Raw genomic sequence first — 144,179 nt, 5'->3', positions numbered from 1 at the left:
AGAAACCCTAGATCAAGATCTTGACATGGTTAAGCTTGATCGATCCCTTTAAACCATAAACTCCCCATTGTCTTTTGTGTGGGAAGTTAAAAAAAATAGCTCGATCAAGCTCCTATGTAACTGTGGGTTACGTTAGAGCTCGATCAAGGGTTTATTCTTAAGCACTCAAATATCTCAATCATGTAATACCCATTTATCTTTATGATAATGTCTTGTTGTATTCAAACCGATTTAGTTGTAGACTTGATGGCAGGGCAGCCATAATTGTCTTAGAATTAATATGAACAGTAAAGTATTATGATGTAATAAATAATTTTTTATTAGTAAATGGAAATTTTGGAAACTACTTGGGAAGAAGCGTTAAAGGAAATATATTCTTGCCAAATTTGAGAAATCATCCTTGGTGGATGTGAGTAAAATAAATCTTCTAAAAAATCTCCTAAAAGTTGCTAGGATTTGATAAATAATATTTAATGAGATGGGAAAGAAAAATCCATTAGATCACTTAGCATGAAAAATATAATAAGTATGGGTGGAGTAAAGGGTTCTGGGAGATAAAGAAGGGATTTAAAGAAAAATGAAGAAACACCTTTTTTGAAAAAAAATGAAAAAAAAAAACCTGGGCAAGTGGGTTGGGAAACCTACGAAAGTAGTACGTCATTGTGGAAAAACATGATGTGGAAGAAAATGTATAAAATACATTATCAAAGGATAAAAGAGGTTGTTGATTCTGTGAAAAGTGCATCTAAACTTGGGGGGACTGGAGGATTTAGTTCAAGGTTGGGAGAATAAAAAGTGTGAATTCCTAAGTGTGTTTCTAGTAAATTTTCTCGTTAAATTTTTCGTTTTAAGACAGTGATTATATGTAAATGGCATTGATATACATTGTCGTAGTTAATGTATTTATGTTAAAGTGTGAATCTTGTTATTGATTTGATATAAATAATAGTTAGAAGATGTGGGAAATGACTGGACCTATGCGTGTGAATTAGTATCGAATTGAATGCTCATTCGTGTTTATAAATGTGCTTTTATGGGATAACTTATAATTCAGGAAAGCTGTTATCGATATATATATATATATATATATATATATATATATATATATATATATATATATATATATATATATATATATATACATATATATATATATATATATATGAAAGTAGTAATGATCTTAAATAATTACACAAGGAAAAGGGATTAGATGTTTCCTCAAGTGAGAGACAATTAGAAATAAAAGGTTAGAGTTACACTGAACGAGGAAACAAAATAGGCGTAGAGCGTGGATGCATTCGAATGACTAACTATATCGGGTTATTGTGGGTCACAATGCATAGGAAACGGAAGTTAAACTGAGGTGCATGGATGGAGATTAATGATGGAAACCGGGGATAGGAACAAGGTGAGTAGGTCTAGATGAAAATACAGTAAAGAAGCCATAGGATGAGTTTATAAATTTTTAATTATACGGTGCCACGATTTCCGGGATATTACCAATGACATAGTAAATTATAATTTCCCCAATTTAATTCAAATATGATGAACTGAATTGTGTCATATAATAACAGAGAAAGAAAACAACATATTTATAGTAGTCCAAGCTCGTAGAATGGTTCCACAATTAACAAAACAAAAAACAAAGAATTTGTTATATCATTATTTTGGGCACATGATCACAAGCTAATTAGTAACCTATGCCACTGCAAGAAATTGTATATGTTAGAAGTTAATGCTTAGAGGGAGGAGCCATATATTAATCACCCCAAAGACTGATACAACGATCGGGAAGCAAACCCAGCTAATGTTGGAATTTAATTCCAACTGCAACAATGAACAGCTGGATTTGCAGTAAATACTCCAGCCTGTTCGATGCCTTAAAGTCAAGCCTGATATTTTTGCACATTAATATGCATTAAAGTTTCAATTGAATTCCCCTGCAGACAGCCGAATTGTTTTTGATAGAAGCATCACCGCCTTGCTGCATTAAATTCAGTGATAGGCATTAGAAGATATTCTGTAATATTTTACTGTTTAAATCAGATATGTTTTTACATATAAATGCATCACACAGCAGTTCAGTTTTAAAAGGTTAGCAACAGATTGATAGAGAGCAGAGGAGAGCACGCAGCAGCGTGAAGAAAATACTTGCCTGATAGTGAAACGCACAGCAATGCACAGCAGGAGTAGATGCAACAGCGCAACAGAGAACAGAAAGGGAAAAATGCACAGCAGTGCAGATATTTGAATGAAATTTGTTTAACAGATGTTTATTTGTGTGGAACAGAAGCTTTCCTTGGTGAATCTGTTTTGTAATAGAAGTTGTGAAATTCCCTCAATATGAGGAAGACAAATCTGTAACAATTAGTTTATTTTTAATAAATGCAAGTTAATTTTTCCTGTTGCTGTTACACCGTAACTCAAAAAATACTTGACGTAAAAAATTTACGTTGCTGCAACACCACGAACAGCGTTGCTGCAACACAAGTTACAGCAACTGAAAAAACTGTGTTGCTGAAACACCGTTTCCAGCAAGCGATTTTCTGTTTTTCTGTGCAAAAAACAGAGTGCAAAAACAGAGCAATTTTTGTCTGTCTGTTATGGAATTTATCAGAAAATTCCAACATGGTATCAGAGCTGGTCTAGGCACTCAGTGAGTCAAAAATAGAGCTTGTTTTTCACTGTAGGAGCTGTAAGAAGCTTGTTGAGCAGATTTTTCCAGCAGAGAAAGTTTTTTCTTGTTTTCAAAATACAGTCAGTATCTTTTCTTTACCAATATAGGTTAAGATGGCAGATGCTGGAACAGGTTTGACAAATTCCCAACTGCCACAGTTTAATGGGAAAAATCACAGTTATTGGTCCATAACAATGAAAGCATTGTTTGCTTCTCAAGGAATATGGGAGCTGGTTGAAACTGGCTATGCTGAACCTGTAGATGCAACAGCACTGGCTGCTTTGACAGTAGCAGAAAGAGACCAGTTGAAGGGCGACAGAAAGAAGGATGCCAAAGCCCTCTTTTTCCTCTTCCAATCAGTACATGAAAGTGTTTTTCCACGGATTGCTGCAGCAACAAAATCTAAGGAGGCATGGGATATTCTCAAAACTGCCTATCAAGGCATGGAGAAGGTGAAGACTGCAAAGTTGCAGATGTTGAGGAGAGACTTTGAAAATCTCAGCATGAAGGAATCTGATACAATAGATTCATTCTTCACTCAGGTTATTGGCTTGATAACCCAGATAAGATCTCATGGTGAGATTCTTGAAGATAGAAGGATTGTAGAGAAAATCTTGAGATGTTTACCCTCAAGGTTTGAATCTATTGTGGTAGCAATAGAAGAAACAAAAGATCTCTCACAGTTCACCGTAGATGAGCTGAGTGCTTCACTTTTGTCTCATGAACACAGATTGAGTAGAAGAACAGATTCCTCATTTGAGCAAGCATTCAAGACTCAGATGTCTTTTGGCCAAAGAAGAGGTCGAGGCAGAGCAAATAACAGAGGTCCTGGAAGAAGCCTAAACAGAGGCACAAATTATCCTGCTAGCACAAGCGGAAGGAGCTGCAATCAAAACCAAGCTGAAGGTTCAAGCAAATAGCAAGCTCATGGACAAAGGTATGACAAATCCCAAGTCCAATGTCATTATTGTAAAAAATTTGGGCACTACGTCAATGAATGCAAGAAAAAACAAAATGACATAAATAATAGACAGAATGCTAATTTTGCAAATGAAGAAGATAAGAACCCAAAGAACGTGTTGTTAACATGTAACATAGCACAAGACAAACAAGAAGATTTTTGGTTCTTAGACTCAGGTTGTAGTAATCACATGACTGGAAATATTGCAATGTTTGCCAATCTGGAAGAAAATGTGAAATCTGAGGTAACAACAGGGACTGATGATAAGATAACTGTCAAGGGTAAGGGCAGAGTCAGTATTTGAGCAAAAAATGGAGAACAGATGATTGTGCCAGAGGTATACTGTGTACCTAGTCTAAAATGTAATCTTTTGAGCATTGAACAGCTCATAAACAAAGGTTACAACGTGTTCTTCAAAGATGATTTGTGTACTATCAGAGACATACCTCCAAGTAAGAAGATCATTGCACAGGTGCAGATGACCAGCAATAGAATGTTTCCTCTCAAACTCAGGGCAGATTTGAAGGAAGGAAGAACTATTGCGGCTGTAACACAAGAATTCTTTCAGGAACAAGTGAAAGATGTGAATTGGTTGTGGCATTTGAGATTTGGACATCTCAATTTCGGAGGCCTGAATCTGTTGCACAGAAAGGGAATGGTAAAGGGATTGCCGTTGATTGAGAAACTGGACAGCCTTTGTGAAGGCTGCATCTTAGGCAAGCAACACAAAGAAAGCTTTCCAGTAGGAAAGAGTATAAGGGCAAAAGCACCCTTGGAAATTGTTCACTCTGATGTGTGTGGACCGATGCAAATACCATCATTTGCCGGAAATAAATATGTTTTAACCTTCATTGATGATTACACCAGAAAGACATGGGTGTATATGCTGAAACAGAAGAGTGAAGTGTTTGAGAAATTCCGCCACTTCAAAACTCTTGTTGAAAAGCAAAGTGGGCATTATATCAAAGTGCTCAGAACAGATAGAGGAGGAGAGTACATCTCCCAAGACTTTCTACGTTTTTGCAGAGAGAATGGCATACAAAAGCAGTTCACCACAAGGTATACACCTCAGCAAAACGGTGTTGCTGAAAGAAAGAATAGGACCATTCTTGACATGGTCAGAAGTATGCTGAAGGCAAAACACTTGCCGCATGAGTATTGGGCAGAAGCTGTTACTTGCGCAGTTTACATCTTGAATAGATGCCCAACTAAAGCTATCATGAACAGAATACCAGAAGAGGCATGGAGTGGTCAAAAACAAACTGTCACTCACATGAGAGTATTCGGTTGTGTAGCATATGCACATGTACCAGATCAGCTAAGGCAAAAGCTTGATAGTAATGGGGAGAAGTGTGTCTTTATTGGCTATTGTGATGAGTCAAAAGCATACAAACTTTATAATCCATCCACCAAGAAATTAATAGTAAGCAGAGATGTGCAGTTCATTGAAGATGAAGCTTGGGATGGAAGCTTGGAAAAAACAGTGAATGTGAAGACAATTGTGTCTCATAAAGAAGAAGAGGAAGGGACAGCAACAAATAATCCTTCCTTGGTGGCTCCTCCTACACCACAGCAAGTTCAACAAACCACACCACAAGTTGGAATTCGAACAACCTTGAGAAGTCAAGGAAGAACAGTTGTTGTTACACCACAAACAGCTATTGCTGAAACACCACAGGGATTAGATATACCCTCAAGTTCAGATGGAACTCCAAGCACACCAAGAAGACCAAGATTCAGAAATCTGAATGAGATTTATGAACAAGGAGAGGTAAGTAACAATACCGGTCTGAATTCATTATTCGCTTTGTATTATCATATTAATGACCCAATCCATTTTGAAGATGTTGTAAATGAAGATAAATGGATTGAAGCAATGAATGAAGAAATTGGTGCAATTGAGAAGAGTAAAACATGGGAGTTAGTGGACCTCCCTGAAGGCAAGGATGCCATTGGAGTTAAGTGGGTCTATAAGACCAAAAGCAATGCTGAAGGTAAGATTGACAGGCACAAAGCAAGACTTGTTGTGAAAGGCTACAAGCAGCAACAAGGCAAAGACTATGATGAAACCTTTGCACCAGTAGCAAGGATGGAAACAGTCAGAACAGTGTTGTCTATTGCAGCACAACACAAATGGAAGATTTATCAGATGGATGTTAAATCTGCATTCCTGAATGGAGTATTAAAAGAAGAGGTTTATGTTGATCAACCTTCGGGCTATGAAGTTGAAGGCCAAGAGCATAAAGTTTGTAAACTAAAGAAGGCTCTTTATGGGCTGAAACAAGCTCCAAGAGCATGGTGCAGTAGAATAGATGCTTATCTGATTGAGAATGGGTTTGATAAGTGTGATGGTGAACCCACACTCTACATAAAACAGAATGACGGTAAGATTATTATTGTTGTTTTATATGTAGATGATCTGATTTTTACTAGCAATGATGCTTCTCTCATTGCTGATTTTAAAGCAGTCATGAAGAGTGAATTTGAAATGACTGACTTGGGCTTCTTAAAATATTTTCTTGGAATTGAAGTAGACCAAAGTGAAAATGGTGTTTTCATTTCTCAAGATAAATATGTAGAGGCTGTGTTGAAGAGATTTAACATGCAGAACAGCAAGGCTGCTGTGACTCCAACAGTAGTGGGGCTGAAATTAACCAAAGAAGACAACAACAAATATTTTGATCCAAAACTGTATAAGAGCATAGTTGGTAGCCTTATGTACTTGACTGCAACTAGGCCGGACATTATGCACGTTGTGAGTTTAATCTCCATATTTATGGAAAGACCGAAAGAGACTCATTGGCAGGCAGCCAAGAGGATTCTAAGGTATGTGAATGGAACGAAGGGGTTTGGTATTTTATACTCCTCTTCTGAAAGTTTCATGTTGACAGGTTACACTGACAGTGATTGGGCTGGAAGTGTTGATGATAGGAAAAGCACATCGGGATATGTGTTTCATATGGGATCGAGAGCCATCTCATGGGCTTCCAAGAAGCAACCAGTTGTGTCTTTGTCAACAGCAGAGGCAGAGTATGTGGCAGCAACAGCAGCAGCATGCCAAGCAGTGTGGCTGAGAAGAGTTCTCAGAGATTTGTGTCATGAACAAGAAAAGGGCACAACCATTTACTGTGACAATAGCTCAGCAATAGCATTGTCTAAAAACTCTGTTTTTCATAAAAGAACAAAGCACATAGACACCAAATTTCACTTCATACGTGAATTGGTTAACAATGGTGAGATTGTTTTGCAGCACTGCAGAACAGAAGATTAGCTAGCTGACATCTTGACAAAACCATTAGCAAAGAAAGGTTTTGATCATTTCAGGAAATGCCTGGGTATGCAGCAGTTGAAATTAAGGGGGAGTGTTGGAATTTAATTCCAACTGCAACAATGAACAACTGGATTTGCAGTAAATACTCCAGCCTGTTCGATGCCTTAAAGTCAAGCCTGATATTTTTGCACATTAATATGCATTAAAGTTTCAATTGAATTCCCCTGCAGACAGCCGACTTGTTTTTGATAGAAGCATCACCGCCTTGCTGCATTAAATTCGGTGATAGGCATTAGAAGATATTCCGTAATATTTTACTGTTTAAATCAGATATGTTTTTACATATTAATGCATCACACAGCAGTTCAGTTTTAAAAGGTTAGCAGTAGATTGATAGAGAGCAGAGGAGAGCATGCAGCAGCGTGAAGAAAATACTTGCCAGATAGTGAAACGCACAGCAGTGCACAACAAGAGTAGATGCAACAACGCAGCAGAGAACAGAAAGGGAAAAATGCACAGCAATGCAGATATTTGAATGAAATTTGTTTAACAGATGTTTATTTGTGTGGAACAGAAGCGTTCCTTGGTGAATCTATTTTGTAATAGAAGTTGTGAAATTCCCTCAATATGAGGAAGACAAATCTATAACAATTAGTTTATTTTTAATAAACACAAGTTAATTTTTCCTGTTGCTGTTACACCGTAACTCAAAAAATACTTGACGTAAAAAATTTACGTTGCTGCAACACCACGAATAGCGTTGCTGCAACACAAGTTACAACAACTGAAAAAAAACTGTTGCTGAAACACCGTTTCCAGCAAGCGATTTTCTGTTTTTCTGTGCAAAAAACAGAGTGCAAAAACAAAGCAATTTTTGTCTGTCTGTTATGGAATTTATCAGAAAATTCCAACAGCTAAACAAAAAAAATAGTGATTACACTTCCAACAAAGTATTTTTTATGGGGAATAAGTCTCACAGAGGACAGTAAGTTTCATCCCTTATAGGTGGTATTTACCTTAAAAGGGGATTAGGTCGTATCTATTCTAACGACTCAAAAATATAGTTATATTACTAATCATAATAGCATAGGTTAGGAGAAGAGAACCAAAATGAACCCAAGAATTACAAGATGCACAGTCAGTAATCTGATGTAACATCATTCTGGTGCAATTAGGTAAGGTAGCCATAATCGACATTTTACTCGGAAATAATTTTTCAGAGCTTCTTAAAATAATTATAATTGGCCAGTAACAAAATGAAATAGAAAAATCCTAGTAGAGTCATAGTTATCACATATGCACCATTCTCAGTAGATATGTAGGTTACATATAACAAAACCAGATAAGAAATTGTCTCAGAGAGTAAATCCGGAGATGACATCACATAATTGCCCATTTTTATAGTAAAACCAAAAGAAAACATTATTTATATATGAGTTGAATAATGCATGTATGGGACAACATATAATTGAAGTATATCAGTACAAAACTCAGTTTGGATAATAGGATTCCAACAACCATTTAGAACACTTCACCCTTTGATTAAAATCATTGTAAACTAGTACGCAAGTGAGCAGCGTCTCAAACATCAATTACTTACAATGTATCCTTACAAGGTAGTACTTCAAAAAATATATCATTAGAAAAAAAATAAGAATTTTCCATGGAGAAGGGACACGAGTAGGCCCTAGTCAAACAATTAGCGGTATGTAGACCTCTGTTATATAATTATACAAAATTTTATAGTTGCTGAAATAAAAATCTGACACTAGCGAAGTGGTAAATTATCTCCAAACCTGTGGCTAAAATGGGAGTGCCAGGCATCACCTTAACAAGAAAATGTTGGGTGTGGAGCCTAATTATCTTCTTTATTGAGAGGTATCACCGCATTGGACCCTAGTTCGTAAGGGGATGGCAACGCCACCCATTTGTTCGCTGTCAAGGAGGCACAACAATGATTTTTATGAGCCGCCCTTTCGCGAGGGTTCGGGAGTAGCACCCCCGAAGCCAAAAACAGATGTAAAATTGCCTTGTAAAATGTTGTAATTTCATAGTCAACCTGAGCCGTTCATTAGGCGGATGATCTGACGTTATAATTTATGTTTAATTTAGGGTTTTTTTTCCGTAGAAGGCAACCCCTCGTTATACATGAGGGAATTTTATTGTGGCTAAATATATGTGTATTCTGAGAGAGAGAGAGAGAGGAGATTGTGTGAGAGGGAAGAGGAAATTACAACGGATCTAGTGTCGGTTGTATCTCTTCATTTTTATGGATAATATAAAAGGAATGTTTGGTTGCTTCTTCGTGGACATAGTCCAAATTGGGTGAACCACATATATCTGTCTCTCTTGTTTTATGCATTTTATGTGTTTGTGTCTTTGCAATATTTTATGTGTTCCATTGCTCTATAATATATAGTTTTCGAATAGAAAAGAAGTACATAGAAATACAATGGGTGAAGGGAATTAATCTTGTGCGCATTAGCAGCACCTCTCAGAAATAGGGGTTATGTAGAGAACCGACCTGGGTGCAAGCATAAAACCACCAATAAGGGGAAACGAACTATGATGCTTTGTTATTTCTTTTCCATAGAAGGGAAGAAGTCTAAATGCACAGGTTCTAAGAGTACCTATAATAACCAACTAGAGTAGTTAAATACCCTTAGCAAGGAAATAATGGAACCTTATAGCTGAAAATAAAAATAAAAATTACCAAGCATAATGACCATACAAATTCAAACTGAATACATGGAAAAAAAGAGGGTCATCACTGTTGAACCCTCATTCCTACGAACAACGATGAAACTTCAATTATCAGTGGCAGTCGACCCTAGTGTACATTCGAAACACATGAGGAGAATTGTTCATACATACCTATGACCTTGCTGTGTGAGGTCCTTTTCTTCAAAAAGGGGTTACAGACCCTGCGCCTTAGCAACATACTGTAAACTGGAAATTCAAGTGTATGAAGAAAAAAATGTCAAGAGATAAAATGGTAACATGAGGACTCTATTAAAATTTTGTATGAATTAGGTAGGCACAATGAAAAAAAGAACTAAGAGAAAAGAGAAAAAATGTAGACATCATCAAAGGGATAAATCATGGATTAATCTAGTTAAGCATGAAAAATAAAATAATTTAATAGGCAATTAGGACAATTGAGTATAGCTCACTTGTGTCAAGCATGAACGAACTGAAGTCATGGTGAAGGCCAAGAACCCTTTGACCATCCAACTGTTGTTACCCTAATTGTTTTCATGGTGGCATCATATGAAATTGACACCACAGAAGCAAACATGGAAATATTCCAAACGAACATACAACAACCTAGACAATTAGGTTAAAAATGCAAGGAGACATTTCCACTCTCTTATGAGTATAATGTAGATCCGACTATGAATGGGCATGTGTACAGAAGGCCATTCGATAGACAAATGGAGTACACCTACGTGGCTCATTAACATTCGTTCTGCTATCCAAAGTCTGAAACTTCAATTAATCCCATTAACCACTTGAAATGTGTGAAGGGTTTCAAAAGGTGAGGGTTAGTGAGGTCGCGCTATTCCAAGGTAAAAGAGAAACAAGTCCTTGTCATATCAATACATTTAAACACTAGGTGAGAATTGTAGGTTCCTAAAGTATGGTTGGAGTGCACATGTATTTCCCTTATGCTTCCATATGGTAAGGTAATGAAGGGGATATTATTATATGCAACATAATTGTGTTATAGGTGCAATAAGCTAAGGCCCAAGTGAAATAATTAATGGGTATGAAAAAAAACCCTCATAATATATTGTATAGATAGGAAATAAGCATGAACCAAAATAATGGTAAATACATAATACAAGGTAGGAATCCTTCCCTTACACAAGTGACATGCAAGTATCCTATACAAAATAATTAAGTAAATCATATAGTTCCTAGAAGCCATGGGTATAAAATAAAAATAAAAATAAAAAGATATGTAACTAAAGATGAGTTACAAATTGAGAGCTAAAACATAGCTTGATGGAGTTTCTTTTTTCTTCGTCCCACCTCATGCGCTTTCCAAAAAAGTGTAACCCATCTTCATGCCTTACATGTAAAACAGATCAATAATTCAAACTAATTTTTATTAATTAACTCTTTTTATTGACTAATATGGATGTGTTAAGTTAACATATTTTATTAGATCATAAAAATTAGTAACTATATATATATATATATATATATATATATATATATATATATATATATATATATATATATATATATATATATATATATATATATATATTTGAATAAAATTAGGAAATAAATGTTGAAAATATTCTAAAAACTAATAACTAATTATCATAATATTTATTAATTAGAAAAGATACATGTAAATAAAATAAATTTAAAAAATTTAGGAAAGAAAACCTTAGGAGATCCTAAAAATTTGTAACTATATACAAGTAACATTATTTTAACAAAATTAGGAAAGAAATACTCACACTATTCTAAAAACTAATAACTGAATAATAACATAATGGCTATATAAACTCAAATAATGATACACAATTAAAGTTAATAAATAAACTCTTTAACTCTTCATATTGACTAATTGTAAGTATGAACATAACATACATCTAATACGGTTATCTTGAATTAACATATCTTTATTATTTAGAAATCTACATGTTAAAGAATCAAATAAAGAAAATATCTCAATTAAAATATATTTATGCAACTTCCATCTCTATCATTACTCTAATGATCCTTTCCACACAACTGTGTTCAACTATTAACCAACTCTAGAAGGTAACAAATTAACAGAAAAGAAAAGAAAAGAAAAAACTCCAAGAGGGGCTTAAACGAATTGATATATTACTTTATACATAATTTACTAATTCTTCTTTTCATAGTGCTCAAGGAATACAAGCGAGTAAGCAATGAAAATTATCTAGGAACTCTTAGGTAGTAAATTAATGATGTGGAGTCAATAAATTAGCCTAACAATATGATAAAGAATATTGATTGATTTTTGTTGTTATTAATTACATTATAGGTATTTGCACGATTTGAGAAAGTCGTTTTTTTTTATCAAGTAAGAGTAGGACCCTCTATTAAACTTAGTCAAATATACATAATTTACAAGGAGCCACACCCACTCTGCAAGACTTCAACAGTCAACTTGGTAGGCCAAACCAATCCATTCTCCCAAAACTAAGAGAACCTAAACCAGAAAACTGGGAGAACCACCAAACAAAGCAAACTGAAAACTGACAAACTGACAAACTTACAAACGGACAAACGGACCTGAAGGAGGTTAAAGCATAACACTCTAAATATTTTTTTGGTCCAACCAACATGCATACACAATCGCCACCATTGATCCATTGATTAAGATCAAATGGTCATCATGAGTATCGGAAGGCCGAGAAACGTGAGAGTTAACCGCCCGATAGGGGTAGTTTCTCTCCCCTCATTTCACAACGTCTCACTGAAAGAGTGGAATCAAAGCCAAACAAAGAAAATCCAAAAATCATTCAGACCCCGCCCAATATACTGCTTGTGGTATTGGACTGGTTTACTCGGGTAAAAACCCACCCGACCTTTCGCCACGTGCTGTCCCTTAATTCCTTCCAGCGGGCAGTACTTGGCCAATCCTGTTCACCTGGATTCTCTGTCAACCACCACATAAGCCAAATGACAAGGGCTACCCGCCCTGTGGAACAGTCCGAGTGAAACCATTTTTCATTCAATCAAAGGGAAACCTAACCTTGGAAAATCACCGAACCATGACGGGTTAGACTATATGGAGTCCTCCAACCTCCTGCTGGTCTTCAAGGTTCCTATGATCCTCCTTGTTAGTCCATAGTTCCATATCCTAGGTAGCGTTACACAGACAATCCTCCCGCAATTTACATGGGGGAAGCGAATCCCAAGCATACCTAGAATCCCTATCCCTATTTGTGACTCCTTCATTTGCCAACCGATCCGCTAACATATTAGCCTTCCTTTTCACATGAGCAAATTTGACAGTTTTGAGGGTTTGCAGGTGAGAATAGATGCAGTAAAAAACCTGCAATATCTTCCAGTGCTTCGACACTTTATCTAGAGAGGTTCCATTACTAATCTTCTTAGCCGCTCTAATAATTAATTCCGAATTCACTTTAATTATAATATTGTGTGAACCTGAATTCACTAGGATTTGCAAGCATTGCTCTAATGCCATGAGCTTAGCAATGTTGTTTGTAGCCTTCCCCAAGTGGCCATGGAAGATCATCTGTATTTGTCCTCAATCGTTTCTTATGGTACCCCCAAAGCTCGCTAAGCCTGGGTTGCCCTTAGTTGCTCCATGAATATTGATTTTTAAGAAACCATAAGGAGGAGGCTTCCAGATGGTAGCACACGTGTTTAGGAGGTTCACTCTCTTCATTATTCCTAAAGGATTAATAGACTGGAGCCCCAAGTGAAGTAAAATTCTCTCCTCATGGGGCAGGGGAGGATCTTTAGGAAGGGTCCTCAACAAGCTTCTAACTGTGTCTTTGAGATGCCTTAGAATTTGCTCAATTATGTGTTGGGGCCTGTGAGTTTTGCTTTTGAAGATTCGACTGTTGCGTTCTTTCCACACATGGCAGATGACAAAACCTAGAACCCAAATCCAGGCTTTATTAACTATCTCATTCCTTGAGAAGTTCTTCCTCCAATTCTTTAGAGTGTTGGATATGCTGAGACTATCCATATTAGTTTGTCTAAAGATAGCAACCACCCAGTCCCACACCTTTGAAGTGAAAGGATAGAGGTTGAGAAGATGTTAGATCATCTCCTCATGCGCACCACAAAGGTAACACCTGGAAGCACCAATGAAGCCTTTCTTGAGGAGATTGTCCCATGTTAAGATCTTACTTTGATGCACTAGCCAGATGAAAAGCTTTATTTTCATCCAATACAGTCTTTGTCAGAGTTTATTCCAGATCTGATTAGGATTCACAAAGTTAAATCTTGTGACTTCCCGTTTGGCCTCTTTGAGGTTAAATTTTCCTTCAGTGTTCTTTCCGCATCTTAATTGATCTGTTTAGGAAGAGACAAGAGTACTTCTATGTTCGAGCTCCTAGGTGAGGGCTTCTGCCTTGGTTTTCAGCTGGTTTTCATCACTGTATCCTAGATCTTTCCACTCCCTCCATTTTCCATCGTCCTTTCTTGATCCTAGAAGTCTTTTACCAGAACCATACCTTTGTTGTCTGTGTCATTTTTAAGATATGAAAATTCATTCCTATAAAGGTTGCGTTCCTATTGCCAGTTATCCTCCCAAAATTGAGCAAGATCCCCTACCTGAATTTCCCAAAAACAATGGTGTTGAAAAATGCTTTTATTATCCCAGGAAAGGTTCCAAATATGGTGTTAGCCTCCTATTGCAATAGGTTTCATATTTCATGATTGACTGTTTTAAATGCCAAATATGTCATCTTTTCATGCTGCAAAGGTTCCATATTTCCAAGAAAAACTCAGAAAATTTAAAAAATGTAAAGAGGGTATGCCCTAAAAGAATAATCAAAGGGAAAAAAGAATGAATTGGCCAAAGAAAAAATGAGAGAAATGAACCCCAAACAAAAGGCCAGGAAAGTGTGCAAGCTCAAATGCCACTACTTGTTCCATTTTTGATGTAAAGTTCCATTTTTGAAGAGTTTCATAGTTAAGGGAAGGCAAAACAGCTTAATCTTGGCTTCCCTAGGTTTAAATTGTTTGTTTTAGAAGATAGAGAATGAATATCTGTCCAAACTGTTTAATCTTGGCAGATTTATAGATAGGTAGAGAAGCAAGGGTGCTCAACAGCTTAATCTGAGCCCCCGGAAGGCATAAGGATCGATTTAGATAGGAGGATAGCAAAAAGAAAAGTTGAAAAGCTAGGTTTGCTAGTTCAAGTGTACCCAAACCAAAAATAAGAGAAAATTCTAGGTAAGTAGGCTAGGTAGGTAGTTCTGAGGTGGCAAAATGATGATTTGTGATCCATTTCATGTTTTCAAGTGTTATATCTATTCAAATCGCAAGTATAAGGCAAAATCCATTTGGAGCAGCTCAAGCGAGGCATGACTGACTTCTCCTTCTTCCTTGTCCCCAAATCATTCACTAACTTCCCCTAAAGAGGTTAAGATTTGCTTGACATCTCTTAATTTCATCATTTTTCATGACTTTTGCCTAAGTAAAGACTTGCTTTACTTAGGAGTGCTCACATTTCCTCTATAACTCCTATTTCCCCTTTCAAGCCTAAGATTTCTAAACTTAGTGCTTTCTTCACCAGTTCCATATTAACTTCTAAACATTATTATGTAAATCCCCATCTATTTCTCGCTTCCCCTTACTAAAATATGTTATAAATCCCTTTTATATACATATCCCCTTCCCTGGTTGAAAAATAACCATAAGTATGCTTGGGAATTACTAAGTTTGCCTGAAACTTAGTAAGAACCCTCTTTATCTTCATCAAACCATCTTCCAAATGCATTTAGGACTCATTCCTATGCATAAATACCCCTTTATTATTTCATAAAACCCTCCTTTTTATGCTTTGGACCCCTTCCGAAAGCATTAACAACCCCTCCAATGCATGAAAACCCCTTTTGAATGCATAAATCCTCCTCCGATCGGAGAGGCCTTCCCCCGATCGCAATAACCCTTGGCCGAATTATAAAACACGCTTCCAATCAAAGTTTCCCCCCTCCAACACGATATCGCTGTCGGAGGTGGCAATAACATTGTTGGCCCCTTTGTGCATGCTCTGATATCATTCCCCGCCGATGTGATTTCACAATCGGCATATCGCAACTCATATGTGCACATATATATGCCCCCAACCCCTCCGCCAATGCGATATCTCTATCGGGAGCCTCCGTACCACATATTTCATATATAATACATATCCCCGCTTTTATCGTTAATGGCCCTTTATCATTTAAACTTAAGTTTTTTATAAAACTTAAGTTTTAACGTAAAAACCCACATTGTTCAAAAATATCGCATCACATATATGTATTAAGGCCCGCCCCCCGGGTTTCCCCGATTGCGAAACTGCGACTTAATCGCAGCCGTCCATCACCCCCGCCTAGATCAACGGTCCAGAATTCATCGCTCCATCCATTTCGGTATCGGCATTTCGCATATGTATAAAGCCTCGCCCCATGGTCCCCTGCTGACGTGATATTGCGATCGTGCGGCAGCCGTTGGATCTGCCCTCAGATCGACGGCCCATATTAAATCGCAACATTCCATTTCACTCGTCCATTGGCATATGTTTAAAGGCCCTCCCCGATAGTCGATCGCCGATGCGATATCGGCGATCGGCCCATCGCTGATCCAATATGCATGAACCCTCCGCCCCTCCGATATGCGATATTGCGAGTAGATCTCAGCCGTTGGATCTGCCCACGCGCGATCCAACGGCCAGGATTTAATCCTAGCTACAGTGTCGCTCCCGCTCAGTTTTTTCACGATTTTACATGGAAATTGTGCTTTTTCTGTGTAAAAGAATAAAGGCCCATTTCTTCATTGTTTCACAGCTATGCCTGCGCGCGCCTAGTCAAAGGAAATGAGGCATTTCTTAGCCATTATTGATCGCTCCAAAGCCTAAGTTTTGCTCCAGAAAGCCAGCACGGCCTAGCACAGTCATCAGCATGCAGATTCTCACCTGTTTTGCAGTTTTCTTCAGATATAGCATTGTTTTGATCGACCAAAGCACCGATACAGTTCCAGAGGCCACGGAAATCATTGCAGCAGTTATTTCTTCCTTGAAAGGGCAGAAAAGGGGCGATTTGACAGTTTAAAGTGTATTAGGGGAGAGAAAGTGGCCCGACTCAAGTGTTAAAGAGTATCAGAGGAAAGATAAGGCCCAGATTCAGTAATAAAGAGTATCAGTGAAGCGGCGAAGTGTATCAGTGGAAAATATCAGCAGCCCGCAGCAGATGAACATTAAAGAGCCCCCCAAGCAAAGTCAAAGAAAGCGGTGAAGCCACTTAAGTCTCTCAGATCACAGTTAATGCACATCAAAGCCACTCAAGAGTAGTGGAGCAGAGACCAATGCGCAGTTATGATAAGTGAATAGCGCATAACAGCAAAGGACACATATTTACTCGTTTTTGAGGCAGCTGCCCCAGCGCAGCACTTAGATATATCATTATGCATTTATTTCAGGATAAGTTAGATTAAAAGGCACTCATTTCCCTCAGATCTGTTTAAGATCTGCTGTAATAGATATTTTGGGATATTTTCCCTATATAAACCACCCTGATTCATTGTTTTAAGGGTTGGTTGGTTGATAATCCAGAGTTTAGACTTGCGCTGTATACTTTGAGAGCATCTATAATCAAAGACTGCTGGAATGCTTGGATGTTGAACTGTATGTTGTGTTTTTAATGGCTGAAGAGTGACTATGGAATCCCTGTGCTACTACATGGCTCAATAAGTGTTTCTTACCTCTGTTTATAGTTTTACATATGTTTATGCCACCATTCTGTCACCATCTAAATAGTAGGAAGGAAGAATAGCTTAGACTTTGCTTGGCAGCACTCTATGCTCAATTTCTGTTATTTCTACATGTTTTCCTCAGAAATAGTTATGAATATGCATACTTAAATGATCATGTTTACATTGTTTCTTTCACATATGACTGTTATTTAGGAATTCTTGACTGCTCCTAGATAAACATTCATTCACCTTCCTTCTCTGTTAGCTGATGAAAGATTCTTAGTTTCCTTTCATCTCTGGCCTTCATTCCATCTTTTTCAGCAATTGGTATTGTTTTAGGTGTAGCTATCCTACTCTGTATTCCTCTTGTGACCAAGAAAACGCAACAACAAGCCCTAATCCATGACTCCATGCCCAATGGTTTGAACTTCTCACACTATGCATCCCAACTCTGCTTGAAAACATCATCCTTCCCACCAAAATCAAAACAAAACCAAAAGAACACTATAACTAGCCTAAAATCAACCCAAAACAAAGCTATATTTTAAAGAGAGAGCCCTCTCTGACTGCAGGTAGGCTAGCACCTGCAGCCCAAAGATTGGTTTGTGGTTACCTCGACCGTATCCCTTAAGGAGCCAAGGGACAACCTGAGTGATAACATCATTGGCGACTCCGCTGGGGAACAATCTCAGAAAATTCCAAAAAACAAGTTAGAAGCTGGTTCCCAAGAAGAAATCACGCTATACAAGGTCAAATCCAGACCCAAATCCCCCAGCTGCTGTTGAAAATCCTAATTTAATCCCAAGGAACCTCAGGAAGCTCGAGCAAAGAGAAGATTTTGCTGATTATAGTCCTGAAACAGTTCAGCCAAGCTGTTTTCCAACCCCTGTTAAAGTTTTATTTCGTTCAACCCCTAGTTCCCCTTGTTCATCATCCACCTCTCCAAGCACCTTTTCCACACCTCCATTCACTGCACATACTACCACTACTACCACTGTTATTACAGCTGTTCCAGCTGTTCCATTAATCCCTGCTGTTCCACTTATCCCTGTAAATAAGGCTAACAGATATGCACCTTTACAGTTACCTGCAAATCCTGGGGCTATGCCTCAGGATTATGAAACCAAAATCGCATATTTTGATGGTACTGGTTCTTGCAGAGCCCTGCAACATACGAAGAAAATGCAGGACTATTTTGAGAATTATGAAATAGATGATGAAAGTGTAAGAATGAAGATTTTTGTCCAAAGTTTGACTGGAGATATAAGGCCCTGGTTTATTGCTCTTACTGCAAATTCCATAGCTGACCCAAAGGCCCTTTACCAAACATTTCTTAACAGATGGGAGAAAAGGAAAGATCCACTGCACATTCTAGCTGAATATGACACTATCAAAAGAGGCCCTCAAGAAGCTGTCTTAGACTATTGTGCTAGGTTCAACAATGTTTACAGTGCTATTCCACAAAACCTTAGACCTCCACCTAATCTAGCTTTATATAAATTCCCTAATGGTTTTGATTCAGATATGGCTTATCAGTTAAGGGAAAGAGCCCCTCAAACCTTAGCAGAGATGCAAAATATAGCTGTTAGTGTGGAGGCAAATCTGATTGCTAAACGAAATAGAGCAAGAGCTGAGAGAAGAACTACTTTCAAAGAGGAACCTTCAGCTTTTGAGCAGAAACTTGATGCAATAATGAAAGGCATGGATAGTATTGGAGATAGAGTGGGAACCATTGAAAGAAAAGCCTCATGGGAAGGACAACAAAACAATGCTGTCAGAAACCCAAATTTTAGGAAAAATTAGAACCCAAACGTTGGAAGGGCTAGCCCAAACCATGAAATAAGACCTCCTTTTCATGAAAACTATGTTGAAGCATCCACATCCAGTGAGCCAACAGAGGACCCTCATATCAACTTGATGGGTTTAAAGGGAGATCAACATGTTTTCCTAACTAAGGAAGACCAAGATGACCACGAGATAAATCAATTTCAGACCAAGTCTGGAGAGTCATTTGACTTCAAACAAGGCTATGATTTAGCTGTCTACGAAGTCCATAAACAATACAAATTGAGAACAAGAACCATTGATGTGCCTCAAACTGTCAAGCCAAAGGATGCCAAGTAGCCTAAGAAGATAAAAGATAAATCTTCTCACACAAAATTCTCTGGAAAAGTAGTGTCAAAACCAAAAGAAGTAATTGTAGAGGATATAACAGACATACCAGATGTTCAAGCCTCTAATAACCAGCCTTTTGTATCCTCTTCCTCAAAAGAGAATTCAAACAGCACTCCTCAAAGCCTTCCCAAAACAGAAATATCTCAAAACAACAATCATAACCAAGAGCAGATCATTGAAGATCCAATTGAAAAAGGAAAATCTGCTAATTATAACACAAAGACCCAATCAGAAAAGCCTTTTGATTTAGAAGCAAAAATTGGTAAATTGAAGATATCTATTCCTCTCTCTGAACTTGCCAAACATGATGTATACAGACAACAAATCAAAAGATCACTGCAAATGCCAGAGAACAGGGATGATGTTAATGTCTTAGATGATCAACCTGAGCTCCTTTTTGGTCCTGAAGTCGATGGTAAATCAGCACATGGAGCTGTTCTACCATTCTATGTTATTCTGCACATACATGATAAAGTGTTACACAATGCTATGTTTGACTCAGGTGCTCATACAACCTAATGCCAAAAGCTGTAATGGAGAAGCTAAACCTTGATGTTACTAGACCATACAAAGACTTGTTTTCATTTGATTCTAGTCAGGTCAAGTGTTTAGGCTTAATCAAAGACTTATGTGTGTCTTTAGTCAAATATCCTAACAAAACAATCCTAATGGACGTGGTGGTTGCTGACATTCCACCAAAGTATGGCATGTTCTTATCAAGATCTTGGGGAGCAAAACTCCAAGGATCTCTCCAACAAGACCTCTCTTATGCCACTATTTCAGTCTTTGGGCAACCAAAGAGACTGTATAGGGAAACGCTTATGAAATATGTGGTAATTAGTGAGGAAAAGCCTCAAAACTTTCCAATTTACTCAATCCATTCTGATATGGATTCTTTTATCTTGTTCAATGATGATATGTCTCCTCCCACTGATGATAAGCCTTTGGTTTTAGAACAAAAAACATGCATCAGTGAAGAATTGGTTGCCCATACCCAAGAAACTGTCAAAACAATCAATGCAACCAGCACATAAGAGGAACTCAATAAAACACAAAATTCAAATCTGCCCACTCCTAAAATGATTGAAACTCTCAATACTAGTCAAGAGTAAGAAATCCTCTGATATTTGGAGTTTGATGGTTCAGTTAATAAGCTAGGAGCAGGGGCAGGAGTATGGATTCACAATACACAAAACAATCATGCAGAGGGTCATGCTTATAGATTAAACTTCAGATGTACTAACAACATGGCAGAGTATGAAGCCCTCCTCTTAGGCCTTAAGCTAATCAAATCTCTAGGAGCTGCAAAAGTTTCCATTCTAGGTGACTCCGACCTAATTATTCAACAAATGAAAGGTAACTTTGTTACTAATGACAATAGGCTAAGAGCTTATAGGACTACTGCCACAAAAATCCTCAATTCCTTCACCGAATCCAAGCTTGCCAAAATTCCAAGAAGCCATAATCTACATGCAGACAGCCTAGCTACTTTTGCTAGCACATGCAAGCTGCCATTTGACCCCAATCACCATTTCTCAGCTGAAATAAAAAACAGGCCTGCTGTCCCAAACAATGTCAAAGACTGGAAAGTCTTTGAAAATGATGCACAGATCAATAATTTCCTCACCTTACAAGAGGAATTTTCAAGTTTAAACATTGATGAAGATGCCATGGAAGACCCACAACAACAAATGAGCCAAAATGAGAAGACTATAACAGCTATGGCAGAAAATCAAATGCTGCACCCAACCATTTTTTATGAGAAAACATGCAAGAGCTGAAGAAAATGCATTTTGAAGAAATAGCTGAAATAGAGGCCGAAATCATTGATTTAAAAGACAACTTTCTACCTGCTTGCCTCACTCCATTAGAAGACATATTTGATTCAAATGATGTCCCTAGAAAGCCAAAGTTGCAGCCCTTAAACGCTGCTGTGGAAGACTGTAATATTGGGACACCTGAAAAGCCCAAAATGATAAAACTATCCAAGTCTTTGCCTGCTGATCAAAAGCCAAAATATGTTGACCTGTTTAAAGAGTTCCAAGATGTCTTTGCCTGGAGTTATGAGGACCTCAAGTCCTATGACACCTCTGTTATTCAACATACCATTCCCTTAAAGCCAAATAAAAAGCCCTTCAAACTGAAACTAAGGAGAATCAATCATGTACTTCTCCCTTTGATTGAGAAAGAAGTGAAAAGAATGTTTGAGGCTGGTATCATAGCACCCATTAGATTTTCAGAATGGGTATCCAATCTTGTTCCCACAAGAAAGAAAACAGGTGAGATTAGACTATGTGTGGACTTAAGAAATCTGAACCAAGTCTCCCTTAAAGACCACTACCCATTGCCAAAGATGGACCATATTCTACAAAGAGTAGTGGGGTCTTCTAGGATTTCATTGCTTGATGGATTTTCAGGTTTTAATCAAATACTTGTTCACCCGGATGACCAAGACAAGACAGCCTTTACAACACCGTGGGGAACCTTTAAATATGTGAAAATGCCTTTTGGGCTAAAGAATGCAGGTGCTACCTTTCAAAGGGCCATGGACATTGCATTTGCCAAGGAAATCCATGATTTCTTGGTGGTCTACCTTGATGACCTTACTCCTTTCTCAAAATCTGATCAAGAGCACCTTAAACACCTAAGGCAAGTATTCTTAACCTGTAGGAAATATGGCATTTCCTTAAACCCCAAGAAGTCTCTCTTCGGCCTAGAAGAAGGCAAATTGCTAGGCCATATCATTTCAAAAGATGGAATTAGAATCGATCCGGAAAGGATCCAAGCCATTTTGCAAATCCCTTATCCAAGAAACATCAGAGAATTGCAAGCATTCCTTGGAAAAATAAATTTCCTAAGGAGATTTATCCCAAACTTGGTCGAGCTGATAAGAATGCTAAATAACATGTTATAGAAGGATTCCAAGGTAAAATGGACTTTAGAAGCCAAGAAAGCCTTTGAGGGCATAAAATCTGCCTTAACCCAAGCCCTAGTCCTCACAAGCCCTCAATTTGATAAGGATTTCATCATTTTTTCATTTGCATCTGAACATTCCATAGCTGTTGTCCTTTTGCAAAAGGATGATCAAGGAAATGAAAAGCCAATTGCATTCTTCAGCCGAGCCCTTAGAGATGCCCCCTTGAAATACCAAATCATGGAAAAGCAGGCCTATGCCCTTGTTAAGGCCATCAAAGATTTCAGAGTTTACATTTTATATTCACATGTGATTGCTTATGTGCCAAATGTTGTTGTAAAAGACATATTAACTCAAGAAGGCATAGAAGGGAAAAGAGGCAAGTGGATTGCCAATATCCTTGAGTATGACATTGAGATAAAGCCCACCAAGCTCATAAAGGGACAAGGTTTAGCCAAACTGATGTCCGAAACCAATTTTCAAGCCTTACACATTAATCAACTGGACAATGAACAGGAGCTGGCGACTCCACAGATCAATGAAGCTTTTTTGCAATCCCCATGGTATGCTGATATATGTTTTATATTGTTAAACCTGTTTGCTCCCCCAGGGTTGTCCAGAACCAAAAAGAGATTTTTAAAGATGAAAGCATCAAAGTTTTGTGTCTTAGATAGTGCCCTGTTTTGGAAGAATCATGAAGGAATATTTCTTAATTGTCTAACTTTAAATGAAACTAACAGTGTTATGAAAGAATTCCATGCAGGGGACTATGGAGGGCATTTATATTGGAAGTCCACTGCTGATAAGATATTAAGGGCTGGTTTCTATTGGCCCTCTTTGTTTGCTGATGTCAAAAAGTTTGTTGTTTCATGCCACAAATGCCAAATCTTTGAAGGCAAAAGAAAGCTGTTTCCCTTGCCCCTTAAGCCCATTTCAACCAAGAAGCCTTTTCAACAATGGGGTCTTGACTTCATTGGAGAAATCCACCCATCCTCCTCTGGCCAGCATAAGTGGATTCTAACAGCCACAGATTACTTCACCAAGTGGATTGAAGCCATCCCATGTAGGCAAACCAATGACTCCACCATCATCCAATTCCTTGAAACCAACGTTTTGTCCAGATTTGGCTGTCCTGAGAAGATCATTACAGATAACGCTGCTGCCTTCAAATCCAAGAAAATAATCAGTTTTTGCCATAAATTTCACATTACCTTAGGCCACTCCATAGCCTATTACCCTCAAGGTAATGGCTTGGCCAAATGATCCAACAAAAGCCTCATCAATATCATCAAGAAAGTGCTGGAAGAAAACAAGAAGAATTGGCACAAAAAGCTTGTAAATGCCCTTTGGGCAGACAGATTGTCAACTAAGAGATCCATTGGGATGAGCCCATATGAGTTAGTCTATGGCATGGAGGCCAAGTTCCCTTCTTCTTTGGGAATCCCTGTTGTTAAATTGCTGCAAGAGATTTAGGCTGAGGCCAATGATATCCAAAGAAGAATAAACCAAACCATCCATTTGCAGCAAACAAGAGAGCAAGTGTACAACAAAGCTCAAGTTTTACAAGAGAAGCTGAAGAAAATTTTTGACAAAAGAACCAAGGCTGAAGATTTTTACATAGGCAACAAAGTCTTAAGATGGGATTCAAGAAGGGAGGACAAAGGAAAGCATGGCAAGTTCGATTTCCTGTGGAAAGGCCCCTTAATTATTTCTGTTGTTCAAGGCAACAACACATATTTCTTGAAGAGTTTGGATGGCACAGAAGCGGAAGAAGTCCTTGTTAATGGCAGAATGCTAAAGCACTATAATGATCCCTTTTGATGTATATAACTCAGCTCTATTTTTGTACATTAATATTTGTATTTTCAGCACTTTTATTTACAACAGTCTGATAAGAGGGAACAAAGCAGCAATTTTGAAGGAAGGACCAAAAGAAAGCTCCATTTCAGATCTCTGTTGTTGAAATAATTCCAAAGAAGTGCTCAGGGCAGATTTGAACATGTTTACAAGCACCAAAAAGTCAAGAAGCAGAGCTGTAATTTTCTGCAATTCAACTCAAAAAGAATACTGCAAATCAGCTTATAAGAAATCAGTCAAAAGTCATCAAAGAGAAGGAGGATTTTCAGTCCTACAACAGCAGTTTAACAAGGCATTCTGACCTACTGTTCTTGGCTTTTCACAAGGAAAAACCATCCCCAAGTGGAGCCACTGTTAACCTCCTATTGCAATAGGTTTCATATTTCATGATTGACTGTTTTAAATGCCAAATATGTCATCTTTTTCATGCTGCAAAGGTTCCATATTTCCAAGAAAAAATCAGAAAATTTTAAAAATTTAAAGAGGGTATGCCCTAAAAGAATAATCAAAGGGAAAAAAGAATGAATTGGCCAAAGAAAAAATGAGAGAAATGAACCCCAAACAAAAGGCCAGGAAAGTGTGCAAGCTCAAATTCCACTACTTGTTCCATTTTTGATGTAAAGTTCCATTTTTGAAGAGTTTGATAGTTAAGGGAAGGCCAAACAACTTAATCTTGGCTTCCCTAGGTTTAAATTGTTTGTTTTAGAAGATAGAGAATGAATATCTGTCCAAACTGTTTAATCTTGGCAGATTTGTAGATAGGTAGAGAAGCAAGGGTGCTCAACAGCTTAATCTGAGCCCCCGGAAGGCATAAGGATCGATTTAGATAGGAGGATAGCAAAAAGAAAAGTTGAAAAGCTGGGTTTGCTAGTTCAAGTGCACCCAAACCAAAAAGAAGAGAAAATGCTAGGTAAGTAGGCTGGGTAGGTAGTTTTGAGGTGGCAGAATGATGATTTGTGATCCATTTCATGTTTTCAAGTGTTATATCTATTCAAATCACAAGTATAAGGCAAAATCCATTTGGAGCAGCTCAAGCGAGGCATGATTGACTTCCCCTTCTTCCTTGTCCCCAAATCATTCACTAACTTCCCCTAAAGAGGTCAAGATCTGCTTGATATCTCTTAATTTCATCATTTTTCATGACTTTTGCCTAAGTAAATACCTGCTTTACTTAGGAGTGCTCACATTTCCTCTATAACTCCTATTTACCCTTTCAAGCCTAAGATTTCTAACCTTAGCGCTTTCTTCACCAGTTTCATATTAACTTCTAAACATTATTATGTAAATCCCCATCTATTTCTCCCTTCCCCTTACTAAAATATGTTATAAATCCCTTTTATATACATATCCCCTTCCCTGGTTGAAAAATAACCATAAGTATGCTTGGGAATTACTAAGTTTTCCTGAAACTTAGTAAGAACCCTCTTTATCTTCATCAAACCATCTTCCAAATGCATTTAGGACTCATTCCTATGCATAAATACCCCTTTATTATTTCATAAAACCCTCCTTTTTATGCTTTGCACCCCTTCCGAAAGCATTAACAACCCCTCCGATGCATGAAAACCCCTTTTGAATGCATAAACCCTCCTCCGATTGGAGAGGCCTTCCCCTGATCGCAATAACCCTTGGCCGAATTATAAAACACGCTTCCGATCAAAGTTTCCCCCCTCCGACGCGATATCGCTGTCGGAGGTGGCAATAACATTGTTGGCCCCTTTGTGCATGCTCCGATATCATTCCCCGCTGATGCGATTTCGCAATCGGCGTATCGCAACTCATATGTGCACATATATTTGCCCCTGACCCCTCCGCCGATGCGATATCGCTATCGGGAGCCTCCGTACCACATATTTCATATATAATACATATCCCCGCTTTTATCATTAATGGCCCTTTATCGTTTAAACTTAAGTTTTTTATAAAACTTAAGTTTTAATGTAAAAACCCGCATTGTTCAAAAATATCGCATCGCATATATGTATTAAGGCCCGCCCCCAGGGTTTCCCCGATTGCAAAACTGCGACTTAATTGCAGCCGTCCATCACCCCCGCCCAGATCAACGGTCCAGAATTCATCGCTCCATCCATTTTGCTATCAGCATTTCGCATATGTATAAAGCCCTGCCCCATGGTCCCCCGCCGACGTGATATTGCGATTGCACGGCAGCCGTCAGATCTGCCCTCAGATCGACGGCCCATATTAAATCGCAACATTCCATTTCGCTCGCCCATTGGCATATGTTTAAAGGCCCTCCCCGATAGCCGATCACCGATCCGATATTGGCGATCGGCCCATCGTTGATCCAATATGTATGAACCCTCCGCCCCTCCGATATGCCATATTGCGAGTAGATCTCAGCCATTGGATCTGCTCACGCGCGATCCAACGACCAGGATTTAATCTTAGATATAGTGTCGCTCCCGCTAAGTTTTTTCATGATTTTACATGGAAATTGTGCTTTTTCTGTGTAAAAGAATAAAGGCCCATTTCTTCATTGTTTCACAGCTATGCCTGCACGCGCCTAGTCAAAGGAAATGAGGCATTTCTCAGCCATTATTGATCGCTCCAAAGCCTAAGTTTTGCTCCAGAAAGCCAGCATGGCCCAACACAGTCATCAACATGCAGATTATCACCTGTTTTGCAGTTTTCTTCAGATATAGCATTGTTTTGATTGGCCAAAGTGCCGATATAGTTCCAGAGGCCACGGAAATCGTTGCAGCAGTTATTTCTGCCTTGAAAGGGCAGAAAAGGGGCGATTTGATAGTTTAAAGTATATCAGGGGAGAGAAAGTGGCCTGACTCAAGTGTTAAAGAGTATCAGAGGAAAGATAAGGCCTAGATTCAACAATAAAGAGTATCAGTGAAGCGGCGAAGTGTATCAGTGGAAAATATCAGCAGCCTGCAGCAGATGAACATTAAAGAGCCCCCCAAGCAAAGTCAAAGAAAGCGGTGAAGCCACTTAAGGCTCTCAGATCACAGTTAATGCACATCAAAGCCACTCAAGAGCAGTGGAGCAGAGACCAATGCGTAGCTATGATAAGTGAACAACGCATAACAATAAAGGACACATATTTACTCGTTTTTGAGGAAGTTGCCCCAGTGCAGCACTTAGATAGATCATTATGCATTTATTTCAGGATAAGTTAGATTAAAAGGCACTCATTTCCCTCAGATCTGTTTAAGATCTGCTGTAATAGATATTTTGGGATATTTTCCCTATATAAACCACCCTGATTCATTGTTTTAAGGGTTGGTTGGTTGATAATCTAGAGTTTAGACTTGTGTTGTATACTTTGAGAGGATCTATAATCAAAGACTGCTAGAATGCTTGGATGTTGAACTGTATGTTGTGTTTTTAATGGCTAAAGAGTGACTATGGAATCCCTGTGCTACTACATGGCTCAATAAGTGTTTCCTACCTCTATTTACAGTTTTATATATGTTTATGCCACCATTATGTCACCATCTAAATAGCAGGAAGGAAGAATAGCTTAGACTTTGCTTGGCAGCACTCTATGCTCAATTTCTGTTATTTCTACATGTTTTCCTCAGAAATAGTTATGAATATGCATACTTAAATGATCATGTTTACACTATTTCTTTCACATATGACTGTTATTTAGGAATTCTTGACTGCTCCTAGATAAACATTCATTCACCTTCCTTCTCTATTAGCTGATGAAAGATTCTTAGTTGCCTTGCATCTCTGGCCTTCATTCCATCTTTTTCATCAATTGTTATTGTTTTATGTGTAGCTATCCTGCTCTGTATTCCTCTTGTGACCAAGAAAACGCAACACCAAGCCCTAATCCATGACTCCATGCCAAATGGTTTGAACTTCTCACACTATGCATCCCAACTATGCTTGAAAACATCATCCTTCCCACCAAAATCAAAACAAAACCCAAAGAACACCATAACTAGCCTAAAATCAACCCAAAACAAAGCTATATTTTAAAGAGAGAGCCCTCTCTGACTGCAGGTAGGCTAGGACCTGCAGTCCAAAGATTGGTTTGTGGTTACCTCGGTCGTATCCCTTAAGGAGCCAAGGGACAACCTGAGTGATAACATATGGGAGCCCTTAATTTGCCCTAACATTCTAATATGATCCTTTTCCTGCCAGTGCTTGGCATATTTTTGTTTCCAAAGCTTAGCCCAAGGGGCATTCCGTTCCTTAATCCATCTCCACCAAAGCTTGGCTCCCGAGACTTTGTTGAGGGTCTCAGGATCATGAAGCCCTAAACCACCATGGATCTTGGGCTTACAAAGCTTGTCCCAGGCTACTAAAGCCCACTTCTTTTTCTCTTCCCCTCTACCCCACAGAAAGTCCCTTTGAATGCTTCTTATTAGCTTCTTGATACCTTGAGAAGCAAGAAGAGCTGAAAACATAAAAATGGGAATGGCCTGCAGGACCGCCTATGTGAGCACAAAATGTCCTACCAGATTTAGTGATTTGCATGTCCATTTTTTGATCTTGTCCTAAAGTTTATTTAAAATGGGTTCCCAAACTTTCTTGCTTAGCGGTTTGTCAGTAAGAGAAATTCCAAGATATTTGGAAGGTAGCCGTTCTCTTTGACATACAAGAATTTTGGTAATATTTCTCTGAATAGCAATATTAGTGTAAAAGAAAAAAACTTTGGACTTGTTAAGGCTTACCTCAGTGCCTGTTGCCATAACAAAGTCATTTAAGATATTTTTTATTGCTCTAGCCTCCCTGACAGTAGGTATGCCCTGCAACATAGTACCATCTAAAAATTGTTGATGAGTGTTTGCCTCTCCATCTGCGATAAGTTTGATACCCTGAATTCTACCTTCAACGTTTGCCATCTTAATTGCTCTACCTAGCTCTTCCATCATGAGGACGAATAGGAACGGTGAAATAAGATCTCCTTGTCTGAGCCCTCTAGAGGGAGTGAAGGTCCTTGAAGGAGCTCCATTAAGCAATATGGAAAAACTGGTTGAGGTAACTAATGCCATGACCCATCTTATCCAGTTCTGATCAAAACCGTAGGCTTTTAGAATTGCTCTTATGTAAGCCCAACTCAATTTGTCATAGGCTTTCGCGAGGTCCAACTGAATGATCATGCCAGCTTGTTTGTTGCTTTTGAGAGAGTGTACCACCTCATGAGCTTGGATGACATTGTTGATGATTTATCTTCCCTCCACATAGCCTGTTGTTCCTCTGAAATGAGAGATGATAGAAGTGGTTTGAGTCAATTGGTTATTACTTTGGAGATAATTTTATACACCACATTACATAAGGCTATGGGATAAAAACCATCCGGAGTCATGGCATTTTCTGCTTTGGGATCAGAGCTATGAAGGATGCATTTAGAGCCTTTAGTACCTTTTTGGATCTTCTTGAGTTTTCCACCACCTCGAGGATATCAGGTTTGATAGTTTCCCAACAGGCCTTGAAGAAATCTACATTGAATCCATCCGAGCCTAGTGGTTTTCCACTCTGCATTTCATTAATCACTTCATTGACCTCCTCTTCTAAAACTGGCCTATTGAGATTGTGGTTGTCCCCTCTAGTAACTAGTTGAGGGATATATTGAGTGAAATGTTCAATGAACCTAGATCTGTCCTCTAGAGGCTCCGTTGCAATGCTGCAGAAGTGCTAAACAAGGACCGATTCCATATCACTGTGACAAACTAGCTCAATGCCTTGAGAATCTTTGATCTTTGTGATTCTATTGTGTGCCCTGTGAGCTATGGTGGTTTTGTGGAAGAATTTTATGTTTCTTTCTCCCTCTTTAATCCATTGTATTCTTGATTTTTGCCTCTAGAAAATTTCTTCTTGTAAGCATCAGTTCTCCCATTCTTCCTATAGAGAGTCAGTTAATTTTTTCCTCTCTTTGGTGAAGCCATCTGTGATGATGATCTAATTGATCTCCTAGAGATTTAGTTCAATTTCTCTTTTGGCTTTGAAGATATCTCCAAATTCATTTTTGTTCCAAATTTTAAGACGGGATTTTATATGTTTAAGTTTCTGTTGGAGCATTTACATTTTTGAACCCTGAATATTCAACTCCTCTCTCCATCATGTCTCAATGTTATTAGTGAAATTAGGATGTGAGAGCTAGGCATTTTCAAACCTGAAAGGTCTGTTTTTCGGAGTGCCCATAAAGGTGGCTTCTAGCTGTACAGGCCAATGATCTTATCCTCCAAAGGGCAGAATGGAAGCTGTCATGGCAAGTCCTGAGAGAAAGAGGTCCTCTGAAATCATGAATGTATCAAGTTTGGAAGCAACTTGATGGACCCCTCCCCTTTTTTTGTTCCAAGTGAAGGTTCCATTTAATGTTTCAGTGTCCACCAGCTTCATGCTCCTAATGAAGTTCTGGAAGGCCATGGAGTCTATGCCTAGCTGTCTAGTGCCTCATTTTTTTCTGAAGAGAGATCTTATCATATTGAAATCTACTGCAATGATCCAGGGCAGAGTGGGATGTCTCTCTCTAAGTTCCTCTAGGGAAGTGAGAAGCTTGAGCTTATCTACTAGCTTTTGAGGTCCATAAAAATTCGTAATCATGTATATCTCCGTGTCCCCTAAAGGTTAACATATCAAGGAAAGGTAGTTCATGGATGCTTCAACATCCAGAATTCCTAATTTTTGTGGGTTCCACAAAGTGAGAATCCCCCCCCGCCAAATGATCTGCCTTGACCTCTAAATACTCATAATTCAATAACCACTTATTATGAATATCTCTTATCCTTTCCATTGAACATTTTGTCTCCTGAATAAAAACCATGTATGGTTTTTCTTCTTTCAATTTGTTACTAAGATTTCTTTGTTTCCTTCTATTACCTACTCCTCTAATGTTCCAGGTTGTGAACTTCATTAAGAAAGATTAGTAAAGGAACAACTGGTAATATCTTTCATCTTCCCTGAGTTGATCAACAATTTTCCACATTCGTTCAGTAGTTCATTCTGCCTCTTTCTTCCTCTTTTCCTAACTAAGTTCTTTGGAGATTGTTCCTAAGGATTATCCATCATCTTCACCCTGCTTGGCTCCTGGATTTCATGATTTCTTTTGACTCTCGCTCCCTTTGCTTGTGATCTCCATAGAAAGAGTTGTTGTACTCTATCATAGTCCTCTTTTGGTAGGGAGTCCACCCCTATTTTTTTACCTTGTTCCATAAATTTCTCTAGATCTAGATTTTTCCAATCAAGAATCTCCTGTAAGTCATGGTCCTCTACTCTTGCTTCACTTGGTGTCATCTCCTGGTCCATACTGATCTCCATCAAGCTTGGTAGATCATCCTTTTGCTGGTTGTCTACTGTTATATCCTACATATCAGCTACCCTATCCTGTTCTTTTGTTACATTCTCCATGTCCTGGACTGTCTCTTTGTTCCCCTCTTCTTCCTCCGGGATCTTGAAGTTGTTTTGTCTTGTGTGTTTTTCCTCATTTGCCTTCTTGTGTGGACACTTTCCTCCTTTTCGTTTACTCCCAACTTTGGTAAAACCCTAGTGGTCTCTTTCGACAGTGGTTTTTTTATTATCTTCCCTGTTGATTGTAGGGAAATCTCTATATAGATGCCCATGTTCATGGCATTTGCGGCATCTGAATGGTATGTGCTCATAGTCCACTGTGTGCACCCATTCTTCATCATGTACTTATAAAATGATCGCTTCTGGTAGGGCTCCAGATAGATACATTTCCACACATATTCAGGGAAAGGAGGTATATCTCCCTTTTAGAGTTGCCTCTGAGATTTTTAGAAAATGTCCCATCTTGTTGCCTATGGTTTTCAAAGATTCTGGCAACCAATAATCTAGAGGAAGGGAATATAGTCTAATCCAAACTGGTATTGAAGTGAATGTTTCATGTTCCAGGACAAAGTTCATCATCCATGGCCGCATGTAGAGTCTTGCCGTAGCATAGAAATAAGGCCCCCCTTCAAACACTATGTCTTTGTCTTCTAGGCTTGCGAACACTACTGTGAGAAAACCCTTAGAACCCAGATGTAAATGTATTTCCCTCTTTGGCTTCCAATGGCTCCTTATCCAGACATGTAAAGCCCTTTCCGTCGGCCATAGCCCCATGAACTTGCATATAATTGCATGCTCCGTCATATGATCTCTATGAGCTTGTATCGCTGGGTCGCTTAATACGACCCGAGGAATAATGCCTAACTTGGGCTTGCGGACTCCTGTGGTCTTTCTGGAAGCTGGATTTTCACTACTGCCTCCAATCTCCTTTTCTTTTCTCGTTTCCTATTGATCCCCTTCCTAATCCTGATCTTTGCTTCTTCCAGATGTCCCCTGACTTCTGGTTTCTGAGATCTTGTCCAGTTGTTTTTTGAAATGTTTCTTTCCTCCATTCTGACTTCCTCCTATGACTGCCTGGCTATAGGAGGGAGTAGCACTCTCCCCGGCACTCCCCGCCATGGTACACTGAATCCAAAACCCTGTCTTCAAATCCAACCCTAGCTTCTCCGCTCCTCTCCGTATCAATCTCCAAAGATTTGAGAAAGTCATTGAAAATGAGTAGGCATTTCATAATACAACTAGTCTACCAACGTTTGTAGACGAAGGTGTCACATTCATTATGGATTATAAGGATCCTGTAGAAAATACAAATCCCCATGGTCCAACCCCATAGACGCATCCATCCTCTTCGAAAAACTAACTCGGGTGGTATCTGATTCTCATGAGATTTATTCCAATGAAGATGATATCTCCATTGTATTTAATTGAATTAAAATGAGTAGAAATAAAATTTCATAGTCAAGTTCTCAAGTATCTTAAAAATTAAAATTTCATAATTAAATTATTAATGACTCGCGTAAAATTTGGTTATTTCCAAAAAATTAGAAATCTTCCCAATAACTCGTGAAGTCAAACTTTATATGCATAATATTTTCAAACTTACAAAAATTAGGGATAACAAGGAAAATAAAGGATTACATTTCAATTTGAAAAATTAATTTCATTTTAGTTTTTCAATATTGACAAGTTAAAATGAATGATTCCTTTCATATGAAGTGGAAAGTAATTTAAAATTCAGTATACAGAGAATATTATGGAGATAATTATGTCTATCGATGTGGATGAGATAATATAATGTTGTTTCTTAAATATGGATGCATTGTCATTAGATTTTTATGGTGTAATCTAGTTTTTTAAGTTTTGTATATTTTATTATTGGTATATGTATTATTTTTTATTCGGTATATTTTAGATTGTGTTTTTATTTTTTTGGAATGTGATGTCAATTTTTTTTAATGAGATTATGAATTTGTATTGTTTAAAATGTGTTTTTGAATACATATTGTGCATACTTACCATTTTAAGATATCTTCATTAAATGGACCAAAAACGAAAACATCTACATATATAATATACTGATTTGATATATTTTTTGCATAATTTTTACAACCATTAGTTGCAATCGAAAGTTTCTAATCTGAGTGGATTGAGAAAAACATATTTTAATTATATAAAAGAAACACAATTTAGTCAATGAAAACTTTAATACATATTAAAAAAAATAAGAAACTAAAGTGATAGAATCACTCAACTATATTTATATTTTTTCATCATTGGTTGTTGAAACATCCAATGATTTGCTTCATGAGAGTTCGAGGTTGAGGATTCTTTCAAGAAACTTGATGTTATTATTTAGTATCACTGTTATAAAACCTATGCAACTTGAATCAATAATTTCAATTAATTTATGAATAATTTAAGCATATTTTGAATGAGGTTTAGTGAAATAAAAATTGAAGTCATTGGTATATAAAGAGATATTTAACTTATAAAGAGATATTTTATGGAAAGGAATTTTTTTTTATCATTTGGTTTATGGAAATAAAAAATTAGAAGAATGAGATATTTTATGTAAAATGTTTCGAAAGTGAAAAAGATGTCAAAAAACTGAATAACTTAAGCATATTTTGAATGAGGTTAAATAAAATAAAAAAATTGAAGTAGTTGGTTTATGAAGAGATATTTAACATATAAAGAGATATTTAATTTGTGGAGAAGAAAAGTTTACACCATTTAGTTTATGGAAATAAATAATTAGAAGAATAATAAATTTTATGAACAAGGCTTTGAAAGGAAAAATATTTGAAAATTTTACAGAACACATTTATATCCAGTTTAGAGGGATTATATTTCTTAGAGCATAATTTTTTTAGTAGTGTAGACTTTGCAAACTTTGAAAAATTATTTATAATTTGAGACACTTAAATATAGAAAGAATTACACATCCTATTCATTTTAAGTAATACATTGGTAAAATGTTTTAACCAACCTCTTGGATAAAAACACAAATATTTTTAAAATATGATTGGTCTATAAAATGAAATTTTTATTTGTTATGGTAGGATATAGACTTTACAAAGGTTTTATGGACAATTATTTATAGGTTATTGTTGAATTGTTTCCTAGATGCATAACTAAGCTTAGTGGTCTCCAAGTGCTTAACCATTATCTAAGATCACCCACATTCATCATAATATTAATTTTATTAATCCCATATACTATCAAGAATCTACAAAATGTAGGTAATAATTTATTAAAAAGGAAAATAATTATTTGTAAAACATGTTCCTATTTTTAATCAATATTTTGTTTGATTAATAAAATAAATACAAACTCTTTTATCATTTGATGGAGCTAAGTCAAAATTCTATACATGTAATGTAATAGAAACTACATATCATGGAAGCATAGGTAACATAATAGCATATTTGATACTGAAGTTCTTAATTCACAAGAAATATAATTGATTTTTTAGTTTTTAATTTGCAAGAAATATAAGTGGAATGTAAGAAAAAAATATGCAACAACTAAACCTTTGAATGACACAACAATGTAATCATTTTTATATAATACTTGTCATACATGGATCTAGGTGCAAATATTTGGATTGCATGCTTCACTAGGCTATCATAATAATCTTATGAGTAGTTATTATTTCACTCATGGTTCAAGTTCATTTAATTATTTATAAATCAACTACACAAAATCATTAAGATAAGGTCATAAAGATTGAATTCATATAAAGCCATACATAAAATTGATGTAAGTGCTTTCACAATCACTTGGTTTAGGCTAATGATTAATTCATATATTTTTCCATATATTTTTTCTAAACTTGTGTGGCATGGACTATGATACCATGCAGCCCTTGTTCTTATTGGAAAGTATTTGATATTTTTAAGTTTATTTTTTAACATTCAATTATATCTTTCTCTTTGGACATTGAATATTTTATTATATATAACAACAAAATATTTTAGCTTAACATTTTTTTTCTATATATGATATATATGAAGTTAATACAGACAAAGAGTAGTTAACACAAAATTTATTTATATCTCTTGGTGAAATATTTTTTGAAATGTATAAGGTTTAAACATGTTTTTCACTTTTTTTTTAATTCTAATTACTTTATCTCTTTTTAAAATTAGTATCAAATTATGTTACCTTATATAACAATAAAATACTTTATTTATGAATGAGAATGAGTGAAATATTTTTACAGCATTGGGCTGTAATATCAACAACAAATGTCACTGAACAAAGGTTATAAATAAGGATGTAGTTCTTGTTTTTTTGTTTTCTCTCAAGTTCATGTTAATGGAGTGAATCTTTTAATATTTAGAATGGTTAGAGTCAATAGTTAAAGTCTTCTAGTCCACAGATCTTTTCATAATCAACACATCTTATTCATCACAAAAATTAGGTTTGTTTCTCATGGTATCATGAGGATTCTTGGGTATAAAGGTAACCTGAGGTAAGCCTGTGATTTTATAACATTATTTGGTGTATTCGATACTTCGATAATATGGAAAATATAAACCTTAACCTCATACATATATATATATGATTTCCCCCTATTTTTCTATGCAATAATTCAGAAATTTGTTTAATATTTGTATAATGATGATATCTCTCTTATCATGGTCTCGTTTTCATGGACTATTATTAGTATGCATGCCTATCAATTAACTGTAACTCGTTACCATTTGATCATTTTGTTATCGTATCATTTGTCAAGGCATAATTTCACTCTCTTCTGAAATATTATCTAATACATTGCTCCATCCTCTGCTTCATATATCATTCCATCCTTTGTTGTATATGATTCTCTATTGCTTACCCTCTCTGTTACCCCATTCCATCAAATTGTTAAATCTAATGTCCCAAACATCGCACCGATTCCAAAATGATAATATAATTTTGAGAAACCAAGCTTTGACATAACCCTGATGGGAAAAAATCAACCTGTGAGGTAAGAGCCTTGGTTGCTGGCAACCTTGGAGGGCTCTCCTAAGTTCAATCCTAGAAAATAAATTTTACGATCTATAGGATGACTTATATTCTTCAAGAAGTCTCAGGGTCACGATGATGTTGTTGTAATGGCCTTCGCTAAAGGGTTTCATGGACACGTGGATAAGGTTGGTAGTTTTGTCATGGAAATGACTGAAGACTCCGTGGCCCAATCAATGAGGCTCCCTTAGAAAGACAATAGTGGTTTGAGGACAAACAAGTGGAACAAGGAGTTTGGGGCCAATTCTTGACTTCAATAGGGCTTAAATAATATTGGAATAAGGGGGTGCCACAATGCCACATCATAGAGAAATAGAGAATTTTTCTTTATGTTCTGCAGAAATTCATGATTTGTGTGGCAAGGTATGCTATTAATTTCTTTTATCACATGTGTTTGTTTTTGCATTTTGAAGCTAGTGAATTCATTAACTTTCCATACTTTCTACGTAAAATTTTGGCATGACCAAGAGTGTCTAAAGATGACCTAGAAATTCCAAGTGGCATTTGTATCATCACATCCTTATCAAAATATTGGTTGCAGACGAACTGATGAAAAGAGAAGACAGTTGGGAGGCATTTGTAAAATGAGAAATAAATTTGGCAGTCCCCTTCCTATGCTTCAAGAGGCATCAAAAAATGTGATTGACGGTAAAGTTCATAATAGAAATTAAGAGAATCGTGGAGGTGGAGATAATGTTGAAAAGGGTGATGCTCCAATAGTTCCTTGCACAAAGGAACTAGAGAAAAAAAAAAGTAAAAAGAAGTGAAAGACACAACCTTTCAGTCCAATAAGAAGAATTACCAGAAGCATGTAAAAACTAAAGTCACTTACATCAAAACAATACATTCCTCCATGTTCCACTAGACTTTGCATAACCCTTCTAAACTCTCTTGATGGCACAAATACCTTATTTATGCCATGTGCATCATCCCCTCCTCACTCAAAAAATAAGCCAATCTCACCATCTCCATGTGAACCCCATGTTTCACCCTTGCATCATTATATTGGTGGACTTCCATATTTGTGTATTTTTTCTCTTCTAACGCCAAACTACTATAGACCCTAACATCCCTTAGAAGGAGGAATCAATAATTTTAGTACCTAAAAGTACAAAAATAAAAACAACAAGATTCAAGACTACTTATCCTAATGATTCTTTGGATATCCTAGCTCATGACTTTGTTTATGTTGTTGATTTCCGTGAATTTTATATCCCCACCATTTCCTTCACTATACCAATTGAACCTCTAGCTTAGAAACTAAGGAATAAGGATAATAGGATTGAAAAATTGAGATCAAATATTAAAGAGTTTAAAGTTCTCAATAGGTATGTCATGAACGAAAACATTGTTCTGAAAGCTAAGAATGAAGAGCTAAGGAAGGGGATTAAAGGGCTATCCAAGGAAAGTAAGAAACATCGAAAGTTAGCCAAGAAGTATAAACTTAATTTATATTTACATATATGAAACAAGAATATACAAAAGAAACTTAAGGTTGCGTGGAGAGGGGCATGCCTCATGTCAATATTAATCTTGGGGGTTAATGAGGATGTAAGGCTACTTTAGTTTTCATCGGACTTATATAGGGAGCACCCAATGATGAATTTGGGTCTATCAAATATTTTCTTTTTGGTGTGAGGACATACGAAACCTTAAGAATGGGGGAGATGTTGAGGCCTGGAATTGATGACGTTCTTGCTTTCAGTTGCCTATTTTTTACCATTTTAAACCCCCATTTTCCCATTCAATCCTCTTTTATCCAAACTGAAATATCACGTTAAGGATTTCAAGTTAAATCTTTATTTAATTTCAATTATTTATGGTTTAGAAAACATTTAAAGGGATTAGTCTTTATTAAGGCTACTAATGAGGGCCTCAGCAGGGCCTATAACCCCTTGGGGTTCCTGCAACTGGCTCCACATTGGATATGAATGCTACCTCCCAAATTTTAATGTACACATGGGTTCCCTTAGGGTAAGCTTCAAGATACTTTTCCACCTACTAGATTATATCTCTAGTTCACACCGAGCACCCATTTGGATTGACACTTCAACAAGCTACGCTAGCAAGATGTGACTGAGATTGGGGGTCCTTTTTACTTCATTTATTGAGCATGGATGTTGTTGCTCAATCATAATTTGACACTTTATTACTCCCTCAGTCTATATTTTCTACGAGATTTTTGGATCTATGGGAGACTTACTCAAGAGAGACTTTTCAACTATGGGACATAACGATACATTCTATACGCTGTTATTTATAAAAATAGAGCTTTGGCTCGTAGTATTTTTAATGAGTAGTGGTGATAAACAAAGGATTTTATTTGTGACTGTAATACAACCGCGCATTGTGACCATTGGAGTTGCTCCTGTGTATTGCTCCATATGTAATCTGTGAACTTTTTAATGAAAAGACTATTGTTGATGTTAAAGATTTACATTTTGTGTTAGATCTTCGTCTGAGTTGAATTTATTTCAAGGCAACGCTGCTAGTTGGCAAGGGCCCACCAACCCTATGCATTTCCCCGTCATGCTAGTTTGCTGTTAATGTGAAGTATGGTGCGTTGTCATGGTTTGTAACTAGAATCTCTTTCTTTCCTTAGTTGTTTCATCTCCATAAGAATCTCTATTGTTTAACACACAATAAGTGAATTTTATCTTTAGTAATAGTTTTGCGCTACATTATATGTGTGGATTGACCATATGATGATCATATTGATAAAGAATACATTTAACTCGTATCGTCGGCATTCTATATGTATGATACATAAATCTCTTTTATCATTATTAAAGTTAACATATTGATCAACAAATATGGATTATGAGAAATTGGATGTATATATTAGATGTGTGATGGTTGCATTTGGTTCATATATAGAACTCGTTTGGAGGGTTTGCATTTTGGACATAATAGAGAGTAATTATCTATTCTCTCATAGATTGAATATATGTTGTTTTTGTTATGCTCACATTTGACTTGCAACACATATATAATCCTTGGTGCTTGTATTTTTATGTGAATAACAAAGAGATCTATTTGATAATTAATAAACTTTATATATAACCTTTCAATGTTTTGTATTTCAATTGTTTGATGATACACAATATGATTTGATGCATATAACAATATTTCACTTGTGAATCTAGGATTGATTTATTTGTGTTTTTCTTCATGAATTTGGTATTGGTAGAACTACACATTTGGTGGCTTTGATTATTTTTTATGCCATGATTCCTTTTACATTGTTCCAAGTTATTTTAACTTATAGGAGATTTATTATTGAAGGATTCATTTGTAGATTTGTAACCTTCTATGATTGTAGGAAAACACTCTTGAGTGTGAAAGACTATAGCCCTTGAGGTAAAGGCCCTACAACAAGAACCTAATGGTCCCAATAGTTTAGGGATTTTCATCAAATCAGTAGGTTGATGAGTCTATCACTAAAGGAGCCTAAGTGCAGGTAAATCTTTAGATGTGATTGTTGATAAATAATTATTGAATGAGTTGAATCTTGTAACAATCTTGCAAGAGGCAACCAATTTATTGTGACATTTTTAGAGTGTCCTTTCAATTTGATTGTTATTGAGTACAAAGGTGAGACATGTTGAAGAGAAGATCTAGAATCAACTATAGGAACTCGATTTTCTTTAGAGAAGCAGGTGTTTCGAAGCCTCTGCCCTAGGAACCAAGCCTCTAATAAATGATAGTATCATTATTGCAATAGTTGAATAGAAGGACTACGAGTGTCAACACATCTGCACATATTGTGTAATTCCTTTAAGCCTACACTCTTGAAATGACATATTTATGTTCTAAATTTATCATCGATAAATTCACCGAACAATTCATGTGTTATTGGTTTCAATAGGATAATAAAGCTAGCAATAATAATCTATATGTGATGGATCCAGAAGATGTATTTAAAAAAAACCATATGCTATTGATTTCAGAGTTAATTTTCAACTGTTGTTTTCATTTATTCGCACGATGAATTTTTCATAGGAATAAGCACATTGATAATGATAGTTAGCAACAAGAGGCCAATCTTTCACAATTTCCAAATGGATATTACACATGCACTGATTCCATCAAATAGCTTCACTGTGTTACCAAAACATGAAAAATACACATTTTTATTTACATTACATTCACACAATCATCATATATTTAAAAATTGAATTAGTCATACTTCTACTATGATGGTTCTCAACAAAGGAACCTTCAAATGAAATGAAATCATTATGTCCTCTCTCTCTCTCTCTCTCTCTATATATATATATATATATATATATATATATATATATATAGATAGATAGATAGATATATATCAGCCAAGCATAATTTTAGTTAATGGAACTTTCTTCTTGTGTTATTTTTACAACTATTACATTGTTATCTAGTTGTACCATGTGAACCAAGTTAGGCCTCCTTGGCTGATCCTTTATCCTCTTTTGCACCCTAGTGTAGTTTATGTTACGACCAAATTTTAATCAGTGTCTTGAAATTCTATTTGGTTTCATTTAACTCTCTTCCATGAGCTCCTTTTTCCTTCCCTTCCCACATCTAACAAAGCAACCAAGACCAAACCACAAAAGGAACAAATAGAAAAATGGAAAACAAGGGAAATCAACAACACGACAAAACAACATGGCCATACTTAAGTCAACAAAAAAATGTAACCATCACGTGAAGAATTACAAAATATGTTAATTCACAACACATTGAACATTCTATATTTACTTCGAAAAGATCACTAAACACATTAGTAGATGCACAAAGTTTTAATCAACACATTTTCCTAGGGTTTCAACACATTTAAGGTTCCTAAAATATTTCTAAATAGTCCAAGAGGGATTTCTAGTATTTTTGGGAGCTTGTGAGGATGTTCCCTCATCTTTTCTCCTTTTTGAGTTACTTCCTTCAATGTTGTTGTTTGTTGGTTCATGTGTTTGGAGCCTACATGGGTTATCTTTATTCTATTTTTTGTAAGGGCATGCACAAATTATGTGTTCTTCCTTACAACCCCAAAATGTCAATGCCATTCTTTTCTCCCCAATATTATGAGGTTTCTTTTTGGTCTTGTCATTATGAAGCCTTTCTATATATTCAGAGGTTGATGAATGTTGCAACAACCCTTCCATGTATGGTAGATGTTGTAGCAACATTCTGTTTAGTCTTTCCTATTCTTCTTATCTTATAATGAGTATTTTATTCTCTACTTTGCAACTCTTCAAATTTCTCTAGAGCTCCTAAGGGTATCAATTCCATTAGGGGAATACTTCTCTTCATGCTCATGATGGTTTTGATCCATATTGTATTGTACCATATTGTTGTTCACTGATCTATTTCTTGGTGTAATGGTATCTTCTTATGTGTTGTCACACACACATGGTTGTTGGTTATGTGGAGCATAAACATATTAACTTGTTACCTTATCATGCCAACAATAAGCATGTTAAAATGGAGCATGTTAATATGATGTTGTCCATAGATAGAATACCCATGTCGGTTACATATTCCAAGAAACCAAAGGATATATCACCATGTTAGTAACCACATTCAACAATGGGTTCAAAATAAGCATTTTCAACAAGATTCGCAATCAAATCAGTTGTAATTCGAAAGAAAATTTGTACATGCATTAATCAAATTGTTGTACCTTAGCATTGATGATACCACTCTATATCCAAGCTTCTAACGTTCTCTTTTAAGGCCCATTGAGTCCAAGTGTTGAATCTTTGCTTCACATGGTGTTTTTTTGGCCCTCCAGGCTGACTTTTGGAACCAATGCTTGGATGCCCCTATGTAACACTCCCTATCATTATCTTGTACTATGTTGGGTTGTGGAAGGTGTTATGAATTAACCCAGCCTCCAAAGTTTGTTATGCATATGGGGTTACCAAAAATATTCATTTTTCCAAATTCATGGAAAGTAAGACTAACACCATCATCACATTCAACTTTTTGAGAGATTTTTGGCAATACAAAATTTATCTTAGTATGACACCCGGATTGAAAGTTATGCCCATCAAATTTTTTTCTAATTAAATTGTGTCAACTCAGCAAGGGACCACCACATGTGACCCATGTATGTCCCATGTGCCTTTGCCATGCCACCTTGAACAAGCCCACATTATTCATGGAACTTATATGGTGCCCACATGAAAGTTATAAATTGCTCTCTTTGGTGTTTTCTACATCAACCCAAAACTTTTGGGTCGCAACAAGCCCGACCCCTTGTCGTTGTGTGGAATTTCTCATTATATCCAGTTTCAAGGAAATCTAGTTTTTCAAGCATTAACCCTTGTTGACACACCCCAAATCCTATACTTGTAGATTAATTATTTGTGTCATTGAAAATTCACTTGAATAGGAATCCAGGGCTTCACAAGCATATGCACCACTCACCACCATATAACCCAAATTCCGTGGACCATATGAAAGTGTTGTGGAAAATTTGATTTAAGTCTTATCTAGGAATTTTCATAATACTTAAACTCCATTGCCATTGGATTCTCCAGATTCCATATGATACATTCATTTATGGGATCTCTAACATCACATTAGTCTTCCACCCAAGCATACCCCACCCTAAATGTCTAGTCATAAACTAAATTTCTCATTAAAATTCAATTCGATTGAAATATGGTGTCTCATAAAGGTGTACATTCCTTGAGTGGTCATATGCCTCGAACTACTAGATATATATGTGATTTAAGTAGATATCCACCCCCCTCTTGCATCTGGAAGACAACAACTCTTGAGAGATGAAAAATGTATTTGACCTAGATACAAGTCCACTAAGATATCATCTAGTCTCATATGCAAAGTACACCGAGCGACCATCTAGCCCTAGATGAAAATTCCACCAAGGGACCACCCATGGATTTTCCATGTCACCCTGAACAAGCCCACATTATTCATGGGACTTATGTGGTGCCCACATGACAATTATAAATTGGTCTCATTGGTGCTTTCTACAACAATCCAAAACTCGTGGGTCCTAATAGGCCCGACCCCTTATTGTTGTGTGGAATTTATCATTATATCTAGTTTCAAGGAAATCTAGTTTGTCAAGCATTGACCATTTTTAACACATCCCAAATCCTATACCCACAAATTAATTAGTTGTGTCATCGAAAATTCGCTTCAACAAGAATCCAAGGCTCGACAAGCATATGCAACGCTCACCACCACATACCTGAAATTCCCTGGATCGTATGCAAGTGTTATGGAACATTTGGTTTAAGTCCTATCTAGGAATTTTTATAATTATTAAACTCCATCGTCATTGGATTCTACGAATTCCAAGTGCTACATTAATTTATGGGAGCTCCAACATCGCGTTAGTGTTCCATCAAAGCAGCACCCACCCTAGATGTCCAATCATAAACTAAATTTCTCATTGAAATTAAATTTGATTGAAATATGGTTTTTTAGAAAGGTGTACATGCCTTGAGTAGTCATATGCCTTGAACTATTGGATGTATCTGCGAGTTATCTAGATATCCACCCTTGTCATGCAACTGGAAGACAACAACTCTTGAGAGATGAAAAGGGTATTTTCCCTAGATACAAGTCCACTAAGGTACCATCTAGTCTGAGATGAAAAGTACACCAAGGGACCATCTAGCCCCAAATGCAAATTCCACCAAGGGACCATCCAGTTCTAGATAAGATTCATACTTTTACCAGAACTTGCAACAAGGGAAATTTCAAGGGATTTGATCAGAATTCCTCAAGGCAAGGAATTTTATACAAAACCAAATTCCAGGGACAAGAAAAAAATTCTAAAAATTGACCTCCAAAGGTATTATGCCATGACCATAAGAGATTGAATGGAACCAACATGCCTAACTTATATTAGATCCTAAGCAAAAGATAAAGATAGTTCGAGAGGCCATATTTCACAATAAAGCTACATACCAACTTTGATCAGTAAAAGTCAAGATATCATAGCAATATACAAGTATGCATAAAACATAGAATCGTTTCATCACTCTTAATCCAAGTAACCGTAAACACTAGTTGAATTTCTTACTTATCAAATGACACATAGTTACCTTCTTATCATGTGAGGAAGGCCTCCTTCATTCATTAGCAGGAAGAAATACATGTTATATAATTACTTAAGAGGACTAAAGGCCACGTCGAGAACAACATGAAACTTAGGACATTAGACTAATTGCAATTATTGGTTATGTGTGTGTGTGTGTGTACGTGCATAAATTCCTAATTTAATCACATCATTCATAACCTAAGTTATTCTCAAATCTAACTAGACATTCCTTTAAAACAAAACATATAAGTTAAACTCATCACATGTAACATAACCTATAGTCATGGGTATGGTGATCAACCATTCAATGCACAAAAATATCAAGTGGCCAAATACACTTGAAATAATAGGGTAATTGAAGGACCTCATGCAACCAGTCATATTATTATAAGTACCCCTGTAGTTCATGATGATAATAACCATCATATATTTCATTCTTATTTAATGTCCAATGTATATAAATTACACATAATAAAATGACCTATAGTCTAGGTCATAGCAAGGATTTCCCCAAACTCATAGATAGATAAGTTAATCGATAACTTATGAGATGAAAAGTTATCTGGGTAAACTTCATATAATCAGTCACAAGCATGCAAGTGACCATGTAATTCATGAATATGAAAAGAATTACAACGTTCAAACATTCATTACCATCTCAAACAAATAAGATAGCTAGTCAATAATGAATATACATTGATTCAGTCATTCATTCATCAATCATACAAAACCATATATCATCCAACAACATAAAAAACACTACCATAAACCATCATTCACATATGCATAAATCGTTATACTTATATGTGTGAGTTAAATTAGTTGGAAACTTGACGGACCTCTAAATTACACATAAATTAAGGCCCATACCTCCAAATTAAACATAAATTAAGTCCCATCTGACCATCCTTCAGCACATTAAACCTCTCTTTTTGCATTAGATAATGTATTTTTAACTTTAATACATTCATTAGGAAGGTTTATGAATAATTGCATATTTGTGCCTAATATTATTTATTTTTGTGGAATACTGTGAGAATATTGGGAAGATTATGAAGCTTTGGATGAGGAGATAATTTAGGGACTTGATCCCTACTGCAGGAGGATCAATATTAAATAATAAATCAACAAGATATTATGGAATTATGGCACAGATTGTGGAGCTCCAATGATTGAGAAAATCTAGGAATGTATTCCCTGCCATTTAATGCATATTCCTAATATTGGGAACTAGATCCACTAATCAAGGGATTTTGGTGGGAAATATTCCTCAATTCATGGGTAATCATTTCTAATCATTTTGTATAAGTACCAAGTTGAATTTTCCTCTAGGGTAGATTTTTCTTACTCTTCTTATGGAGAGAACTTGTATTTTTGTAGCTCCATTATCATTTCTTACAGGGATGTAATTGTATTGATGGAAATAATGAAGATTGGTGTGATTTTCAGGTTCTAAATATTGATCTCCTTCATAGGACTCTGGGTTTCCTTGGGATTTTCCATCTTAGGAGCCTTAGATCCCTTTTGTAGAATTTACTTTTCTTCTTTTCACTACTTATTCACATGCATCTCTTGTTCGTGTTTCTTTCTATTTCTGCATTTAGTATTAATGATTTCTTGTTGTAGGATTGGGTTAAATGGTTGATGTAAGTTATTTTTCAGGATCAAAAGCATCATTTAATCCTTGGAAAATACTTTGAAGGTCATAGTAATAATTGAGCTACTTTGATTAGTTTTCTTATTCTCAAATCTAGATTTCTGGAACTCCTTTGTGGCAAATCGTAGTAAATTTCTGCTATTTTTTAGAGCATGCTAACGAGACTCAATTGAGTTGCTTCCACTTGTGTTAGATAAAAAACAAAGTCTAGTTAATAACAAAAGTTACCCCATTGTATTTTAACTTGATTAGGTTAGGATTTTGATAGATTTATTAGCTCACTAGCTCTCGAATTTCTAGATTTTAGACTAGTAATTTTATGCCATTTTTTAAAGGTATTTTTGAGTGATTCCACTTGGAATGGAGACCAAAGAAATACTACTCAATGATTTGATTTCCTTGTCATTTGATGAATTATAACTTCCTGTAGTAAATTTATAACTTCTTGTAGTTTCCTGAAGTAGCCTTCCAACATGCATATACTTGCCCAGATTCACTCAAGAAGCTTGGTTATTGTCCAATAGGGTTGAATAAAGACCCCTAGGTTCTAAATCAATGATTATGGAAGACTAAATACCACTTAGGACTTTCCTCTTTACCCATGCAAAACATTTCAATGATTTAGGTTAATGGACAAATTTATGAAATGGGCAATACAATGATGATTTTATTGATTGCCACATCCAATGAGCTTTGTTAATGGATCTAAAGTCTTTGAAATGTAATGGTTGAAATTTAATTCATGATCTTTACCTTTTGCAATTAGAATAGGTTTCTTTCCTTGTACTTTCTTTCTTTCAATAGGTTGAGGTTTCCATTTTGAGCATTTTATTTTTTGCAATTAGTTTAGGATTTGACTTAAGTACATGCACTCCATTACATCATGACAGAAAAGGAAGGACACATTGTATGCTTCACATATAGTGTCGAAACCTATTAATTTTGTACGAATCCGAGGTTTATAATTCAAGTTGGTGGCCTTGGGAGTTGCAACATTCTTCTTGTAATACCGAGGCTCATCAAAATTGAAGTAGGGACTTCTACTCTCCACCCAATCATTGGTCAGCTACAGTGAAATCATTTTTGTAGTTGACCATCCTAAAGTTGGATCTAGAGTATGAGGGGATGCTTACACAAGGATAAATTCACACCAATGGATCAATCAAACACTTTGATGATGAATCCCAATATCCAAGCGGCTCATCAAATACTCTTAGGTAGTAAATGCCTCATTGACACATTTACTCTCTGAGCTTCAAAGCACAAGGATTTATGAAAATTATAGTACTAGGTGTGTTTCTCAGTTTCTGAGAATTTAACCCAATGTGAGTGTGGTTTAACAACCAAATGGAAAACACCCTTTGGTGTATTTAATTGTTACCGAGAAATAATGTGGTTTAATATGTAAATAAAGCACTTAGTGGTGTAACATCCAAGCCACAAGCACTGAGCACTTTAATAAACAAGGAAAACACTTAGTGGTTGAATTTTCAATCCTGTAACTACACACTGGCAACACAAACATTACACAATGAAAAAATAATAATGGAAGTTGATAACCAAGGTCACAGGGTATAGACTAAAGGTCACAAAGCCTGAGAACTCAAAGGGATAAGGTAAAACCAAATCCATCAAAGACTTAAAAAATAAATGTATGGATCTAAGTTTTGTTCCAAGCATCTAATTATCGAACAAACCCCACATTCATTTTTGTTGCACACATATGTATAAATTCCACCACATTGCTTCACACCACTGACATAGAGCACCGTCTTTATTTTTCTATGCATCTTCTTGAAGGGCAATATGCAACTGTCTCCTCAATATATGAGAAGAGAAAAAGGAATGGGCACCTTCCCTTCAACTACCCCATCCAATGTCATATAGATTGTCAGTGAAATCTGCCAACTTTAGTGCAACCCCAATCCCATGTCATTAAACCTATTAGAAAAATGACTCCCCGAGTATGCAATAAACCTCGACATTTAATTCGTTTGGTTATGGGTCATGGATTTTCAATCTATACAGAAAATCAAGTGGCTACAAGAAGAATAGGTGAGCAAGTGAGCTTCCCTCAGGCCAAGGATTTGTAAGGTTGCCCCTTCCTCAATTGTGTTAATTAATTAATTAATTTCAAATAAAAATTATTAGGTGTGTAATCACATGTTCATATAGTCATGGTTTCCCTTATGTTGGTATTGTAGTCACAATTGTCATTATGATATAGCATGGTTAACTTCAGGAACATTACATCCATCACATTAATTGGGATATTTGTTGCAATACAAAGGAGTAGTGAACTATGAGGTTGATTGGATAAGTTCATTAGGCTTGGGCCCTCTATTTCAAGGGTGTTATTAAACTATTACAAGGGAATACAAATTTTAAGTATGCAATTATGTTTTGTATGGAGCACTCTTAAGGTTAGTCAAAACTCAAATTTTAAACATTATAGTTAATACGTGTAAATTTTCACATTAATGGCACCTTTCTAGCTTAGAGCATTTATGAATCCTATCAAATTATCAATCAACAATTTTTTTAACAAGGGATTCCCTGCATGTTAGCTGATCTTTTAATGGATTTTGCATTTCGTGATCTTCTTTAGTTCTCATTAAAGGAAAGCCCATGATTTAATCTCTTGGTTTTAGTAAAGTAAATTTCTTAGAAGGGTATTATACAATTACATACCTTTTTGATGGAAATGCCCATAATTCAAAGATTTAGGCAACTTTAAATGCTAAATCTAAGAAATAACCACAAAAATTTGAGTCTCGAGAGGGTTGATCATTTACTTACAAAAGAGTTATTTCTTCATCTACGTGTTGTATGTTGAGAAATACTTAGGGCATCATATTTAGGGTTTATTTAATTTGATTTCTCTATCTTGACACTTTATTGTGATGTTCCTTATTAATTATTCTTTGCAATTATTATATCTTTCTATCATCATGACAAATTTCAAACAATGAAGATCATAAACACAATAAAAGAACATAAGATGTAGCCACTTAGCCAAGGAAAAACCCCTCGCCTAAGGGACAACCCAAAACTTCTTCTTCTCTTCTTTAGAATAAAATCCAATGAGACAACCTAGACCTTTTGACCAAGACATAAACCTCCTCCAATCCACCAAGTTAGCCTCCCATGTAGAAAAGCCAAACTTCAATCAAATTCACACAAGTCAATATAAATCATTCTTTTGAGAAGATTTTCCGGCATAAATCACATTCAGATGCGTTTGTCGATGTGTTTCAAACCAACGAGTGTGGTTCATCCTCAAGACACTTGTCCTAATGATGAACCACACTCGTTGGTTCAAAACGCATCGATAAATGCATTCGAATGTGATTTACAATGAAAAGTCTTCTAAAAAAAAATCATTCTTCCAACATCTAAGTCAAACAAAGTTTTGGTCCTCTTTGTAGGATCTAAAATCTTATCTCTACAAATTACCTCCTTTGTCTCCGCACATGTGGAAAAATAATAGAGAATTTCTTCTTCTTAGTGCTAGATAAAAGTCTCTGACTTCTTCTATACTTCTGACTCTTCTTTCCTTAGCCTTTGAACGTCCTTCTTGACTCCTTTCTCGCACCTCAAATTGCAAATCAAGTTATTGGATGAATAATTTTTTAATGGGTCAAACACATGGTTATATATGGTCCCTTTAAGGTGGTCAAATCCCATGTTGTTAACTTAATAGTTTCTTGAGGCTAAGTTGGTGGAGGAGGAATATATGAAATTTTGACTCAATTACAAATTCATTTCCTAATATACAAAGCAAAAGAAGGGTCTATTACATGGTTAAAAGGACTATAAATCATGAAATAAACCATAGAAAAACTCAATGGGTGATTTGACCTAGAATAAAAATAAATAAAGCATGAATCCAATGCTTATAAATAATTTTTATTTTCTTTATTTTCAGAAATACATTATAGCATGACTCAAATACAATTATGAAGACTAATACTAGTTATATCTCTCAACCCTCCCTCTTAACTAGGAAGGTATTCAGAATAATTGTTCACCCGTGATATGGTTGACCTCAATTTGAAATGTTATAAGAACATAAACAATATACATAATTATAGGGATATCCTTATTTCCAAGGTATCCTCCCAACAAGGACTAAGGTGTCATTAAGACAACTACCACTACTGGTACCATTAGGCTACAACCCTGGTATCAATATATATATATCATCTAGGCCTCCATGACTTGACACCAACCCTAATCTAGGTGGATGTTGGTGGCCACCCACCTATCCCACTTGGACCCTAACAACTATCTCTTTTAGTTTTCAGTTTCCTTAATTGTAGCACAATTTACTATTTTTTAGCTGAACTTCCAGAGCCATTTTGAGGCCCTAAACGACGTTTCTTTTGGAAATATGGGAGCAACATGGGTCCATGGACTGATGTTGCTCTTCGAAAAGTTATAGTTCTCGGATAGATCTTTCTAATGAGCTATTGTACACGTCAAACAGAGATCGGGTGCCAAAGTTACGACCATGGGAAATTGATGTACCAATTTACCCAAACGAGGCCCACAATTTGGCGTTTCATCTTCTAGGGTTAGGTTTTGGGATGTTAAGGGTTTTCCATTGTTTCTCAACAATAAATAGGCCTTCGAGCCTCATTGTAACATAGTTCAGAGGCATGTAGCTGCCACATCTCTTCTCAGAGATAAGCTACCATCGCCCTAGCTAGTTTATTTCCATTTCTATTTGTAGGCATATCTCATTATTTTACATTAATGAAATGAAGTATTATTTCCGTTGCATCTCTGTATTTATGCTTATATCTATAATCTGTTGCATTCTTGTTTAAATCTTGATCAGTGGTATCAGAGTGGTCTGCTTTTTCTCTGTTTTTCTTTGCATGTCCCCAACGAGGTTGGGATATAAGGAGTTAGGGATTCAACTAGTTGAACCTTTGCAAAACCAGCATCGCAAATCCCAATGGCCTCCCATGGTGGATGAGAAGAAATATGAGGGGGTAGGAGATCCTATCAAAATCTTTCTCGAAGAAGTCCTCGAGCGACAAAGGAATGCGATGATGGACAACATTGCCCAGATCCTTCAGCGGCTACCAAGAGGTGACGTGTCAGCTTCCAGTAGCTACTCTGGAAATGCCACACCCTTTAAGGTACAAGTTAATTTTTAAATCCCCACCTTCGAGGGTCAAATAAACACAGATGCCATAGATAAATGGTTAAATATGCTAGATGGGTATTTTTATATTCATGTTTTTTCCAGTAGGGAAAAGATTATTTTTTCTTTTCTCAAAGCAGCCCCCCACGTCAAGGACTGGAGGTAAGCCTACTGTGAGTAGAAGGATGAAAGTACGGGCTCACTATTTTTAGCCACACCCACTTGGAATTCACTCTCGGATGCCATCAAGGAGTGGTACTACCCTGTCAAAAGCTATGACGAGAAATACATAAAGTGGACCATGTTGCGACAAGGAAGGGACCAAGATGTTCTGGAGTTCACAAACATTTTTCATACCCTTCACACATAGTTGGGTATCAAGGACTCTGAACTACATTTGGTACTCAAATATTGCAATTTCCTACATAGATACATCCAGGAAGAGATGGAGTTCCTAAACATATACTTGCTCAGCACAACATACCGATATGCTGTCAAAATTGAGCAAAAGTTGAAATAGAAGAAGTGAGACTTTGGATCTATGAATCCAAAGACCAAAGGACAAAGACAAGATGGGGTGACCTAAGACAACCCATCGAAGCTGCAAGAAAAGAACAACACCACAAAGTCGAAGAAGGACATGGGAAAGTGGTGTGAGTTCCATAAGAGCACCACTCATAACACAACTGAGTGTCGGACCAAGCAATCGCTGGTGGCCGAGTTGAAGGCTTCAGAATCACATGTGTGTTCCAACCCTAAGTCAGAACTCGACAAGGGGAATGGCAAAGGGAAGCAAATCATTGATGCGAAGCCCAGCGCCACTATTGCCACCACCAAGATCCAGAAGAATGAGCCCGAAGATCTAGAGGAGGGGGAGAGTCTTTTCCACTGATAGATGAGGGTGAAGGGTTTGTGGCTGCAATTCATTATCGATAGTTGCAGCCAAAAGAACCTCATTTCAGCAGAGGTCGTGAAGAGATTGGGCCTACTGACTACACCACACCCATAGCCATAGAGTGTCAGGTGGCTTCATGAAGGACGAGATCTCTGAGTTCGCCAGTAGTGTCGCCTTCCCTACAGCATCAAACCCTTCACAGATGAGGTATTATGTGATGTTACACCTCTGGATGTTTTTGATGTATTATTAGGCCAGCCATACTTGTGGAGGCGACATGTTGTGTATGAATCAAGGCCCCCTGCTATTATTACTTCTTTGGGTAATTCATTATATAGGATACTGGAGGTAGCCCCACCTACCGCCACCTCTTTGATCGATGCTAGGAAAGGCAGCAAACTCATCTCCCAGATTAAGAAATTCATTTTCTATCTCATTCACTCCCAAAGTAAGGGGAAGTCGTGACCACGTCCATGATCCCTGCAAATGGTTCCTCCACGCAGCAGCAGCAACAGAGGGATATAGTCATCAAAAAACACTGGAACAACTTCTCCTCACCCATAGGGGTAACACACAAGTTTCAGTTGGGCAACAAAGTCTGGTTGTATTTGCAGAACTAATGCCTTACAAGAGCCCATCAGAAGCTCTGACCACTCCGACATGGTCCTTACAACAATACCAAGGCTATGGGAAACAATGCTTTGGAGCACATCATTCCTCCATTCCTTCGTTTGCACCAAGTGTTCAACATGGAACACCCTCTACCATGCTTCCCACCATTACTGGACACGTCAGAGATTGCAGAACAACTCATCAAGGAGCAAGTTCAAAAGATGGAGGAACTCAACGCAATGGGGACCATTGCTTCCTAATAGGAGAGGAATGATCCAGGTGGATGTTGGTATCTACCCACCTATCCCACTTGGACCCCCACAACTGTGTCTTTCAGTTTTTCAGTTTTCTTAATTATAGCACAATTTACTATTTTTATTAGTTTTTCAGGTCTTGAACCTCTGGAGCAGTTTTGAGGCCCTGAATGATGTTTTTTTTGGAAGTTTGGGAGAAACATGGGTCCATGGACTAATGTTCCTCCTCCCAAAGTTATAGTTCGCATATAGATCTTTCTAATGAGCTATTGTATGTGTCAAACAGAGATTGGGAGCCAAAGTTATGACCCTGGGAAATTGATATACCAATTCACCCAAACGGGGCCCACAATTTGGCATTTCATCTTCTAGGGTTAGGTTTTTAGATGTTAAGGGTTTCCCATTGTTTCTCAACAATAAATAGGCCTTCGTGCGTCATTGTACATAGTTCAGAGGCATGTAGCTACCACATCTCTTCTCATAGATAAGCTACCATCACCCTAGCTAGCTTATTTCCATTTCTGTTTCTAAGCATATCTCAGTATTTTACATTAATGAAATGAAGATTATTTCCATTTCATCTATGTATTTATGGTTATATCTGTAATCTATTGCGTTCCTGTTTAAATCTAGATCAAACCTTTTTAGGGATCCAAGTATCTCAATAAGGTCAACACAACTAGAGATGGACAAGACCAATATAACCTCCCTCATTGGGATCCAAACATCATGAAGGTGAAACCAAAACTAAGATCTCAATGCTAACCAAGCCAAGATGTCCTCCATAGTACCATCATACAGGAAGTTTTATGTTACTCGTCTCTCCCTCTCAACCAAATCAGAGATATCAATAAATCCATGTATGCTTCTTAATTATTCAAACTTCTCAGGGAGATATCATCACATTAGCTACTTGTTCACCTATTATAACATCTAGTAGCTTCACAACCATAATCATTATCAAACTTCTAATGCATATGTTCTTGTATTTAGCACAAAACTCTAGGGTCTTCAACTATTTTAATGTTGATTAGATCATCAAAATATCCAAGCACACCTCGATGGAAGATTCCTTCTTCAACTTTTACATCAACACAAAATTTTGTCTCAACACTTTTCGAAACATCCAATTCTGATTCATGACTTCATGAATAACCATCTAAAGTAATTTACCCTCTCTTCGATCTTATTATTTCTTCAAGGTATTTACTATAAGTATCACAATATGCCCTCCTTATTAACTGGGGAGATATACACTTTCTTTATCCTAGCTTCTTCTCTACTGGGGGACAAATCCATACATGAGATCTTTCTTTCACATCATCATACCATCGAAGAAATTTTGAAACATCATTCCTTCTATATTCACATGGCAACAGGTCATCTATTAATCAACAATGTAAACTTAAATATACTTAAGATTCTTATATCTCCTTTCCATCATGATCAACATCATCATCAAGTCATCATCAAGTATGAGGTAGGTAAGCATCTTCAAAATCTTGAAGATTATGTGCTTGAAAATATTCACCATGTAGAACCAAGCACAAAAATATATATAAAAGGGGAGCATATAGGTTTATCAAAACTTTTGAATAAGAAATCAATCTTTCAGATATCCAAAACCTAAACCTAGTTAGGTTTATAATTAACCAGGCTTACATTTTTCATGTCCTAAGCTTTCACAATAATATTTGCTTGGGCTTTGTCACGAACTCTACACTCCATTATCAAAACTAAACTCTAGATATCAACAAAAAATTTCAGGCATAGTGAAAGAATTTTGCATCAAGGGTTTCTAGAATCTTATCAGTCTCTACAAGGGTTTTTGTGGTAAACCATAGATATAATCTTCAAAACTTTAATATTAGATTTACAACAACTAAACCAGGTCAGGGTTTAAACCATATGGAAACGTATATACCTAGGGTTTCATTCCTAAGATAATATATTGACTATTATAAGGGATTTTTCATAAAACCTAATTTATCCAACCCTAAACAGCTAGGGTTTTATCATATGTTCAAGATATTATCAACAAACTAATGGGCCATGAGAATTGTCTATTTTATTAAGCCCATTTAATTATTTATAGGCACTTAAAAGATGTATTTGACCCCCTTACTTGCACATCATAGAGTTAATTCGTAGTATTAATGGGAACTTAGGAATTTGGTTTATCCTTGCTTATTATGTGCCTAATATTATTTATTTTTGCAGAATATTGAGAGAATAATGAGTAAATTATGAATGAGATAATATAGGGACTTGCTCCCTACTACATTATGGACGAAGATTGGATAATAAATGAACAAAATATCATGAAATTATTGACAAATTCTAGGTCTCCACTGATTGAGAAAATGTAGGAATGTGTCCTGTGTCATTTATTAAAGATTCCTAGTGTTGGGAACCATATCCACTTTTTGAGTGATTTTGGAGGGGAAAGTTGACTCCTTTCAAGGAGAATTTTTCCTCGTCACTTTGTATAAGTACCCATTCAAATGTTCCTCTAGTGGCATATATTTATTAGTCTTCTTGTGGAGAAAACTTGTTATTTAGCAGCTCCCCCTTCATTTCTAGCAGGGATGTACTTGGATTTATTCAAATAATGAATTTTGGTGCCATTTTTAGCTTCTAAAGCTTGGTTTCCCTCATAAAAATTCTAGAATCCTTAATATTTACCATCCCAGGAGCCTCTGGTCCCTCTTGTACAATTTATTTGTTTTCTTTGAATGTCTTTTTCACTTGCATCTGTTATTTCTGCATTTAGTGTTCATGCCTCTTTTGTTGTAGGTTATATTGGTTAAATTATTGAAGTGGGTTATTTTGTAGGTTATTTATAGAGATTGAACCATGATGCATCCTTAGAACAGCTTTGGAATGTCATCTTCATCATTGAGCTACTTGGATTGGTTTACTAGTACACAAATCTAGAATTTCTGGAAGTCCCTTGTAGCAAAATAGTCATAATTTCTGTTATTTTTTAGAACATGTTAATGAGCTCCATTTGAGTTGTTTCAACTTGGATTTGGTCATAAAAACATTTAAGCTAATTTTCTCTTTACCCCATATCATTTTCTCTTGATTGGGTTAGGCATTTGATACGTTAACTAGTTCACTAATTTTTGAGCTTCTCGTTTTTATAGTAGTAATTTTATGCTATTTTTTAACACAAGTTAATAGGGGTATTTTTGAGTGATTCCACTTGGAATGGAGTCCTAGGACATTCTAATTTGTAAATAAAATTGTCCCATCTCATTTGAATTTGATTTTTTTGGGCATTTAGTAAGCTATCTCGAGGAGTAGCAATCCTGTAACAATTTTGTTACTCCTATAATAGTCTTTTAGCTTTATCTAAACTCAGCCAGATTTGGCTCCAAACATTGATAATTGTATTTTTGGATTAAATAATGACCTCCAAACCTTGAATCCATAGTTGGGGAGAATCAAAGACCACTACAAACCCATCTCTCCTTCACTACAAGAACATATTAAATTTTAGATGATTTATGATTTCAATGTTGCAAACAGAATGTTGATTTGATTCTCACAAGTAGAATAACATGGTTAGTTTTTACAATTAGCCGAGTAATTACATGCTTGAAACTAGGGTTAAAACTGACAATTGAGCAAGAATCAGTTTCATTTTTTTCAAATAGAGTAACATTTCCATTTCTACAATTATATTAAGCTTTGATTTCATGACATTCACTACATTGCATTAGATCAACGAGAAAAGTACACATTGCATGTTGTGCATATAGTGTTGAAACCTATTAAGTGTGTACAAACCCTGGGTTGATAATTTAAGTTGGTAGTCTTGGGATTGTAAAATTGTTGTTGTAACATTGGGGCTCATCACTATTTGGCACCATTTCCAGGGAGGTGTCAAAGTATGCATTGTTTTCTTCCATAGTTGATCCATTTATGCAAATGAAAAATTTTGCATTAGACATCTTGAATTTCAAAAACAAAAAATTGCATTTCATTAGAATTTTAATTCAAAAAATATATAAAAAATGAAGGGTGTCCTTCAATACTACAACCCCCCACTTGATGACATGGTGTCGTAAGAACCACAACACCATCCACTTTTGTAGGTAAAAGAACAGGTGGCAGAGAAGGTAGAAGAAATGGATGGAGATGATGACAATGAAGAAGATCCTCTTGGATTTCCCATTCAAGATAATCATATCAATGCACATATGAAGAACATCCCTCCATCTTTCCTTTCCAACTTCCATGGTATGAGGTCAGAGGATCCCAAAACCTTTCTCTTTGAATTTGAAATCCTTTGTATATCTTATGGTTACTAAACATTAAAAAATTGAGATTGATTCTGACATGAATAAAAGATAGAGATCTTAAATGGTTCATTAGTTTATGGAATAATCCAATAAGATAATGGAATGATCTGAAAAATATATTTCTAGAAAAAGAATCATGACATTAAAGAAGAAATCTTTAGAATGACTAAAAAAGAAGATGAGAGCCTCAAGGATCTTTTAGAGATATTTATGCATAATGTTAAGAGGGAAAATTTAGAATAATTAGGGATGAGTGGAATGATCTCCTTGATCTCAGGAGTAGAGGTGATGTATAACAATTATCATTTGAAGAAATTTGTGAAACATGCAAGCACATATCAAGAGGAATGACAAGAGTAAGTAAATCAACATCAAGATTGGTAGGTCAAGATGAACTTGGAAGTTTTCTTGATAACTTTATAACAAACATTCTTAGCAATATAAGTGAACAAGTAGATATTTTAAGAATGAAAGATGAGAAAAAAGAAGATGATGATATTTTGTTGTCCATTCAGAATCACATGTTATTAAATATTTCGCATCATTACCAAGGTTGAAGGAAGTTTGCCAAGTGGACAATGGAGCAATTCAATGACCAAAGCAACTATGTTATGTATCTCCATGAAGACCAAGGAAACCCAGTAAACCTATATGATTCAAGAAACTACTTCACAATTTCAATCTTATGCACATCCATCTCAAAGTAATTGGAACACACTGTTTCCTTGGAAACCTAGGTCATTTCAACCCCAAAACCAATCTTGACAACAAGGTTGTGAAGGAGCTTATGGGAGAAATCCAAAATATTCTCAATATTTTCCTCAATGTCCTCCACACCCAACTCAATTTTATCCCTACCATCGACCTCCACCACAACCACAACATCAACTGCTAAAATTTGCAATAAGAAATGTTGAAAATAACATCTAGAAATGGTAATTTAATTTGTCCTTGAATTAAATTGTAATTCTTTTCTCATAGCAAATTGTAATAGTTGAAATAAGTTAAGTTGACTTATTTAATTTAGAAGATTCAAGTTGGAAGTCTATCTGGAGTCATGTAAATGTGATCCCTAAGTTTTAGTGGTCCAGATTGAGTTTATTGGAGTTGTAATTAGATAACTCAGTTCAATTGAGTTATAGTGAGTTAAAATAGTTCTAACTATTGGAGGAACTAGTGGAGGTATAATAGTGAGTTGGTGCACTAGTGCATCCTTAGTGCCACACCAGCTAACTGAAGATTCACTCAAGAATAACTCATGAATGTCAGTTCAGAGGATGACCCAGTTGATACTAAAGTGCAGGGACAATGTACTATCAGTTGTATAAGTTTCCGAGTTTTACAGATTGTGCATGCAATCAGTTGAGGGCCTTTGGATAGATTGCAAAGTTATTGAGAGTGGATTTCACAATTAAATATAGGCTAACTCTCTCCATAATTGTGCAAGGAAGTAGGGGATTGTAAGGCAGTAGAATAGGCTAAATATTAGCTTAAGCTAGCTTGTGAGTAGAGAGTTAGATTATATTTGTGTAAGAATTGTTTAGGAGGAACAATAATTGTATTTTCTTCTTAGATATTCTAGTTAATGCAATATAGATAGTCGAAGTTTTGAGAAGTTACTTTCCCTAGAGAAATATTGTGTTATGTGTCATTGATATTCTTCTTCTTTCTAGTTATTGTTTTCATCAATCATTATTGGTTTCCGATATTGAAATTAGAGTAGATTATTGTCTTATGTTTTAGTACATTACATGAGTTGTTGAATCTATAGAAAAATCTACATGGTATCGGAGCTGAAGACATTATAGAAGAGAAGAATTTGAAGATGTCCTTACATATTGATGGAGCTCTAGTTTAGGGAAGATCCAGAAGACCCTATGTGTAGACTTATTAATGGAGCTAGAAGGTTTCTAGTGGGAGGATCAGTGAACCAATGTTTAGTGACATAAAAGGAGTTGTCATCATTGACATTGGAAGATTGAAGAGCAGGATCATTTTTTTTTGGTGTCAAATTTGCAGAGAAGATCTGAAAAATTTTATTGAAATTTTTCAAAAAAAAATAGCAGATATGGATTCCTTGTGGAAAAAATACCCAAATTGAAAAAAAAATCGGTTGAATCAGATTTCGGATGAGGGAAATATCGCTGATTTAAATTCATATATTTTTAAGAAAATTTTGTGATGACAGATGTGCAAGTCAAGAACCTATATGAACTTGAGGTACAAGATGTATGAAAAGCCTTGAGGAGCAAGAAAAAGGTTAGAGACTTGGTGGTTGAGAGAGAGAGTGAATTAACTCTCAACATGCAGCCCCAGAAGAAGTGGCAAGCCTAAGATGTAGTCTCAGACAACTATGGAGAAGCCACAATTGGAGAAGCAAAGAGGAGACCATGTGGAGAGATCCAGTCAGGTAGAGAAGAAGAGGCCTCATAAGCAGTCTCATACAATTGCGGAGCAATAATAATTGGAGTAGAGAGGAGATCGAGTGGATACATCCACTCAAGCAGAGGCCTCTAAAAGGGGGAAATTTCACTCCAAGTTGGCAGAAGGAGCACATGCAGCCATACCTCTAGGTGAGAGGTCTAACGATGTGAAGTATTAGTCCCAAGAGTGCATAAATTTGGGTAGGGTCCATTGAGAGGTTTTGTCTCATGGATCATTACCTTGCTATGGGAGCTCATAATACATAGTATCAGGGTGGATCAATGGTGGTTAATGCGCTCAGATATTAGAGTGACAAAGGCAGAGGCTAGCACCAATCAGATACTGGGAGTGCAAACAAGAGTTGAAAGTAGTGCAAATGGCACAAAGGCAGAGTCAACAAAATCACAGAGTTTTCAGTCAACACAGGAAGAGCTATTAGTAGTTAGAGACTCTAGTGATAGATTCATAATAATTCAGTTTGGATGCTTTTTCAGTTTCAGAAGTTATACTAGAAATAATACTAGAGAGAAGTGTTGCATGCAGAGCATTCCAAAACTACCAGATCAGGATAGGTTGAATTCATTTCTTATTGAGAGGGAGTGTTGAAATGTGTAAAAATAAATGTTAAAAATGACATCTATAAAATCCAATTTAATTTGTCCTTGAATTAAATTGTAATTATTTTCTCGTAGCAACTTGTAATAGTTAAACTAAGTTAAGTTGACTTAGTTAACTTAGGAAATTTGAGTTGGAATTCTATCTAGAGTCATGTAAATGTGATCCCTAATTTTTATGGGTCCATATTGAGTTTATGGGACTTGTAATTAGATAAATCATTTCAACTGAGTTATAGTGAGTTCAACTAGTTCTAATTGTTGGAGGAACTAATAATGGTCTAGTAGTGAGTTGGTGCACTAGTGCATCCTCAGTGCCACACTAGCTAACGGAAGATTCAATTAAGAAGAACTCATGCATTTCAGTTCAGAGGAATATCTATCTGATAATAAAGTGCAGGGATAATATACTATAAGTTGTATAATTTTCCAAGTTGTACAGATGGTGCATGCAATCAGTTGAGGGCCTATGGATGGATTGCACAGTTATGGAGAGTGGATTTTCCAATTAAATATGGGCTAATTCTCTCAAGAATTGTGAAAGGAAGTAGGGGCTTGGAAGGCAACAACATAGGCTAACTGTTGGATTGAGCTAGCTTGTGAGTAGAGAGTTAGATTATTCTTGTGTAGGAATTGTTCAGGAGGAACAAGCATTGTATTTTCTTCTCATATCTTCTGGTTAATGCAATATATATATGTGGCATTTTGAGCAGTTGCTTTCTCCAGGGAAATATTTTGTCATGTTCGATTGATATTCTTCATCTTTTTTATTATTGTTTTCATCGATAATTATTGGTTTCTGTTGTAGAAAGTAGAGTAGATTATTGTCTTATCTTTTAGTACATTACATGAGCTATTGAATCTACAGAAAAATCTACATAAACCACATCCATTGCAAAGATCCACTCCCACTCAACTACATGCACTGCCATTTCTAAACTCGCACAAGGAATTAGATCATCTCACTTATAATGTTGAGGTACAGTACTTCCAAAAAACTTTTGTTGATCTAAATGGTATTCATCCTAGATCAGGAAGAGTAATGCAGAAAAGGGATTCTCTTGATTTCATTGAAGGACACCATTCAAAAATAGAAGATTCACATGATATTGAGAAAGTCCCATCATGTTCACCATCAGATCTCTATGTTTTCAAGAGAATAATCAACAAATAGTAGAATATTTCAATGGAATAGAAATATAAGGCATGAAGAATGATCTAGATGAGAAAGCAAACCAAGGTAATCAAAGCTATATTGAGGTTTGGTTCCAGAGAAACAAAAAGATGAAGCATCACTCTCTTCTTCAACAATGCGTGATATCATCAAATTCAAAGTAGTTTGTCTCTAATATTCAGGTACATGTCAAAGCATATTTTTCGAACCTATACATGAGTTTATTTGTCATCTTGTTATACAGGATCCATTGGAAGAATTTGTATACTTGAAAGATATTTTATTTTTTTCAAGTAGGGTAGGATAGAGGAATAAAAGAAAAAATAAAAAGAGGAAAATAAAATAAAAAATAAGATCTTAGGAGAAAGCCTCCTTTGAGGAACTTGAGATTGACTCATTGATTGAAAACCTCCTTGAGGTAGTCAGTGGGTTGGAAAAAATATAAAAAAAGAAGGAAAAACTCCTAAGTGAGAACCTACTTTGAGGCGCCTAGGCAAACCTACTAGTTGAAAACCTCATTGAGACATCTAGTAGGCCTAAAAAAAGAGAAAAAAATGAAAAATAAATGAGAAATAAAAAAATCTTTACTCCATGTATCTCTCTCTGATGAATGCAGTTTCTCTCCAACCTTTGCGAGAAAAAATAACAAGTTAGCACCAAAAGAGAAAGGTTAATAAAAAACCTAGACAAAGAAAGTCAAACTTGGGCTTTCTCTTCCTTTGCTCGGATGCTCCAACGGGACCAAGGCCATGTCATTCCATCACCCTCATCTATTTCCAACATCCATCCATCATTTCCAAGCCTTTCTCATTCATTTTCCTTGTTGTCCTAAAGTTTTATAGGAAGGTTTTGTTTTCCTATAGGACTGCAAATACACATGGCAAAAATTGTTTTTACCATATCTCAAAAAATATGAATCTTTTTGTCAATCTGTTTCATGGGGAGATGCATACAGATGATGTGAACATGCTTAAGAAATTTCAGCAAATTCTATTGCATACTTTTCTAGAAATTATCCTTCATCACCTATAACCATTTTTCATTTTTCTTGAGATTCGTGCATCCCTTGGCCAATTTGTTTTATGGGGAGATGAATAAGGATAATATAAAACTTATCAAAAAAAAGGTCAATCCAATATACCATTTCATAGATACGGATAAAACAAAACTGCTATAGGAGTGTTCCAGAATTGCTATAGGAGTGACCAAAATTGCTATAGGATTGTGATCGACATGGAGAGAGGGGTCGGATGCTATGTTTTCCCTAGGGGGAGTGATGAAATAAGTATACCACACCTCTATCAACCACCCTCCACACCATTTAGACACTTCTCCATTCAAAAATTCATCTTGCCAATGAAAAATCCCCATTTTCACCCCTTCTTTCATTACTTTCACCACAACCAAGGTTTTTCATCCTTGTCCATAGATTGATAATGAATTACCAATGCTATTAGAGGCTTTATATGAAGAGTAATGTGATATTATAAGGTTATATATGACTACTATAGGAAGACATATAGTCATGTAGCAGTGTGCACATACCCTATAGGAAAAAGATGGAAACACCAAATTAGAGAAGCAACCATCATGAAGGCCATGGAGAGTCATTTCATTGATTTTGAGGAGCTAAAGGACCTTTTATCAACTGCTATCATATTCTTGATCACCCAAGAAGCAACAATATTTGATCCAAAGAGCACTTGTATGAAAAAAGGAGTTGAAAAGGATGGTTCAGATTCTCCACAGTATAGTTTGAATCTTGTCGATGTTTCAAATCCCAAAGGGGGTCCATCTTCAGGACAATGAATGAATGAAGATTCAAAAAACCAAGAGGGATGATGAATTAGTACTAAATGAACATAATAATTAATAAAAAGAGAGCCGACTTAAATCCTAAATTATAAAATCTAAACCTAAATCATGTAGTGGAAATGAAAAATGACTAATAATAAATAAAATGTTAATACTAATTAATTGTTAATAATAGTTTTATTTATATATTATAATAAATAAATAAATTATTATTATTATAATTAATTAATTAATCATTAATAATAATAATTATTAATTTTATTTATTAACTTAATAACAAAAATCATTAATGGTAATTAATAAATTATTAATAGCTAACTAACTAAACATTACCAATAAATAATTAATATTAATCTAAAAAATTAAGAAAAGGAATAAAATTATTAATTTACTTATTAATAATAATTATCAACCATTGATAATTAATTATTTATTAACTTGTAATAAATAAATTATTATTATTATGCATAAATAATTAATAATAATAATCAATTAATAAATTTATTAAGCAATCATTCATAATAAATACTTAATAACTAGAACATAATAAAGTCTACAACTAAGGACTAAAAATGCTAATTAAATCCAATATAATTTAGAAAAAATAGAAAAGGTAAAGGATAGAAAATTATACCTAGGATACTATACCTTGTGAGGTAGAACTGGAAGAATTAATATGTCTGATTAGAGGAAGCCAATTTACACTAATATCATTCCCACCATCAACAAAATAACATAAGAAAATATATATCATTCTTAAGAAATTGAATCAAGCAAAGAAGAAAAGGAAATGACATCTCAAAAGACACTAAAAAATAACCTCTTTCATGTCCATATCTACCATGTGTCCATGAAAAGATCAACACATTAGTAAGAAACCTATGACAACATGCACTAATGATGAATCAGGCCACCATGCAACACCCGCAACACAGTATTTGGCTCCAACAACCCCTGCAGAACAAGTCTTCAATCCAAAACATCAACAATATCAAGAAATTCCACAGGTAGGAAAGGTTGTCGAATCCTTTGGGATTCATGAGTGCTATGTAATTTGTTTTTTATGTGTCTAAGTATTGGGGGTCAAGAAAGGAAACCATCCATAATTGAAATTCTTCACCAAACTCAATCTTTACCTAGCCTCGTTCTCATCTCCCACTAGCTTCATTTTCATCTAACTTTGTTTTCATCACCACCAACCTTGTTTTCATCACCCTCAACGTCCTTCAACAAGTCCCCATGAAAATTGAAGAGTCAGCTACCTAACAAGAAAATAATTGGGGCTAAGGGAAGGAAAAATTGAGGACATCACCCACCCCAAAGCCAAGGGTAAACAACCTGTGACATCCATGATAATGCCAACCACTAGATCAACCATGAATAAGAAACTAAAAGCACAAACAACCTTGCTACAGGAGAAGAAAATCTACTAGAAGAGAAACATAATTGGTGCAAGAAACTCTATTTTGCTACAAGAGTGCCTTAATAACTACTTAATAACTAGAACATAATAAAGTCTACAACTAAGGACTAAAAATGCTAATTAAATCCAATATAATTTAGAAAAAATAGAAAAGGTAAAGGATAGAAAATTATACCTAGGATACTATACCTTGTGAGGTAGAACTGGAAGAATTAATATGTCTGATTAGAGGAAGCCAATTTACACTAATATCATTCCCACCATCAACAAAATAACATAAGAAAATATATATCATTCTTAAGAAATTGAATCAAGCAAAGAAGAAAAGGAAATGACATCTCAAAAGACACTAAAAAATAACCTCTTTCATGTCCATATCTACCATGTGTCCATGAAAAGATCAACACATTAGTAAGAAACCTATGACAACATGCACTAATGATGAATCAGGCCACCATGCAACACCCGCAACACAGTATTTGGCTCCAACAACCCCTGCAGAACAAGTCTTCAATCCAAAACATCAACAATATCAAGAAATTCCACAGGTAGGAAAGGTTGTCGAATCCTTTGGGATTCATGAGTGCTATGTAATTTGTTTTTTATGTGTCTAAGTATTGGGGGTCAAGAAAGGAAACCATCCATAATTGAAATTCTTCACCAAACTCAATCTTTACCTAGCCTCGTTTTCATCTCCCACTAGCTTCATTTTCATCTAACTTTGTTTTCATCACCACCAACCTTGTTTTCATCACCCTCAACGTCCTTCAACAAGTCCCCATGAAAATTGAAGAGTCAGCTACCTAACAATAAAATAATTGGGGCTAAGGGAAGGAAAAATTGAGGACATCACCCACCCCAAAGCCAAGGGTAAACAACCTGTGACATCCATGATAATGCCAACCACTAGAACAACCATGAATAAGAAACTAAAAGCACAAACAACCTTGCTACAGGAGAAGAAAATCTACTAGAAGAGAAACATAATTGGTGCAAGAAACTCTATTTTGCTACAAGAGTGCCTTAATAACTACTTAATAACTAGAACATAATAAAGTCTACAACTAAGGACTAAAAATGCTAATTAAATCCAATATAATTTAGAAAAAATAGAAAAGGTAAAGGATAGAAAATTATACCTAGGATACTATACCTTGTGAGGTAGAACTGGAAGAATTAATATGTCTGATTAGAGGAAGCCAATTTACACTAATATCATTCCCACCATCAACAAAATAACATAAGAAAATATATATCATTCTTAAGAAATTGAATCAAGCAAAGAAGAAAAGGAAATGACATCTCAAAAGACACTAAAAAATAACCTCTTTCATGTCCATATCTACCATGTGTCCATGAAAAGATCAACACATTAGTAAGAAACCTATGACAACATGCACTAATGATGAATCAGGCCACCATGCAACACCCGCAACACAGTATTTGGCTCCAACAACCCCTGCAGAACAAGTCTTCAATCCAAAACATCAACAATATCAAGAAATTCCACAGGTAGGAAAGGTTGTCGAATCCTTTGGGATTCATGAGTGCTATGTAATTTGTTTTTTATGTGTCTAAGTATTGGGGGTCAAGAAAGGAAACCATCCATAATTGAAATTCTTCACCAAACTCAATCTTTACCTAGCCTCGTTTTCATCTCCCACTAGCTTCATTTTCATCTAACTTTGTTTTCATCACCACCAACCTTGTTTTCATCACCCTCAACGTCCTTCAACAAGTCCCCATGAAAATTGAAGAGTCAGCTACCTAACAAGAAAATAATTGGGGCTAAGGGAAGGAAAAATTGAGGACATCACCCACCCCAAAGCCAAGGGTAAACAACCTGTGACATCCATGATAATGCCAACCACTAGAACAACCATGAATAAGAAACTAAAAGCACAAACAACCTTACTACAGGAGAAGAAAATCTACTAGAAGAGAAACATAATTGGTGCAAGAAACTCTATTTTGCTACAAGAGTGCCTTGTGTTGATACAAGAGTGGGTCTAAGAGCTTTCTAAGGGAAAGGATGGTGTTATAAATACTAACGAAGGTAGATGAGGGTGGATGAAGAATGTGTGATGCCTTGTTATAAGCTTAGCACCCCTCAGAGGTCTATCTTACACAAAATTTCATGCCCACGGTGCCTTCATTAACCCTGAAAAGATGATTTTGGTGGTGAAGCTTGAGAGTAGTACGAGGTGTGCAAGAGGAGGATGGAAATATTTGAGTGGGTGTGCAAGGGATATATTTTCTACATGATAAAGACAAGGATTCTATAGGAATGAAAAAATTTAGAAAAATGCCTCAGGATAAAAAAAAAGTGTTATACAAGGAGGCAACAACATCAAAAGAGGTGGAAATAGGCCCCTGCGAACTCCAAGAGCCCGAACCATAACCAAAGTTGGAGCCCTATTATAAATTTGTGGAAGCAGGAAGGGTTATTCCTAAGAAATTTGCAGTACCCTTCCTATTAGAATTGGAAAAGTAGGGGTAGAAATCACATAAGGATGCAGATTGTAAAATTAGAGAAGGTAGAGGATGTGGGACAACAACACCATGTCTACCCATCAAACTAGTATCAGGATCAGAGTGGCTACCTAGAAGAGGACCATCCATGGTTTAGTTCTATCCAGAATAGACTCCCTCTACAACTGCTTAAGAGATCAAGAAGATATCAAAGGAAAACAAAGGCAAAGAAGAGGAAGAAAGCTAAGTTGGTCAAGGGTGAGCAACAATTTCAATAGGGGGGAGATGATGGGAGCAAAAATTGGGTATTTTATTAGGCTCATTCAATTATTTATAGGAACTTAAAACATGTATTTGAACCCCATACTTGCACATCATAGAGTTAATTCATAGTATTAATAGGTCCTTACAAATTTGGTTTATCCTTGCTTATTATGTGCCTAATATTATTTACTTGTGCAGAATATTGAGAGAATATTGAGTAAATTCTAAATGAGATAATATAGGAACTTTATCCCTACTCAAATATGGACCAATATTGGATAATAAATTGTAGGAATTTACAGGGTAAGTTTGTTAGACAGAACACCAAAGGACACCACTCACAAACATATCACAGATCAATACACCAATATTGTTGACGTGGCTAAACCCTCAAAGAGGGAAACAATCCATGGCATGAGCCAACGCGGCCACTTCAGGTAATTTATTAATAAAAGAATGAAAATTTACATAAGCTTCTCTCATGAATGGTTACCCTACAAATGACCCTCCATGCTCTTTAAATAGAGATCATGGACCACTCGGGTGTCAAGCCATGGATCAAGTTTCGGTAATACCGAGGAGAGAATAAACCGTCGGATCACTACATATCGTGACCATCGGATTGTAAGTTACAAAAATACATAGTAAAGAAACACACTTTACCTAACTCTACACTAGACCAAGTTATACTTAACTATTTCCTATGTGTCGGAATATCCTAACATCCCCCCTTAAGAATAACTTGGGATAGGATTGAAGTATGTACAAATATGACACAATAGGAGAAGGAAGGAGGCATTAGAGCTTATCCCCCCTTAGTGACAACTTCCTAAACTCCAACCATAAATCAAAGTTTAGTAAACTTTTCCTCTGTGAGAGCCTTTGCAAAGATGTCTGCAACTTGATCATCTGTTGAACAATATTGCACTTGAAGAACATGGTCGTGAATGAGCTTTCTAATGAAGTGCATGTGTAATTCAATGTGTTTGCTACACTGGTGTTGGACTAGACCTTTGCATAGTTGAGTGGCACTTTGATTATCACACCAAAGTGTAGTCAGATGTTGCTACTGAAAGCCAAACTCTGACAGGATCTAACGAAGCCACAGGGCTTCCCTATTAGCTTCTACGGCACCATGATACTCTTCTTCTGTTGAAGAAAGAGAAATGGCACTTTGTTTCTTGCAATCCCATGTAATAGGTCCTAATCCAAGAGTGAACACATAACCTGCAGTACACTTCTGATCATCAGGGTCACCAGCCCAATCAGAATCAATGAAACCAACCAATAGAGGAGATGCTTCTGCACTGTAATAAATCCCAAACTGAACTGTACCTTGAACATAATGAATTATTCTTTTAGTTACTTTCTAATGACTTTCATGTGCGTTTTTCATAAACTGAGCAATAAGTCCAACAACAAAGGAAAGGTCACGACGAGTATTGGTCAGATATAAAAGTTTTTATACAAGTTGACAGTATAAGGTAGCATTAACTTCAGGGGAACTACAAGTGACTGAAGGTTTGGCTCCAGACTAAAAGGAAGAAGGGGATGGCTTATAGTCTTCCATGTGAAAATGGCGTAGAAGATCACATGCATACCTAGACTGGAAAGGAAAATACCTTCCTTGGATTGCAAGACTTGAAGACCAAGAAAATAGTGCAAGTGTCCTAAGTTTGTCATTTCAAACTTCTTTTTAAGGCTGGACTTCACATGGTTTATAAGGTTTGGATCACTACCAGTAAGGATAAGATCATCAACATAAAGAACAAGAATGATAAGATACTTTCCCACTTTCTTGGTGTAGACAGTATTGTCAGAATGACACCTAGAAAATCCAGTTTCTAAAAGAAAGCTATCCATTTTGGCATACCAAGCATGAGGGGCTTGCTTGAGACCATAAAGGGATTTCTTATGCTGACATACAAGGCTAGAGTTTGTTTGTATAAAGACAATAGGTTGCTCCATATAGATTTCTTCTTGTAAGTCCCCATGGAAGAAGGCAGATTTAAGATCCATCTGATGGACTTCCCATTTGAAATAGGTAGCAAGGGAAAGAACAAGGCTGATAGAGTTCATTTTTGCAACAAGGGAGAAGGTTTCAGTATAGTCAATGCCTTCGACTTGTGAAAAACCCTTAGCAACAAGACAAGCTTTATGTTTATCAACTTTTCCATCTGGTCCATACTTGGTTCTGTAAACCCATTTGCATCTAACAAGTTTTCGTGCCTTTGGTAGAGGAACAAATTCTGGATCTCCATTGATTGAAAAAATCTAGGAATGTGTTCTCTATCATTTAATGAAGATTCCTAGTGTTGGGAACGATATCTACTTTTTGAGGGATTTTGGAGGGGAAAGTTTTCTCCTTTCAAGGAAAATATTTCCTCATCAATTTTTATAAGTAACAATTTAAATTTTCCTTTAGGAGCATGTATTTCTTAATTTTCTAGTGGAGAGAACTTGTTATTTAGTAGCTCCACTTTCATTTCTAGTAGGGATGTACTTGGATTGATTCAAATAATGAAGTTTGGTGCCATTTTTGGCTTCTAAAGCTTCATTTCCTTCATAGGATTCTAATTATCCTTGGGCTTGGAAATCCCAGGAACCGCAGAGCCCTATTGCACAATCTCTTTGTTTTCTTTGAATATCTTTTTCACTTGCATCTCTTATTTCTACATTTAGTGTTCATGTCTCTTTTGTTGTAGGTTATATTGATTAAATGAATGAAGTGAGTTATTTTTCATGTTATTTATAGATACAAAACCATGATCCATCCTTAGAAAATATTTGAAAAGTTATCTTCATCATTGAGCTACTTCGATTGGTTTACTAGTGCACAAATATAGAATTTTCAGAACTCGCTTGTAGCAAAATAGTAGAAATTTTCTACTCTTTTTTAGAACATGTTAATGATTTTTATTTGAGTTGATTCTACTTTTATTGTGTCATAAAAGAATTCAAGTTAGTAAAAAAGTTTATCGCATATAATTTGCTCTTAATTAGGTTATGCACTTGATAGGTTAACTAGCTCACTAATTCTTGAATTTCTGATATTTAAAGTAGCAATTTTCTGCTATTTTTTAGCACATGTTAACACAAGTATTTTTTTAGTGATTCCACTTTGAATGGAGTTCCGAGACATCCTACTTTATAAAAGGAATTGCCCCATCTAATTTTCATTTGATTTTCTTGGGCATTTTGTAATGTCCCCTAATAATAATAAAAATAATAACAATGAATAAATAAAATAATATAATATTAAATTATAACTAAGTAAATAATAAACAAAAAAGACCCGGATGCGGGTGTATAAGGTGGAATGCAGCTCGACGACGGCGAGGAAGGACAGTGCATGGCTCTTCATTTACGCCAACCGGCCTCGCATGAGCATTGTTTTAATGATGCAGGACCTCAAAGTAAATGTCGCATTAACGCAGCTTCCCTCGATCCTTCAGCCCATCAGTTTATTTGTAATGGCGCTCGGTTGGCTCTCCATTCTTGCTCCTCCCCTGTGCTCAAGCAGTTCCAGCGAGACTCATACTCCTGGCACTCGTAACAGGGTATTAATCTGTCATGCTTGGGTTCCCTACGCCGCCCTTCATCATAGCTTCCATCCTCCTGTGATTCAATCTAGCTCCATCTCCGGTTATTCCCTCACTGTCTCCTCTGCCACTGTTTGTTCCGCCCCTCCTGCACTTCTTACCATGCCTAGAGTTCACCCCAGGATGTGTAGTAGGAGAGGCAGCTCTCGTGGCCAAGTCAGCCGCCAGCCATCCTCCACGACTTCAGATCCCTTGTCTGATGCTTTGGATTACAGCTTTAATAGATACCCTGTCACCAAAAGTGGTCGTGGCAGAGGAAGAAGGCAAACTATCCCCGAAGCTTGCTCTTCCCACTCCCATTCCCATATGACTCGCTTCCATTCCCCTGCTCCCTAGGAAACTCCTCCTTTATAGCATTAGTCACAATTGAGTTATGTGAAGACATTGCTGGTTCAGGAGCCGTTGGTTTGGGGGATGTTGTTCCTGACTCTCCCTTGGAGCCGAAGACAGTAGACAAGATAGCTTCCATGCAGACTGAAGATCCTCAGCGAAAAGATCCAGGCAACACAGTCATTCCGCAGTCCACCACTCTTGCAGAACCCAGCACTCCAGTAAGGGATGGTTCATCAGGTAAAGAAAATCTCCCCTCAGATTCGGATGGTTTTGACCATTTTGGCTGCCGCATCATGGAGGAATCGCCTCCAACCTCACCTGATGTTTGAACAGGTCAGCTCTTTATGTTTTGTTCTACAGTGGCCAGAAAACGTTTTACATTCACAAAATCCAAAATCATTTCTGGCCTCACAATCCTCAGTATCAGATCTTTTGTCAACATTGTCTTGTCGGTTTCCCCTGCGTGGGAGGTATTCAACGATTTTTTTGGATACTATCATATACACTGTCTTAAGATCTCTGTCCTCTTGGATTTTGTTCTGGGTTAAAATGTTTCTGGGTCATCCTCTGGTCAGGGAGAGGCTGCACGGTTTTGAGTTTTTGATTGGGACCAAACACTCTGTCCCAGCTTTAGGTTTCAGTCCACAGACACATCATGTTTCAAAGCAGGTCACCATGAAGGTTTTCTGGACTGGTTCTCAAGGGATTTTTGTAAGCATGCCCTCTTTGAGGCAAGAACTCTAGAGGCTTCAGCCTCCATGTAATTATATTTTGTATCAATATAGAAGTAGCTAAATTCAATATATATATATATATATATATATATATATATATATATAGATATAGATAGTAATGGTAAATAAATAGTAAAAAGTAAAGAAATAATAATAGTAGTAAATAAACAAGAAATAGTAAAGAAAATATAATAATAGTAAATAATGAAGAGAATATAACAATAATAAATAAATAAAATACTAAATAACAAAGTGGAGTTCTAAATAAATATATCTAAAAGTAAACTATAGAATAGTAAAAATAAGTAAAGTTAATAAAAAGTAAAAAGGAACAAAATAAGGAAGAGTTAAATTAAGAGAAATAGTAAATTAAGTAAAACTTAAAATAAAGAAATAAAGGTTGCATTTTGACACATAGAATGTGTGCATGTGGACCCCTTTCCTTTTTTTAGTCTATTTAATGGACGATGACGAGGTTGAGGTTCATTCATTCCTTTATCCATTCTCTTGGGAGAAAAGTGTTGTGAGGCAAATGATTCATTGCTAGTAGTACGTTGATTGAGGGCTCGGGGGTGACTAATTGTAGAAAGATTATGTTCAATTGAACCTATAGTTGGGTGGAGCATCATCCCCAAAATGTTTTTTTATGGTCAACAGAATTCAAAAAACATTTAACTCCAAAAGCACAAGTAAGGAATATCGTTGATATAGGTAAGTGATCTCTACTCGTGTGTTTTAAAATTCTATGTTAAACAGTTGAATAATTGGGTGTTCATTATTAATCATATAAATTAATGTAATTATTTGTATATTTTAAATTGAGCTTAAGGCATATGGTATCAGAGACTAGGCTCAACCCTTAGGGCCTATGGGAATTTTAATGTAGAAAACTTTAGTTATTTCTAGAATTTCCAATTACTGCTCCCATAGAAGAATACTTCGTAGAATCTTATCATCCATTGCTGACTTCAAAATTCTTTCAACTGTTTAAAAATTTCGTTATGACCTCTAAGTACAAATTTGAGAAAAAAACATAAAAAATATTTAAATAAAAATTTTAATAATTTTTCTTGATGACAAAAAAAGACTTTTGTAAAAATAATTAAAGAAAAAAACATTTTATTAAATACAAATTTTATAAAAATAAATAATTTAAAATTTTTTTTTATATAAATCAATAAATAATAATTTTTCGTACCATTTCTTTTAAAGAAATACATAAGCTTCTTATTTGAATTATTAAATTTAAAATTTAGTATTTACATACTCTACAATATAATTTTTTGATCATGAGAGAAACAAGTATTCTACAATATATTAACATGATTACAATATGGTGTATGAATAACAGAGGCTTTAGTCAAAATGATTGATAAATTTTGTAAACATAAATAATTATTATATAATTCATTAAATAAATATATTTTCATACCATTTCTTTTAATGAATAAGATGAACTTCTTATTTGAATTATTAAATTTAGAGCTTGGACACTTCTTTGCATGTACATACTCTACAATATAATTTTTGAATGAATGATTGAAGCACTCAAATTTTAAGAGGTTAATGTTCAACTTTGTTGGACTTTTCATCATATATGTAAAGAATGACGTTCATGAAGTAGTGTTTAAATAAACTTACTAAAAAGTTCCATGTTGGCAATGATAATAATAATAAAGGTGAAAATCTTACACTAAATATTAGAAGAGTTTTTTTAACAATAAATCACTATTGACTTTTATCTTTAAATATATTATTTATAAGTTTTGGTATTTATTATAAAAATAAATATAATAAATACATTTAATAGAGAAAGTCACTTTGGTACAAGTTAAAAATAATAATAATGTATAGAATTAAATCAGTTGTTTTACTTTGGTAACTTGAACACTAATGAAACTCAAACAATGCGCTGAAAGTGGGGGGTCCTGGTCTGCAAATTGAGAAAGGTTTGTAGTTTGCACTAGGGTTTTACATTAGGGTTCCATGGTGGGACGCGCAAGGGGGAGCGCCGCTCCCTCCTATAGTCAAGCATTCACAGAGGGAGGCAAGGAAGCAAGAGGAAAGCATTTTAAAAAACCGTTGGAAAAGATTTCAGAAGCAAGAGGCAAGAAGACAGTTGGAAGAAATGATTTCCAGGATCAGGAAGAGAATCAACAGGAAACAAGTAAAGAAAGGGAGAAGGAAGGCAGCAATAGAAAAATGACTCCTATGAAAACCACGGGAGTCTGCAAACCCAAATTGAGCATCATTCCCCGGGTCATACTGAGTGATCCAACAATTCAAGCGCACAGGGACCATATGAAAGAACATGCGATCATTTGCAAGTTCATGGGGCTATGGCCAACAGAGAAGGCATTACATATTTGGATTAGGAGTCATTGGAAGCCAATGGGAGAAATACATTTACCTCTAGGTTCTCACAATGGTGTTCGCGAGCCTAGAGGACAAAGACAAAGTGTTTGAAGGGGGGCCTTACTTCTATGCTGCGACAGGACTCTACATGCGGTCGTGGATGATGACTTTTGTTTTGGAACGTGAAACATTTACATCTGTACCGGTCTGGATCAGACTATACTCATTACCTCTAGATTACTGGCAACCAAAATCTTTGAAAACCATAGGCAACAAGCTGGGGCATTTTCTAAAGATATCAGAGTCAACTCTAAAAGGTAAATATACCTCCTTCGCCCGAATATGTGTGGAAATGGATCTATCTGGAGCCCTTCCAGAAGCAATAATTTTATAGGTATATGATGAAGAATGGATGCAAATGGTGGACTATGAGCACATACCATTCAGATGTTGCAAATGTCATGAACACGACCATCTATTCAGAGACTGCCCAACAAACAATATAGAAGGCAATGGGAAAACCTCTTTGGACAGAGATCACGAGGGTTTCACTAAGGTTGGGGGCAAATGGAAAGGGGGGGAATGGTCACACAAGAATAATAGTGAAGGCAGACAGACAAGACATAATAGTTTCAAAATCTTGGAGGAAGTAGAGGAAAGCATGGAGAGAGTCCAAGACAGGGAGAACACAGTTAAAGAGTAGGATATGGAAGCTGAAATGGAGAATATCCTAGTAAACAAACAACAGAAGGAGGAGCTACAAAGCTGCATGGAGATCATCAAGGACCATGACAGGACTCCAAGTGAGGTAGGAATGGAGGACCAAGAACTACAAGAGATTCTAGATAGGGAAAATCTAGATCTAGAACTATTTCTGGAACAAGGAAAGAATAGAGGAGTGGATTCCTTACCAAAAGAAGATTATGATTGAGTTCAACAACTCTTTCTATGGAGGGCACAATCTAAGGGAACTGATGTCAAAAGAAACCATGAAAGCCAGGAGAAAAGTGGGGTCAAAATGATGGAGAACTCATAGGCCCAATCTCCAAAGAATTCAGGAAGGAAAAGACAGAATGAACTGCTAAATGAATGTGGAAAACTACTGATTAACTCAGGTAAGATGAAAGATCTTACCAGCTATTCCTTTACTAACCTTTCTTAATGAAGCTCACAACCTAGAATATTAGAGGTATAGGCAGTGGAAGGAAACAAAGGAATCTAAGTAATAGAATAAAAGAAGAAAACACAGACATGGTCTTTATTCAAGAGACCAAATGTTCAATGGAGAAAATAAGAGAAATTCATAATAAATGGTTAATCAAGTATGAGTATTTAGAGGTCAAGGAAAATAACTTAGCAGGTGGAATTCTCATGCTATGGGATCCACAAAAATTTGGAATCCTAGATGCTAAAGCATCCAGGAACTATCTATCTTTGGTGTGTAGTCCTACAGGTGATAAGGAGACATACATGGTAACAAATGTTTATGGACCTCAGAAGCAAGTAGATAAACTCAAGCTCCTTACCTCCCTCGAAAATCTAAGAGCATGATATCCCAATATGCCTTGGATAGTTGCAGGTGATTTCAATAGGATAAGATCTCTTTCAGAAAAAATGGAGGCACTAGACAGCTAGGCAGAGATTTTGAAGCCTTCCAAGATTTCATCATGAGCATGGGACTAGTGGACATCGAGACAATAAATGGAACCTTCATGCGGAATAACAAAAGGGGGCGGTGGGGGGGGGGGCTTCTCAAGTGGCTTCAAAACTTGTTAGATTTATTGTCTCTAAGGATCTCCTCATCATAGGACCAGCCATCGCAACATCCATTCTGCCCTTTAAGGGTTTGGATCATTGGCTAGTTCAGCTAGAAGCTACCTTTATGGGCACTCCGAGAAACAGGCCCTTCAGATTTGAGAATGCTTGGCTGTCACAACCCAAATTCACCAGTAACATTGACAAATGGTGGAAAGAGGATCTGAATATTCATGGTACTAAAATGTACATGATCCAGCAGAGAATATGTTAAATCCAAACTTAAAGCATTGAACAAAAAGGAATTTGGTGATATCCTCAAGGCTAAAATTGAGACTGGACAGAAACTCCAGGAAATCAATCAGATCAATATCATAGAGGGCTTCAATGAAGAAAGGAAAAAGCTAATTAATTCTTTGCAGGAAGAATGGGAGGATCGACGATTACAGGAGGAAACTTTCTAGAGGCAAAAATCCAAGATTTAATGGATCAAAGAGGGAGAAAGAAACACTAAGCTCTTCCACAAATCCACTATGGCCCATAGGGCACATAATAGAATCACAAAGATTAAGGATTCTCAGGGTGTTGAGCTTGTCTCCCACAGGGACATGGAATCGAATCTAGTACAACACTTCTCTAATATTATAAAGGAGCCAATGGAGGATAGATCTAGGTTCTTTAATCAGTTCACCCAGTATATCCCCAAGTTGGTCACTAGAGAGGACAACCACAATATCAATAGGCCAGTCTCAAAAGAGGAGGTCAATGAGGTGATCAAGGAAATGCAAAGTGGAAAAGCAACAGGCCCGAATGGATTCAATGTTGATTTCTTCAAAGCCTGCTGGGATATAGTCAAATAGGAAATCCTCGAGGTTATGGAAGACTCAAGAAAATACAAAAAGGTTCTGAAAGCACTGAATGCTTCCTTCATAGATTTAATCCCTAAAGAGGAAAATGCTATGAATTTGGATGGCTTTAGACCGATAGCCTTATGTAATGTGGTGTATAAAATCATCTCCAAAGTGGTAGCTAATAGACTCAAGCCCCTACTACATTCCCTCATCTCGGAAGAGAAAACAGGCTATGTGGAAGGACGACAAATTCTCAACAACATCATCCAAGCACATGAGGTGGTACACTCTCTCAAAAGCAGCAAGCAAGCAGGCATGATTATTCAGTTGGTCATTGCGAAAGCCTATGAAAAACTTAGTTGGTCTTATATCAGAGGTACTCTGAAAGTATATGGCTTTGACCAAAATTGGATAAGATGGGTTATGGCACTAGTCACCACGACCAATTTTTCCATTCTTCTTAATGGAGCTCCTTCAAATACATTCACACCTTCCAGAGGGCTCAGACAAGGTGATCCGCTCTCCCCTTTCCTCTTTGTCCTCATGATGGAAGGACTAGGCAGGGCAATGAAAATGGCAAATGTTGAAGGTCGAATTCAGGGGATCAAGCTCACCCCGGATGGAGAGGCTAACACTCATCAACAATTTGTGGATGATACTATGCTGCAGGGCATATCCACAGTTAGGGAAGCAAGGGAAATCAAAGATATCTTAAACGACTTTGCTATGGTAGTAGGTACAAAGGTAAGCCAAAACAAGTCCAAACTTTTTTTCTTTAACACTAATATTGCGATACGGAGAAACATTACCAAGATTCTAGGTTTTGAAAGCGAACAATTGCCTTCCAAATATCTTGGCATTCCTCTTATTGATAAACCTCTCAGCAAGAAAATATGGGAACTAATTATAAATAAACTTCAAAACAAAATAAAAAAATGGACATGCAGATCTTTAAACTTAGCAAGACAACTTGTGCTCACACAGGCAGTCTTGCAAGCCATTCCCATTTTCATGTTTGCAGCCATCCCTACTCCTTAAGGTATTAAGCAGTAGATAAGGAACATTCAAAGGGACTTTCTGTGGGGTAGAGGGGAAGAGAAAAAAAAAGTGGGCTTTAGTTGCTTGGGACAAGATCTGCAAGCCCAAAAGCCATGGTGGCTTGGGGCTGCATGATTTGGAAACTCTCAGTAAAGTTTCGGGAGCCAAGATTTGGTGGAAATGGATCAAGGAACCAAATGCCCCCTGGGCCAAGCCTTGGAAACGTAAGCCAAGCACTAGCAGGAAAAGGATCTTATTAGAATGACAGGACAAATCATAGAATGACACATATGAATCCTTGCTTGGGAGAACAAAAGCATTGTTCAACAGCATTGTTTTTGGGAAATCCGAGCAGGGGACAGAGCTCGATTCTGGGAGGACAACTAGCAACAGGAACCCATCCTCAACAAGATTGACCTGGCAGTCCTCAAGAGAGACACAGATAGCGAAGACCTATTATTAGTAAAATATTTCTAGGACCAGGGAAGGAACAATGAAAAATGGAGGAAGTGGAAGGAACTACGTTACAGTGATGAGAGTCCTTTGAAGGCCATGGTAGAGGCTCTCACCATGGACTTAAAACACATACGGATTCTGGTTTCCTCCTCACACGACCAATTAAGATGGGGGAAGAATAATGAAGGTAACTTTAACCTCAAAGAGGCAAAACAAGCAATCACATGATTCTGTAGAAATTTTGAATAATATAACACTTATTCACAGAGATTATCCTGATTATACACTATTTGCGGAATGCATGCATAATACATAACCTCCTCTACCATTGATCATCAATTTGCGGAATTAAAAACAATCGCATGTGCACATTGAAACATCAACCACACATATCAACACAGTATGTACTGGGGAAAGCATATAGCTGAAAACCCCCAACTATCTGTATATTATAATGATAGAGAACATGTAACAATACATAGTACAATACTCCTCACAAGTACTCAGTACTATCTCCACCTGCTACACACAAACTAGCTCAGATCTGAATGAAGTCATAGGTTCAAATCTCCTCCACTGTTTGCCTGCCTCTACTGGGCAATCCAAAACGAGAATTGATCTGATCCAAGCTCGTTTTCCATTGGCTTGTACTACGCAATCCTCATTGGAAATCTCGATCAATGATTGTGCAAATCTCATGCATAGCTATAGTCACAACTGATAGTAGACTCACCCTTTCACCCACCTCTAACACTTGTCTCCACTGAACTGTCCATGCATTGAGTTAACTGATCTATTCTTTAGTTGATTTATGAGTTAATAATTAGTGAATTAATTAATAATTAATTCACATCACTCATCACTAGTGTATTTGGCAGTTAGACTAAATACAACTAGTTCAACTAAGTCAAACTGAACACAACTCCATCAACTCCTCAATCAACTCCACCAAACTCAATCACTTGATTTCTAATTGAATTCCATCATGCAATAGCTCAACTAACCCATAGAAAAAGCGTATTTCCTTCTGGCAGTTGCATGTGCCACATCCGTAGCTCGAACTAAAGTGCTGTAAGAGGATAAGATAATGTTTATAGTCCAAATATTATTAAGAACTAATAATATTCGACTGTTCTATTTTTAGACTGGTAGTCTAAAAATAGACTCCCCCCATATGTCTAAAAATAGAGGTCCATCTCTTTTTACCAAGATGACCAATCATCCATAAATAGCATCCTGCAACTCATAGACCATGATCCATATGTCTAAAAATAGACATTGCACCAAAATTAGCTTGCGGGCCCACTTAGTGAAGGCGACTTCTTTTCACTAAGCTCCATCATCTTGTTTCATTTTCAACACTCCCTCTCAACAAGATATGGATTATCTGCAACCCCTATCCTGCCTCTATGGTATTCGAATTTGCTCCTGGTGAGCGCCTTCGTCAAGATATAAGCATCCTGATCCTCCATGGGAATGTATGAAAGTAACATGATTCTCCGCTGCACACAATCTTTGATATGATGGTACCTGTTGTCGATGTGCTTGGATCTATCATGAAATATTGGATTAGCCGAGAGTTTAATGCAACTCTGGTTATCACAATAAATCACAGTAGGCTCCAAGTGTGACCCGAACAACCCAACTAGGATCTTCCTCATCCATATAGCCTTGCATGCAGCCAAACTTGCTGCCATATACTTGGCCTCTACTGAACTGAGTGCCATGGATCTCTGGTTCCTGCTGTACCAAGAAACTGCTGTCAACCCGATACTGAAGATCCCTCCAGATGTGCTGTTTCTGCCCATTGGGCTCCCTGCCCAATCTACATCCATGAAGCCACATAGCTTCACCTCATCCTCCTGTCTGTACCACAATCCATATCCCGATGTGCCTCTGAGATAACGCAATACATGCTTGCTTGCCTTCCAAAAGAGCTTGGTTGGCTTAACCATAGCTTGTGAAAGCTGGTTAACAGCATAGCATATATCGGGTCATGTATTGACCAGGTACATAAGCGACCCCACCAACTGTCGATAAACAGTGGCATCCACTACCTCCGCTGAAGTGGCATCCTCCTTCCTCCAACCTCCAGGAAGAGGAGTATTAATAGGCTTGCAGCCATGCATGTTGAACTTTTCCAGTATCTCCCGAGCATACTTACCCTGAGAAACAAATAGTCCATCACTGTGCTGCCAAATTTCCAATCCCAGGAAATAATGGAGGAGGCCCAAGTCCTTCACTTTGTAGATCCATCTCGAACCCACCACTGATTTCCCCTCCGCTCTTGGGACAATCTCCCATGCACTATTTCTGACAATCGAATCATACTCTTCCATCATGGCATCTACCCATGCGGGATCCTCCATAGCTTCCTCGAAAGAGGATGGCTCAGTCACAACACATTTGCTCACAAGAGCCATGTATCCATGATCCAGGTGGATATTGGTGGCCACCTGCCAAGTCCACCTGGACCCCCACCATTGTCTTTCTCAGCATTTTCAGTTTCCTTAATTGTAGCACAACTTACTATTTTTAGCAGTTTTTCGGGTCCTGAACTTCCGGAGCCGTTTTGAGGCCCTAAACGACGTTTTTTGGGGAATCCGGGGGCAACACTAGTGTTGCCCGTTCCAACAATGATAGTGCTCGGATAGATCTTTCTAATGAGTTATTGTACGCGTCAAACGGAGATCATATGCCAAAGTTACGACCCCGGGAAGTTGATATACCAACTTACCCCCAAACGGGGCCCACAGTTTGGCGTTTCATCTCCTAGGGTTAGGTCTTGGAATGTTAAGGGTTTTTCCATTGTTTCTCAACAATAAATAGGCCTTTGAGCCTCATTGTAACACAGTTCAGAGGCATGTAGCCATCACATCTCTTCTCAGAGATAAGCTACCATCGCCCTAGCTAGTTTATTGCCATTTCTGTTTGTAAGCATATTTCAGTATTCTCCATTAATGAAATGAAGTATTATTTCTGCTGCATCTTTGTGTATATGGTTATCTCTGTAATTTGTTGCGTTCCTGTTTAAATCCGGATTAGTATTCCTCCCCCCTTAGGAAGCAATGGTCCCCATTGCGTTGAGCTCCTCCATGAGATGAGGAAACTTCTGCTGAACTTGTTCCCTGGTGAGCCACTTGCCCTGCTGAAGGAGTTGGCCCGCTTTGACAACTCGATACAGTTGGATATTCTGTTGGCGAGTGTTCTTGATCTGTGTGTCCATGATCCGATCAGTTGCAGCTTGTTCCATGCAATCTGGGTTTAATTCTGTGGGTTTGAGCTGTTCTGCAATGTCAGATGTGTCTAGCAATGGTGGAAAGTATGGCCGAAGGCGGTCCACATTAAATACTGGGTGCAGGCCAAGGAATGGGGGAATGCTGAGCTCAAATGCATTGTCTCCCATAGCCTTAGTAATGGTGTAAGGACCATATCGGAGTGGTCTCAATTTCCGATAGGCTCCAGTAAGGCGTTCCTTTTGCAAATGCAACCAGACTTTGTCGCCCACCTGAAACTTGTGTGGCACCCGATGTTGATCATGTCGCTGCTTGTACTTGGCATTTGATTTCTCAAGAATGTCATGGACCTGCTGGCGAATATGTTGGATGCGCTCAATGAAGCTGGTGGCCTTATCTGTTTCGGACTGGACATGAGCTGAATTCATGTGAGTAGCTGCAAGTGGCATGGCCACATCAATGGGGCATAGTGGCTGGAATCCCAAACCCACCTGAAAAGGGCTATGGCCAGTGGAGCTGTGAAGAGCTCGGTTGTAGCTGTGCTGAACGTAGGGGAGGCTCTCGTCCCATGTGCGTGGATGCTTTGAGTTATACATGCGCAGAATGTGCACAATCATCCTATTGACAACCTCTGTCTGGCCATCAGTTTGAGGATGGAAGGTTGTGGACTTCGTGAGTTTGGTGTCCAGCATTGACCAGAGACTGGACCAAAAGGTGCTGAGAAACCGACTGTCCCGATCTGAGATGATAGACTGTGGGATCCCAAAGTGCACCCACACTCGTTCAAAGAAGAGTTTAGTAGTGGCTTCTGCTGTGATATTCTTCTTGCAGGCCATCATAATGGCCATCTTTGAGAACCTGTCGACGACCACAAAAACACAGTCATTTCCATGCTTAGTGGAAGGAAGGCCTGACATGTAATCCATGGAGATGGATTCCCAAGGTCGACTAGGGGTAGGCAACGGGGTATAGAGGCCTTGCTTCTTAATGGTCGGTTTGGCAATGGCACAGGCAATACATGATCGGATGTACTTCCCAACATCTTGTCGAAGATTCGGCCAATAGAAATAGTTTTGCAGTACTGCCACTGTTTTCTCGACCCCGAAATGCCCAGCAGCCCGACTGTAGTGTGCTTCCCAAATCATCTTGGCACGCTCGCTTGAAGGAACACAAAGGTGACCGAGGTGGCATAATAGGGTATCCTGGAGGTGAAAATCTGCAACCTGCCGACCCTCCAAGAGTGTCTGGTATGTGTGGCCGAATTCTGGGTCGCTTTTGTAGAGAAGTGGCCAATCCGAAGTCTCGTGCCCGCAAGAGTTGAGCACGGTGGTTAGCGCCATGATCGGTGGTCAACTGAGGCAATCTGCAACATTATTGGTGCTGCCCTTTTTATACTTGATATTCAAGTGAAACTGTTGCAGGTATGTAGACCACTTTTGATGGCGATCATTCTGCAATTTCCCTTGGGTCTGTATGAACTGCAGAGGTCGGTGGTCTGTGTGGATGACCGTTTCCTTCCCCAAAATGTAATGCTTCCATTGTCGGCAGGCTTGTACAATGAAATACATCTCTTTATCATAAGTGGGGTACTTCCGGACTGTGTCTGAAAGTGTTTCACTGTGATATGCCACTGGATGTCCATGTTGAGTAAGGACTGCCCCAATAGCATAGTCAGAGGCATCTGTCTCGACCTCAAATGGTTGTTGTAAATCTGGTAACGCGAGCACTGGTGTCGTGCAGAGGCGATCCTTCAACTCCCTGAATGCCTTCTGTTGAGATTCAGACCAAAAGAATTTTGCTTTCGCCCCACCCTTGGTGACTTGACTCAAGGGCCAAGAAATATGAGAAAATCCCAACACAAACCTGCGGTAGAAGTTGGCAAGACCTAGAAAGCTGCGGAGCTCTGTTAGAGTGGTTGGAGAGGGCCAATCCCGAATGACTTGGACCTTGGCTGGATCAACATGCACCCCCTGTTCATCAATGATGTATCCCAGATACTGAACCTCGGTCATGCCAAAAGTGCATTTCTCCAAATTGGCACATAGCTTGTGTTGCCGCAGTGTTTGGAGAACCTGTCGGATGTGGTGGAGGTGCTCTTCCCAACTCTGGCTGAAGATCAGAATGTCATCCAAGTATACTACTACAAAGGAGTTGGTGAATGGCCGCAAGATGTCATCCATTAGCCTCATAAAGGTTGTAGGAGCATTCGTCAATCCGAAAGGCATGACCAACCATTCGAAGAGGCCCTCCTTGGATTTGAAGGCAGTCTTCCACACATCTGAGGGTTCAATTGGTACCTGGTGATATCCTGACTTCAGATCGATCTTGTTGAAATATTTCGCCCCCTTTAGTTGGTCTAGGAGGTCATCAATCCGCGGGATCGGGTACCTATTACGGACAGTGATCTTGTTCAGCGCCCGATAGTCAATACAGAGTCTCCATGTCCCATCCTTCTTCTGTACCAACACTATCGGGCTCCCACAGGGCGAAGAACTCGGACGGATGTGACCTTTCTGCAGGAGCTCCTAAATCTGCCTCTTGATTTCATTATTCTCCAGAACGGAGCGCCGATAAATTGGTCCATTGGGTAGCGGCGCACCTGGGGTCAGATCGATGGAGTGCTTGACTTGACAGTGCAGAGGAACCCCTGCCGGGGAGGTGAAGATGTCTTCGTACTTCTCCACAATCTTGTCCATCTGTAGCTGCCGTGCAGAGGGACCCCGTTTGGAGGCCGCGGCCACTGTCTTATTCTTCCCTTGAGGGCGTATCATCAGGAAAACAAATTTCCTGGTTTTGGAAATGATCTTACTGCATTGTTTTGCAGTAATCAAAGAGATGGCGGCAGGTGGTGCTACCTCTGGTATCCTGAACAACTTATTTCCCAATGTAATAATAACAGCACGGGGCCTTGATTCATACACAGCATGTCGCTTCCACAAGTATAGTTGTCCTAGTAATACATCACAAACTTCAAGGGGAGCAATGTCACACAATACCTCATCCGTGAAGGGCTTGATGTTGTATGGAAGGCGACACTGCTGGCTCACGCGAAGATATCGCCCTTGGTGAAGCCACCTAGTGGTGTATGGTTGTGGATGTGCTGTGGTCGGTAAGCCCAACCGCTTCACGACCTCTGCCGAAATGAGGTTCTTTTGACTCCCGCTATCAACAATGAACTGTATCGGGGAGCCCTTTACCCACATTTGGGAGTGGAAGAGACGCTCCTCCTCCTCTGGATCTTCGGGTTCATTTTTCTGGATCTTTGTAGTAGCAACAGTGGCGCTGGGATCCGCATCAATGATCTGCTTCCCTTTTTCATACCCCTTATCGGGTTCTGACTCAGAGTCGGAACATGCATCTGATTCTGAAACCTTTAGCTCAGCCACCAGTGACTGCTTGGCCCGACACTCACTTGTGTTGTGAGTGGAGCTCTTATGGAACTCGCACCATTTTCCAGTGTCCTTTCTCGGCTTCGCGGCATTGCTCTTTGCTTGCAGCTTCGACTGGTTGTCTTGGGTTGTCCCGCCTTGGCTTTGTCCTTTGTTCTGTGGTTTAGGGGCACCTTTCCCCTGCTTTGGATTCGCAGATCCAAAGTCTCGCTTCTTTTGTTTAAACTTCTGCTCGACCTTGACGGCATACCGGTATGCTGCGCCGAGCGAGGGGATGTTTAGGAACTGTATTTCTTCCTGGATGTACTTGTGCAGGCAGCCACGGTATTTGAGTATCAAATGTTGCTCTGAATCCTTGATACCCAACTTTGTGCGAAGGGTATGGAAAAGATTGGTGAACTCTGGCACGTCTTGGTCCCTTCCCTGCAGCAGCGTGGTCCACTTTATGTATTCATCCTCATAGCTTCCGACAGGGTAGTACTGCTCCTTGATGGCATCCCGGAACGAATCCCAGGTGGGTGTGGCTGAAAATAGTGAGCCAGTACTTTCATCCTTCTGCTCGCAGTAGGTTTCCCACCAGTCCTTGACGTGGGGGGCTGCTTTGAGAAGAGCAAAAACAATCTTTTCCCGACTCGAAAATTCATGAACAGAAAAATAACCCTCTAGCAGATTTAACCATTTATCTACGGCATCGGCGTCTATCTGACCCTCGAATATGGGAATTTCAAAATTAACTTGTACCTTAAAGGGTGTGGCGTTTCCAGAGGAGCTGCTGGAAGCCGATGCGCCGCTTCTAGGTAGCCGCTGAAGGATCTGCCCAAAGCTGTCCATCATTGCGTTCCGTTGTCGCTCGAGCACTTCTTCGAGCAAGATTTTGATGGGATCTCCTGCCCCCTCGTCTTTCTTCTCGTCCGCCATGGGAGGCTGTCGGGATTTGCGAGGCTGGTCTTGCAAAGGTTCAACCAGTTCAAGCCCTAACTCCTTATATCCCGACCTTGTTGGGGACATGCAAAGAAAAACAGAGAAAAAGCAGACCGCTCTGATACCACTGATCCGGATTTAAACAGGAACGCAACAAATTACAGAGATAACCATATACACAAAGATGCAGCGGAAATAATACTTCATTTCATTAATGGAGAATACTGAAATATGCTTACAAACAGAAATGGCAATAAACTAGCTAGGGCGATGGTAGCTTATCTCTGAGAAGAGATGTGATGGCTACATGCCTCTGAACTGTGTTACAATGAGGCTCGAAGGCCTATTTATTGTTGAGAAACAATGGAAAAACCCTTAACATTCCAAGACCTAACCCTAGGAGATGAAACGCCAAACTGTGGGCCCCGTTTGGGGGTAAGTTGGTACATCAACTTCCCGGGGTCGTAACTTTGGCATATGATCTCTGTTTGACGCGTACAATAGCTCATTAGAAATATCTATCCGAGCACTATCATTGTTGGAACGGGCAACACCAGTCCATTCCATGGACTCGTGTTGCCCCCGAATTCCCCAAAAAACGTCGTTTAGGGCCTCAAAACGGCTCCGGAAGTTCAGGACCCGAAAAACTGCTAAAAATAGTAAGTTGTGCTACAATTAAGGAAACTGAAAATGCTGAGAAAGACAATGGTGGGGGTCCAGGTGGACTTGGCAGGTGGCCACCAATATCCACCTGGATCAATCCAGTGTATCGATCAGGTGACTGTCTCTGTCTGCGTTGTGCTGTAGGTGGTCCTACAACCTTCTCTGCATCTTGAGCCAGTCGCTCAGCTTTTGTAGCGTGCTTTCGCCCTTTAATGGTTGGCGCTGCATGAGTGGTCTCTTCCACTCCATGAACTTCATCTTGTGGCTGATCCACATCCTGAAGCTCATCCTTAGGAACTAATAGCTCCTCATCTGCATGCAAGTGTGGCTCCCTCTCAAGTGAACACTTCATGGCTTTCTCCTCCTGAAATTTGATATCCTGTCACACAACAGTCTTGCGACTGTCTGGCAAATACACACGATAGTTGTGGGGCATATCAGTGTACCCCAAAAATATCCCAACCTCTGCGGTCGGCTCCAGCTTCTTCCTGGCATCCTTCGTCACATGCATGTAAACAGGAGAACCAAAAATCCTCAAATGGGAAATATCAGGCCTCTTACCAGAATAAGCCTCCTCGGGTGTACTCATGCCAAGTATCTTGTGAGGACAACGGTTCTGCACATATACTGCAGTATTGCATGCTTCCACCCACAAGTGAAGGGGTAGGCACTGATCATGCAACATCGCCCATGCATCACCCACGATCGTTTTGTTCTTCCACTCAGCAACCTCGTTCTGCTGTGGGTTATGGGGAGCTATGAGCTCTCTTCGAATCCCTTCTGCGCTGCAGAAGTCCTTGAACTCACCAGAGATGAATTCACCACCATTGTCGCTCCTAAGAGCCTTCACCTTCTTCCCCAATTCCTTCTCGACCAGTGCTTTGAACTCACAAAACTTTGAGTGTGTCTCGCTCTTCTTCTGCATGAAGAAGATCCAGTACTTTCGAGAGAAATCATCAACAAAGATCACATAGTACTTGTGCTTTGTTGTTGAAGCTACTGAGAAAGGTCCACACACGTCTATGTGAATTCTCTCAAGCATCGTTGTGGCGCGACTATCCTTCTCGTGAAAGGTGGCTTTCACAAATTTTCCCAAAGTACACCCCTTGCATTGATCTGACTGCACAAGAGTGCCTTTAGGAAGCCCAATAGAAATCTGCTGCAATATCTTCAAGGCTCCATGGTGAAGGTGGCCCAATCTCCGGTGCCACAGCTTGCCATCATCCCAGCTCACCAATCCTTCTACCTTGCATGCCATTGCTACGCAGCCATCTACATGCAATTGATAAAGGTTCTTGACTCGAACCCCTATCTTCCGGGTTTCTCCAGGTGTCTTACTGCGCAGGAAAGCCTTTCCCTCGCTAAAGACAACATCTTATCCCTTGTCTTCTAACATCGCCATAGAGATAAGATTCTTCTTCAATCCTGGAACATGCATCACTTCCTTCAATATGAAGGGTTTACCAGACTCCCTCTCAAAGGAAATGGTACCGATACTAGTCGCACTGTATCTACCATCATCACACATCTCGATGTGCACTCCAAGATCTTTCTCATCTATATCAGAAAACAAATCTCGATCTCCTATCATGTGAAAAGATGCACCACTGTCCAAGAACCATACCGATCCCATCACACTTGATACCAAGCATGTGATTAGCGAAAAATCCAGCTCAAACTGCGAGGCTAAGGCCTCTCCCACTGCAGATCCAGCAGCTTGCTTATTTTTCTTCTTCTGCGGACAATTTGTGGCATAATGTCCGTGCTGGTGATAGTGAAAGCACTTCACCTTGGACATGTCCTACTTCTTGCCTTTCGCACCGGAATGAGAAGCTTTCTTGTTCTTCCCCTTCTTTGCTTTGGCAGTCGAAGTGCAATTTTCTTCATCAGATGCCTTTGATGAAAATCCATCCCTGGTATTTCACCTGATCTCCTCTTGCACAAGATCAGAGCAAAGTCTCTCCCATCCTGGCAATTTATCCCGACCATTGGTAGAGTCCTGATAGGAATGCCAACTCTTTGAAAGACCAAGGAGAGCCAAGCTCACCAAGTCCTCATCATCGACAATTACCCCCACACTTCCCAGCTCATCTCAGCATTGGGTGAACTTCATGAGATACTTGGGCATACTGTCTCCTTTCTCACACTTAATGTTTCTGAGTTTATCCTTGAGTGCCAACTTCCTCTAGTCACTCTTGCTTTGGAATAAATCTATCAATGCTTTCCACGTCAAGTATGGATAAGCCTTTCCATGCAAGCTAGATACAATGTGATCCTTCACGCCCTCCAACAGAATCCTTCGACACTTTGTTGTCTTCTTTTGCCAAGCCTCAACGTGAGCAGCATCAGTAGGCTTTGGGACCTCAGCCTCTATGATATCCTTCAAACCATTGTCATCTAACACCACCTCCATCTGGTCTTTCCATGCAATATAATTCGAGCTATCTTCAAGGGCATACTCCAATCGCAATCCGTTGAAAGACATTTCAACTTCGACACCAAGAAAACACTGCTGCAAATTTGAATTCCACCAGCTCAAAACTCAACCTCTTTTGATCTAAAATTCGTGAGAACAAAGTATTTCTCTTACAGAGATTGACTGTATGGGCATTTACCAGATATCTCACCTTCCAAAAGAAGGATGAATCCAGAGGCTACCTGGCCCGATTACAGACTCTGCCTGAAGAAATAAAATGTAATCACTTTCTGAATAATAGATCTGATGATCAACTTCGCTCTGATACCATGTAGAAATTTTGAATAATATAAAACTTATTCACAGAGATTATCCTGATTATACACTATTGCGGAATGCATGCATAATACATAACCTCCTCTACCATTGATCATCAATTTGTGAAATTAAAAACAATCGCATGCGCACATTGAAACATCAATCACACATATCAACACAGTATGTACTGGGGAAAGCATACAGCTGAAAACCCCCAACTATTTGTACATTATAATGATAGAGAACATGTAACAATACATAGTACAATACTCCTGATAAGTACTCAGTACTATCTCCACCTGCTACACACAAACTAGCTCAGATCTGAATGAAGTCACAGATTCAAATCTCCTCCATAGTTTGCCTGCCTCTACTACGCAATCCAAAACAAGGATTGATCTGATCCAAGCTCGTTTTCCCTTGGCTTGTACTGCGTAATCCTCATTAGCAATCTCGATCAATGATTGTGCAAATGTCATGCACAGCTATAGTCACAACTAATAGTAGACTCACCCTTTCACCCACCTCTAACACTTGTCTCCACTGAACTGTCCATGCACTGAGTTAACTGATGTATTCTTTAGTTGATTTATGAGTTAATAATTAGTGAATTAATTAATAATTAATTCACATCACTCATCACTAGTGTATTTGGCAGTTAGACTAAATACAACTAGTTCAACTAAGTCAAACTGAACACAACTCCATCAACTCCTCAATCAACTCCACCAAACTCAATCAATTGAGTTCTAACTGAAGTCCATCATGCAATAGCTCAACTAACCCATAGAAAAAGCGTATTTCCTTCTAGCAGTTGCATGTGACACATGTGTAGCTCGAACTAAAGTGCTGCAAGAGGATAAGATAATGTTTATAGTCCAAATATTATTAAGAGCTAATAATATTCGACTGTTCTATTTTTAGACTGACAGTCTAAAAATAGACTCTGCCCATATGTCTAAAAATAGTGGTCCATTTATTTTTACCAACATGACCAATCATCCATAAATAGCATCCTGCAACTCATAGACCATGATCCATATGTCTAAAAATAGACTTTGCGCCAAAATTAGCCTGCGGGCCCACTTAGTGAAGGCGACTTCTTTTCACTAAGCTCCATCATCTTGTTGCATTTTCAATAGATTCAACTTTGTAAATGCTCATAAATTCTGGAAGGAATTTTGTCAAACTCCTCACTGGATTAAAATAAAGTTATTTATCTGGTTTGTGCATCAAAGAAAGATCCTAACTTGGGAAAAAATCCTAAATAAAAGCTTCATTGGCTCTTCCAAATGTCACCTATGAAGCTCACATGAGGAAACGATTGAACACTGGCTCAACCTCTGCTCTTTTTCTGCTAAGGTGTGGGACTAGTTGGCCTCAAGCTTCCGACAAACCGACAGGGATAGTCTCAGCATATCCAACACTCTAAAAAATTGGAGGAAGAACTTGTCAGAGAATGAGATCATCAACAAAGCTTGGATTCTAGTACCAAGCTTTGTCATTTGGAATGTTTGGAAAGAACGCAATAGTTGGATCTTCATAAATAAATCTAGCGAACCCCATATATAATCAATCAAATTCTAAAATAGCTTAAAGAAATTGTTAAGAGCCTTTTGAGGAAAATTCCCACGAATCCTCCTCTGCCTCATGAGGAGATTATTATTCTTAATTTGGGTCTTCAATCCATCAATCCTCAAGGAATAAGGAAGGAAGTGACAACAATTAACACAGGGGCCTGTAGATGGCAGCCCCCTCCTCAGGGCTTCTTCAAAGTAAACATTGATGGAGCTTCTAAGGGCAATCCAGGGGAAGTTGGCTTTGGGGATGCTATAAGAGATCCTCAGGGGCACACAAAACACATCTTCCATGGCCACTTGGAAAAGGGTACCAATAACTTGGATGAACTTCTGGCATTAGATCAATGCTTGGAAATCCTAGTGGCGGAAAATTTATAGAATGTTATCATTGAAGCAGATTTATATTTGATCATAAAAGTAGACAAGAAGATTCACAATGGTACTTCACCAAATAAAGTGTCAAAGCATTGGAAGCTACTGCAGGTTTTTCACCGTATCCACTCTCACTTGCAGACCCTTAAAACAATTAGATTTGTTCATGTTAGAAGGAAGGCAAATATTCTTGTAGATCAGTTGGACAATGAAGGTGTGGCCAATAAGAACACGGATTCTTGGCATGCATGGGAGTTGTTACCTGAAGGGAAACTGCGAGAGGACGGTTTCATTATGGAAACCAAAGATTGGGATTTATGGATGAATAGTGTTGATCGAAGGGATTCAAGAGACAGGAGTGAGGATGATATCACCTAATTCGTCCATGATTTTGGGATATGGTTTCTCTCCACAAATTTGTTAAATTTTGGATGAATGAAGAAGGTTTCAAGTCGAGCAATGACGCAAAATAGACTGCATGGGTGTATTTGGCTCACTGGGCTTTTGATGGTGACTCTAGGTGAAAGGCTCAGCAAGGTCTACAGGATTGTTCTGGCTTTTTCACGAAACCACGAACTCAATACCATAAGTGGTATTTCGCGCTGGACTTAGATGGCATCTTGTATTTTGGTAGGCGCATGTGATTCCACTCAGTGGGTAATATGTGGCATCGAGAGGTGAGAGAAAACTGCTCTGATCACATGGTTAACCTCTATGCTTCTCGTCTGTGCGATATCCCCAATGACCATTGGATCGAGATTATGTACTCAACAACTGAGATGGGTCGTGCTTGTTTCCTTAGGGTTCCAGACCTGTTTCTGTTTATTGGACCCAGTTTAGAGTTGCGGTCAAGTCTGTTTGCAAGGGGCAGTAGGGTCCATTATGGGTCCCTGTATGGGCCCTGTGCTTTCTGCGAAAACATGGACGCAAAATCCCAAAACCTTATCTGGTATATCGCACGGGACATGGCTGGTATCTGGTATTGTGGAAGATGCATGCGATTCCACTCAAGGGGTAACACATGGCAATGAAAGGGGAGAGAAAACCACTCTCATCGTGTGGTTAACCTCCATGCTTCTCGTCCGTGCGACATCCCCACTAGGCATTGGTTCGGGACTTTGCATTCAATGGCTGGGATTGGTTGTGATTGTTGCCCAATTGTGGGTCCCTTTGCTTGTTGGTCGTTGGATTGGGGTTATGTATTCAACAATGAGGATTCAGTTTAGTGGACATTTTTATTGTTGCCATCGGGTCCATCTAGTGGATGCAGTAGGAACCACTTTGAGCTGTTTGTAAGAATCTTGTAAGCTTCGATCCATGGTTTTTTGCTGCCCCTACTATTTGGGGCACTCTGTATATTATGTAATTTGATTAGATTAATAGAAGGTTCATCTCTTACTTATAAAAAAAAATGAGTTGTTTTACTTTGGAGTAAAAAATATTTTAAATATTATTATTTTTATTTATTTAAATTAAAAGTTTAGATATTTATAAGTAGGAATTGATAACTAAAAGTTATTTGATTGTTATCTTAATCTTTCTGGTTTATTTTTGAATTAAAAATTAATTTCGTAGTAACTAAAATAAAAGTCAATTATACATAACCAAAAGTTATATTCTAAATTGTGAACTAATTATAGATAACTAAAATTATATCTAAAAATATAATTTTCAAGTATGAATACTTCACCACAACTACCAAATATTACCAAAGGCAGACCTAGCACAGTTACTCTATAAGGCCTTTATAAGTATATAGAGTCTTTAGAGAAACATAGAGAAGAAAGAGAAGATAAGCTACAACAAGAGTTAGAAGCCATGCTCGAAAATAAATTTTCATCTCTTGAAGACACGATCCAAAAACAAATAGAAAATAAAATAGAACTATTGGAGAATAAAATGGTGGCAATGGAGACTAGGTTGCAGGTTATAGAAAAACAAAACCAAGATACTAACCAAACATCCCAGCAAGGAGATGTTGATACTTTAGAGAGTCTTAAAATGAAGGACATGATTAAAGAACTAGAAGAAAAAGTTAATAGCCGCCTCACCCTAAATAATGTGGTAGATAAATTAGATATCAAACCAATTAAAGATGAAATGAAAAAATTAATAGAATTAGACCATGAGCGTAACAAAAGGGCCTTGAACCTTATAATCTTCAGTTTAAAAGAGGAGGTTTATGAGGATACTTTAGCCATAGCCCAGACAGAAGTACATAATAGATTACAAATTGAAACAATGTGTCTCATAGAAGCATCAAGGTTGGGGAAATTAACTGAGAATAAAGGAAGACCGATCCGAATAAAGCTAAGCTCTACTGATCATAAGTATGACATACTTAGTAAAACATCAAGTCTAAAAGGAACGAGAATATTCATAAATGAAGATCTCATTCCAGAAGATCAAGCAGAATTAAGAAAGGAGGTTCAAAAGGTAAAAGAAGCTAGGAAGGAAGGAAAATGGGCAATAATCAGAAATAGAAAAGCCTTTATCCGAGATAGAAACCAAAAAGATAGTAATAAATAGCAATTCAACATGCTTCGGATTCTTTCTTGGAACTGTTGGGGTTTTCCATGGAATAAAGGCCCCAAGCTAAGTTGGATCTCAAATGATGCTGATATTATTTTGCTTGTTGAAACTTTGGAGCACGAAGAATCTAAGGTCCCTAACATAGATGGCTTTACGCTATGGTCTACCTGGAACAAGCAATCCCCCCACAGAGGCATTGGGGGAATAGCTTGTTACATTAAGAAGAACATCTCCCCCCATGCTAGGATTTATAAAAATAACCCTTACAACCAATATAGTTGGATAGAGATCACTGACATTAATAATAAAAAGACCTACATAGAAATATGTTATTTTACCCCCGTCAATTCTAACTGAACTATAAGAAGAAGAATCTAGATAAAAATAGTCCTTACAATGGTTTAGAGAATGATATTTCTAGCCTAAGGAATGAAGGTAATATCCTTTTAATAGTGACTTTAATGCTCAAATTTCAAGCAACCAAGCTATTATTCTGAGCAATCATTCCAACCCTAATCCTCTTTGGTTAGATGAAGACCCTACTCTAGCTAGTAGGTACAAAAGGAGCTCTGAAGACCTCGGGGAGAATTTGTTTGGGTCGGAGCTAGTCAAGCTTTGTAGTGCTCAGGATCTCATAATTTGCAACGGTCTAAAGAAGTGGCCCAACTCTAGTCAGATGACCTACATCCATGGGCTTGGTAGCAGCGTGGCAGACTATGTTATTTCCGATCTCCCTTTATACAACAAAATAATAAATTTTGACATCTTAAACGACCATGAGCTTGACTCTGATCATAAGAGTTTATTTATAACTCACAATTTTGTCATGCATAGAGATCCCATAGAAAATAATCCTTATAGCCAAAAGAACTTAATATTTGATAGAAATAAAAACGATCTCTTTCTAAATGAATTAAAAACTAATTTGCTTCCTTTATTTGGTATAGAAAACATAGAAGACCTCTAAATAATTTTACTAGAACCCTCTCATATTCTATTAGCAAGTTCTCAATTGAAGTTTCAAATAATAAAAGAAATAGCAAAACCAACCCATGGTATGACAAAGATTGTAAAAGTGCGAGGAGATCAATTAAGGAAGTTGTTGATGAATCTCTTAAAATGGGCAAGATAAAAATATACAAAGCCCTAACTAAAAAGAAAAAGAGGCAGTACATTGATAAAAGACAAGAGAATCACTTACACCTCTCTAAGGTAGCTCCTAAGAAATTTTGGAGGCAGATTCTGAATAGGAAAACTAAAGATAATAATAAAATTTCTTTACACGATTGGAATTCCTATCTTAAAAAGCTTTATGAATCTCCAAATGTCATGGATAACTTTGAAACCCTGCTCACAACGAAAGAAGTTTTCTCATTAGAAGACATTGATTTTTGGGTTAATCGCCTAGCAAATGGGAAAGCTAAGGACATTGAAGGTTACCAAGTAGAAATCTTAAAAATTGGAGGTCATGTCCTCATCCCCCACATCTGCAAGATTTTCAATAAAGCGGTCAGGCAAGGGTTCCCTAAACCATGGACTGAGAGCCTCATTATACCTATTTTTAAAAGTGGGGATACAAATAACCCCTCTAATTATCGGACAATTATGATCAACCCTCTCCTAGCCAAGTTATATATTTTGGAAAAGAAGTTGAGCATATGGCTTGAAAGTGAAGGTAAGTGGGCTAAAGGCCAAGCGGGTTTTAGAAGGCATCAGTCTACAATAGATCACCTTGTTACACTTAGGATCATTGTGGAGGAATGTCATAATGATAAATCCAATCTCTTTTCTTGCTTTGTGGACTTCAGAAAGGCTTTCGATACGGTTCCTAGAAACAACCTTTGGAATCGACTAGAAGAGCTAAAGGTTCCTTTCGAGTTGAGAGATGTCGTTATAAGGTTATACGAGAATGTAATTACCAAGCTAAAAAGCAATGAGGGGTGGTCGAAAGATATTAAATGTAATATCAGAGTTAAATAAGGTTGCCCCCTCTCCACTACCCTATTTTTCATTTACATCGACGAGCTTGAAGGTTATTTAGAGGAAGCAGGATGTGCTGGCATGATATTAGCTGGGATAGTCATCAACCTTCTTCTTGATGCTGACGATATTGTTCTTCTCGCAAGGTGCCCATATGATCTTGATAAGCAACTTAGGCTTCTTAAGGATATTTTCTCTACCATGGGTATGAATGTTAACACTAACAAAACAAAAATTATAATTATCAAATCCAAGAAGGACACTTATGCTAATTTTATGTATGACAATCATAACTTGGAGGAAGCGTATTCTTACAAGTACCTAGGAATTGATATTCATCACAAGCTCAACTAGAACTATAGCATTGAGAAAAGGATTAATGGGGGGTGGAAAGCTTATTTCAGTCTTGAAAATAATTGTAAAATGGAAAACCTCGTAATGTGGGATAAAAAGAAGTTCCTCTTTGAAACTTTAGTCACTCCAGTGATCTTATATGGATGTGAGGTCTAGGGTTGCAACATCTCTAGAGAATCTGTTGGGTCCCTATAATACTAGTGATTACCCCATTACTATTGTAGTTATACCCCTTATTAATATTGTTGTGCCCCTATTGCCCCCATATTGTTATTACTGTGCCCCATAGAATCCCTCTATTGTTATTTTTGTGGCTTTATATTATTATTGTTAGGTCGGCTGGATTATATTGTGACTCCTTAGACTCCTATATATAGAAAGGAGGTTTTGTCATTTGAATCATCAAAGAATTGTTCATTTATGTAATGTAAAGGAGGTTTCCCCCTCGAAGAGGCTGAATTCTAAGGCGTTGATCTATCTTTTCTATCTTTCCTTGAGCTGGTTTCATAACATTTGGTATCAGAGCTTTGGATTCTAGGGTTTTGCTGCTCCAAACAGGTCATCATGGCATTTTCGCTATAAATTATGTTCTGCGACATTTCAGAAGTTGCAAAAAAAACCCATTTGAGAAACAATCGCGCTGAACCTTGGGTCCGAATTTCAGAGCTTTTTGCACTATATTTGCGGAGATATGATCTGAGGAAGTTGGTCTTTTTGCAGACTCCTGAATTACATTCCAAACAGGTGACCTGGGGAAAATCATCATAACTTTCTCTCTAGGGATCGGATTGAAATTTCATAAGAAGGTACAAAATGAGGACGGACTGTAGTTTCTTGCATGCATTGTTTAGATCCAGAGGTCAAAACAGTGACTCGTGGCACGTCGTACAAGTTCGCTCTACTGAACTAGTCTATAATCAAGTCACTGTGGGATATTTCACATAACTCTTCCTTGGAGAATCAAATTTGGGTCAGACTTGTGGCATTGGAAAGAGGACATATAGGGCTACTGTAGGTCACAAATTCAGAACTAGATGATCGAAAAGTACAGAGATACATCAGAGGCAATATCGAGCTCCTACAAAGTGAAAAAAGGTGTGTAGATTTTCTTAAATTTTTGCTTAAGCTTGGTTTGAAAATTTATTTTGAAGCAATTCAAAGGGCATAATAGAGCATTATTATCGGTAATTGATGCCCCGAGGAAAGAAAATGCAAACACCTAGTAAGGAACCTGAAAGCTCTAGCATGACTCATGAAGAAGAAGAAGAAATGCTATATCATATATCAAAACTACAAGAACAAGTGCAACAAGTGTCACTTGCACAAAAAGCAACAGAATCTAAGATGGATGGTTTAAGGAAAGATGTAGAAGCTAAGATAGATGGTTTAAAGAAAGGCATAGAAGCTAAGATGGATGGCATAGAAGCTAAGGTGAATGGCATGGACGCTAAAATTGATGGCATGGATGATAAGATGGAAGAATTGAAGATAAATATGAATAAGTTGCTACAAGAAATGGTCACTAAGGGTGAAAGGGTACTAAAGGAAACTCATGATGAGAACAAATAAATGTTAATCATGATTCCATAGACTCTAATGTTGGATCGAAGACTCACCATGTTCCAAAAATCGATATGAGGAAGTTTGATGGCAAGGATCCCGCCACATGGATATTACAGATGGAGCAATTCTTCGATCTCAATAATGTGCAAAACACACAAAAGGTACATATGGCAACTTTATATTTGGAACCAAATCAGTTTGTATGGTATCAATGGCTTTGCTCTCGTAAAAAATTTATCACTTGGGCAATTTTTACGGAAGAATTGATATCACATTATGAGGATACAAAAAGTAACACTTTTTTAGCCAATTGATAAGTCTCAAACAAAAGGGTTAAATAATGGAGCACGTTGAGGAGTTCCAAAAATTGAACATAAGGATAAAAGATATTCCAGAGGAGCATAGGATTGATGTGTTCATAGGGTCTTTAAAGGATAATATCCAACATGATGTTCGCCTTTGGGAACCTGATTCATTAGAGAAGGCATTCAGGTTAGCAAGAAAAATGGAAAGCAAAATTATGGCAACCAGGAAGCATACCACTCAAAACTATAAAGACGGAAGTGTTGTTGCCCCTAGTCTTCCACAACCTATAAGGTTGACACCACAACAATTTGAAGAAAAAAGAGCAAAAGGGCTTTGTTACAGTTGTGATAGAAAATACACTAAAGGTCAAAAGTGTGCTGAGAAGAAATTATTCTACATAGATTGTGAAGAGGAAGAAGGAAAGGAGCAAGAAAGGTCAAAAGAAGAGGATATACTCCAGGAACAAAGCCTAGATGAAGAACAAGTAAATCTGACCATATCTTGTAACGCATTGGTAGGAATTACCACTCCTCAAACCATCAAGATAGAAGGACAAATCAAGAAGAAAAAGGTAATAGTGTTGATTGATTCAGGAAGCACCCACAATTTTATTTATTGTAAGGTAGCAAAAGAATTGAATTGCTTCCTATATCCAGCACCAGAGTGTCAAGCGATGATCGCAAATGGAGGAACAATAAATTGCTCTGGAAAGTGCCATAATATCAAGCTATCCATGGGAGAATATGTATTGACTAGCCCAATGCTTTCCATTCCAATGGGAGGTGTTGATGTTGTACTAGGAGTCAAATGGCTACAATCCTTGGGTACAATAGCTTTTAATTTTCAAGAACTTTTCATCAAATTTTCTACAGAAGGAAAGGAAGTTGAATTAAGGGGTATTGCAGGTAAACCAGGAAAGATAATCAGCTCTAATGGTATGACAAAGCTCCTAAAAAAGGAGCAAAGAGGTGTAATTGCACAATTATGTTCACTAGATGTTTCCACATCGGAATCATCTATTTCTCCAGATCTCCAAAAAGTCCTGGACAATCATTCCAAGGTATTCGAGACTCCCAAAGGTCTCCCACCTATGCGTGATCATGATCATTCTATTCATCTGATTCTAGGAAGTGTTCCTCCAAACATCAGGTCGTACAGATATCCCTATGTCCAAAAGAGTGAAATTAAACGTATGGTTGCAGAAATGATAGAGGCTCGTATAATTCAACCAAGTCAAAGTTCTTTCTTTGCTCCAGTAGTATTGGTGCACAAGAAGGATGGATCATGGCGCATGTGTCTGGATTATAGGGAGCTCAACAAGCTCACTATTAAAGATAAGTTCCCCATTCCTGTCATTAATGAATTACTGGACGAATTGCATGGATCAATTTACTTCACCAAGTGGGATCTTCGTTCGGGATATCATCAAATCAAAATGAAGACTGAAGACATTTCGAAAACAACATTTAGAACTCATTAGGGTCATTATGAATTTTTGGTCATGCCTTTTGGCCTTACCGATGCACCTTCAACATTTCAAGGTTTGATGAATTCAATTTTCAAACCATTCCTTAGAAAATTTGTGTTAGTATTTTTTGATGATATAGTAATATACAGCAAGTCTTGGAAGGATCATGTTGAACATGTTGACAGGGTGCTACAACTATTGGAGGAGAAACAATTATATGCAAAAAAGATCCAAATGTTTCTTTGGAGTCTAGGAGGTGGAATATCTGTGTCATATTGTATCTCATGAAGGAGTTAAGGTAGACTCTAGCAAAATTAAAGCCATTAAGGAATGGAAAATCCCCACATCCATAAAGCATCTGCGAGGATTTCTCGGATTGACAGGGTATTATCACAAGTTTGTTAAGAATTATGGGAGAATAGCAGCACCTCTAACAACATTATTGAAGAAAGATGCATTTTCATGGACTCTGGAAGCAACAAAGGCCTTTGAACATCTTAAAGAGGCAATGTGCCAAGCACCGGTCTTAGCTACACTGGACTTCACAAAAACCCTTATTGTGGATTGTGATGCTTCAGGAAATGGAATTGGTGTTGTTCTAATGCAAGATGAAAGACCCATTGCTTTTGAAAGTCGTCCAATCAAGGGAAAGTTTTTAAGCAAAGCTATTTATGAGAAGGAAATGTTGGCAATACTCCATGCACTTAAGAAATGGCGACCCTACCTAATGGGAAGACACTTCAAGGTAAAAACGGATCATGATAGCCTTAAATACCTTTTAGAACAAAGATTATCCTATGAAGAGCAACAAAAGTGGGTCACAAAGATGTTGGGTTATGACTTTGAAATCATCTACAAAAAAGGGAAGCAAAATGTGGTGGCAGATGCACTCTCAAGAAAGGATGAGGATGTGGAAGCATTGTTGTGCGCCATTTCTATTATCCAACCAGATTGGATAAATGAAGCAAGGGAGGAATGGAAGAATGACGAAGAAGTGTGGGCACTTATTCTAAAGTTACAACAAGATTCCAGTACGTCTGATACATTTAGCTGGCAAAATGATTCGTTATGGTACAAAGATCTCTTATAACTCTTTAAGAATTCCCAGCTAAAACAAAAGATTCTTATGGAATTGCACACTTCTCCCTTAGGAGGGCACCCAGGATTTTTAAAAACTTACCACAGGGTTAAGAAGGAATTTTTTTGGGATGGCCTTAAATCAGATATTCAAAAGTTTGTGGCGGAATGTTTGATTTGCCAACAAAATAAAGTTGAAACAATTAAGACACCGGGTCTATTACAACCTTTATACATTCCAAGCCAACGTTGGGAGGAGGTTTCAATGGATTTGATCACAAGTTCACCCAAGTCTGAGGGAAAGAGTGTCATCATGGTGGTAGTTGACAGACTTACCAAGTATGCACACTTTTGTGTATTATCACATCCATTTAAAGCTCGTTCACCACCTAACAGGTCGCATCCCTTCAATTTAAGGAGGGACAATTTAGTTACAAATATATAAAATTTATTGTATGAAATATTACATTTTGCAAAGGCTTTAGATTTGTGCATTTGTTTGCGTATAAATGCAAATACATGATGGCTGATTAATTGTACATGATGACTGGTTAAATGCAAATATATTATTAGGTTTGTAAGATGCCATTTATATTTTGTAATCTCCACTCCAAAAATAATTCAAGAACCTTATTATTCTAAATCAAAATTTAATGTTATTTTTATATAAAAATTAATAATCAAAATTTAATATTATTTTTTTAGAAAAATTAATATAATATAGATAAGTAGAGTTGTCGGATTATGTGATCAGCTTCTTTCTATGCTCTACAATTTTAAAATTTTAACTTATTAACTATATATATATATGTTTCAATATAACATATTTAGGAGCACCTTTCTAAAGAGCTGGAGAGTGTAGCGCGTGAAGCCAAAAGAAAAATATATCAATAATTTGGTTCATGAATTAATAAGTGGCATAGAGTAAAAAGTTAGATGTGTATGAATTATGATTTAGTAATGGAAGTCACGATTTTAAATAATTGAAATGATTTATGGTTAGGTTTTAAAGTTAAATTTGAATTATAATTTAGTAATAGAAGTTATAAGTCGATAGCTTATTATTGTGTTAATTTTTAATTTTATTGTGTTTAAGTGAATTGTAAAAGTTTATTAGGGAATAAATTAATTGTTAAATATTTATTAAAACAAATCACTAACTTAAATTAGGATAGAGAAATCGCATATTTATATTTTTAGTTAACTAAAATATTTGTGAGTGTTTAACTTTAATATGGTGAATAAATTGTATATAATAACCGAATGTTTTTTAAAACTATATATTGTGATGTATGGTATTTTAAAACATTTTATTATAATATATGGTATTAAAAATTTTGATCTTTCAAACAAATTTTTACATATTAGATATAAAAGGAATGATTATATATAAATAGGAAATATGGAATAGGGAAAAATTAGATTTTATATTAGAATATGTTTTATTATATTATTTATTGTAATTTGATCTAGATTTATTTTACATGTATTGATATATTTTTTAATATTAAAAATATGGAGATAAGCACAATTAATAATTAAATATATGTATGATTGTTGTAGTGGTAATGTTTTAAGTTAATAGATTAGATAAGATGTGTGTTGATTGAAATATGATTAGCTTAAGTCATGATAAATAGTTTCTATGTTCAATAAATTGCTCAATCTTCACAAGTAAGTTTGTTGCTTAAAAAATTAAAAGTAAATTATTTTATATAATGAGAAGTGGGAAATGACTTTCACCTCTTTCTTAGTTAAAATTTTTATACAATCCCATCATATTGGATTTAACATTATGTAATATTAACATTATGGATTTAATGAAGTGTTTATATATACATGTATATGCCAAATCAAATAAAGTGGTTGTCTTATTTTTCTATGATAATTTACTATAGATTTTAATAATAATCTTTTGAATAATCTAAATTGTTGGAATATTTATGATCTCTTGGGCTGAAGAAATACCAACATTTATGTGCATAGAAATTATCTTTATTTCCTTTTATGTGCATGGAAATTTCAATGCTGGAATAAATTATCTATGTGTATCTAAACTATTACTATCCAGTCAATCATGAATGCCAAATTTTTCTTGTCATCATACTTTGTTGAACATGGCTAATGAGATTCTCGAAATTACAAAGAATGGCTCAAAAAGAAAATAGAAAGTATAAGGGTTTTCTCCCTGCATTGTGGAAATGACTGATATGAAAATAGAAGGTGCATAAGTTTACAGTTGTGAACCCATGGCTATAGGTCTTCCTAGAAATGAACTATTCTCGCTCTCTGCAATTTAGATGGAATTCAATACATATCCATGCTCTTGAAATCACTAAATCCATGCCTTTTTATGGATCATACCTGACAGGTCACCATTTCAATATCCATTTAACATTTCTTTAATCATGGCTTGCATTATTAATCATAATTATTATTTCTCCACTCCTACTTGTTTCCCTTACTTGAAGGATTTAGCAATCAATTTTTATCTTTTGTAGCCATATTTTCATTATGAAACTACCTTAAATTTGTAAATTTATGATGTCATCCGACTTGACTGCTAATAATTCTTTAAAATTCCTATTTAAATTCTTCAACTCTATTTCAATTCACTCAAACTCCTATTCCAATTGTGCGTCCATGAAGATTTTTCCTCTAGACAATGATATTCTTGAAATCTTTAATTCTCACTCATATTTCCACACATCAAGTCAAAATTTTGGATTTCATGGTTTAATATCGAAGAGGGAGTGTACATTTTCATCAAAATAATCTTATTGAATTTTTTGACAACTTGAAGGTTTGGGATGTAGGCAATAATCACTTAGGAATACAACTTTAGGATTTTCATTTTATTTATGCTCGGGAGGTTTTGAATTAAAGAAATTTTCTTTCTTCCTTAAGACCATTAAAAAAAAGAAAAAAAATTATTAATAAAATTAATTATTGTTTTGTAAGTTTTTTAATGGTTGATTATTATTTTTTTTGTAAGTCAAAGTTCTATTCATCAGCAAAAAACGAGTACATCAGTTTCAAAATCCAGGTAATCTCACCCCGACTAGGTTTGTTGACTACTACAATCAGCATGCGACAAAGAAACAAAAGAACAATTAGAGACACAGTCCACAACTCAGGAGGCCAAAAGCATCAGGAAACATGTAAAAAATGTAAAACACCTATAACCATGATAAGTCATCTGAAGTAATTAAAGAAGGATTGTCTGGAGTATTCCTTGGAGGAGGAGGAGGGCGGAAGGAACATTAGACATTCTACTCAAAGTGTGGAATACATGATTCCATCTTCTGCACCTTCTTTGATATCAAATTTTGTCCACAACAAATCACCATGATCCGTTCCCCCACAAGACACTGGAAGTAATGCATCTTGTCTAAAGTGGAAATGTGTGGGACTGTTCTTCCTCCAGCACCATCTTTGAAGTTTTAAAACATTCCAACAAAGATTTAATAAAATCCCTAGAAGTATCCAAACAACAATGTTGCTCCACCATTCCTCCACGCCCAAGCCATCGCGTTATCCCTTGGCTACTAGTTCCCCTTTGCTGCGACCCCCTACCCCACTTTGAAGTTCCTGGGTTGCTCCCTCCATGACTAGCTGAAGAACCACCACAACCATCCATCAAACCACCATGTCCCCCATGACCCCCTGAAGCTTCCCGACCCACTTTGCCAGTGATCTACATCTTGTCAACTACCAAATTAACTAAGATATTTTACTTTTGTGATGTGAGTAGAATTGCATTCAAAAGAGCATGAAAAGCCACATGTGCATGATGTAAAGGAGATGAAACATAATGATGACCATAAAATCAAGAACACATAACACATTAATAATATATTTCACCCAGTGTGGGTTACATCTTTGGGTCCTGGTGTTAAGAGTGGGGATGTCACTTCATTAAATGCTGTAAATGATGATGATGTACATCATATGTTCTTTGTCATTACAAGGATAAATACCCTCAACTAGAGTGGCATGTCTCTACATGAGACATTCTCAAGAACTCTCACTCATATGAGAAAATTACCTCAACAAGAATGACATGTATCTCCATAAGAAATCCTATAGGAACTCTCACTCAAATGGGTCCTCCTTCAACATGACAAGCTAAAAAAATTCTCACAAGATGTGGCATACAAGTATCCCTCAACATAATGGTAATCAAGGATCTCAACAACAAAAACATCATCTCAACAAATCAAAAGAAAAGAATGACATAATTGCATCATATACCTCCACTTTCGGGTATGCATGAAAAATGCAAAGCTCAACTACTGAAATGGACATCACCGCTGAATTCGTGGCACAAAATCATCTTAAACAACTATAAACTTTTCCAGTTTCTGACATAGTCAAATTCTAGACCCTTGGACATCTTGAAGATTCCTTCCTGAAGATGGCTGAAAAATCTACTACTCAAATGAAGATTCTGAGAACACCATTGCACTCCCTACAAAATTCTGTAAAAAATGACTACAAAGTTGGCACCATTTAGCCTCAGTCAAAAATCTACCTCCAAGGGAATCTTTTAGATTCCACAAGATTCTTAAAAGATTCCTTTTTGTTGAACACCTAAATTTTTTCTGCTCAAATGGGAAAACATACTCCATGGTTGAAATCCTATGGAGAAAATGTGCAAAAATGACTATCAATTTGTTGAAATCTGACACTAACATCTCTAGCCCTCTAAGGGAATCTTTTTAGCATTTTAAGATTCTCCATGTTCCAAGTTCCCTAGCCTCCAAGCGCTCAGGGTTCCCCATGCTTAGGGTTCCATGCTCAGAGTTTTGTCTCTTGCTCCTGCATTGGTCCGCTAGCTGGCTTGTGAAATGAATTGAAAGGTTTATATGTTGTGTTGGAGAGTGAAGTTAACAAAGGGTCCATTGGGCCTTACGGTAAGTCAGCAAATTATTTGGGGAGTGGGCTGGATTCAAAACCCACCCACCTTGTATCAGAATTTGGTTGCGTTATTTTTGAATGTTGATCCAAAGGGTTGCTACATATGGAACATGATTATATCAAATGGTTACATTATTTTTGGCAGTCAATATTTACTTTGGAATGACGCGTTATATGTGGTGGTGGGTTCGACTCCCACTGGTTCGTTACATATATGGTATGTATATTAGTTACAATGGTAGGTAATATAATATGATAATGACAACTAGGGTGGCAAGGTTTGACCATCTGCCACCCCAACCATAATACTATTTTAACGTATGGTCAGTGGGGTGGGCAGGTCCAACCCACTTCCCTTTTTAATATTCTTCAATTTTTACAACCATTAGGTTATTTTTTATTTTTTTGAAAATAAGGGTCATTGAGAAAATTAACAATTCAAAATATTCACCCGTTCTGGTGGTCAGATTCCATGCGCCAGGTTGCTACCAATTTGTTGCCTCCTTAAGCCTACAACTTGGCCAAGTTTGACCAAAAAATTGACCGCAAATATTTGGAGCATACATACTCAGATTTGAGTATCGTTTGCACCATTGGAATCAAGGCGATGAGCACTAAAATATGGTCTTGGTTCCACTTTAATAGGAGGAGTCTAATTTTTTAGCTTATCCATAACCACTTTTGAATTTCAACATGTCTAGAGCCACCTGGATCATTCCTCCCCACTAAGGAGTTTTTTTTCCTCGAAAAGCATGAACATAATCTGCAACTACCGTGTTACATTATATGCACCACAAGTGTCCTAACAGGTCACCCTTCCTTCTCCTTCACCTTTGTCCTTCGAAGCCATAAATGATGAATCAACACCTGCATCATGTGCAAACCTATATTACAATATTTGAAAATTACATGCTCAATGACCAATCATGAATCAAGCATCCCCATATTTGCCAAGAGTTTATAAGTCACACTCTTTGGTCAACTTTACATCAGAATACAAATCAATACCCCAACTATCAACAAAAGGCTAAAACATCATTGTTGCTTTAATAAGAAATGGAAAACACATCATCACTTTTATATTTTAAATAGAGACACATGATTTACAAAATGAGGCCATGACAGCTACCATGTCTAGTAAAACCATCTCTTACTCAACAAAGTGAACCACGAGGAGTGTGGTGGATTTGCTTGTTGAACATCTTTACCAACTAGTTTCTGTACGGGCGCTTTGTCTTTAACGCACTGGTCTAGATGGAGCCTCCAACATGTGGCTCTTTGATGACCACCTATGTTGCAATGACTACAAAATGTCTTCTTCCTCTAGACCTGCTTAACCTGCTTCCTTCCCTGGCACGGAGAAGGACTTTGACACCTCAACCACATGCTTATGTAACCCATAAAACTACATAATTTTATATGCCATGATCCCTGTTTGTCATTAACATGCTTGTAATAAAAATGGAATTTAGATTAATGAGACTTGTTATACCTCTCTTGAATGTCTCTGGTGCAACCCTGGGGATGAGAGCTTGCCTTAGCTCTTCCTATGCAATGTGTACTGACATGCGAGGATTGTGATGTGTACCCTTCATTCTATTTCCTTGATGGTTTCAACAATGTCTTAAAGCATTCTGAAACCTTCGATCACTCTCCTTCAGTGTATCCTAAACCTCCAAATCACAGTATTTGTACCACCTCCAATGGTTTAGTCATTCCTTGGCCATTAACATCAAGTCCTCCACCTTTATATGAAACCTTGGTAAGGAGTTTCATGTTAGTTCCACAAATGGGTACCTCCATGTTTCTAATAGAAATATTGTCATGTGAAAAAGAAATTGAATAATGATCAAGATTGTTTACCTCAGTTGTTGATTATGAAATAGTTGACGATGGATTCTCTAGCCTTCATTGTGCTTCGATTTTTACAAGGCCTCTTCCATGGCTCATAGTTGAAGCTGCAATCTTTGCTTCTCCTCTTTCTCTTATCATAGAAGTCTCATAAATTCAGCATTCTATGCTTGAAGGATCTGATTGATCTCCTCATATAAATGATGAGAAGAAGATGAAGAGGATGAATGTACACTCAACAGGGTAGATGGAGCATCTTCCTCTGCTCTTTCTTTCTCTCATTCCTCTCTTGTCATTTTCTCTTCATAAGTTGCATACATTATGTCCACCATTTTTAACATCCTATAGAAGGCCTTGTGAATATCTTTGTTATCCTCCACTTTCTTTCTTGTTACATGTTCAATCATTCACACTCACAATTCACATCAATGAGAGGATCACTCTAATACCAAACTTGATTTGAATCTCTTCAACTACCAGAATTAACAAAGATATTTTACTTCTGTGATGTTAGCAGAATTTCATATGAAAGAGTATGAAACAACCACATGTGCATACTGTAAAGAAGATGAAACATAATGACAACTATCAAATCAAGAACACAGAACACAGTGATAACAGAGTTCACCTAGTGTGGGTTACGTCTTCGGCCCTTGTTGTCAAGAGTGAAGAGGATGATTCATTAAATGTTGCAGATGGTGATGATGTACATTGTATTTTCTTTGTAAATACAAGGATGAATATACCCTCAACCAAACTTGCATGTCTCTCCATGAGACATTCTCTAGAATTCTCACTCAAATGGGCAAATTCCCTCAACAAGAGTCGCATGTCTCTCCATGATACATTCTCAAGAACTCTCACTCAAATGGGAATTCCTTTAGCACGACAAGCTAATAAAATCTCACGTGATGTGGAATACAATTATCCCTCAACGAAATGGTAATTAGGGATCTCAAAAACAAAAACATCATCTCAACGAAACAGAAGAAAAATAGCATCATATACCTCCACTTTTGGGGATGGCCAATAAATGCAAATCTCAGCTGTTGAAATGGGCATCACCGCTGAATTTGTGGAGCAAAATCATCTCAAACAACTATAAAATTTTCCCCATGATGACACCATAAAATTTTGGACCCTTGGGCATCTTAAAGGTTCCCCCAAAGATTCCTTCTTGAAGATGGTCGAAAAATCCACTGGTCAGATGAAGATTCTAAGCACACCACTGTGTTCCCTATGAAATCCTATGAAAAATGACTATAAAGTTGGCATCATTCTGCCTCAGTCACAAATCTGTCTCAAAGGGAATCTCTTACATTCCACAAGATTCTCCAAAGATTCATTGTTGCTGGACACCTAAATTTATGATACTCAGATGGAGATTCTGATTGCACGGTTGGACTTCTGGTGAGAAAACATGCAAAACTAACTATAAGCTTGACAAATTCTGACACTGGCATCTCTGGCCCTCTAAGGGAATCTTTTTGGCATCAATTGATTCCTTTGCTTAGGGTTCTGCTCAAACCTCCACCACCAGCATTGAATGACAAAGGTTGAAGTTTAAATACATGTATACAGGTGTAGTGTTCAAGGTTGAGCCCGCCTAGCATAACAATCAAGTGTCAAAATTAGGGAACGAAGGTCCTGGGGTCAAACCCATGGGCCTTTCCCCATTCTAACGGTGTTTTGTTTTATTTTAAAATAGGTGCATGCTAGTTCTATGTTGGTTATGACGTGGAGCGACGTTCACATGGAGTGGCATAACTGTTAACCAGCAGAGGTGGCATAACGTTGGCATTATATTAAATATGCGGCGACTGGCATGTGGTCAACATAGTAGTTTGCAACTCGTTGTGGCGTGTTTGTTGTGGAATGTTGCCACTTGGAGATGCCCAAGTGGCAGACTAGCTCACAGGGCTCGGCGGGTTCAAACCTCGTTGGCTCCATACTTTATTTAACATACAGATGGGCATAATTTTTTTTATGTAACAATACGTGGTTGTAATGTTATATATGGTGGTTGTAATGTGGACACCTATTCAAATTTTTTCTATAATATAACATATGACTGGTTGGGTGGGCCTAACCTACCCCCCTTTTAATATTCTTTGGTTTTTACAACCATTTGGTTATTTTTTACTTTGTCGAATATAAGCGTCATTGGGAAAATTAACAGTTTGACAAATTCACCCATTTTAGTGGATAGATTTCGTGCACCAGTCTGCTGCTAATTTGTTGCCTCCTTAAGCCTGCCACTTGGTCAAGTTTGACCAAAACATTAACTGCGAATATGTGAAGCATACAAACTCGGATTTGACTGTCATTCACACCACTGGAATCAGGGAGGCGAGCATTATGATCTGATTCTGGTTGCACTTCAATATGAGGACTTTGATTTTTGAGCCTATGCATAGCCACTTATGAATCTGAGTGTGTCTGGAGCCACCTTGATCAACCAACCATGCAACTACCCTGACCAAAGGATGGAGATGAATCTTATACCATTGCGACCCGTAAATAAAGGACTTGCCCTCCCGCCTTGACATAAGTTCATTTGGTCGAAGGGAGGAAGTGAGCGTTGTGTGGCTCCTGATGCATCACAACAATACTTATTTCTCCCGGAAAAGATGAAACAAGAACACAAAGACTATCCCACACCAAATTATGACTCTAGGGAGGCATCCCAACCCCACAGTAATAGAAATACCCAGTCCGAGAATGGTAACTACTGGACGCTAAGGCCCCAAACTGATGAGGAGACTATTAGCTTTGACTGTGGTAACTCCTAGATGCAAAAAACCTAGTCCGACAAGAGATTATTAGATGAAAAATTGTAAACAATAACACCTCACAAGAAAAAATCTAACGAGACACCGTGTGAGTTACCCCCTCCCCGCCACAAGAGACCTATATGGATACTCAAGGGATAAAACCAACAACCCTGAATAGACAGAAGAGAGCCAAAAGCAGGAATACCCAACCACCCACTGCTAAGCTCATCAGTCACCTCATTTGTAGTGAGCTGAACCCTTAGACTTCTCTGAGAAGCCAACAACCACCCACAAGGAATGAAAACAACCAATTCAATATCCCCAATTCTAAGGAAAAGTAACTCATGGTGGAATTTCCACTAGTCCCATTCAAGATGCCAGCCACAGGAGTTCTTTTTGCAACCCAAGGTCTAGTCTCAACCATCAAACCGCTACAATAGCCACAACATTTTCCAAAGCATATGTTCACCACCTTCGAAATACCCATGCCACTCATCTACTTCCTCTTCCATCAAGGTCGATGGATGGTTCACACGCCCAACGCTAACATCCCCTATACGAAGATCACCATGAGAGATCGGGTTTGTCGGCCCCTGCATCATTGGCCAAGTGTCTAGCATCATCCTCCATGCTTTGGGTTTATTAATATGTTTCTCACCCCCATCGAGGAATGGCCGGTTATTTTTAAATTTAAAATAGTTATTTATGTAATTGATTTGAAAAGCAGATTTTAATGTATAAATTTGAAAATTTGAAAAAGTTTTGTTTTTTTTTATTTTTATAATTAGTAATTATATTTATGTTTTACTATATATATATATATATATATATATATATATATATATATATATATATATATATCATATAAAAGGTGATAATTTTTTTATGGAGGATTGGATTAAATTTAGATTAAAAGATGAATTTGGTGTTTACTGACTTGTGTTAGATGAACATTAATGGTTTTAATGAGTAGTGATCCTAAATAAATAATCTTATCAGTGATATTCACTTTTATACAAGCAAATGGAATTGATTTGAATCGTGTTATAGTATATTATTGCTCTATATTTAATAGGCATGAATCTCATATTTATGATGTTATGATATGGGGTTGGATTATATGTGGTTCCATTTATTATGTGATGGCATGCTACAAGTCAATATAACTTATGATGGTATTTTAGGAGTGAAACATGTGGTTATTGCATGTAGATTTTATGATATGGATGAGCATGTAGTTTTTACTATTCTATATATTGTGATAATGGTGATGTTATATTATCGTGATCGTATTGAATATTTGACATGTGGATTATTTTATATGATGTTATGATTATAACTAATGCATTGTATGCATGTTGAGATGTGGTGACTGACAGGAACTGCACAAATGACTGAGAGGGCCAATTTATTTGATGATTTATTGGGAGCCCATACCTACGATGGAGAATCAGTAACACCATATGGGTTGGGGACATGATCAACACTACATATGCAAGTGGTTTCTTTTCTTGTATATCTCTTGATAGATATGTCTTACGAAGCTATGGGACCATATTGAGGAGGCCAAGTGCCTCATATTCGATTGGGATGCTGAAGTCTAGTCGAAGTGTAAGGACTTTGATGACTAGGGATGTGCACCTTAGTGAGTGTGGAGGGAATTGGCCAGCTGTCACATACCTCTTTATCCTATTCATGTACTGTAATGTTATTTATTTATTTATTTATTTTTTATCTATATATGTTTTCTGAAGAAAATTGTAACCCGCATCTCATTTTAATCATGTACTTAGTATATACTCTTACTAGGAACAACATAGAGGCCACATGCCTTATATTAATTATAAATGTCTCTTATGTTATTATTGGAATTCACTATATCTGTCAATTGTCTATGTATTCCTTGTTTATGTTCAATAATTGTAATGTTTAGATGATGACAATGATAAACCACCTCTCTCACTATGGTGAATATTGTTTTGTGCCTTTGTTTAATTCCTAAAGTAGTCTATTGATTTTTGTTATTACCATAGTTTCCTAAATCCTAGGGGGGTCCATATCTACCCATGTGTTATCATACATATTTAACTATATCGAAAATGTAAAATTGAGGTTGATTAGAAATCATGTGTATGGTTATAAACTCCATCTTCTGAAGTATTACCATTATAACACCTTATTTAAAATATTTATGGCATAATTGTTGGAAGGTATGGAAGGCAGTACATCTGTAAATTCAAGTAACTAATCCCATCGATCCAACTCATCATGCACGATGTGCAAGTCACATGGGAGGCTTCAGACTTCAGTTTATGTGAACAACTGGGATGATGCAAAGAAATCCAATGGTGGGTTTAACACCTATCGAACATTAAACCCTTTCACCTATATTTCTCTTAGCATTTAATGGTTACCTCTTTGCTCTGAACTATGCCAAGTGATAACCAGGAAGAATGAACAATTGCCCGTCTATAACATGCATTTGTGTCAGTACCCTCAGCCACTGTAAACATATAACTATTGGCTTGGGTTTCCTGTGACTGGTGATTTTGTTAGGGTTTCTAGTTTGTAATTGCTATTATGTCTACAAAATTTGATAGAGCAAATTGTGGTGGGGTTTGCAACCTCTCTTTATTCTCTAGAGGTTTGATTCATAACCCCAAGCTTCCAGTGTACCCATCAAGTCAGTTCTTGGGAAAAAGAGAGACCTGCGCTTCAAAGGTAAAGTTCACTAAACCATTTCAGTTCTTGGGAAAAAGAGAGACCTGCGCTTCAAAGGTAAAGTTCACTAAACCATTTTCTTACTGGAACTCTGACATACACTATTCTTGTTGTTTTAAGAATTTTAGTTTTCGTTGGTATAGGAAAACCATCCTCGAACTTGGTGTTATCGCTTGTTCTAGGTTCCCCACCTTGCCATTGGCTAGACGAGCTTATGGGATTCATCCAACAGTTTTTCAAGTGTGCTACAACTTGCTTTTAGTTGCCTCATCTTTGTTTCGCTCCCTTTTTTATTTAATTTTTAGAATGTATTTAGTGGACAATATTTTTAATTTACTATACCACTTCTAGCCCTCTCTAGATGCAAAGGAAAATTTGCGACAACCCTGGTTACACGTATGCCGAGATTTCCATTTAATTTGGCCTAAAATTGGGTTTTTTTTGTTATTATATATATCCCCTTTTCTTTATCACCAACAATATTCTATAATTATAGTGAATAACTTGTTCAATTTGATATGGCCATCTATAGGTAAGAATATTGTGTTAACCCGTGGCTCGTCTTATAGCATTCCGACATTAAAGAGAGTATGCCAACTAATAACATTTCACCCTACTATAGGTCGGTTTGAGATTTCTACTTCAGTGTTGGATTTTATGAGAAATGTTTCTGAGTCGTTTTATTTGATTTATTTCTTTTGATATATCTATGACCCAAGGTCATACATTTTGTTCATTTACTAAGTACTTCCCAGAGTTATTAATGAAGTAGCAATTGTATAACTTTTCATGTTTGAATTTATACCCTGTAGGGTATTTGTCTTTTATAAAATATTTGATTGAGGATGTTGCTGTTGATATGTCATTCCTTAAATTCCCATCCTGTGACGTTTATAGCATCACTAGTTAAACTCTATTTTCTGGACAATGTATTAAGAAACTTCAAGGGTTATATATTAACTCGACTTTCAACTGGTACAACATACTGACACTTTTGTATTGTTGTTTTCAATTGAATCTCTTCTAGGTCATTTGGTATTCAACACTGTACCTATTTCATATGGAATATTTTTGAACTCTAAATATATGAGTTGTGCCTATAGTTTACTTTTTCATTATTTCTTTGACAGTTATAATTTATATTTTGTCATTACTTGTGAAGGTTGTCTCAAAATTGGTTAAACATCTTTGTACCAGTGCCTTTAATGTATTTATAACTTCAAGCGTTATTTCCATATAGAGTATATATAATGATGTGGTTTGATTACCCATATTCTTGTTAGAAATTTATATTCTTGTTAGAAACATGAGATTGGATGATTTGTTTTGTTTCTACTCATGAATTTTAATAAAGGTGTCTCTACTTAGGGTAGCATGTAATTAATACTGTGGTTGCTTACTATACGCTGTATTAACATTGTATTATTGAATTCATTAAAAGTTTAATCCCAATCTCTAGCTATGGCCAGATTTCAGATTAAGGGTGATTTTTTTTTAATACTGATGTAGAAACTGTCAATCCTCATGCTTTACCCTATTTGGAAATTTTGATGGGATTCTCCCAATCAAGTCTTCTATTTTTGTGTAGCTCATTTTCTTTTTCCATAGGAATATGAGATTTTCTACCGCCACCATGTCGACGTATATAGTTTTATATTCGGTCCTCGATAAACCCCACTAAGTAAGGGAATGATATAATTTGGTCAGGAAGTTTATGGTACTTGTATACTATGGACACAAGTATTTAACTTCCGTAGAGCGAGTAGTATGGTTAAAGCAGTCTCATAAGCCCAGAACTAGAACCTATTTCCTCTGTCATATTTATGAAAGCTATAACCGATTTTTGTTACATTGATCCTACCTAGGTTTCACTCTATGAATGAAAAATCTAAAGACTCGATGGGTTAAAATTTCTTTCCCTCACTTACCAAACCTTGATACAACTTTTACTCATAGACCGATATAAGTTATTCTCACATTTGTGTATACTACTAGTATGAGCACAGAGAGAAACCAATTAATATAATCTCTTAATATGTATTAATTTTGCATATAAATTGATACCAACAATAATTTCAACCTACAATGTTACTAGAGACATATTTCAAAAATTCCCATGAGTCCTTCAATAAGATACGAATTTGAGCATAAGATCTTTATGCATAACCTATTTTTGTCTCATTTATACTACTACTCAAACATTAAGTTATTCTCATAATTCAACATAATACATAGACTCGAATTATAATAAATCCAAAATAACTTTTATATCAAGATAATAAACAAAGTGAAGATTCTTTAATAATTAGTAACTATAAACTCTAACCATAAACCAACTAGAACTACTTGGGATGAACTGTTATCCACCCAACCGTTAACCTTCACCACAGGTTCTCCCAGAAGCTAAGATCTCCTTACCCCCTAGAATCAACAATCTCTTGTGATTCTTGACAAGGTATCCTTATGCCATGTTTCCCTAGAAAACTTTCCTTAGAGGCACCCCGCTTTTTAGGGTCTTCCAACCCAATAGCCTAGGCTTTTTTTCATATTTTTTGAAAAGGTATCTTCCCTTTTCCGTTAAAGCCTGCCTTTTCCTCCTACGACACTTTATTCACCCTTACTGAATGTTCTTTCTATACTGAGTGATTTAATATATTTTTTTTCTTCCAATCATATTAATCTTATCAAACAACCCCTAGGGATTTTTAGGTGTAAATTGAGGGAAGTTTCTCTTAATCTAATTATCCATCCATATTAGTTTCCGGATTTGGGTAATGATTTCATTAACTCAAATGTTCTTTCCCAAGCGAATCTCTAGTTTATTTTCATTATTAAAATTTCTTTATTACACCCCCATACTTTATTTCAAATTGAGTTCACTATGGATTTCTAACCATCAAAACTAAAAATAATTAATTCTAACAAAGAATATTTACATATACACAAAGGGGTATTACATCTTCCCCTTGCAAAAAAAAATAATAACACCATTCTTGTTGTTTATTACTCAGTTGCCTCATTTTCAAACCATCTGGGGTAGGCCTCCTTCATAATATCCTTTCCTTCCCAAGTAGCCTCATCAGGTGTAAAGTGCCTCCACTGCACTTTAACCCGAGCGATGACTTTATTATGGAGCACAACCTCTTTCCGACCCATGATACATAGTCGATCTAGAAAAAAGTCTCCTTCGGGTTCCATGTGTATCAAGTTCCAATCAATTACATGCAAGTTATCATGGATATAGTTTTTTAATAAGGATACATGAAAAAGATTATGAACTTTAATATGACTAGGAAGAGCTAGCTGATATCCTAGTAGACCAAGTCTGTCTAAAATTTTAAAAGGTCCATAGAACTATGGTGCCAACTTTTCACAAGTCCCGGTTCTTAGTGTACATTTCTTGGGTTTTACTCGTAAGTAAACATGGTCTCCAATATTAAATTCTTAATGCATTATTTTCTTGTATGCGTAACCATTTTTTTTGTCTCGTGTTGTTTTGATATTCTGTCTAATTTTTTACACCACATGTTCCATTCCCTCCAAAGCATTCGGTCCTAATATCAATCTATCTTCTGGTTGACTCCAGCTGAGTGATGTGTGGCATTTTCTTCCATAAAAGGCTTCAAAAGGGCTCATTTTAATTGAAACTTGGTAGTGATTGTTATAGGGAAATTCCGGTAAATGCAAAAAATCCTACCATTTGGTAGGCCTATCCATGACATACATTCGTAACATATCTTCTACAATTTGATTTGTCCTTTCTTTTTTTCCCTCTATTTGAGGATGATATGCAGTACTAATGTTTAACTGAGTCCCCATGCCCCCAAACATATTTTTCCAAAACTTGGAGGTAAATTTAGCATCTTTGTCTCACACTATCATTTTTGCTACACCGTGCAGTCAAATGATTTCCTTCATGAAGATGCTGGCAATCTAAGTAGTTCCAAAAGTAGACTTCACTGGTATAAAATGTGCAACTTTTTTCAAGGTGTCTACCACCTCCATGATGGAGTAGTGTTGGTGTTTTCTTTTGGGTAGCCCAGTAATTAAATCCATTGAAATTACCTCCCACTTCCATTTAGGAATGGGTAATGGATTTATCAATCTAGCAAGATGTTGATGTTACACCTTTACTTGTTAACATTCTATTCATTTGGCTATATTTTCTGTTAAATCGCTCTTCATACCGGACCAAACCATGTTTTTTCTTAACATTGTTACCATATTTTAGTATCCCAGATGACCTACATATGGTTTCTTATGGTACTCATCTAGTATCATTTGTTTTAGCTCAACCACATTAGGAATATACTATCTGTTGTGGTACATTAACAAATTTTATGAATTTTCAGCTATCCCAGAATTTCTTTTTGATATAATTTCTGTTGAATTTCTCGATATTGAGGATCCTTTTGTATTGATTTTTTAATTTGTTCCTTGGAATCTGTATTATAGCTTCTCACATACCTCCCTATCACTGCATGGGCATGCCTACTTAGAGCATCTACAATTTTGTTCTCTTTTTCTTTTATGTGTTTTATATCAAATTCAAACTTATTGAGGATAGCTAGACACCTTGCTTTTCTAGCATTTAAATCGGGGTGGGAAAAGAAGCATTTCAAGCTAATTTGGTCTGTTACCAAAAGAAAAAAAATTCCTAATAGATAATGCCTTCACATTTTTAGAGCATTTATCACTACTACCAACTCTAAATTATATACAACATAATTATTTTCCTGTTGTTTGAGCTTTCTGGACTCATAGGCTACTATTGCATTTTCCTCCATCAACACACCCCTAAGTCCTTCCAGGAAGACATCTATAGAGATGGTAAATTACTTATTTGGATATGCAATTTTTAGTATAGGGGTTGTTGTTAACAATTATTTCAACTTGTCAAAACTTTCATGATATTTGGCTCTCCATTTAAACCTTATTCCCTTCTTCTGTAGGGAGGTGATGGGGTAAGCTGCCTTGGAAAAACCTTCTACAAATGTTCGATAATATCCTGCAATCCCCATAAATGAACGAACTATTGACACATCCTTAGGTGTGGGCCAGTTCATAATCGCCCTCACCTTTTAAGGGTCCACGGATAGTCCTTCCTTAGAAATAATGCATCTTAAATATTATATTCTGCTTTTGTAAAACACACATTTGTTGAATTTTGTGTAAAGATGATGTTCCCTTAATGGTTGTAACACCAATCTGAGATGTTCTTGGTGCTCTTCTTCATATTTACAGTACACTAGCATGTCATCTACGAATACTAACACAAACCTCTCAAGGTATTTGTGAAGTACGTTATTCATTAGACACATGAAGGTTGTTGGTGTGTTAGTGAGACCAAAGGGTAACACTACGAACTCATAGTGACCATACCTGGTTCTCAAATATATTTTCCGAATATCTTCATTTTTTATCCATAGTTGGTGATATCCGGTCCTTAAATAAATATTTGAAAGACAATTGATTCGCTTACTTGATCAATCAGGTAATCAATTCAGGGCAGTGGATATTTATTTTTGATAATTAACTTGTTCAGTTGCCGATAATCAATGCACATTCTAAATGTGCCATCTTTTTTCTTGAAAAATAGCACAGGGCCTTTGCATGTTGAAACATTGGGTCTCATATAAAATTTGTTTAACAATTCCTATAGTTGCATTTTCAGCTCCATTATATTTGGTATACTCATTCTATAAGGGTTTCTAGATATTGGGGTAGCACCTCGTAACAAATCAATGGAGAAATATATGTCTCGACAAGGGGGTAAGCCCAAAATTTCCTCTGGAAAAACATCTTGGAACTCATTGATAACTGGTAAAGTATATAAATTTTCCTTGTCAGTTTTTTGTTTATTTGTTTCCACCTGTACCATGTATAACTGACATCCTTTCCCAACATTCCTTTTCAGCTGTAAGGCTGAAATTCTTTGGATTGATATTGGTTTTGCTTTACCTCTAAGTAACCAATTCTTCCCATCCATACCTATACAACTCACTGTTTTCTCCAAGAAATTTATAACAACTCTATGTTTTTCTAATCAATCCATGTCCATTAATAGATCATAAGATCCTAATGGAATGATGTTCAAATCTGCTTCTATAGGGTACCCATTTAAATCAATGGGGAATTGTTTTATCTAACTGGTCACCTTTATTTTGGTACTAGTTGCTAACTGTACTAACCAGATTTTAATTTACATTTTTCAATAGTTTGGGCACTAATATAACCTTAACTAGCCCCTGGATCAATTAAAATAGAAACAGACTAGTTCAAAATGATACCTTCTATCATGGTAGATCGATGTTCAGCTTGTTTGTCCTCATGTGCCACACTGATCCTAGGAATGTATCTAGAAACATCATTCATAGTTGTTTCTTCATGAATTGGTTGGATATTATGAACAAACCATGGATTATGCAAACAATCTCTTAATAAGTGTGGGTTGTCCACTGGATACCTTTCCTTCACTCCACCATTCTTTTTACTTTTTAGCTCCATGGACTTTGACCTAGTGTAGGACTATGTAGGTTGAATTGCATTTCCCTTGCCGAATTTATTTCTTTGATGATCTTTCCCAAAAAAATTCAACTAATGATTTTTTTTGTCTTTTATTTGCAGAACTATTTGTGTACTTACTTTGCCATGGTTTCATGCCTTCGCTTCAATCTTTTAACTGTTGATAGCATAATCTAGCTCTTCTTACCACCTCATCCATTGATTTAGGATTGTCAAACTCAATCCTTTCTTTTTAAGGTATTTTTAAATGGTTCAAAAATATATGTACATTTTCTTTCTTCTCTTTAATACAGGGCATATACTATAACAAGTTTGTAAATTTCACTACAAACTCATCCATAGTGAGCTTCCCCAACTTTAATTCATGGAATTTGTTAGCAATATCATCATAATATCATTCACTCATGTATCGAGACTTAAACCGTTTATGAAATTCCTTCCATAAAACTATCTTCTCTTCCAATAGATGCACACTTTTGGCCTCTTCCCACTAGAGAGTAGTTATACCCTGCAACAAGTATATAGCTAGTCAGTCCTTCAAATTGATTTCATACTCATATACCTGAAATTATTTGATATTTTTAAGAATCCAGACTCGTGCATCTTTCTCTTTTTCCCCATCAAAATTATGGGGTTTGATTTTTCTAAATTCTCCCTATAACTCCATTTTCATATTTTTCTTTTGTGATCTTGAAAATGCTTTGTCTGACTCGTCTACACTTTCAAACTTTTTTGACTTTGTTGCCACCTCTTTCCGTTTTACTTCTTCTAGTTCTATGCCTCTATGACATGACTTCTGAGTCAACTCCCTTATTATACGTTCCTGCTCCTCACTCGCCCTCAGCATATGCTCATTGTTGTTTCTGAGCTGAGCCGGTTCTTGCTCCATAAACTGGGATTTAGGTGTAGTGATGCCTCCTCCTAATTCAACATATAAATATTCACCACCTATTATGGTTGTAGGAGATTCCTTTGCCATCTTGTAACGGTCTGCTTCACCTATGTTCCTTATAAGACAACACAATCTGCTATCAGTATTTTCATAATTATATTTCAATACATAGTTTTTTCTTGACTGTGATGGTCCATTGTAGGCCTAGTGCTAAACTAGGGCTATGATACCACTTGTCACATACCACTTTATCCTATTCATGTACTGTAGTGTTAAGATTTTTTTTTAATATGTTTTATGAAGAAAATTCTAACCTTCATCTTATTTTAATAATGTACTTAGTATATACTCGTACTAGGAACAACCCATAGGCCACATGCCTTATAATTAATTATAATTGTCTCTTATGTTATTATTGGAATTCACTATATTTGTCAATTGTCTATGTATTCTTTGTTTATGTTCAAAAATCGTAAAGTTTGGATGACGAAGGTGATAAACCACCTCTCTAACTATGGTGAATATTGTTTTATGCATTTTTCTAATTACTAAGGTAGTCTATCACTTGGTGTTATTACCATAGTTTCCTAAAACCCAAGGGGGCACATATCTATCCATGTGTTATCATAAATATTTAACTATATTGACATTGCAAAATTGAGGGTGATTAGAAAATCATATATATTGTTATAAAATCTATCTTTTGAAGTCTTATCATTATAACACCTTATTTAAAATATTTATGGCACAATTTTTAGAAGGTATGGAAAGAAGTATGCTTGGAAAATTGACTAACCAATCCCATCAATCTAACTCATCATGCACCATTTGCAAGTCACATTGGAGGCTTTAGACTTCGGTTTATGTGAATGGATAGGATGATGCAAAGGAATTCAATTATGGGTCGAACACCTATCGAACACTAAATCCTTTTTCCTATCTTTCTCTTGGCATTTGACGATTACCTCTTTTCTCTGAGCTATGCCAAGTGATAACCAGGAAGAAGGAACAACTACCCAGCTTTAACCTACATTTCTGTCAATACGCTCAACCTCTGGAACCACATAACTGTTGGCTTGGATTTCCCATGACTGGTAGTTTTTCCAGGGTTTGTAGTCTGTACATTACTATTATGTCCACAACATTTGGCAAAGTGGACTTTTATGGGGCTTGAAATATCTCTTTTTTATCTGGAGGTTTGATTCGTAACCCCAAGCTTCAAGGGTACCCATCAAGTCAGCTCTTGGGGAAAAGGGTGACCTACACTTCACAAGTAAAGTTCGCTAAATTATTTTCTTATTGGAAATCTGACATACACTATTCTTGTTGTTTTAAGAATTTTGGGTTTCATTAGGGTAGGAAAACGATCCTCAACCTCGGTGTTAACGCCTGGTCTAGGTTCCCCACGTTCCCTTTTCCTAGATGAGCTTATGGGATTCATACATTGCTTTGTTAGGTGTGCTACAACATTCTCTTACTTGCCTCGTCCTTGTTCCACTCCCTTTTCTATTTAATTTTCAGAATGTATTCAGTGGAAAGTATTTTTGATTGACCATACCACTTGCAATCCTCTACAAACACAAAGGAAACTCCACAACAACCCTAGTTATAGGAATGCTGAGATTTCCATTTACTTTGGCTTGAAATTGACTTTTTTTCTTGTTGTTATTATGTGTGTGTGTTTCTTTATCTCCAACAATCTTCTATACTTATGGAAAATAATTTGTTCAATTTGATATGGTCATCTATAAGTAAGAGTATTGCACTAATCCCTAGCTCATTTTATAGCGTTATGACTTAAAACAAAGTCCACCCACTAATAACATTTCACCTCGCTACAGGTCGGTTCGACATGTCTACTTCAGTGTTCAATTTTATGAGAAATGGTTAAGAGGGGTTTTATCTAATTTATTTCTTTTGATATATATATATATAACCCGAGGTCCTACATTCTGTTCATTTACTAAATACTTCCCAGTGCTACTAATGAAGTAGCAATTGTATAACCTTTTCCGTTTGAATTTATACCTTGTAGGGCATAAAAGCCCTTGGCTCTGCAACTTGAACTGAGGTTAGGGTTTTAACATTGTGCACCATGGCGGGATGCGCAGGGGGGAGTACTATTCCCTCCTATAGTCAAGTAGTTGAGGATAGAAGCAAGGCCGTGGGAAAGCGGCATTTCAAGAAACCTCTGGAGAAGGCAACAGGGGCAAGCAACACAAAAACATTGGGAGGAAACAGACCTCATGAATAGGAAGGGGAGCAACAAGAAGCTAGTAAGGAAAAGGAGAAAGGGGATAGCAGTCAAAACCCTACTTCTATAAGGAAATTTGGGGTCTGCAAACCTAAGTCGAACACCATTCCTCAGGTTATCTTGAGAGACCCTGCGCTACAAGCACATAGGGATCATATGACAGAACATGTCATCATGTGAAAATTCATGGGAATATGGTTAATGGAGAGGGCGTTGCATGCATGGATAAGGAGCCAATGGAAGCCAAAGGGGGAAATACACCTTCATCTGGGATCCAAGGGCTTTTTCACAGTAGTATTCACAAGCCTAGAGTATAAAGACAGAGTGTTTGAAGGAGGTCCATATTTCTACGCTGTTGTAGGCCTCTACATGCGGCCATGGATAATGAAATTTGTTCCAGAGTGTGAGATATTTTCATCTGTACAGGTATGGATTAGACTATACTTCCTTCCTCTGGATTATTAGTTACCACAATCATTGAAAACAATAGGCAACAAACTGGGGCATTTTCTAAAGATCTTAGATGCGACTCTGAAAGGAAAATACACCTCCTTCGCCCGGATCTATGTGGAAATGGACTCATCTAGAGCACTTCTGGATGCAATAATTTTAGAAGTATATGATGAAGAATGGGTACAGGTGGTGGACTATGAGCACATCTCATTTAGGTGCCACAAATTCCATGAGAATGGGCATCTATATAGAGACTGCCCAAAAAATAACATCGAGAGAAATGTGAAAACCAGTGTGGATAAAAATCCTGAGGGTTTTACCAAGGTTGGGGGCAAAGGGAAAGGTAGAAAGATGTAACAAAAGAAGATCAATGAGGAAAGACAACTGAGCCACAATAGCTTTAAGATCCTAGAAGAAGAAGAAGGAAACAAAGAAACAAACCAGGAAATGGAGAACATTATCACTAAGAAGGAAAGGGATGACAACATGGAAAATATCATAGAAAAGATGATGGAGATAAATAGGTACCATGAGATGACTCCAAGTGAGATGGGAACAGAGGACCATGAACTGCAAGAAATTCTAGATAGGGAAAATATGGATCTAGAGAAATTTCTGGAACAAGGAATGGCCAAAGGAGTGGATTCCATGCTAAAAGAGGAATATGACAGGGTTCAACAACTCTTCCTATGGATATCACAAATGAAGGGAACTAGAGTCAAAAGAAATCATGAAATGCAGGAACATAGAGGGGTCAAAATGATGGAGGAGACACAGGGACAATCTCCAAAGAACCCAGGCAGGAAAAGAGGAAGAAAAAGATAGAAGGAGTTGCTGAAAAATGTGGGAAACTATTGATTAACTCAGGTAAAATGAAAGAGCTTACCAGTTACTCCTTTACAAACCTTTCTTAATGAAGCTCACAACCTGGAATATTAGAGGCATAGGAAATAGAAGGAAACAAAGAAATCTCAGTACTAGAATAAAAGAAGAAAAACCAGATATGGTTTTTATTCAGGAGACAATATGTTCGATGGATAAAATTAGAGAAATTCATAATAAATGGCTAATCAAGTATGAGTATCTAGAGGTTAAAGCAAAAAACTTAGCCGGGGGGATTTTAACACCATGGGATCCATAGAAATTTGGAATCCTAGATGCTGAGGCATCTAAGAACTATCCTTCTTTGGTTTGTCATCCTTTAGGTGATAAGGAGATATATACATGATCACAAATGTCTATGGACCTCAAAAGTAACAATACAAACTCAAGCTTCTCACCTCCCTTGAGGAACTAAGAGCAAGACACCCTAATATGCCCTGGATTGTTGCAAGAGATTTCAATATGATAAGATCTATTACAGAGAAAAAAGGCGGTATTAGGCAGCTAGGCAGAGACTCCATGGCCTTCCAGAACTTCATAATGAACATGGGGTTAATGGACATTGGAACAATAAATGAAACCTTCACCCAGAACAACAAAATGGGAGGGGTTTCACAAGTCGCATCTAGACTAGATATATTTATTATCTTAGAGGACCTCTTTCTCTCAGGCCCTGCCATAATAGCTTCTACTCTTCCCTTTGGAGGTTCTAGATCATTGGCCTATACAGTTGGAAGCCACTTTTATGGGTACACCAAGAAATAGACCTTTCAGGTTTGAGAATGCCTCATTCTCTCACCCTGAATTCACCGGTAATATTGAAAAATGGTGGAAAGAGGATCTCAACATTCAAGGCACTAGAATGTTCCTACTCCAACAGAAACTTAAACATATCAAATCCAAGCTTAAAGGTTGGAACAAAAAGGAATTTGGAAATATCTTCAAAGCCAAAAGAGAAGCTGAGCAGAAACTCCAAGAGATTAATCAGATCAACATCATAGAGGGCTTTACAGAGGAACGAAAAAAGCTAGCTGATTCTTTGTAGGAAGAATGGGAAGAATGGTGCGTGCAAGAGGAGATCTTCTGGAGACAGAAATTAAGGATACAGTGGCTTAGAGAGGGAGATAGAAACACAAAGTTTTTTCATAAATCCACAATGGATCACAACACACACAACAAAATCACAAAGCTCAAAGACTCTCAAGGGAGAGAAATCATCTCTCACAAAGACATGGAATCTCTCCTTGTACAACATTTCCTTAGTATTACAGAGGAGCCTCCGGGGGACAGATCTAGGTTCATCAATCATTTCACTCAGTATATCCCTCAGCTAGTTACCAGAGAAGATAACCACAATCTTAACAGGCCAGTGTTAGAAGAGGAGGTCAATGAAGTGATCAATGAAATGAAAAATGGAAAAGCTCCAGGCTCGGATGGGTTAAATGTAGACTTCTTCAAAGCTTGTTGGAAAACAGTCAAATAGGATATCCTTAAGGTGGTGGAAGACTCAAGAAGATCCAAAAAGGTTCTGAAGGCTTATAATGATTCCTTCATAGCTTTGATCCCAAAATAGGAAAAAACCATGACTCCGGAGGGATTTAGACCCATAGCTTTATGTCATATGGTGTATACAATTATTTCTAAGGTGATCGCCAATAGACTCAAGCCCCTTTTACCAACTCTCATCTCAGAGGAGAAAATGGGCTATGTGGAAGGAAGACAAATAATCAATAATACCATCCAAGCCCATGAGGTGGTACACTCTCTCAAAAGCAACAAACAAACTGGTATGGTCATTCAACTGGACCTAGCAAAAGCTTACGACAAGCTAAGTTGGTCTTATATAAGGGCAGTTCTAAGAGCCATTGGCTTCAACCAAAACTAGATAAGATGGGTTATGGCACTAGTTACCATGACTAGCTTCTCCATCCTGCTTAATGGTGCTCCTTCAAGACTCTTCATACCCTCCAAAGGTCTCAGACAAGGGGATCTGCTCTCACCCTTCCTCTTTGTTCTCATGATGGAAGGGCTAGGCAGAGCGATTAAAATGGTAAATGCTGAAGGCAGAATCCAGGGCATCAAACTCACCTTGGATGAAGCAGCTAATACTCATCAACAATTTGTGGATGACACAATGCTGTAGGGCATACCCATAGCCAGGGAAGCTAGAATGATCAAAAATATTTTGAATGACTTTGCTATGGCTATTGGCACAGAGGTAAGCCTCAACAAGTCAAAAGTTTTTTTCTTTAACACTGACATTCCTATTCAAAGAAATATCGCCAAAATTCTTAGGTTTCAAAGGGACCAGCTACCTTCCAAATATCTGGGCATACCTCTCATAGATAAACCTCTCAGCAAGGAAGTGTGGGAGCCAATTATAAATAAACTTCAAGACAAGATCAGAAAATGGACATGCAGGTCTTTAAATTTGGTGGGGCACCTTGTGATCACACAGGCTGTCCTGCAGGCCATTCCCATGTTCATGTTCTGAACTCTTCCTGCTCCTAAAGGAATTAAGCAATAGATCAGGAGCATACAAAGGTACTTTCTATGGGGCAAAGGAGAAGAGAAAAAGAAATGGGCTTTTGTTGCCTAGGACAAAATTTGCTAACCCAAGAGCCATGGTGGCTTGGGGCTTCATGATCCTAAAACAATCAACAAATATTCGGGAGCTAAACTCTGGTGGAGGTGGATCAAGGAATCAGCAACTCCTTGCGCTAAGCTTTGGAAACAAAAAAATGCCAATCATTGGAAAGAAAAGGATCACATTAGAATGTCAGGGCATATTAAGGGCTCCCATATTTGTAACCTTGCCTAGGAAAATAAAAGTATTTTTCAGCAACATATTTTCTGGGAAATTCGAGCTAGGAACTTAGCACAATTTTCGGAGGACAACTGGCAATAGGAACCCAACTTGTATAAGGATGAATTAGCAGCTCTCAAGAATGACACAGACAACAAAGGTCTACTTATCGTAAAAGACTTCTGGGACCAAGATAGGAACAATGGAAAATGGAGAACTTGGAAGGATCTAGGCCACAGTGAAGAGAGTCCTTTGAAGGCCCAGGCAGAGTCTCTTATCCAGGATCTAGAACATAGGAGGATTCTGGTATCCTCCTTGTCTGACCAACTAAGATGGGGAAAAAACACTGAAGGAAAATTTAACCTCAAAGAAGCTAAACAGGTAGTAACAGGATTTAACTATCTAAAACCTGATCAAATTTGGAAGAATCTTTAGCAGAGCCCCCACTGGATGAAAATAAAGTTATTTATTTGGCTAGGTCATTAAAGGAAAATCTTAACCTGGGAGAATCTGCTTAAAACAGGCTTCACTGAACCATCCAAATGCTATCTTTGTGGCTCACAAGAGGAGACAATGGATCACCTTCGCAACATCTGCCCTTTCACGTCCACCATGTGGGAATGGGAGGCCTCAATCTTTAGGTACACTGATAGGGACAGACTCAACATCTCCAACACTTTACAGAATTGGAGGAAAAAATTCTTAGGGAATGAAATCATTAATAAAGCCTGGAATTTGGTTCGACGCTTTGTTATCTGGAATGTTTGGAAAGAGCACAATAGTCAGATCTTGAAGAACAATGCAAGCAAGCCCCAGCACATAGTTGACCAAATTTCAAGGCAGCTCAAAGACATAGTCAGTAGCTTGTTGAGGTTACTTCCTCAGGACCCTCCTCTACCCCAAGATGCGAGCATTCTACTTCATTTGGGTCTCCAGTCTATAAGCCCACAAGGCATAGTCAAGGGTGTGAGCTAAACAAATGTAGATATAAATATTTGGAAGCCTCCTCCACATGGTTTCTTAAAGGTCAATATAGACGGAGCTTCTAAGGGAAAGCCAGGGTTAGCTGGTTTTGGGGGTGCTATAAGAGATGAACAGGGTCAAATAAAGAAGATCTTTCATGGCCACTTGGGGAAGGCCACTAATAACATGTCGAAACTCATGGCCCTAGAGCAATGCTTGTAAATCTTGGTGGATTAAAATTCACATAATGTTATCATTGAAGCAAATTTGGAATTGATTATTAGAGAGACAAAGAAAATATGTAATGGCACATCACCGGACAAAGTGTCGAAACACTGGAGGCTATCATAGTTCTTTCACCATATCTACACCCACTTGCAAACCTTAAAAATTATAAGCTTTGCCCATGTGAAAAGAAAATCTAACATGTTAGCTAATCGTTTGGTGAATGAAGGAGTGACTAATAAGGAAAGGGATGCTAGGCATGTTTGGGAGTTGTTACCCCCAGGTAAATTGCTAAAGTACTGTCTTTGTCAGGCTGCCAAAGATAGGGAGCAATGGATGGACAGGATGGATAGAAGAGGATCAAGAGATAGGCATGAGGATAGGGAAGCCTAAACTATCTGCCTGTTTCTTGACAAAAGAGTGTGCAATTTAATTCGCTTGGCGGAAGAGCGCACAAATTAATTCGCACAGGAATGGTTTCTCAAACCACAAGTGGTATTTCGGGTGGGGTTTGAGTGGTAACTAGTTTTTTGGGGTTGGCCTCTGATTCCACTCTTTAAGCAACATGTAGCAGTGAGGACAGAGGAAACCGCTTTTCGGGCGGTTAATCCTCGTGCTACTTGTCCACCCGAAATCAGCGTGGACCATTGGACTCATGAGGGGTAGATCAACAATGGAGGTGTGGTCGTGTGGACCTGCCATTTTTTATGGTCAAGGTTGTATTATTTTTTGAAATCTGACCTTATGGGTTGCGGGTCGGGTTTATGTATTTCCTGTGTAATCCGTATTTTCTGATAGAGTGAATGGTTCCGAGTTTTAAAGGTTTAAAGCTAATAATGCTTTTGATAATTTATGTGGACCATTTTTTGGCAAACGAAAGGAATTTTGGTTTACCCTGTAACATATGTGATGTACTTGTTCAGTTAATAGAAAGATCGATTTTTACTTGACCAAAAAAAAGAATTTATACCTTGTAAGGTATTTGTCTTGTATAAAATACTTGATTAAGGTTGTTGTTGTTGATATATCATTCCTTAAATCCCCATGTTGTGAAATCTATAGCATCACTAGTTAAACTCTATCTTTTGAACAACGTATTAAGTAGTTTTATGGGTGATATATTAACTGGACTTTTAGCTGGTACAACATAGTGACATTTTTGTATTGTTTTCAATTAAATCTCTTCTAGGTTATTTGGTATTCGGTACTATACCGATTTCATATGGAATATTTTTTAACTCTGAATATATGAGTTGCGCCTATATTTACTTTCAATATTTGTTTGATAGTTAGAATTTATCTTTTGTCATTACTGATGAAGGTTGTCTCAACATTGGTTAAGCATCTTTGTATCATATTTTTAATGTATTTAGAATTGCAAGAGTTATTTCCATACATTATATATATAATGATATGGTTCGATTACCCATATCCTTGTTAGAGATTTATCTTCTCCTATAGCAACAGGAGAGTGGATGGTATGTTTTGTTTCTGCTCATGAATCCTAATGAAGGAGTCTCTACTTACAATAGCATGTAATTAATATTGTGTTTGGTTACTGTAGGATGTAATCAACACCATATTATTGAATTTGTTAAAATTTTAAGTCCAATCTCTAACTGTAGCCGTATTTGAGATTAAGGGTGATATGGTTTTTTATACCGATGTAGAAACTTTCAATCCTCACCCTTTTCCCTATATGGAAATTTCAATGGGATACTCCCGATCAAGTCTTCTATTTCGCGTAGTTCTCTTTCATTTCCTTAAGGAATATGATATTCTCTACAAACCCCAAGTTGACGTAAATAGTTTTATATTTGGGCCTGGCTAAACCCACATAACTAACAAAATGATACAATTTGGTCACAAAGTTTCCGGTACTTGTATACTATGGACGCAAGTATTCAACTTCACCAAAGTGATCAGTATGGTTAAATCGACCTCATAAGCCCAGAACCAAAACCTGTTTCCTCTGCCATATTTATGAAAACTATAATCAATTTCCACTACATTTATCCCACCTAGGCATCAGTCTATGAATGACAAACTTAACGAGTCGATGGGTTAAAATTTCTTTCCCTCACTTACAAAACCGTGATACGACTTCTACTCATAGACTGATCTAATTTATTCTCACATTCGTCTATACTACTGGTATGAGCACAAAGATAAACCAATTAATATAATATTTGAATATGTATTAATTTTGCAAATAACATGATACCAAAAATAATTTCAACCTACAATGCTACCAAAGTCATATATAAGAAATTCTCATGAGTCCTTCAATCAAATATGAATATGAGCATAAGATCTTTATGCATAACCTATTTTTGTCTAATTTATACTACCACCGAAATATTAAGTTATTCTCATAGTTATACACAATACACATATTTGAATTATAATAAATCCAAAATAACTTCTATTTCAAGATAATAAACAAAGTGAAGATTTTTTAATCATCAGTAAACAAAAAAATCTAACTGTAAACCAACTGGAACTGCTTGGGATGAGGTACTCTCCACCCAACCGTGAACATTCAACATAGGTTTTCCCCCAAGCTAAGATCTCCTTACCCGCTAGAATCAACAACCTCTTGTGATTCTTGAAAACGTATTTTTATATTCTCCTTCTCTAGCAGACTTTCCTTAGCAGTGCCCTGATTTCTAGGGTTTTCCAACCCAATAGCCTAGGATTTTTTTCCTATTTTTTTAAAAAGTAACTTCCCTTTTCTGTTAAAGCCCGCCTTTTTCTCTTGTGTCACTTTATTTATACTTACTCAGTGTTGTTTCCATATTGAGTGATTTAATAATTTTTTTTCTTCCAATCATATTAAATATTATCAAACAACCCCTAGGGAATTTTAAGAGTAAATTGAGGGAAGTTTGTCCTAATATCAGCCATCCACATTAGTTTCTAAATTTGGGTAATGATCTCATTAACTCAAAAAAAATTCCCAAGTGAATCTGCAGTTTATTTTCATTATTAAAATTTATCTATTACATCCCCATACTTTATTTCAAATTGAGTTCACTATGTCTTTCTAGCCATCACAACTAAAAAGAGTTCATTCTAACAAATAATATTTACATAGTTTTAAAGGGTTATTACACCAGCCTTACGAGATGCTCGGAGCCATAGAGTATTGGGACCGGATGCCTACCTTGGGGTAGATGAGGTCTAAGCCTTAGCATGAGCATTGGGGCCAGCCATTGGCTATGGTGTAGATTGATGAGGCTTATGTGTGGTTTTGAAAGTGGGAAGAAGGAGAAAGATTCCTTGGGATTTCTTGGGTGTTGTGGAAATGTTCAATGCCTCTTGGTTATACTACTTTAGTAGAGGGTGTAGGGAAAATATGAAGTAATAAATAACTAAATAGATAAAAAGTTAAATGTTTCAACTTAACTTTGGGACAAAGTTCCGTAAAAAGGGGGAGTATGTAATGTCCCCTAATAATAATAAATAAATAAAATAATATAGTATTAAAATATAAGTAAATAAATAATAAACAATAAAGAAAAAATAATAATGGTAAATAAATAGTAAAAAATAAAGAAAAGATAATAATAGTAAATAAATAATAAAGAATAAAGAAAATATAGTAATAGTAAATAATGAAGAGAATATAATAATTATAAACAAATAAAAATAGTAAATAATAAACTAGATTTCTAAACAAATATATCTAAAATTAAACTATCAAAGTAGTAAAAATAAGTAAAGTTAATAAAAAGTAAAAAATAATAAAATCAAGAAGAGTTAAATAAAGAGAAATATTAAATTAAGTAAAACTTAAAATAAATAAATAAAAGTTGCATGTTGACACATGGAATGTGTGCATGCGGACCCCTTTCCATTTTTTGGTCTATTTAATGGACGATGAGGAGGATGAGATTCATTCATTCCTTCATCCATTCTCTTGGGAGAAAAGTGTTGTGAGACAAAGGATTCCATGGTAGTAGTACGTTGATTGAGGGCTTAGGGGTGGCCAACTATAGAAAGATTATGTGAAGCTGAGCCTTGGTTGGGTGGAGAGTCATCCCCAAAATCTTTGTTGCAATTAGTAGAATTCAATGAGCGTTCAAGTCCAAAAGAACAAGTAAGGAATATCATCAATACTGGTAAGTCATCTCTACTCGTGTTTTTGAAAACTCTATGTTAAATAGATGAATAATTGATATTTGATTATTAATCATCTAAATTGATGTAATTATTTGTATATTTTAAATTGGGCTTGTTACACATTCCACAAGTTATGTTGAGGAGTAATAGTCCTGTAGAAATCTTGTTACTCATGTAGCAGTCTTGTACGAGTATCTAAACTTAGTCAGATTTGCCTCCAAACCTTTATCTTTGCATTTTTGGATTAAATAATGACCTTAAGATCTTGAATCTATGGTTGGGGAGGATCAAAGACCACTCCAGACCCATCCCTTCTTCCCTACAAGCACAAATTAAATTTTAGAAGAGTTATGATTTACATGTTACAAATAGAATGTTGATTTGATTCTGCATGTAGAATACCATAGTTGGTTTCTGCAAGTAACCTAGTCTTTACATTCCCATAACTAGGGTTAACACCTACACTTGAGAAAGCATCATTTCCATTTCTTGCAAATAGCGTAACATTTTCATTTCTATAATTAGACTAGGCTCTGATTTCATGACATTCATTGCATTAAATTAGATCAACGAAAGAAGGACACATTACATGTTGCACATATAGTGTCGAAACCTCTTAACTTTGTATGAACCCCAGATTGATAATTTGAGTTGGTAGCCTTGGGAGTTATAACATTCTTGTTGTAATATTGGGGCTCATCACAAACCATAAAAGGCTAGGGTTTCTATAGTTAAACCTAAAGGTTAGGGTTTTATCAAAGTGAACAAAAGATAGATAACATGGAAAGGGTTGATTTAATCTAAAGATTAAACACCTCTGTTATAGACATTAGAGAGTTATTAATTTTAAAGACAAAATAATCGTACCTTCTTGTCGCACATTTTTATACATACATAGAGTTGCTTCTTTCACAAACCTTGAAAGGGCTCCTTATTGGATGACTTCCTCTAAACAAAATCAACATATTCATGATTCATCTCCATATCAGTTTACTTTTATCAGAGTGCCTAAATATCCAATTTGATTTACCAAGTCACCATCACCATGTCTACCTCATTTTTCTTCCTTCAATATATACCAGCAATATTTATTTACAAGCACAACCAAAATATACAAGTATAATGTCATGATGATTATATAGGGTTTCCTTTAATTTTAGAGAATGAATTCCTAGGGTTTTTTAGTACAAACCCTAAGTAACTCTAGGAGCTTTATGTAAAAAATTAGACATCATTCAATTCTATTTTCGCAAAGGATTGTCATATGCCTACAAACTCTAAATATCCCGAGTTAGATTTTCTTAGAAGGAAAGAGATAAAGGATGAGGGTTTCCATTTGATTTGTTTAGGATTTACAATCTCTAGATATTAACAATATTCAACATAATCATGCAGGCAACTAAACCCTAAAATATTTTATAATAAATGATATACATAGCTCTATATTTTATGATTGAAATTTTTTGATGTTCCATTAAGCTTAATGCTTTCCTTGCAAACTGAAGACATATTGTTAGATGATTGAGACATAAAGACCAAAACTATACTTTCTTGACTTTAATGAGATCTTCAAGAACTTTTCCACACGTTGGTGCAAGAAAATCTAAATAAGTTCTTCTCATTGTTGTATATGGCTACCTTCCTTGAGACAAAGATACTAAACTTGCCTAACAAATTCTTCCTTTCTTCAATGATTGGATATGTAATGAATTATTTCTTTGTTGTCTTTTCATTAGGTTTTCCAATATTCAAGCAAAGATACTTTTCATAAGACAATTCCACCACTCCTTCTGAATTTCTAGTTAGGGTAATATGTAGGAGTTGATATAGGTCCTCAAATAGATTGATCCTTTCATTGATATAGGTAGAGATGAACAAGCTTTTTTATTCACTATTCTTGACAATAAGGTTGGCTTTCCCTTATATGTATGCACATGTCTTTGTCCTTTTTCACAGGAATCTTGGTTCCTTCAATTTTGGGGTGACTGTAGCTTTGTAACTATCTTATAATTCCTTTAAACAATTCGGTCTTGGTCCTTCTCTTTGTAGGTTATAAGGAATAACTATAATCCATAGAAGATGCCTTGAAGTTGCAATTTAGTCACCCAAAAAAACTCTGTAAATGTATTTGATTTCATATTACTAAGGTGATTTTAGATCCTACACACCATACATAGAACTTTGCTTTACCAATCAAACATCTTGACCTACTTGAGGCTCATAGTTTATCCTTTTTGGATCCCAACTAATGCTTCACAACTCCCTTTATTACTTTGGTCTTATGTGGCCTAATTACTAAGGTATTGTCTTATAAACAAGATTAAAATACAGTTATTTCAATTTGGTCATCCTTCTAGGTAGCTTGGTCTTGAGTGTTGGACTTGAGACTCTTGATTTCCAATCAACTTCTAACTACAACTTATGTCTATGTCCTTAGCTCTGATACCATATTGAGAAATCTTTAGGGCAACATAGTTAGGGTTTATTTAATTTGATTTCTCTTTCTTGACACCTTCTTGTGATGTTCCTTATTAATTCTTCTTTGAAATTATTATATATATTTATCATCCAGACAAATATCAAATAATGAATATCACAAACACAATAAAAGAAAACAAGATGTAGGTACTCAGCCAAGGCAAAACCCTTCTCCTAAGGGAAAACCCAAAAAAAAATATTCTCTTCTTTAGAATCAAATCATAACCTAGAAATTTTGGCCACTACATAGACTTCCTCCAATCCACCAACCGAGCCTCCCATGTAGACAAGTCAAACTTCGGTCAAATTCTCACAAGTCAACATAAATAATTCTTCCAAAATCTTATTCAAACAAAGTGTCGGTCCTCTCTGTAGCATCTGAAATCTCAGCCCTACAATTTACCTCAGTCTTCTTTCCACATGTGGTAGAATAACAATGAATTCCATCTTCTTATTGCTAGATAAAAGTCATTGCCTTCTCACACCTCAAATTGTAGATCATGTTCTTGTATGAATAATCTTCCAGTGGGTCAAACACATGGCTATATATAGTCTCTTTAAGGTGGTTCAATCCCTATATGAGGCTAAATTGACAATTTCTTAAGGCTGACTTGGTGGAGGAGGCATAAATGGCATTTTTGACTGAATTACAAATTCATTTCTTGATATACAATGCCCAAGAAGGGTCTATTACATGGTGATAAGGACTATAAATTATCACACAAACCCTAGTAGAACTCAATGGGTGCTTTGACCTAGAATAAAAAATAAATAAAGCATGAAACTTATGCTTATAAATAAATTTTCTTTTATAACATTTTTTCTTTTCTTTTCTTTGACAAATACATTACATCATGACTGAAATACAATTATAAAGAACAATACTATTTTCATTGTTAGAAAATTATATATTGCAGAGCAATGGAACACATAAAATATTGCAAAAATATAAACACAGAAAATGCATAAAACAAGAGAGACACAGATACACGTGGTTCACCCAGTTTGGGCTATGTCCATGGAGAGACAACCAATGCTTCCTTTTAAATTATCCAGCAAACTGAAGAGATACAACCTATAGCAGATTCGCTGTAACACCCTCTTTGCTCTCAATCTCCTCTCTCTTCTTCAATCAGAATACAGATCTACATAGACATAATACAATTCCCTCATACATAGTGAGGGGTTGCCTTCTAGGGCAAAAAACCCTAAATTAAACACAACTTCTACCATCAGATCATCTGCCTAATGAACAGCCTAGATTGACTAGAAATTACTAGACTTTTACAAGGCAATTTTACATCTATTTTTGGCTTCGGGGGCATTTCCCCCGAACCCCCGCCGGGGGACCACTGGCCCTCGGACCCCCCAGCTGGGGCGGATTAGCCCCCTCGGACCCCCGCGGGGGGACAAGTCCCCCCCACACCCCCCCGCGTGGAGGGGTGTACAGTCTTCCTGGGGTATACATCCGGTTGAAACCTTTGAATACAGAAGATAATCACGCTCCACACCCAACATGCATTTCTCAAAATTGTAAGCCTAGTGACATGGTGGAAAGAATTGAAATGCCTAAGTATAAATAAGAGATAATGTCATTGTCATATTCCTAAATGTAATTCTGACACAAAATAGGATGCGATTTGGGGAATTTTTTGTAAGAAGTCCACATGGCTTGTTTGGCTTCACTTAGTAAAGTTATATTTCATTGAGCCTAAATAGGTTAACCTTTTATGGTGTGTCTAACTTTGGATTCTATTTCTCGTAGCTATCTCTAGAAATATTTTAGAATTATATAATGCAAGCGCCCCATTTGTAATAAACATGACAATGCCAAAACATCTTGCTTGGTGGCTAAAATTGCTAAATAAAGATAAGAATGGATCTAAGAGTTGTTTGATAAGTTCCTTCCTAGGTTCATGACTCGGAATGTCCCTCTACTTGGTGATAAGGTTACATGGGAAAAATAATTTCAATTGAAATTGGCATCTATTATTCTTTATTCTGGAAACAACACAATGAGAGTTTTTTTAAACATGCATGCTTATTTCATTCATTTCACTTCGTATAAGTGATCTCTAATCTATGCAAATCTCTGCTTGTATATCTAGAACCAAGTAGGCCATGTGGAATTACAACTAGCTCACCATCGTTAAATCATGGGTTTATGGGGGGTGACCCATGTATTATGAGTCTAAGCTACTAGAAATGCACATCATCTTAGACTACTCCATTTCCATTAGCAAGGTACAAGGTCATGTGACAAAGAAGGTTTCTTAGTTCAAGAGCATGATAAACATCATAGTAAAATCCATGAGACTCACAATGCTTGCCACCTCCTTAAGCTTTCAATAATTAGTTGCAGGTTTCCCATAATGGACCTCATTATTTGGATGAAGAAGTGACCAAGGTAGAGTTAAGATGATGTCTCAGACAATGGCCAACTTGTTGATCCCATCATTTATTGGATGGGGTGCCAACCCAACTAATTATGATTGAACCAATGCATATGATCCATTGTCATTGCTTGAATTTATGGATATCTTTAGTGTGGTGTGTTTTCCACCATACTTGTTTTCTTTGCTCTATATTTTGGTCTTGGGCCATATGATTTTAGACTCATTGTGCTTTCAAAGCTAGGACAATTTATGTTCAATACTTCTAATTCCTAGGTTCTACTTGTTATCATTAGTGGGAGATGTCGTTAGTTTTATAAAATGTGTGTATATATCAACTTATTATTAAAAAAATGAAAAACAACTTTAATAAAAAATAATGATACCATTCAATTACTTTTTTGACTTAAATTTGTTTGGGGAGAAAGACATTAATAATGACCCATCAAAAGCTGCCTAATTTTATTCTCCATTTTCTTGAACATTTTAGATCTCTAAATTTCAGCAAACATACATTTCTAACTCTACATTTCATTTTGAAGTGTAACAAATCCAAGATGATACATTAAATTAATAAAGCTCCAAAATATTTAAAATAATTAACTAATATATAAATTTTAAATTAAAAAAATATTTTAAAATATTATCTTATTTCAAGATACATTTAAAAAATAATAATAATAAATATTTTGAGAAAATAGAAAGATAATCTTAATATCAATGCCTTTCATAATTACATGAAAATAACTTACACCTAACTAAAAAAATTGTATAAATCCAATATGACATATTTTTCAACTATGTAAACAATTACGATCCACTATCACCACTTGTATCTCCACTTTCGGTTTTTCATCCACACGTGTCTCTATCCACTTTTATTTACAATGATGGTCAGTACTTTACAATCATGCACCCTACATAAACACAAAGGCTTAGGTAAACTATTGAATCGAATTTTAAAACCATAACTTTAATTTCCTTACTGCTTAACATGTATAACACTTCTACATATAATACTTTATGAGTTAGCTTTCACTAACTTATCTCTATGTTAAGTTGTTAGTTCAAAGTTTAGGAGTATAACATCAATTTTCTTGAACCCTTACTATATATTAACACAATACTGCTTCGACTGCGTACAGTGCCTTCTAGTTAACCTTCAACGGCCTATAATGTTGATTAAAAGCATTTTTCCCCATACATCTAAACTAATTATGCGACTTACTAACATAAAACATTGAACTCCAGCTCATTTTTTTCCCATTTTCTTGCACTTAGAACTTGTTAAATCATCACGTGAAGAATCATTGGGTGGGCCTTGTGGCATTCATCTTCCAAAGAATAATGAGATGGAGCTGTGTACTTTTTTGTGCTGGCATTGATGACCCAATGAACATGTTGATCGATATGTCGAGAATCGTAGGGTGGACCTTTGTGAAATTTTGTGGTGGCACTGATCACCGCCGAAAGGATGATTCTGTTGAAATAACAAATAAAGAAATGGAATACATTGTTATCTACCTGTGAGACAGATCTGACCTTTTCACTGTGGTGAAACAGCCCTGACCTTTCAAACTGCGAAAATATATGATCCATGGGAATAACACTATGAAAATATATGATGAAGGGGAATAACGCAGATGTGATATGCATGCCCTGAGGTCATTTTTCAGGGTGACTAAATAGGCCACCTCTGCCATTTACTGTAAGCTTTGGATGAGCACTTTACTAAGTTCTTTCATCTGTTACGTGGGCCTCTCTCAGTTGCTGCAGTTGTTTTGTTGGAATATTCACCATCGTGTATATTAGAGCACCAGAGTGCACGAGGCTATATGTGTAGTTTTGCCCACTAGAACAAGCCGTAGTGCTTCTGAGCATACAGCGGAGATGGCGGATGTGAGCTTCATTACTGGTGTTATAGGTGAGATTCAGACTCTATTTCTTGATCGGACCAGAGTTTATTTAGTGCAGCTTTGCATAAATGTAAATGTTTTGATTGGATTCTTCCGGATCTATCACAACTTGTTATTTGAATGGTCGTTGGTTCGAAACCTGAGTGGTAGTTGGCTCCAAAAGTCTTGTTGTTTGAGTGGGTCTTGTTGTTTGAGGTTAAAAATTGTTGTAAGGGGTGTTGTTTGAGTGGGTTTTGTTGTTTGAGGTTAAAAATTGTTGTAATGGGTGTTGTAATGGGTTTGGAAGAATCAAATTAAAATTATTGTAATAGGTGTTATAATGGGTTCGGGAGAATCAAATCAAAATGTTTGAGTGGGTCCTGTTATAATGGGTGTTGTAATGGGTTTGGAAGAATCAAATTAAAATTATTGTAATAGGTGTTATAATGGGTTTGGAAGAATCAAATCAAAATCGTTGTAATAGGTGTTGTAATGGATTTGGAAAAATAAAATTAAAATGGTTGTAATAGATGTTGCAATGGGGTTGGAAGAATCAAATCAAAATAATTGTAATAGGTGTTGTAATGGGTTTGGAAGAATCAAATCAAAATCATTTGTGATGGGTTTGGAAGGATCAAACCAAAATTATTCGTAAATGTAAATGTTGTCTAAAATTCCATGTAGATTACTAAATTGAATCAAGTCCAGAAATTGGACTAATGTTATATTTCTCATTTATTGGAAACTTGGGCAAAGTGGTGCAGGAAATGTGATATCGATCCTGGTTTTCATTTCACCACTGTAAGTTTTGAAATGTTTTAAATCATTAATTACAGATATTCCAAAGGGAGTGTTGTTTATTCTGTGAGTATGGCTTATTATGTTTTGATTGACAGGAAGACATTTTGGCGCATAGTGAGAAGTAGGTCTACAGAGGACTTCAAATCTCTCCCTTATATCTGCACGTTGTTGTCCACTGCGCAGTGGACATACTATGGATTAATAAAGCCCGGCGGACTATTGATCTCTACGGTCAATGGAGCAGGTGTTGTAATGGAAACAGTCTATGTGATTGTTTTCATAATCTACGCCCCTAAGAAAAGTAAGGTAAGTATTCACTTCCGAGCTTTGCTGTTTCGAGCAATACGAAACCCTCGTGGGGCAGAGGTTTGCTATTTCATTTCTCTTATATGTGCACTGGCGTGCTAGGTCAATAGTAATTAAAATTATTTACATTTTATTAAGAATTCGGGACACATTTCTTGATGTTACTGAGATTTCTTCATAGACCATAACACCAACTACACAGAATCCAACTCCGCAAAGAATTTAGCTCAACAGCTTATCTCCAATATTCTTGGATATTTGAATAGTTTCATGTCAACATAGTTAGATTTCTAACACAACTTCTATACATGATATTTTTATCTTCAATATTCTTGGATATTTAAATAGTTCCATGTCAACATGCACTTAGATTTCTCAGATCACTTATATACTTATATTTCTGACTGCTATTGTCATGCAGCTCAAGACTGTTATGCTGGTGCTGCTTGTGGATATAGTATTCTTCGTTGCTGTGTTCTTGGTGACCTTTCTGGCGCTGAATCAACATACGAGAATAACTGTAATGGGAGTTCTATGTGTGTGCTTAACATTAAGCATGTATGGTTCCCCGCTAGCCATCATGGTAAAGTTGTATTTCCACTTCCAAGTTATGAGAAGACATCCAAAAAAACAGTTTGGCTGATAATTTAGAGAACCTTTGGATCATTTATAGGACTTCATATTGAGAATAACTCAAAGCAAAAGTAGTGCAATTTTGATTTTATTAGTTTATTCTATAATTGACCTGCATGTGGATGGTAGCAGAGAACGGTTATTGTTACTAAGAGCGTGGAATTCATGCCCTTTTTCTTGTCATTCTTCCTGTTTCTCAATGGAGGAATCTGGACACTTTGGGCAGTGCTGGAACGAGACGTGTTTGTTGGGGTTAGTGATCTAGTCTTTCATTGAGATCTGATTCAGATTAGAATATATATGATGTAAATGATTTGAACACGTGTTCTGTGCAACTTACAGATCCCTAATGGAATCGGCTTTGGCCTGGGAGCTGTACAACTCTGGTTGTTTGTGATTTATGGAAAAGGAAAGCTGAGGGGTGAAGGAACTAAAGAAGAGGACGTAAAAAATGATGGCCTGAAACTTGCGGCCAAGGATATCGAGATGGGTGGTGGTGATAAATTATGTTCAGCTGACCAAATTGCTGGTTCCAAGTCCCATTCAAAAAATCTGCAAATGGGGTCCAGTCTTCCTTGAGGGAAATCAAGAAGCTATGAGAAAGATGGTAAAATCCATGTCACAGCCAGTACCAACTTCTCCATAAAGGCGATATCCTAGTGTTACCAACTTTCGGTTCATAGTTACAGTTTCAAAATATAGGGTCAGAATGGTTTGCAAATGTTATCTTTGATCAGTAAATCTACACTGTATTTGCAAAGTATATAGATAGTTTGCACTTTAGACTACACATGTAGAAGAGAAAGAAGTTAATTTTTATGCATAATATGTTTGTGAAATATTACTTGTTTTTGTTGTGATTCATTTTATGTACAAGATTAGTGTGTGGTTGATTCTCTCCATAAAATAATTGTGTCCATGTAACATTATTTAATTAATACATGTGGTGATCTGCAAAATTTATCTTAATATCAAAATCGATATGCGCTTGGCCCTTATGGTACAAAGTATATGTATATGTTTTGAGAGTATATCGTCGTAGTGTGTTTTTTTTGTTCGAGTTCATTGTTCATAAAATAAATGGGGCCAAGGGAAATAGAGAGTATATCTATATGTTTTGAGAGTATATTGCCGTAGTGAGTTTTTTTGTTTGAGTTCATTTCTCATAAAATAAACCTGCAGTGTGGATGACTTGAGATGCTTGTGGAAATGAGTGTTGGCCGAGTAGAGAAGTGCTTCATTGAGTAGAGGAGCTCAACTTAGTTGGCCAGTGCATTGAAGCTGACTGTTGTAGAACTTTGTGGTTTGGAAAGGAGACATCATTCGATAGCCACACACTCGAGGTGGAGGTGCTACAAGGTCGTGAGTTGTTTTCTGTGCTTGAACATGAAATCGCAGGCCGCTCATTGTTGACACTTAGGAGTAAGAATCGTGAGACTCCTTCGCATCTCGTTTACCATGGTGGATTCTGAAACCCCATGGTTCTTCACCAAGAAGAAGCCCTAGTCTTGACATGCTCAGTCGATGGCTTCCACCATCGCAGATGGCCCATGCATTTGAGCTCTAAGAGGTCTATCAAGGGGATTTGTTGTTCATGGGAATCAATGATGGGATGCTCATCTAGGGCTTGATGTAAATGTGTTAAAAAACCTCCACAGATGAATCTAGCTAGTAAAGGTTGAACTCACAACTTTGCAGAGCAAAAACACTAAAAGAAAATCGAAAGAACAAAAGAATGATTCATTAGAAAATAGGTTACAATGCTCATGATATAGCATTACTGAGTGAAGATCCCAAGGTAATGCACCATAGTGGTGATCAATGAGAAGACTCAACACCTACAACAAGTTCCGGAGAGAACTAGCCAGTTGCAGAGTGAAAGAAGGAGCAAATCAGGGAGTAAATCATGTAGAAGAACTAACGAGTTGCGGAGTTAAAGAAGGAGTAAATCATGCAGAAGAACTAATCAGTTGTGGAGTTAAAGAAGGAGAAGGAGTAAATCATGCAGAAGGAATCTTGCCTGTAGTCCCATGCTCTAACTAAGAGTCTGCATGTAGGTGTGTAGTAGTTCCAACACCCCCCGTGAACACCACTATGGGGAAAAATAGAAAATGGGCCCTAGCAACGAAGGCCAAAGGTCACCGAAAACATAGTGCAACTTGTACTAAAATTGAGGAAAGAGGGAAAACCTCGTGGGAAAAACCCCCCCACAAAATACAATGTAATCAAAATAAAAGAGGAAGAAAAGACAGTTGCTAAGCAACTATGTCCTTCACTCCAAGACAATCGCGCAGAGAGCGAAACTTCTACTCAGTGAATGTCTTGGTGAAGATGTCTGTCGTTTGTTCTGCTGAAGGATAGAAGTGCATATCAATGACCTGATCATGTACTAAGTCTCTGATGTAGTGCATATGGATCTCTATGTGCTTTGTCCGCTGCCGCTATACTGGATCCCTGCAAAATTTGAGAGTGCTCTGGTTGTGACGCCAGATGACAATGGGCTAGTGGAACTGGATGCCCAACTCAATGAGGAAGTGTTGTAGCCACAGAGCCTAAATGGTGATGTTGACTACTCCTCTATACTCGGCCTCAGCTGAAGAGAGAGCAATAGGAGCCTGCTTCTTGCTCCACCAACAGATAGGGCCAGACCCTAGACTTAGTGAATATCTTGAGGTGGACTTGCGATCAATACTGTTGCCTGCCCAATCAGAATGAGTGAATCCAAGGAGATTCAATGCAATGCCTACTGCATAGTGAATCCCGAAGGTGATGGTGCCTTACACATATCGGAGGATGCGCTTGGTAGCATTCCAGTGTAGCTCATGTGGATCCTGCATGTATCTGTATACTGCCCCTACTGCATATGAGAGATCTGGTCTGGAGTGGGTAAGGTACAATAAGCTCCCCACTAGCCGTCGGTAGAGAGTGATGTCAACTAATGGAGTGTCACCTCCATCCTCAAGGTGGACCCCAGACAGAAAAAGTGTTGGTGCTGGCTTGCAGTCAGTCATGTGAAATCTCTTGAGGAGATCCTGTGCATACTTAGCCTGAGAGAGTTTGATGCCTGTGGCATCCTGGCTGATCTCAAGACCAAGAAAGAAGTGTAATGGACCCATGTTCGTCATCAAGAACCTATCATGCAAGGCCCTCTTGAGTGTAGTAATGGTTGAAGCCGAGCTGCCGGTGATCAGGAGATCATCCACATACAAAACTAAGATAAGAAGAGAATCATGTGTCCTGAGCATGTAAACATTCGGATCAGACTTACATCTTTCAAAGTTTTGTGA

At 36.9% G+C, this 144,179-nt stretch overlaps 1 protein-coding gene across 1 annotated transcript; it reads left to right on the top strand.

Moving 5' to 3' along the window:
* Positions 1 to 138,975: 138,975 nt before the first annotated feature.
* LOC149175591 (bidirectional sugar transporter SWEET16-like) lies at positions 138,976 to 141,733 on the top strand. The gene is made up of 6 exons (XM_089422899.1): positions 138,976 to 139,181; positions 139,917 to 139,953; positions 140,049 to 140,259; positions 140,681 to 140,842; positions 141,025 to 141,144; positions 141,235 to 141,733. The coding sequence occupies exons 1-6, from the start codon at positions 139,148 to 139,150 to the stop codon at positions 141,469 to 141,471; spliced, it is 801 nt and encodes a 266-aa protein (XP_089279025.1). The 5' UTR covers positions 138,976 to 139,147; the 3' UTR covers positions 141,472 to 141,733.
* Positions 141,734 to 144,179: the final 2,446 nt, after the last annotated feature.

This window comes from Pinus tabuliformis, chromosome 4_1, assembly GCF_031772625.1.
Source record: "Pinus tabuliformis cultivar Carrire ecotype Pingquan chromosome 4_1, CPIR1, whole genome shotgun sequence".
NCBI classification, from domain to species: Eukaryota; Viridiplantae; Streptophyta; class Pinopsida; order Pinales; family Pinaceae; genus Pinus; species Pinus tabuliformis.
The sequence above is the reverse complement of the archived record's forward strand: the minus strand, read 5'-3'. Positions and strand labels throughout refer to the sequence as shown.

What these genes read in the sequence shown, in the direction of transcription:
- LOC149175591 (XM_089422899.1), top strand. Translation starts at nt 139,148, where the DNA reads ATGGCGGATGTGAGCTTCATTACTGGTGTTATAG. An exon ending in CTTCATTACTGGTGTTATAG is followed by an intron (nt 139,182 to 139,916) that starts GTGAGATTCAGA and finishes AAAGTGGTGCAG; the next exon opens with GAAATGTGATATCGATCCTG. An exon ending in ACGCCCCTAAGAAAAGTAAG is followed by an intron (nt 140,260 to 140,680) that starts GTAAGTATTCAC and finishes ATTGTCATGCAG; the next exon opens with CTCAAGACTGTTATGCTGGT.